At 42.9% G+C, this 130,913-nt stretch overlaps 1 non-coding gene and 1 pseudogene across 1 annotated transcript; both read left to right on the top strand.

Moving 5' to 3' along the window:
* The first annotated feature begins 9,541 nt into the window (after positions 1–9,541).
* On the top strand, positions 9,542–107,230 carry LOC142436427 (ninein-like protein; annotated as a pseudogene).
* Positions 35,752–35,883, top strand: LOC142436428 (small nucleolar RNA SNORA84). Its single transcript, XR_012781941.1, has one exon. It is a non-coding gene; the product is annotated as a small nucleolar RNA SNORA84 (small nucleolar RNA).
* Positions 107,231–130,913: the final 23,683 nt, after the last annotated feature.

Genomic DNA, 130,913 nt, shown 5'->3' with positions numbered 1-130,913 from the left:
GGAGAACCAAGCATAGAACAAAAGCCTAGGTTTTCCCGCTGGTGGGTACGGATGGGCGTTAAACCTGCATCAGCCCACCTGGGCCAGGTGATTGCAATTCAGCCAATGGGATCGACCTGGGGTCATTCACCATGCCTCCCCCTGGGAATCCTTGAAAAGGCAGGAGCGAGGGGGAGAAAGGAAAAACTGGGGACAGGAACTGGGGAGGGAACTTGAGAAAGAACATGAGACAGGTGTTTTTTTGGAGGAAAACTTAGGAGAGAGATCTTTGCGTGACCTCGAGCAGTCTCTGCCAGGCTACATGGTGGGGAGGAATCCTAGGGGTGGCGCGTAAAACCTGAAACTTCTTTTAACTTTCATTAAACTCACTTGGATCACGAGCCAGGCTTTGGCGTGAATTCTTTCTCATGCAGAGCCAAGAACTGAGATGTAACTCTAGCCCGGAGAGAGATCTTACAGTTCATATTTAAGTCCAGCAAGTCCCTGCTCCTTCATAGTTCATATTTTCTGCTAAAAAAAGCACTCAACTAAACACCAAACAGAAGTAACTTCTTTAGCTTTTCTTTACCCTTCTGTAGTTTATAATTATTTGTCTGTTGCCTCCATTGTTAATGACGCTGTGAGTTCAGATTCTAGATAAAGCAGAAGAATGTCACTGCCACCCAAAATAGTTGTTCTTAGTGTTAGTTGGTGCCCAATCAATCCCTGCCCATCCACTCACTTGCTGCCATTGAGTCAATTCTGACTCATGGCAGCAGAGTATACTTGCCCTGGTAGGTTTCTGAGACTATACATCTGTACAGTAGAAAGCTTCAGCTTTCTCTCTCAGAGCAGCTGGTAGGATTGAACTGCTGACCTTATGGCTAGCAGGACAATATGTTACCAGGGATCCTTTTCAAGACTGTGCCCTTTCAGAAACAGATCACCAGGCCTGCTTTCCTAGGAACCGGTGGGTGGGTTTGAAGCATCAACCTTTTGGTTAATATGCAAGTGCTTAACAAATGGGCTTTATCCTGGTTTGGAAAACCTAAGTCACTGGTCTTTTGCCTAAAGAGTCACTTTCAATGGCCCTGGCTTGTTTCATGGGAAGGGCCAGTTCAGGGGCTCCCGGACAGATGGTGGGGTAGGATCCTTATTTAGTAGGGCCATATTGGGTGGGGTGGCAGGGAAGTGTGTGTGTGCTGTATGTGTGTGTAATCTGCATCTTTAACAAATGCCCCCCCCCCCACTCAAATGAGAAACACTGGCCCCAATTGTCCTCTGCCTCTCTTGTTGCTGCCTTTTTTGGGATTTTTCTGGCTTTTAGCAACCCTGGAGGCCCCTCCTATCTAGGCAGGAAAAGGAGCCAATAAATAAGTTCACACTAAGGTGCTAGAGAGTGATAACAGCTAATCCCTTCCAAGGGCAATTGCTCTCAGAAAGAAAGAAAAAAAAGAGAGAGCGAGAGCTCAGGGGGTTGGGGGGAGCAATTTAACTCCAATGAATAGTGTCTCCTGGAAGAGTCCTACACTTTGTCGCTGCAATGGGAGTCATATATGAACATGTGTGTGTGTGAAACCCCTCGCATCAGTCTCTTCTTCTGCTTTTGTGTAAATTGGACTTTAAACACATTCTCTAGGAAGTGTTTGAATGCCTCTGTTTATGGAAGCTTCTTGACAGAAGGGGGATTTTTGTCTCTTTTGTTCAGTGAGAGAGTCCCAAGGTCTGGCATTTAATAAGTAAGTAGCAAGCTGGTTGAATGAATGAGTGAATGAGTGAGTGAGGTAAAGAAGCCTTCAGCAGCCTTCCAGGTCGAGACTGGCCCCCTCTGAAGCCTGGCTCTTGTCTACAGTGAGGTACACCTCTCCTCCTTCCCATTTCATGCTTCCCCGTGGTCTGCCTGGGATTGAGCTGAAAAATGATTTTTCATGCATGTCATCCTCATTATATCATTATCCCTCACAGCAAAGCTCTCTGACCACCCTGAAGACCTGTATTTAATGTGAGGAAAGGTGATTTAATGGAGTGGAGAGCGCAGCATAAAACAGAAAACCCTTTCAGAATAGCAGAGCAGGCTGTCCCTCCAAGGGGAAAGGGACAAAAAGGGAAAAGAAAAGAAAAATGGCGAGGGAGGGGGGGCAACTCTCACTCTCCTAATAGGTTGAAATAAGAAGTCATTTTGGTCAACTTCATCAGAAGACAAACCTGAAAGGGGCCCCTTGCCCTCCCCGCCAGCGCATAACTGACTTACCATGCATTTTACCGTGGAGCTGATTATGCGCTGAGTTGTGGCGGACAGGGAGAGTTTATTGACATATGGTCTCCCTTCACACCTTTTGTTAAAGGCAGACATCAGGGACTGAGCTGCAGGATATTAAAGGATTTGGAAGCGTTATCAAGGAATGGTACATATTTATCAAAACCAGGGTGATATTACAAAGCTGGGTTGCTGCTACACCTGGGTGTGTTATGTGATTAAAAATAATGACAATGCATCCTCTTGATGGATTTTGCAACTGGGCGAATACTGAGCAGGTCTGCTGGACCACCCTTGGTCGAGAATTCACACCTAACAACCCCTTTGGTCTCAGAAGAAAATTGTGGCTGCTAGCTCACACTTGGAATCCAGGTAGGGCAATGTTTAAGCACTTCACTGTTAACCGAAAGAGCAACACTTGGAATTCACCAGCTATCCCGAGTGAGAAAGATGTGACCATGTGCTGCCACAAAGATTACAGCCTTGGAAAACTTCCGGGAGGTTCTTTCCTGGCCTACAGGTTTGCTCGAGTCAGAATTGACTTTACTTCCATGGCATTGAGCTGTTTTGAGTTTTGGATGGCTGAATTGGAGACTTCAGGATTGCAGGAAGATTTGAGAACAGCCTGAAATATGCAGGCGACCAGCCTTGCTTGCTGCAAGGGAAGAGGAGTTGAAGCACTTACTGATGAAGTTCAAAGATGATAGTCTTCAGTATGGATTACAACTCGAGGTTAAAAGAACAAGAATCCTCACCACTGAACCAATAAGCAACATGATAAACAGAGAAAAGATTTAAATGATGAAGCATTTCATCTTACTTGGACCCATCCACAACCAACGCTCATAGAAATATCTGTAAAGAAAGCCCACTGGGAGGACAGGGTTCCCCTAGGTAGGGGTCTGTGAACCAGCAGTGAAAGGAGTGAGAGGGCGAAGTGAGAATCATACAAGCAGAGAGAGAAGTGAAGAGAACAAAGAAAGAAAGAGGAAAAAGAGAATATAGAGAGAAGGGGGGAAAACCCCAATTGTGTTCACTAATATTGGCAGTGATGGTAAAGAGGGAGGAGAGAGAAGGAGGAGACCGAGAATAAATAGATAGCTGATCCCTAATTGCTTGAATGTGTGTCCAGAGGGGCTTAGACCCTGTGCCACAATGGCAGGTTGGTGTTACTTTCAATGCCGGGACCCAGTGGTGCTGAGCAGAATTGCTCTAGTTGACAAGATCACCTTAGAGCCCCAACTGAGTTTTCCTCAGCAGCGTGTTGTAGATGTTTGTCCCAGGTGCCCTGTGTGATGTACAGCACTCCCACGGTGGGCAGGCTGGAGTTCCTCCTGCTATTTGGGTTGATTTGCCCTAAGTGGAGGATAGTGACCTGGAAGCCAGTAGGGATATATGATAGGAGAGAGTGGGAGAGAAGAGGAGAAAGAGGGAAAAGGAAGAAAGGAAAAACCCAACACAAACCTGAGCTCTTTGAGACTGACTGCAGTGGCAAATATGGGATAGTGAATAGAGAGAGAAGAAATAGAGTAGTAGGTAAGGAGGTAACTGGGACTTGATCACCTGTCCTTGAGGCTGGAGGAGTTCCAACTCTTCCTCAAGGTAGCGGGGTGGTGTACTTGTTTGATGTAGGGTTCCACAGATGCTGTGTGGGTTTACTTCAAAGACAAGATCACACCCGTGGCCAGGCGTCAGTTGAGTGCTGGAGTTCACTGGTGTACCTGCCTTGTGCTGTGTGTAGCACTGCAGCAGGGCTGAGGGCTGGAGTGTTCCACCGCCCTGTCAAGGGCCCCAGGACAGGCAGGGCCTCCCCAGCTATGTGTAGAATCACTAAGAGGGAAGTTGGGCTTATTGTCCTATCTAGTCTACTGGTGCCTACTAGATCAATGGATTTTATTTTTTCTGTTATTTTATTTTATTACCCTGGCCAGCTAGAATAAAATCAAATTGAATTGTCTCCCAAAGTCTCTGGGCTGTACTTATGTGCTGTTTGAAGCTGACACTTGCTACAGCATGTTTTTGATATGCAAAAAGCCACCCAGCTCTTAGCTGAGTTCTGGCATTCCTTAGCTAGGTTTCTTCTTATGCTGATTTATGTTAAGTCCCCCAATCCCCCACTGCCCATGTGCTCCTTGGAGCTGAGCAACCAGACTTGGGTTTGAGTTTTAAACCAAAAATATATATTTGACTCTTTTGTTATTATTATGCTTGTGATGTACTCCGATTTGGGGGCTGTCAGGCTGACCCCCAGACGGGGAGATCCAGCTTATCAGGGGGGATGTTTCCTTCTCTGCCAATTGGAACTAAATTTGCTCCCTGGACTCCGACTATCTGCCTATTTTCTTCCACACCACAATCTATCTACCTGGGGTAAATACCTGTTTTTTCTTCTACTTTAAATTCTGGCTACCTGCCATTGCCGCTCCTGCATGGGGTTCTCGTGTTTGGGATTCTGTCCCCTTTAGGACTCAGCCCTGGAGAAATCGCTGCTCCCAGCAAGGGTGCAGCTGGTACCCGTGGGCTCTCCAAAGCTAGAGCACTTTAAAGCATCCTTGGTTTGCTTTGTGAGTGGAAATCACATGCAAAAAAAGGGGTTTAGGAGAGACCCTAGTGCCCTGGTTTTAATTTCAGGATTCCACCTGCCCATTTCCTTCACCTTACCTCCCAATTTTCTGGTCTGGCAGCAGGAGCTCTAGCTGAATGAGTCCTGTCGGGTCAACATTATTTTACTTCTCTCTTGGAGTTAATTACTTTCATTAAGTGCCCAGATGTCCTGAATTTTTAAGAACAACCCTGATCCCCTGCCTTTTTCTCTTTCCATTAAAGACCATTATTAAATACATAATGTCAATATATTTTTATCATTACCCTTGGTAAATCTTTTCCTGTCAAACCAAGCCAGTAGACCGTGCGTTTCCAAAATGGCAGCAGTGATGGATGTGGATACCCGAGCAGCACCACCGGTGGTGCGAGCAAGAACCGCTTCGAAGTAAAAAAGTGGAATGCAGTAGCCCTCTGGGTCTGGGATATTGTGATTGATAACTGTGCCATCTGTAGGAACCACATGATGGATCTCTTTAGAGAATGACAAGATAACCAGGCATTTGCCACGTCAGAAGAGTGTACTGTTATCTGGGAGTCTAAGCATGCTTTTTATTTCCACTGCCTCTCTCTCTGACTCAAAACATGGCAGGTGTGTCCATTGAACAACAGAGTGGGAATTCCAAAAGTATGATGTGTTAGTCTGGGTAGACTAGAGAAACACATCCAAGGAGACTCATATGTGTGTAAGAGAGAACTTTATATCAAAGAGCAATTGTACATTAAGAAAACATCCCAGCCCAGTCCAGATCAAGTTCATAAGTCCAATGTTACCCCATACGTCAATACTAGCCCATAAATTCCTCTTTAGATTCACACAGCCATGCAATGATGCTGAATAATGGGAGATCACGGGCCAGTGGCGGTAAGTCTTGTGGATCCAATAGTGGTGGAAGCATTAAGCGCTGGCATGGGCTCCACGTGCCTCCTCCAGCTCTGGGGCTCTGTCTCCTTCAGTGTAGCTCCATGTGGCTTGTCAGCAGTAAGATGAAGCAGAAAGAATGTGTCTGGCCTCCAGTGCACTATTTATTTCCTTCGGGCCTCTGAATGAGATCATCAGGCTGTGACCTGGTTGACAGTATAGACTCCATCTCTTCACAAGTTGACAGGAAGTTATGTAACTGCCACATATGGGCATTAGAAAAAATGAATTCTTCTATCAAGCTTAAATGTTTTATTATTCATTAAAAGACTTGCTAGAACCACGTCTTTGTTCCTTTGGCTTTTCAGTTTGTTGTGCTCATGCAACTGTATTATGTTCTGTGTCAAATAAAAGTCCAGTTGTGTTCTGAACAACAACAACAAAAAGAAAGCAAACCAGTGTCTCAATGTCAAAGCACCATTACCTGAACTCTTGGTATTCTCGTGTGTGTAGCAAAAGGAAAGCCACTGCTCAGACTCAAAAAAAAAAAAAAAGTACTTGGTGCAATAGCTTATGGTCCTTCCAAACCTGAGAGTTTGAGTCTCATAATATCACATACTGGGAAGCTGACACATTTATTTGTATTTTGATCACTCGTTTGCTACTCTTGTTTCTTCCTGGCCTGTGTGGATATTATTTTTGTATTTCTTCTTCTTGGAGGTGGTAAGTTCCTAGGATGTTCATTTTCTTTTTAGTTGGCATTTAATACATATATCATTCCAAATTTCAATCACATTAAGTAGAATTGTACAATTGTTACCACAATCAGTTTCCAAGCATTCTTTTTCTATGGACTCCTTGACATCATCTCTTTTTTACCCCATATCTACCACTGTACTCCCTCCCCCCAAACCCCTTATCCTACATGCTCTCCCTCTAGGTTCATTGATCCTAGGTTTCAAGTACTGAAAAACAGAAATGCATATAACACAGCTTCAAGAAGGTGACCTCTATTGAATAACTCCTCTGAGATATACTCTAATATGAGCAAACAAAAACTGAAGAAAACAATATAAACTGAAAATTTTGGGAATCAGATCAGGTCCAGCCTGCATCAAAAGGGGTGGGTGTTGGGGGCGGGGAGGAGAACCTACTAACGAAGTTTTAACTGTTGAGGTCAGATTTATGCCTTTGGTTTTCTATCTCCTCTCTTCAAGCACCTTGTTTAGTGACCACTCTCCTCTCTTCCCTCAATTTTAGATAGGGGAGGTCTCTGGAGGCTTACTTCCTACGGAGTTCCACCAGTGGATCTTGGATTTCCACTATCTCCCATTGCCTGCTACACACAGGATTCTCGCAATTTAGGCTCTGATGCTTATCCCACCGTCAAGTTCGGATTATATGGATTCCATCCTAGGATGTTCTTCTGAGAACATTAGAAAGGCTTGTGAAAAAAGCATGTTTTTCTGGACAGCTTACTATTCTAAGGAAAATGCTGGCTGGCAGCAACTATAAAGGAAGGAATGATGTTGTGGAGCCAGCACTGAAGGAGCAAATGGAAATTCTCACAGGCAGGCGGTGCAGCAGTGGGCTGGGCTCTCGGAGCAGGATGTTGGCAGATGGTCTGTTCCGGTGGTGGGTTTGATGAGTCCAGGGAGAAATGTATTTTCTGTCACCAGCTTTCTTTTTCCCTCCCTGACAATGCCCTTCTTCTTACACACCCTGAAGGGGTCCTTGAATTAAAGAAGTCCTGTTTGTTTCATGACAGTCTTTTTGCTCTAGCTTATTTTAATATTGCCGGTAGACTTTTCTTTCTTCCCTTTTTAATGTGCACTGTTTTATTCTTGGGGTGTTTTTTTTTAGTATGTGTCCCAGTTATGAAGCCCAGAAGGGGCAGATGTATAGAGACAACAAATGATGTAATCGTTAAAGGGGATACAGGTGTGTCGAGGGGAATTGGGAAGCAAATCATGAATATGGGAGTGGGGAGATTGCACCAGAACTGATTGTGCTGATGTGTATACAACTCTTCTTTTAAACTATGACTGAACTATGAAAGTGTGTGCTAAGTGAATTATATCTCAATAAAACTATTGTGGGGGGGAGCCAGTTGCTGTCTATTGGATTGTGAGTCATGGTGGCCCACGGGTGTCAGACTGGACTGCGGTCCACAGGATCTCCGGTGGCAGGGGTTTCTGTTTGCATAGTCACTAAACTTTTCTTCTGAAACTCCTCTGGGTGGACTCAAATCTCCAGCCTTTTGGTAAATAGCCACGCACATAAATGATTTGTACCACCAAGGGATCCCTGTCTGGATACTAGAAAAAATCGATGCTTCCCCACTCACACAAACCCACTTTAGAGCCCTTCGTAGGGAGTCAGACGTGTTCTATCACGCACCCTTTGGGCAGCGCTTTACTCGTGGTCTCTCTCTCGGAAGGTATGGTTCTCCTGTCTACTTCTCCTTGAAGGGAGCTACTGACTTGGAAACTTTTCTCTCTTGCTTGGTATTTCCTATAAGCTGTAGTCACATTTCCTTAGAATTTCCCAAGCCATTCCTTATTGATACCTGTCATCTAATCATGCTTATTAACAATATCTTTTTACTTCAAAAGTCTCTTGTGGTATGATAGGTTATATCACCACCACACACACTGTCGGAAGCCCTGGATGTCACACGCACTCACTGCCATCGAGTGGATTTCAACTCATAGCGGCCCCATAAGACAGAGGAGAACGGCCCCTGTGGGTTTCCGAGAATGGAGTCGAAAGCCCCATCTTTGTCCTGTGTAGTTGTGTAAGTGTTTCTTACTGCTGTTTGCAGTCCAATTCATAACTCACCACACCAGCATAGTGCCATGCCTAATACGTTCACACATGAGAACTCGAACGTAACACCTTACTCCTATCTGCTGTGGTATCACTATTCTACCAGCAGTCAGATTTAACCAGCTTCCTGCTCTGCATAACCCCAAGGTCAATGTCCGCAGAAAACAAGTGAGGTGGCGCATGACCCTATGAAGCAAGACTTCTGTGTAGGGAGACAAAAGACACATGTGCACTGAAATATGCATCTGGTTTTGTTGCCCCATCCCTACCTCATGAAAGTCTCTTTGCCTTCTCTTCAACTGGCTCTGCTCTGAAGCCATGGCCTGTTCGATCAGGCTTCCATGCCACCCCAGTCCCCATTTCTTTTTCCTAGCTTCCACTTTCAATTTTCATGAGAATTCAGCATCAATTTCTTCTCTGGCTGAGAGGTCCCAGCTACTCTTTGTAGATATAGAGAAGAAAGGATTTCAAAAGGAAGCAGAGAGCTGTTAAAAGCCTCTTTCTGTCCCAGACTCACCAGACATGCTCTGAATTTCAGAGGTACCTGCCTGCCTGTATCCTGGCCCCACATCCACAGATCCCACGCACCACTCTCTCTTCCTCTGTTGGTGGCTAAGATGTACTCCGAGGACATTTAGGTTTGGAAGATGATCTTCAGCTTCCAGAGCCCTAGATTGTTAGACTACTGGAGAACCTACTGTTTGCATAAAAAGTTAGGGCTTCAGGTTTAGAGGGTTTGGGGGTGTTTTTTTTCCCCCCTCAGCCTTTTATTGCATAAACAAAAGCAAAAATAGACTCTGAAAACTTCAAGCAGTGCATAAAGTTGAGCCACTATTACTAGCCTTCAGACCCAATTCACACCTAACAGAGAAGCAGCTTCTTGTGTTCTTTTTAATGCTTTCTGTTGGGTAAAAATGTTCATCCATGATAACGTAGACACATTCAAATCTCAGAGAGCTCATTTAAAGGGCTCCTCACCAAATTTCCCTCTTCCTTTCTCTCTCTCTCACAAGCTGTCCTACCGAAGCATGTGAGTGGTCCTAAGTGGTATGGTCGTCGGACCCAGCCTGAGTTGTGCTCACTGGAGACTGAAGTCAGGCATGCAGCAGATAAGCAAGGACAGAGCAGCCTGAGCAGCCAGCTCCACCGAGCAACATCTCTGCAAAGTGTGGAGGTGGGTCAGAATTTCCTTCTCCAACTTGAGTGCCTAATATCAGGTAAATATCTTAGTTCACATGGTTGTGAGAGAATGTAAGCAGAGAGAGTCTCATTCCCTGGAATTTTAAGTAGACAGGTGCTAGGGTTACCATTGGGGAATAAGATCTCATTTTAAATAAGATCTGGGTCTAGTTGTCTCCATGTGACCCTGGACAAAGAGTGCTCTCCTTCAGACATTGCAACAGCAGAAATGTTTTCATTTGTTTCTCACTCCTTTCTGACGCTAGTACTGTAGTGCTTCGAAACTGTAAGACAGGAAATACTTACTACTCCCCTGCCGCTTTGGGGGCTAGCTTCAGCTCCCTTCTCCCAGTTCATTAAGTTACTCACTTCAAGTACCTGGAGTGAATCCCAGACACCTGCTAAGGGCCAGGTCCTCACTGTACTCCATGTCAAGAAGCATATTCATGATGATGCATCACATGTCCTAAGTAAATCACATACTTGTTAGATCTGTATTCAAGGATTCCAGAATGTTACTGGTTCTTCCTTTATGTGCTGTCAGATTGAAAGACGAGACCATATCAAGAACCTATCTTTAGTAAGGTAACTTGGAGTCCTGAATTGATTTTAATCTTAAACATTTGTAAGGCAGGGGGAAACAAATAAGCACACGTTTAAATCCTAAATTTTCTTTCATGGATGCATGTGCTATGTTGGGCTACACCATAAACCCAGGACATTTGCTTTCTGTTCTCTTTACATTTGGATCTGAAGTATGGTGTGGGTTGAATTATCATTTCCTGGGCTAATGAGACTCTGTCTTCATCGGGGCTCTTCTGATTTTTGAGGCCTTTTTGGTACTCAAAACTGGGTATGGAAAGGGTATTTTTAGTTTTTCAGTGAGTGGAAGGCATTAGGGAAGTGGGACTGAATTTACTGGTGTTGCTCTGACTTGTCATTTAAATTCAAGGGTGTGAGAGCATTGGAGGGTCGGCCCTAGACCTCTGGTAGACAAGACACCTAAGCACTGTAGACCTCAGTTACCCCAGAGAGACAGTGGACAGGGTGTGAGCTGAAGGCGCTACCTTGTCCGTTTGTCGCATGCTGGACTCCATCGGTAGCACGATGCTTCTTTCTTTCATCGCTTCCGTAGACTCTTCCTGTTGTCTGCTCTCAGCTTTCAGTCCTCAAGATTGCTCCTGCTTAGAATGCTGAGTCTTGGTCCAACCCAAACCCAAACCCACTACCATTTAACCTACTTGGGTTCTTAGCAACCCCATCGTCCTTAGTAGAACAGCTTCAAAGGGTCTCCAAGGCTGGTGCGTTCAAACCAACTGACTTCCAGTTAGTAGCCTTGTGCTCAAGCACTATTACACCAGGACTCCACAGATTCCTTATGTGGGTATTCACTTGGTCACTACATACACCATAAGATTTTGACAGAATCAGATGCTTCTGGGTGTCCTCGTCTTTTCTCTTGGTGTAAGGTAACCAAGACAGTTGACTGCATGTGCCCACTTAAAGTGCTGATGACTTAGGGGGTAGGAACACCACGTATGATTTCACAAAGTACGACATGCTCCCTATTGCCACTTCTGGCATTCTCACTTTCAATAAGGAATTTATGATCCACGTGCTGGTGGTGTACAGATAGCATGTCCACTTCAGTTACACAAAAGAGCTTTCCAGTGCTACATGTTTGTTTGGTGTTCTGCAACTGCTTTTGATATTCTCCAAGGGATTTATGTATCCTTTCCATTTTTCCACAGAGTTTCAAGTCAGATGAAGAACCTGATGGTGTCAAAGAGCCTCAGAATGAGTTATTTGAGGCACAAGGTAAAACCATGACCTCATGCTTGGTACTTTGAAAGATCCAGGACCTGGATTGTCAGAAGTGTTGCTGTGACAAGAATAGTTTCCTGGAGAGTGCAGTGTGGGTAATCTCCCTGGACAGCCTGTTCTCCGGATATACTTATATAGAGAGCGTTTCATCAAGAAAATAGCTCACACAGATGTAGAAGAAGGCAAATTCCAAGTTGAGCAAGTTCTAGGCCCATGATGCTGATGTTAGGGTGCAGGGTTATCATGACTGTCATAGCTTTGGGAGTTGATGGGCCCAAAAGGAGCTGAAAGACAAAGGTCTATGGCTACAGAGGGAAATGAATTCAAGGTTGGCAGATCAAGCCTGTGGCTAAAGAGACGAATAAGTCCAAGCTTGGTAAGTCAGGTGACAAGCTACTGATAACTCCCAAGGAAAGCAAGCAATACAGGAGACCACTGACTCAAGTCTTAACCTGTGTACAACTGAATCTGGGCTAACCCCATTTACATATTTATTATTTTAAAATAGTTTTATTGGAAGATACAAGGAGTTACCAAAAATGGATTTTTTTCAAAGTTATGTATTTAAATTTTTTTACAAAACAACCATGTCACCGTCAAAGTACTCTCCATTACACTTCATACATTTGTCACACCTGTGATTCCATTCTTGGAAACATTTTTCAAACTCATCTGTTTGGAAGGCTGACAGTACCTCTCCAATTTTTTTCTTCATCTCTGCTTTTGTCTTCAAATCTCTGTTCTTTCATTTCCCTCTTCATTCAAAGAAACAAAAAGAAGTCACACAAAGTGAGGTCAGGTGAATAAGGTGTGTGGGGCAAAAGAGGCATGCTGGTTTTTACCAAAAACTGGCACACTGAGATGGCTGTGTGAGCAGGGGCATTGTCGTGGTGGCAGAACCAGTCCCCTGTCTGCCACAAATCAGACCATTTTCATCACACACTATTATGCAATCTTTTCGGATCCTCTAAATAGAAAGCTTGATTAACAGTCTTGCCTGGTGGAGCAAACTCCAAATGCATGATGAGTTGACATTTTCGTTCATTCAGGAAGTTGACAAACATCCAGAATGAGGTTTGTCATCAATCAATATTTTACCTTTTTTGAAATGAGAAAAACACTTGAGTTTTTTCCCATAGCACTGCCCTTGTAAGCTGTTTTCAACATCACAACAGTTTCTGCAGTGTTTTTCCTTGAGTAGGAAACAAAATTTCACCACTGCACACTGTTTTCTTAAATTGGCCATCTCAAAAAGCAAGGTTTCAAGCAAAACTGCTTTTATGAAAAAATTCACCGTGACCAGAGAAAACCTTCCCAGTGCCACGGGGTGCACTAACTCAGAGCAAGTTGCTCGATGCATACTTAGCAGGAAACATGGGTACTATGAAAGCTCCACTCTGCCCAGCGCAATTCTGGTCTGGGGTTGGTGGTGGGGGGGTACTCCCTCATATTTCACCTATCATACAATTCAATTGTTCTATCCTATTAAGAACGTTTCTGCAGTTATCACCACAATGAATTTCAGCGCATTTTCTCATGAACTCGTTGTTAGTTCCTAATTTGCCACCAATCACTCCTACCATGCTCTACACAATTATCAAGCCGGTTACTACCTCTGTGAATCTACATAGCCTGGACTTTACATACAGAAAATCATTGAAAAGACAAACTGGAAAACAATGATTAGAACACAGAGAAAAACTTCATAGGAAAAAAAGCAAAATATTAAAAACTGAAACAACTTTAAAATGAGTCAAAAGGGAGATCAAATAGCAAGATATTAAAATGTAACCTAAGTACAACGGACTTAATCAACTTTGCAGTGTTCTGTCTCTAACAAGGCTCTTAATATCCCAGGACTTTGGTCCAAGAAGATTCCCCAGAGGCTTAATCCATCCAAGCGAACCTGCAATTGGATTTTTGGCTTTCACTGTCTTGCATAGCCTTCTGTAAACCACATGTCCAGAATTCAAGCTCTGATACTATTTTCTCCTGAGATTTGGATGTTATTTACAATCCTTGGATTATAGAGGCAGGTGTGTTTCCTCATGTGGGCTTAGTTGATGCTTCACTCACATAGCTACCTGTTTGAAGACGAGCTTTTAAAACCTCAGCCACTATTCTGTCTGATAGTCGGGCACCAACTGGTTTTTTTATCACATGCTGTTACAGCCCTCATATTAGCAGTGACTTCTTCATGAGGGCAAGCATTGAGCGGGGCCAGGCTAGGATGCATTGGGCTACAATTAAGTGCGAACCCCAAATCCATTCATAAATCTATAGTTTATATGTCTCTGGTTAACTTCAGAGATTATTATGATTTTATGATAGAGAACTTTATAAATCATCCCCCTAGGGCATAAGGTAATGTCTTTTATTTAGCCAATTATATAGCATTTTAAAATGCTGAAGAAAAATTATTTAAGTATAGATAGGCTTCAGAATGTAAAATATGAATTAATGACATGTACATAACAAGACACTATTTATAAACAAGCAGTGGGATCAGTGATAAGACAAAATTTGCAGTAATTCACAGAAGCAGAATCATCCCTATCAGATGAATACATTTCATAAGAAAAAAGAAGGGCATTAAGTAGTAAATATATGGTAATCCCGGGCCACATTGAATGGGCATCATTAATAGAGCACCCTGAGAGCAAGAGAGCTGAACCACAGTCCAAAGACCACCAATTCCATAACCTTGGGATAGCAGTCATCTGCTTCTTCTCACACTAAGTCATATAAATATTAAGTCCAAGAAAGTCTGTCTGTTCCTTAAAACGGCTACAGTTGAGTGTGAACAGTTCGAGCAGTAGGACAGATGTGTGCCTTGAAAACACAGTTCAAGGTCCCAGTAGTCTACAGCGCATAGCCTGTTTCACCAAGGTCTGGATGGAAACTAGATGAATAGAAACCAAGTAGGAACATAATACCGGGCATTTTCTCCCATTGGATTCTTTACGAGTATTGTTCATTGTTTTTCTCCAGCCAGTTTAACCATTGATAGAAATGTAGTCGCCTTCTTCAAGACATACATTCCCCTGACCCCACCTCCCATCTTTTTTCTGTAACTGCCCTCAGGATTCTATCCTTTTTTTTTCAAATTGGAGAATTTGGCTCTGATATTTCATGGTGGTTTTCTTTTAGCTTCTATCTCATTTTGGTTTTCTTAACTTTTTGAATAATTATGTACTCCTGTGTTGTTGGTCAAATTTTCTTTTATAGTTTGTCAAAACTATTTTCTTTGTATGTATTTTTGTTACTTCTTTTTCAGGGTTTTTAATGAGACATAGATTATTTCTCTTGATTCTTTTGTTGTTTTTTGGTGGTGGTTTTTCTTGTCAGTTATAGTCAGAGTGATCGTCTTTGAGCTCACTGATTTGATTTTCCTTTTCAGAAGGAAAATCTATTCCTCAAGTCATTTACTGTGTTGCCTAATTCTGTTATCTCATTGTTTATATTCTTAGATTCCCTTTGATTTAAGATTTCTTCTATTGTTTTCCTGAGTATTCCCTACATGTCTAAATCATTCTTCGGAATCCTGTTTCTTATAGTTCCAGGGCCTCTTTTTCAGAATTCTCTATTGGATCTGGGCAATTTCCATTTGTTTACATTTGTTTTTCTTGATGTTTTGGGTTTTCTGTGGTTGATTGCTGTTTCCTCAGAATCCTAGTAGTAGTGCCAGTGATATGAACACTTAGTTGGCTTTGTCTAGTGATGTGGGAGAGGTCTAATAGAAGGTGGAAAATATGGTGAAATGAAGGAAAGGGGAGAGAGATGAGTAAGTGGTGAAAGTGTGGGGGAAGATACAATATTGTTTTTAGCTTACCATTTTCCTAGACAGTTTAAATGGCGTCTTCTTGGCATTTGGTTTTTCCTACCATTTTAGCCTTATTCCCCACCTCAGGGACCCAATGTGGATGTTCTGCTAGCTGCTGAGTATTCCAGTTATGTAAATATGACTTACACAAAATGGATTCTGGAACTGGTTCATTTGCTACAGGGTGGGTTTGGAGAGCCACCAGCCCACCTGAAGATGAACTTGAAGTAAGAGACTCCGTTACAATATTGACCTCCATGTGCCCCCACACCAAATGGTGGGTCACAGTGATGTTTTAGGCCTTCTAGAATTGGTCTCAGTTAGAGCCAGTGTCCAATAATCCCTAAAAAAATCTAATTATTTCTTTTCCCACAGTGAACACTCACTCTTGTAAAATGCTGATGATCCATTTGAGGAAGGCTGACAAAAAAATAACAGAAAATTTTGTCATTATAGTGGGGGTCCTTCCACAGGGAAACATAGCCCCTGCTCTTTTTAATGGGTTATGGGTCTGTAAACTATCTCACCTCAGGGAATGATTGAACAATTATGACTCTTCTAATCATTTGAGTTTCACTGCTGTTCACTTGACCCAGATTTTTTTTTCTGCTTAGACAGATCAAGTAAATATTCATTAGGTTTCCTATGTTTTTCACTCCCAAGGACTTCCTGCCTGAGTAGACAATACCATGAGTCCATGACAGTCAAGCTGTTCTGATTCCCACTTTGACTCAGCTGTCCATTATAGTAGCCACATCCACCTGTCTCTGTCAATTAAGTGCTGCCATTTGGCCCCTACTTCCCTGCAACCCAATCAGCCCAAGTGTAGTTAGGTGTCACTATTCCAATAAGTCCATTTCCACAGTGAAATGTGACTTACATAAAATAGCAATCTTCAGAGATGCTGGGACTACATTTGCAATTGGGCTCCCTCCTCTTGCAGTAAAGGTGTGAGTTCTACTCCATGTGCGTCTGTAGACCCATCCTGATTAATCCATTATAGCATGCCCAACTCCTTAATCTTGTGGATACCTTCTGCTACAATATACTTTGACTGGACTTGTCATTGAGCATGATTTATTTATGCCATCATACAACCCACGAATCAGCTTCACTGAATCAACCAAAAAGTGTCTTAGATTGAAACATTAAATTTATATTCTGCACTTAGTGGGCCCATATCAGTAAACTAAGACTGATCCAACTTTATGTTCTACACACCATTATTAGCCATTCTTATATCTATATTCTCTACGTTTCTGGAAATTCTTTTGGAGTATAGTGTACCTCTGCCTGGGTCACCATGTATATGTCATCTTTTAGAGCTTGCTGGAACATAAGTCTAGTCTTAGGTCTAGAAGCAATAATGGGTGGTGAATTCATTAACTGGAAACATTTATCAGTATCTTTTAAAGCATCTCCTCAAGCAAGGCTCCAGTAAATGCCCAGGATTCATATCAGCATGCACTATTGAGTTAATCTTTTCATGTGGTGGGAAGGGATAATAGTTTTTTTTACTGATCATGAATTAAGATGGAGCAATCTCTTCAGATGGAAACAATCTGCTCTTAGCTAAAGTAACATTATGGAAATTGGGGGCTCAGTCCACCCGTCTTCTTAATTATCTGCCTGTATCTCCCCATCCCAAGGCGTAAGAGTCCGTTTTGTTCCCAATCAATATTCTCAATTTAACAGCATTTGAGGTTGAGAATTGAGTTGGCACTGTAATTCATCATTCTTAGGATATTACTCTTGAGTTTATTTTTTCAGTAATATCACCTCTGTTACCACAAAAAGAAAACCTTTTTTTTAAAGAATAAATGTAAACTTTGAAGTCTTTTATGCATTTTTTGATCTTTGACTCTGAAGTCCTGAGTTCATGTCTTTCCTTCTACCAATTTATCTTTTGTAAGTAGGATAAATAATCAGCTTCTCCATACTGCTTACCCCGAAACAATTGCAGAAGAATATCAAACATGCTATCACTTAGAGCATCAATTTCCACCAATTCCTGATGTGCGGGTGGTGATACACTGCGTGCATCGAGTAGTGACTGTCAGACAGGGTAGAACTGCCCTCTGTGGATTTCTGAGACTAGTTATGGGAGTAGAAAGCTTCATCTTTCTCTTCCTGGTGGTTTTGAACTGCTGACACTGAGGTGAGCCCAATGCGTAACCACTAGAGCACACCGCACACCACGATTTCACAGTGCCCTTTATATGCATGGGGGCAGTTATTAGTACCTTCAAACCTGATCAGACTTGGGAACCAATTGAGAAAATTGATCTGTACAACTTTGTTTCTCTAGAATCACTCTTGGAACCAAATGTTTTACACCGGGTTCTCCAGAGAAGCAAAAATTGTGGTGTGTGTGTGTGTGTGTGTGTGTGTGTGTGTGTGTGTGTGTGTGTGTGTGTACTGCTATACTGAACCCAAATCTGGATTCTCTCCTCTGGAACACCAGTTTCCTGTGAGCTCTTTTCCTATAGTTACACCAGAGTAGGGTTTTTGTGCTTGGTGAAGTATAGGGTAAACAGAAAAGATGACTCGCATTGAGATTAATTGACACAGTGGCTGTAAAATGAGTTTTAGGATGGTGCAGGACCAGGCAGTGTTTCCTTATGTTGTACAAAGTGTCACTATGAGTCAAAACTGACTTGATGACATTTAGCAATGTAATCTATATGTGTTTTTTATTTATTTTCTTTTTTAATGTCAGTGATTGTTTATTTATTTACTTATTTGTTTTAAAAGATCATTTTATTAGGGGCTCATACAACTCCAATCACAATCCATACATACATCAATTGTGTAAAGCACATTTGTACATTCAATGCCCTCATCATTCTCAAAACATTTGCTCTCCACCCAAGCCCCTGGCATCAGGTCCTCATTTTTAACCCTCTCTTCCCCCTCCCGCCTCCCTCATGAACCTTTGATAATTTATAAGTTATTATTTTCTCATATCTTGGTCTGTCCCACATCTCCCTACCCCCACTTTTCTGTTGTATGTCCCCCAGGGAGGAGGTCACATGTAGATCCTTGAAATCAGTTCCCCCTTTCTAACCCACTCTCTCTCTATGCTCCCAGCAGCGCCACTCACACCACTGGTCCTGAGGGGATCATCTGCCCTGGATTCCCTGTGGTTCCAGTTCCCATCTGTACCAGTGTACCTCCTCTGGTCTAGTCAGGCTTGCAAGGTAGGATTCAGATCTTGACAGTGGGGTGGGGGGAGGAAGCATTTAGGAACTAGAGGAAAGTTGTATTTTTTCACGTTGCTACATCGCACCCTGACTGTTTCGTCTCCTCCCCAAGACCCTTCTGTAAGGGTATGTCCAGTGACCTACAAATGGGCTTTGGGTCTCCACTCCGCACTCCCCTGCTCATTCACTATGGTAAGATTTTTGTTCTGATAATGCCTTAAACCTGATCCCTTGAAACTTTGTAATCGCACAGGCTGGTGTGCTTCTTCCATGTGGGCTTTATTGCTTCTGAACCAGATGGCCGCTTGTTTACCTTCAAACCTTTTAGACCCCAGATGCTATATTTTTTGATAGCCAGGCACCATCAGCTTTCTTAACCACATTTGGTTGTTCACCCTTTTTGTCTTCAACGGTTGTGTCGGGAAGGTGAGCATCATAAAATGCCAATTTAAAAGAAGAAAGTATTCTTACATTGAGGGAGTACTTGAGTGGAGTCCCAATGTCCTTCTACTACCTTAATACTAAACCTATAAATACATGCACATAGATCTATTTCCCTAGTCTCATGTACAAATATATTTGCATATGTACATGTCTTTATCTAGACCTCTATGAAAACCCTTTGCCTCCCAGCTCTTTCCTCTATTTCCTTTGACTTCCCTCCTGTCCCACTCTCATGCTCAGTCCCCACCAGTGTTTCGGCAATTCCTCTTAGTCACATTACCCTTGATCATGCCCAACCAGGCCTCCTACACCCTCCTCACCAGCAATTTGGATCCCTTGTTGTTCCCTTGTCCCTGGGTTTGTTAACACCACTTCCTTACCTCCCCCTCTCCCATGTCCCACGGAACTATTGGTCCCGTTGTTTTCTCCTATTGTTCATCCAGCCTATCTTATTTAGACAGACCTGTGGAGATAATAACATGCACAAAAACAAGACAGAGCAAAACCAAGCAACAATATACAACAAAATAACAACATACTAATGAGAAAAAACAAAACACAACAAGAAAGAAAACTTGTAATTAGTTCAAGGATTGTTTGTTGGTCTTTAAAAGTGTTTTCCAGTCCAGTCTGTTGGGGCATCATGCCCTGGCCCCAAAGTCTACCTTCAGCATTCACTGGGGACCTCGCCGCTCTATTCCCTTGCTGTTCTGTTACACCCCTTAATTATTTTGCCTCGATGTGGTGGGATCCGATTGGGTGCAATACCCACACTGTGTCTCTGGTGTTGTCCTCTGTAGAGATATGGGTCAGTGAGGGACGTCATGTCTCATAGTGGGGCTGGCCATGTGATCCTCTCTGTCGACTGACTGCTCTAATTGGGAATATCAACCTCATGGCCTGGTGGTCCATGATGTGCTCTACTCTCTCCTCCTCCCCCTTCATATGCTCCCATATGCTCTGATCAGATATGTCCCTTTTCCAGAGCTGTAGATTCAGTGCTGTCCGTTGAAATAAATTCTTCTGAGGGGAAGGGCAGGTGTCCATTTGGTTGGTGTTGGGGCCAGCCCCCCAGACCCCTCCACTGATTCACTACTCCGCACCGGCATGTTGCATTCACATCTTGGAGCACCGGGTTGAAATCTGGTCCCTCTTTCCCTATGGAGACAAAAATAGTACCCTCCCATTGGGTGGGTTAGTGTCCTGTGCCCCCGCTACCCTTTTCTTTATTATTATTTTTTTTCTTACCCCACCTCCGTTTTAGTTGTGTACCATGTGTACCCCTGTGTTTGGTCTGGTCCCTGCCATATTATGTGGTCCTTGCCCCAGGAATGTTTGTATACCGTAGCTTTTTCCCTATGCCTCTTTTGTCTTTTTTTTTAAAGATTACCTCAGCAGCCTTTGAAGTCTTTCCATATTTAAGTCAGTGCTATCTGAGGTCTGTTTTCTTTTTGCCCTCTGGGTGAGGTTGTTCTATGTGGTGGGCTCTTATTTATGCTTGGTGGGTGTTGTTCTTCTGCCCATACTGGGTTTGCAAGGATCTTTTGTAGGCTGGATTTCTTCTAACATATTCTTTGAGTTTTTCCTTGTCTGGGAAGACTCTTACTTCTCCATCTATATTGATAGATAATTTGACTGGGTAAGGTATTCTTGAGTTTGCATTGTTTTCCTTCAATTTTGGGAATATGTTATTCCACTCTCTCCTCTTCTTCATAGATTCTGCTGATAGGTCTGAGCATATTCTTATTTGGGAACCTTTGTATGTGATTGCTTGCTTGTTTTTCCCTAGCCGCACTCATGATTTTCTCCTTTTCCTCTAAATTGCATAATTTAATTCTTTTGTGCCTTGGTGACTTCTTCTTGTGATACAGTCTTGCTGGGGTTCTTTCAGCCTCCTAAATGGTTGCCTGGTTCTCATTCACTAAGCTGGGGAAGCTTTCCTCCAAGAATTCTCTCACTATTGTTGCATATGACTTCTTTGTTGTCTTCCTCCGGTAAGCCAATAGTTCTCATGTTGTTCCGCTTCATAACATCAGACATCACTCTTAAGTTTTCTTCAACTTCTCTGATGATCTTATTAGATTTTTGTTTGCATTTGTTAAAGTCTGCCTGGCTGCCCTCCAAGTCACTGATGCAGTTCTCTGATTCCTCCAGTCGATTCTTGAGTTACGTGAGTCTGCTACTGGTTTTTGTTATCTCCTCCCTAAGCTCCTGTATTTCTCTTTTATTTATGGCTTTTACCTCTTCTATCATTTCATCCTTTTTCTGTATTGTTGCCCCATATCCTCTATGAATCCAAGTAGCATTCTGAAAATTCCTTTCTGTGACTGTTCAATGTCTCCTTCCTCTATGCATGTCATTATGTTCAGGCCATCTTCAGGCATTGCCTTTTGTTTTTCCCGTTGTTTCGTTGAGGTCGTTTGGGCTGATGGCTGTTTGCCTTGTGTTGGTTTAGATGAGCCAGGTGCCATTTTCCTGTGAGTTGTATAGCACTGGCTCTCTCTGGGAGACTTGCAGGAGAACTTCTTCGAACTGCCTATAGCTTATTTCACTATGGAATTAACCTACCACTTTATCCTCCTATAGCTTCCCTCTCAGGGAAGTGACCCAGAAGGCTGGTGGGTTGCCTGCTTTGGTGTTGCTGAGGTTGGGCAGAGGTTCCTACAACAGCTTGAAAGGTTGAGGAGTGTTGGCTGAGCTACCTTAGGACTCCAGGCACACATGTAGGAATTCCCCTGTTAGATGTTTTAGCAGAGTATCCCCTGGTGGAGGTTGGCAGGCCCTTTCCCAGCCTCCCTAGCTACACAGGGTGGAGTTCACCTAGCTGGGTGTGGCCCAGGCATACATGCCCTAGGCTAAGGGGAGTGGTCTGGAGAGACCAAGAAAGAGAAAGAGGAGGGAAAAAATCAAGCCCGCTGAGCCTGTGGGGGGCAGGGGAGGGGAGGATATAGTGAAGACATGGAAACAAAGTAACAAATGTAGCTGAGTCCCGATCCCCCGCCAGTGGAGCTGCAAGGGTTTAGTCCCTGCTCTGAGGCGGCAGCAGCAAGCTGTGGCTGTGTTGAGAAAAGGCCCCTGTGCAGCCCTCCAAGACTGAGGGGGCACAGAGAGGAGCTGCAAGGGTCCAGTCCTTGCCCCGAGGTGGGTGGTGGCAAACTGTGGCTGTGTTGAGACCAAGCCGCTGTACAGGCTCCAAATGGTCCCAGGCTCCAGCAGAGACAGTGGCAGGGCCAAGGTCAAATCCAACCATCCTCCACTGAGGTAAGCCAAAAGCCCCCAGCCCCTCAAAACCATGTGGGTCTGAGCCTACTTATCATTATGATGCTCCTCCTGCATTCCAGCAGTGTTGAAATTCCCTCTAAGCAACTCTCCTGGGCTGAAATCTGCAGAGTTCCTCTGGTATGTATTACTCCATCGCCATCTTGCCGGAAATCTCTGTTGTTGCTTTTTTTTTTTTTTAATCTCCCCCCCTCCCCAATCTTCTCTTAGGAGCTAATACAGACATCATACCATTTCATAGTTCAATCTCATTAAACAGCATTGTGGTATTGTGACCAAAATCCACTTCAGTCTTTTCTTCCTCCTTGATATCAGTTCCCCCTACTAATGCACCCCACCCACCACTTCCCCCACTGCACCCCCAGGAACCCTTATTCTAATTGTTGTTTCTCTAGCTTCATTTATCCTGTGTTTCATATACCAAAAAACATTGAAAAACACATAAAAAGCGTCAAGAAGGCTACCCACAATGACAAAATACAACAGATATAAAACCCAATATTAAAAAAAAAAACACAGAAAATATTAAAAACCAAATCAAGGTCAAATGTATCAAGTGGCAAAGTTTTAACCAATCAGGTCAGGTTTATCATTTTAATCTACAACAGTCATCTCTCCAATATTCTCTGTCTGATAACCAGCTTATTCTCATCTCTCAATTATGGTCAGAAGGAAATCACCAAAGGCTTATTTCCTATGTAGATCCTGCAAATATATTTTGGCCTTCTGATGTCATCCATTGCCTTCTACACACCAGAATCTCACAATATAAGCTCTGATAGTATTCCATCCTTAATATCTGGATTATATAATTTATAATCCTTAGGTCATAGATGTTGGTGTGCTTCTTCCATGTGGGCTTAGTTGACATATCACTTAAATTGCTGCTTATTTGAAAACAACCCTTTAAGAACCAGATGATGATAGCCTGGCACTATCTAATTTCTTCCCTGCACTTTGCTATGCAACCGTATCTTCTGTGTTTCATTTGTGAAGGTGAGTAATGAGTAGGGCCATGTCATCAGAAATAATTGTTCTTAGCCTGGAGCTAAAATTAAGTGCGAGCCCCAAATCCATTCCCAGATCTATGTTTTTAATTTGCCTCTGGCTCACCTTAGAGATATCCTTGTTAGTTTATGGTAGCAAATGATATCAATCTTCTCCATGGATCATAGGACCTTTTGTTTATAGTGTCATTAATTAAGCTATGGTACTAATTTTTTGAACACTAGGGAGAGAGGGAGATTAAATAAGGGTAGGCTAACTATATCTCAATATCTATATTATTCATTTTTATAGAATAAATCCTTACCTGACTGGATGCTATTTACTTAAAGAAGTAGAGTTGGTTATCAGGCAAAACTTGCAATAATATTCACTGATAATGCCATTCAGGTCTGCCAGAATAAAACATATCTTAATACAGCAAGTAAGGCATTAAAGTATTAAGTCAATGTTGGTCTACCTACTGAGCTAGGTGTTTATATAAATGCATGTATGTGATCATGAGGTGTCAATAGGATCAGGTATCAGGCATCAAAGAACAAAATATCATATTGTGAATGAGGAGGAGGAGTGAGGAGGACCCAAAGCCCATATGTAGGCAACTGAACATCCCCTTACAGAATGGCCACAGGGAGGAGATGAGTCAGTCAGGGTGCAGTATAGCAATGATGAAACATGCAACTTTCCTCTAGTTCTTTAGGCTTCCCTCCCCCACCCCCATCATGATCCCTTGTACAAATCCAGCTAGAACAGAGGATGTACACTGGTACAGATAGAAACTGGAAACACTGGGAATCTAGGACAGATGAACTCCACAGGACCAATAATGAGAGTAGTGATACCAGGAGGGTAAGTGGAAGGTAGGGTAGAAAGGGGGAACTGATCTCAAGGTACATATAACCCCGTCCCTGGGGAGTGAACAACAGAAAAGTGGGTGGAAGAGACATTGGACAGTGTAACACATGACAAAATAATAATAATTTATAAATTATGAAGAGTTCTTGAGGGAGGATGGGTGGGGAGGGAGGGGACAAAATAAGCTGACACCAAGGGCTCAAGTAGAAAGCAAATGCTTTGAGAATAATGATGGCAACAAATGTATAAATGTGCATGACACAATGGATGCATGACACAATGGATTGTGATAAGAGTTGTACGAACCCCCAGTAAAATTATTTTTAAAAATTAAAATAAATGCAAGTATTTGATTGTATGTGTGTAATAAAACACATAGACACAAGTATGGATATTTCTTATATATAACCCAATAACTCATTATTAAGATTTGGGGTTTTCAGGGACAAGGGAATAACACATGATCTAAAATCGATGGTAAGGAGGCTGTAGAATGCCTGGTGGGTTGATCAAGTGCAATGTAGTCAAGAAGAATTACTGAAAGCCAAATGAAGGTCAAACATGATAGTGGGACAAGAGGAAAGTAAAAGGAAATAGAGGAAATAACTGAGGCAAAAGATATTTTAGATGCATAAATACAGGCATGTACATGTGTAAATATATTTATATATAACAATAGGGACATAGATCTATGTGCATATATTTATATGTTAAATAATAAGGTAGCAGACGGACATTACTCAACATGGCTCAAGTCCTCCCTCAATGCAAGAACACTTTGTTCTAATAACCTGGCATTCTGTGATGCTCAGCATCCCGACAACAATCGCTGAAGACAAAATGGGTGCATATGCTAATGTGGTGAAGAAAGCTGATGGTGCCCAGCTATTAAAATATATTAGTGCCTAGAGTCTTAAAGACTTGAAGATAAAAAAGCGGCCATCTAGCTGGGAAGCGAAAAAAGTCCACATGGAAGAAGCACACCAGCCTGTGTGATCATGAGATGTAGACAGTATCAGGTATCCAGCATCAGAAAGGCCCAAACAAACAATCATATTGATTCAAACACTGGGGTAGGGAGGGGAGACCCAAAGCCCATCTGTAGACAATTGGACATTCCCTCACCATAGATTCACAAGGAAGGAACAAGCCAGCAAGGGTGCAGTATAGCACTGATAAAACATGCAACATTCCTGTAGTTCTTTAATGCTTCCCTCCCCCAGCCCCACTATCATGACCCCAGTTCTACCTACAAATCTGGCTAGAACAATAATGAGAGTAGCGATACCAGGAGGGTTGGGGACAGTAGAGGGAGAAAGGGGGAACTGATCCAAATGATCAATGTAAACACACACACACACACACACACACACCCTAGGGTGAGGAACAACAGAAATTAGTGAAGGGAGACAGCAGACAGTGTAAGATATGAAAATAGCAATAATTTATCATTTGTCAAGGGTTTATGAGGATAGGAGGGTGGAAGAGGGAGGGGGAAAAAAAGGAGGATCTGATACCGAGGGCTCAAGTAGAAAGAAACTGTTTTGAAAAGGATGAAGACAACATATGTGCTAAAATGTGCTTGAACTAATGGTTGTATGGATTGTTGCAAGAGTTGTAAAAGCCCCCAATAGAATGATAAATAAATTTTAGATTTGAAGGATTAAAGCCATAGTCTTTTGGGACATCTCATTCATTCAGTATAATTTAGTTTATGAAGTTATGTTCTACTTTTTAGTTTGTTGAATGTTTTCTGGAGTTTCAAAAGCTTATGACTGGTCACCTAAGGTACAACTTAGAGTTCTACTTAAAGTGAACCAAAGAGTAAGATGGAAACTAAAGACCCGAAGAAGAATCCAATCCAAAAATCACATCCACATTTACCTGAGACCAGAAGAACTAGATGGCTACCATTACCTAATTAGTACCATTGTAGATGGCTCGTGATAATAAAACCATAAATTCCTATTATATAAAAACAATAAAAGATAGATCTGATCTGGAAGACTTAACATTATTGATATGAAATAATCTTTAAACCTTGAACCAAAACTCACCCTGAAGTCTCTTTATAGCTAAATAACACATTAGCCCCCAAACTAATAAATACCACCCATAAGTACTGTGTCTTTTTAAAGAGATCACCCATATGTGACCCTGATAGACATTGAAGCCAGATTTAAATGAGGATGTGGAACAAGGGATACCATTGCTGATGTCAGTGGATCTTGGCTGAAAGCAGAGTACACCAGAGGTTGCTTGTGTTTTATTCAGTAGGCTAAACTATCTCATGTGTGAATCATAACAGTTTGGATAGCCATGAGAAGAATGGGAATTCCAGACCACTTCATTGTGCTCATGTAAAACTTGTGCATGGACCATGAGACAGTTGTGGGTACAAACAAGGGTATCCTACTCAGTTTAAAATCAGGAAAGGTGTGCATCAGGGCTGTGTCCTCTCACCACACTTCTTCACTCTGTGTGCTGAGCACATCATCAGAAAAGCTGCATTTCATGAAGAAGAATGGCAATGATTAGAAAAACATAATAACAATTTGTGATGTGCAGATGACATGATCTTACTTGATGAAAATCAGGAGGACTTGAAGTAATTTCTGATGAAGATCGAGGATTAAAGCCTTTAGTATAGATTACATCCCAATATAAAATAGATCAAAATCCCCACAACTGGACCAATAGGTAACTTGATAAATCGAGTAGAGATTGAAGTTATCAAGGATTTCGCCTTGCTTGGATCTGCAATCAGTGCTCATGAAAGCAGCAGTCAGGAGATTAAATGATGCGATACATTAGATAAATATGCACAAGATCTCTTTAAACTGTTAAAAAGTAAGGATGTTACTTTGAGGACTAATGTGTGCCTGACCCAAGCCATGATACCATTTTGACTGTATCATTTCAGTTCCCTCATGAACTTTTTCACTTCCCTTGCGTACACATGGAAATTGGATATTGAATAAGGAAGACTGAAGAATAATTTATGCATTTGAGCTATGGTGCTAGCAAAGGATATTGAAAGTACCACAAACTACAAAAAACAAATCTGTCTTGGAAGAAGTAGAGCAGGGAAGCTCATTAGAGGCAAGGATGCCAAGACTTCATCTTCTTTCCCTGTGCATGTTATCACGAGAGACCAGTAACTATGAAAAGAGGAAGCCCTCGGAAAGATGAATTGACACAGTGGCTGCAACAAGGGCCTTGAACATATGAACAATTGTGAGCATGGCACAGGGCCAGGCAGTGTTTCGTTGTGTTGTACTTAGGGTCACTATGAGTTGGAAATGACTCAGTAGCACTGAACAACAACTAAAATAAGTTTAGAGTCTTTCTACCTAATATATATATGTCCATCATGTCCTGTCGTGTATCTATCCATCCCTCTATCCAGTTGTTCCTCCTTAATTTAGAAAACCTTACTGGTGTTGGTACACTTCTCCTAAATTCTTCAAGTGGTACCACGTTTAACTATCTTCCCTTTATTTCAGGCCAACTTCAAGTCTGGAGCCCTCTGGAGCTCAGCAGCCCCTCCTTTCATACCCCTGAGATCCAAGCCCAGATAATCTGGGAAGAGCTTGGCGTTGGCAGCAGTGGTTTCCTCAGTATGCAAGAGCTGACTCTGGTCTGTCAAACCATTGGGCTACAAGACCTTGAGAAAGAGGTGAGAGAAAGCCTGAGACTGACCTGTCTCAACCACTTTTCTTTGAAATGTTTGGTCTGAAAACTCTCACCCTCTTTTAGACTATGATTCAGACATATCAATTTCTCATTAAAACTCTTGACTGGCTTCAAAACTCCTGTCAAAGAATATATCTCAGACCCCCCCCCCCCCATTGTGATAAACTCTCACCACTGTAGGGCAGTTGTGCCAGGCACTCTTAGACACAGTCACTCAAGATCACCGTTCCCTGCCTGCCAGGCTGATTGTACTACGGCCAAGTAAGGCCTCTTTAGAACCTGTCTGTAGTCTCATCAGATGGGAATAGAGGTGGAGTGTTATATTGCAGTCCTCACTCTTCATTAAAGCGCTCTTGGCCTAGCTGCTGTTATCCTGTGACCCACTGGAGCCAGGCTGGTTTTTGTGGGTACATCTTCCACCGACATACTGCAAGTTCCCAGCCACAGCAGATAGGAAATAAGTTATTTATGGAGTTCAGGCAGTTTGAATGACTCAGCTACTGATTATGGAACTAAAACAGACACGGTAGTATAGATTTCCCTTGAGACTGATAAGGAAAAATATTTTGGAAATACAGCCAGTTGGGACCTAGACAATTTTGAATGTGGATGAAGATGAGCAAGCTGCCCTTGTTGAATGCTTGATCCAAAAGTTTGGAGAAGCAGGAGGCCCAATGGTGACATCTGGGTTGAGCTGCCTGTTTGTGGAACCTCTGCATTAAGCAAAACATGTGTTCTGATCCAGGTGTATGACTTTTGTTTAGGAAATGGAAGATTTGTTTAACAAATTGGATCAAGATGGAGATGGCAGAGTAAGTCTTGAGGAATTCCAGCTTAGCCTGTTCAGTCATAGACCCAATTCATTTCCGAAATCTTCTACTCCCATCGAACTGAGTGATCCTTGGACTCATTACCAGGTAAAATAGGACAAATAAATTATGAACCACATTAAGTATTATCTTTCTGATGACTGCAACCATAACCGTCAGCATCTTTCACAAACCTGTCCTCTCTGAGTCACCTGACTGTTGTCCAGGGGTTCAAGAGGGATAAGTAACAGAGATATGTGTTTGAGATTCTGGGGTCACACAGACCTCCATAACTGTATGTCCCTGGATGGCATGCTCATCTCTGAGCCTCATGCTCCTCATCTATAAAATGGGGCAATTGTGATGCCTGCCTCCCAGGTGTTGTTCTATAAGACCAAGTAGTGTCTGACATGACAGCTTCAGCCATTCTTAATTGTGGGATAGAGAACATTTCAGTAGGGAAATCCCTTTTCCCTCATACCATGATGCAGCAGGAGAGCAATGTCAAAGAGCATTCTGCAACATCTCCCTCGGGCAGCCCTTTTGATTTAGGTCCTGAGTCTGGATTCCTCCCTCCTATCCCTGGGTTTTATGTCTTGCAGAAGTACCAGGTCTCCGTGCAGCTTTAAACAGAACAGATTTAGGCAGTTTCCTTAAATCATAGCATTGCTCAGTGACTGCTGGGTTAGCACTTTCCGAACAGAAGAAATTCCTTCTCCCACCACAGAGCAGACTGCTCTAAGGAATTCTTGCTTTCTGCACAAGGATGTGGCTGACTCCCATGTTGTGTGGGAGGCAGAGTAAAACCAGTGTGATATTCTTCACCACTGAGTAGGTACTTCTGAGAGCATAAGTTTTTCATTCTAAAATCAACAAGAATGCAGGAAGAAGATATTCAAGAGCATTAAGGAGAGATTTCAGGCCATATAAGGTAAAAAAAAAAATCAGAGTATGGCCCTTATATGTCACTGATTGGGTTAATTGGCAGATATGACTTCCTTGAAGCAGAAGCAGCCCCATGTTCCCTTTGTATTCATCTGAAGTATAGACTAATGTGGACATTGAACTAGGGATGGATGTGCGCATAGTTGGCATTAAAGAATCAAGATAGTGGCTATAGAGCCGTACCGCTTCTTGTGCCATGCACACCTTCCTGAACAGAGGCTCTCTGGCCAGAGGTGTGAGTTTGTAAGGAGGAATCTTGGGGAAATGACCTAGGCAGGCAGGTATGTCTTCCAGGAGACACCCACATCAAGTGAAGTGTGATCCCTGTTTGTGGATTAAGATTTGAACATGGAAATGGGTTTCTCTTCTTTGTCAAGGATTTTCTCCAGGGTAAGTTGCACTGAGGCTAAGAACTAGGGAAGATACAGAAACAAGGGTAACTCATGTCCAAATGTGGAGACCTAGGTGTTGCTGGAAGCTAGTGTAGGATAAGGATCTCAAAGTGGCACCCCTGAGCCTGCAAGGGCAGGATCCCTAAGAGTTCTGTAACCTCGAATACCACTGAAGTATGGGTCCTATGGTAGTTACACAATCTGGTGTCAACTTGTGGAGGGGTAGAGTCTAGCCTATCAATCAGGTCATAGCTTGATGACCTCATTTGGACCCACCACGAAGATAAATAGCTCACTGGAGGCCAGATAGACACAGTCTCTGCATCGTCTTCCTTCGGACAAGTCACATGGAGCTAGGCTGATGAAAGCCAGAGCCTTAGAGCTGGAGGAGCCACGTGGAGACCCACACCGGCACTGAGATGCTTAGACTGCCACTGGATCCACAAGATATTTTACTCTCTGATCTTCCTGCATTCAGTATCATTGCATATGTTTTGTGAGTTTGAAGAGGACTTTATAGATTGATGTCAGACATATGTGCTAATATCAGACTTACGGACTTGATTTGAACTAGGGTGGGATGTTTTTGTGATATTCAACTGCTCTTGTATATAGAGCTCTTTCTACACACAGATGGGTGTCTATGAATTTGTTTCTCTAGTCTACTCAGACTAACACATTATGGTCCCTTGGGAGTGGAGTACTAGATAAAAGAATCATAAAGATGGAGAGTGGATGTTTGTTTGATCTCTGCTTCATGATAGTGCTTCTTTGGCTAGCCAGAAGTCAGATATGGCCATGCAGTTTACTGGATAGTTTTCTGGAAAGAACATGGGAAGTTAAAGTTTGGATTCTTTTCATTGGTTGTAGTCTTTGGTTATTCTTGTGTGAAATGGTGAAAATGTGATTAATGTATATTTTGAGCTCAGGGGACAAAATCACCCCTTGAATTTCTCAGAGTTGCTTAGTGAAAATGGCTGACAGAAGGTCAAAATGGCTGAGAGAAAGCTGGCTGGAGGGGCAGGGAGCACTTCAGGCAAGACGGCAACTGAGTAACACATAGCAGAGGGACTCTGCAGAAATTAGCGCAGGAGAGTCACTAAGGGGGATGTTGTGCACTGCCTGGTTGCAGGAGGAGCGTCATAAAGATAAACAGGCAAATATCCACTCGGTTTTGAGGAGCTGGGGGCTTTGTCTTACCACAGTGAAGGCTGGCTAAGGTCTAACCTTAGCCCCACCACTGTCTCAGCCAGAGATGGGATCATCTGGAGCTGGCACAAAGGCTTTATCTTAACACAGCCACACTTCAACTCCGAATTGTGGAAGGGTTTAAACCCCTCCAGCCCCAGGGTCAGGGATGGGGTTAAGCTATATTGTTACTTTTGTTTCTCACTCTTCCTTCTTTCCCACTACAGTTTCAACAGGCTCTTCTTTTTTTTCCTCTCTCTTTCTCTTCCTTTTAATCTCACACACCACTGCCAACCTCCAGGCATCTCCTCTTATCCTAGGGCTTTTACTCAACAAAGAGGCTAGAGATCTTAATATTACAATTAGACAATTTGACCTGATAGATGTGCACAAAGCTATTCACCCAAATACAAAAGAATTTACATTCTTTTCAAGCCCACATGACACATATTCAAAGATAGAGGTGCTGGGGCATTAGATGAATCTGCATAAGTTTAAGCACATTGATATATGTACCTCTCTCTCTGACCACTGTGCCATAAGACTGGAAAACCAACAAAAGGAAGATGAAGAAAACAAGGACAAACAATTGGAAGATGATAACTCTCTTGCAAAAGGAGTGTGTGCTGGCCCAGATCAGAGATGAAATTAGGGAATTTCTGGAAATCAACAAGAATGAGCACATGATGTACCAAAACTTATGGGACACAGCAAAGGCAGTTATCAGAGGAAGTCTCATAGCAATACATGAACACATGAAAGAGGAAGAGAGACTTATGATTGATATGCTGGCACAAAATTTACAGCAACTAAAGCTGAGTCAACAGGACAAACCTATTAATAGATTAAGAAAATAAATAATAAAAATCATGGCTGAGATTCAGAAGAGGGAAAATAAGAAAACTATGGTAAAATTAGTGCTGCTAAAAGTTGTTTCTTTGAACAGATAAATAATTGACAGGTTTTTCTTTTCTAATTTGTCATTTGTTTTTTTTGTTGTTGTTTTCTTTTGTTGCTTTGTTTTGGTCCGTCATGTTTTTGGTGCATATTATTATCTCTGTAGGTCTATCTAGATAAGATAGGCAGGATAAACCATCTGGAAGACAAAACGGGACTGACAGTATTGCAGGGACATGGGTGAGGGACAGGTGGGGGAAAGGACATGTGTGTTAAAAGCCCAGGGACAAGTGAACAACAAGTGATCCAAAAATGATGGCAACGAATAGGTAGGAGGCCTGGTAGGGCTTGATCAAGGGCAATGTAACCAAGAGGAATTACTGAAACCCAAATGAAGACTGAACATGATAGTGGGACAAGAGGGAAGGCAGAAATGATCACAATGATCTGCATATAACCCCCTACCTGGGGGACGTACAATAGACATGTGGGGGATGGGAGACATTGAACAGTGTAAGATATGAGAAAATAATAATAATTTATAAATAATACTTTATAAATTATCGTGAAGGCAGGAGTGTGGGGGAGGAAGGGAGAAAATGCTTAGCTGATACCAAGGGTTCAAGTAGAAAGAAAATATCTTGAGAATGATGATGATGGCAACAAATGTACAAATGTGCCCGACACAATGGATGTATGAATGGATTGTGATAAGAGTTGTATGAGCCCCAATGAAATTATTTTAAAAAATAAAAATAAATAATGAACCCTGGCTCTGGCTTGATGCTGTCAGAGGCCTAATGCCATATTTTCTATCAATAGAAGCGTTTAGATAATGAGTAAGATAACTAAATAAGCATCGAATTTGACTGTTTTACGAATAGAGCTTAGGATCTGATGCTACTCTGTTTATACTGATTTTTTTTCTGTTTATTATTATTGATATATGATTGATAGAAATGATTATTGGGAAATTTGAAAATAGAGAGCTTGTAAGCCCACTTGTTTCTCGTCATTAAAACTGGATTGTTAGATGGGTTTAGGACACACCCGCAAAGAAGGCTTTGAAAAAATAAGCTCTGAAAAGAAAAGTGTCTTCAGTGTTGAGGACATTTAAGGGTGAAGAGACTTGCCAAGGGCTGTTGACAGATTGACAGGGGGAAAAAGGGAACTCTTTGGATATTTAAATTTTGAACTCGTGGTTTTGTCAGAAGCTGGGAAAAAATCTGGAACCATGAAGAAAACTACTCTCTGGGCTGAATATTACAGGGAGCCTGTGGGCAGGCTGAACTGCTTGCTAGGCGACCACCCAGATCCACTTGTTGAGTGGAAGTGGGCGAAATGCAGCAATAAAGAGACAGATTGAGTCTGGCCACTGACACTCATGGACCTTGTTTCAGGAACGTGAAGAGAAAACGAGAGTGGGTTGACTGGTCTGAAATTCATGATCTAGCGCAAGGGGGCTAGGCTTGTTGAAAATTTGTGACAGTGCCCATGGTCTAGAAGCGAGGTGACCAATGGGCACCATGTGGACGCTGAGTGAAGCAGCCCACATTGAGTTGACCAGAATCCGACCAGATGAAGAGATGTTTGAGCCTGTGAAGTAGAGATATTGCTGCAGACTTCATGGATAGCCTGTCCTGATTTGACTTTACTATGGATGGGGAGTTCACAAGGTTCTAACTGGGATGAAGGTTCCTCAGAACACGGCTGATGTAAGTGGGCAGTATAGAAATTTTATACCTAAAATGGAGATGATAAAGGCATGAAGTGGTTGGCTACAAACTTTCATAGGTGCTGGAATATGTACATAGGATTATAGGTTTAAGTGTGTGTTCCTTAACTGCGATGCTTAGGCATAGAATATTGTTTTGTCACTTATATAATATATTTAAATGAGGATGGCACATACTGAATGGTACACTTATTAGTTTTATCTTGTTAGTTACAGATATGATTTTATTATTTTTTTGTTAAGAATTATGTATGGGTAAAAAGTTGTGTAAAAGTGTCAACTTGACAAAGGTTGGTCTGTGGTAGTTACATATTCTGGTGTCAACTTGTTGAGGGGTGTTGTCTAGCATGTCAATCAGGTCACAGCTTGATAACCTCATTTAGGCGTGCCACTGAGATAAATAGCTTACTGGAGGCCAGATAGATACAGAGGCCAGATAGATACAGATAGGTGCTTCATCCTCCTCTGGACAAGCCACATGAAGCTAGACTGATGGCAGATAGAGCCATGGAGCCACATGGAGACTCATGCCAGCCCTGAGATGTTTATAATGCCACTGGATCCACAAGACTTTCCATCCACTGGCCTGTGATCTTCCTGCATTTGGCATATTGCATGTGTTTCGTGAGTCTGAGGAGGATTTTATAGATTGGGATTGGACATATGTGCTAATATTGGATTTATGGACTTAATCTGGACTTGGGGTGAAATTTTTTCTCAATATTCAATTGCTCTTGTGTATAAAGCTTTCTCTTAACACCTATGAGTGTCTATGAATTTGTTTTTCTAATCTACCCAGACTAACAGGTCTTTCAGCACAGCAACTTGACCCATTATCCTGCTGTCATAGCCATCTACTCTTCCTGTCACGTGTATTTCTACATACAGCACACACTTGTACACATATCCACACAGTTTGGACCCATCCACTGTATACATGTACACCCACTATATATACACACCTGATACATGTAGTCAATGCTACATGTATACACCCAAACTATAGATGCGTCTGTCATACACACACACACACACACACACACACACACACTTAACTATACACACACACTATATATGCACATGATACAAGGTGGTACCCTCCCAGAACTGGAATTGTGCTGGGCAGAGTAGACCTTTCCTAATATGACTTTTTCTCCCTCTTTGAGAGCTCCGAGTTGCAGCGCCACCTGAGAAGGTTCTCTCTGGTCACAGTGAATTTTTTGTAAAAGCGGTTTCACTGGAACCTTGTTTTTCATGATGGCGAATTTAAGAGAACAGCATGCAGCTATGAAACTTTGTTTCCTCCTCAGGAAAAATGCCAAAGCAACTGTTGTGATGTTGAATACAGTTTAGAAAGACAGTGCTATGGGAAAAACTCTAAGTGTATGAGTAGTTTTCTCATTTCAAAAGAGGTGAAATGTTGATTGATGGCAAACCTCATTCTGGACGTCCATCATCTTATCGAACAGATAAAAATGTCGATTTGTAGTGCATTTGGAATTCGTTCCACCAGGTTAGACTGTTAGTCAAGCTTTCTATTAGAGGATCTGAAAAGATTTCGTAACAGTGTGCGGCAAAAACAGGCCTGATTTATGGCAGACAGGGGACTGGTTTTGCCACCATGATAATGCACCTGCTCACACAGCCATCTCAGTGTGCCAGGTTCTGGCAAAAAGCAGAATGTCTCTCTTGCCCCATGCACCTTACTCACCTGACCTTGCATTGTGTGACTTTTTTTTGTTTCCTCGAAGAAGAGGGACATGGAAGGATAACTATTTGAGGACATAGAAGAGTGAAGAAAAACACTAGGGAGGTGCTGTCAGCCATCCAAACAGATGAGTTTGAAAAATGTTTCCAAGAATTAAATTGCAGATTTTACAAATGTATCAAGTGTAATTGAGAGTACTTTGTAGGTGACAAGTTTGTTTTGTAAAAGAATTTAAATGCATGCCCCATGGTTGCTGGGCACTGTTGGGCAGGTACAGCTTTCCAGCGATGGCAATGGGCCAGAGCGATCCTGGGATGCATGCATGGGGCTGTTCCTTTTCAGCAGCCTCCATAGCCCGGTCACTGGTACATGGAAAAAAATTAAATACATAGCTTTGAAAAAAATTCCAGGGTTTTTTTGGGGGGGTACCACCTACTATATGCACACAAATTGTAAGGCACACAAACTCATGCCCACCACACACACTGCTAGTGTACGTAAACATCATAAACACAGTGCCTACACATCCCTTCACTATACATTCTGTATGCATTCATGCACAGTATATTCATATACATGCACTCTCTACACACCCACACTAAATTCACTGCAGAGATATGAGTGTATACACAGTATATAATACCTTTGGGGCATATAATGTCAAACTGAGGAGTGGGCGGATTCAGTCTTTTGTTTGTGGAGCACAAAGTCCTACCCCTCTCTTGATACCTCTCACCTGAGAATTGCCCATTTGCACTGTCATTTTAGGGCAGAAACTGGAAGGAGGCCAGGGTGGTAGAGTCTCCTGTATTATTTCAAAGTAGAGTGTGCCATATCTTGTGTGTGTCTCCACAGTTTGGCTATAGAGTGTGATGTTTGACCATGTCATGTGGTATACCTGTTAGATAGATAGATAGATAGATAGATAGATAGATAGATAGATAGATAGATAGATAGATAGATAACCTACTTACTAACAGGTATACTAGCTCTGTACTGATGTCATATATATATATATGACAGCAGGAGAATCAGGTGGACATGGTATAGGGGAAACCCATTCTGAGCCTCATATTTTCTAGAGTAAGTGGCTAGAGGGTTCATAGCAGTTCCAGATGCATTTGAGTATCTGGGACTCTCCATTGATAGCCATGGTGCCCTCTTCCACCTGCAAACAGAGTAAAATACCTGCTCTAGAGTGTTGTCCAGTTGGCACGCAGAGCACCCAGCGTAGCTTAGTAAGCTCGGTGAACAAGCTCCTTCATTAGAGAATTGGTGACTCCGTGAGTACAGGCAGAGGAGGTTTCTGCTCCCTTGAGCCTGACTCAGGAAGTGTACTGCTGGGAGAAGATGAGGGATGAAGGGTGGAGAGTATAGCCAGGACAAGCCTGGTGGTCATCAGAGAAGGGACCGGAAAGAGTCCAGGATGAGCCAGAAAGAGCAAGAGGAGCATGATTTAAGCTGTGGGGCTGGACTTGAAAGGGCTAAAAAATTGCTAGGTATCCTTCTATCTGGAGGCCAGCGAGCCGGTGTGTCAGAAAAGAGGAGTTAAGGGTGATTGAGCAAGGTATTGAGGGTCCCAGATCCAGATCCCAGCCAGCAAGGCAGTGAGGAGAGGGTAGCTGAAGAGCCATGAGCAGGTTGGAGCAAGGTGGTTTTTACTCTGAGGGAGGCAGGAGCGCTGGATGCCTGGAGCAGAAATGTGATGACCTGAAGGCGTGGAGAACACTCATTCTTACTCCCAGGGATTCCTGACAACACATATTTACTGGAAAGGGCTCTGAGGTAGAAAAAAATTTAAGGGAAATATTTCTTGCCCTTGTGGATTCATAGAATATCTGAACGTAGCAGGTCAGCTTTCCGCTTGAGAGACTTTACCATCATCGTAAGACTCCCCTAGCTTGCTTAGCTGAAAGCTGCTTGCTTCTGTATTCCCAGTAATGTGCAGTTTCACACACAGGGAAGCCCACTCTGCTTTTGGAGCCTCTTAGGAATTTCTCCATGATGGCAAGCCCCTCTTTAGGCTCTTCCTTTGTGAGGCCCTGTGTACCTTGTTCGTCATGCCAGAGAGATGCGGATAGTTCACGGGCTGCACTTACACACCCAACTCACACTCATCCTCACTGCCATTGACTCAGTGTGGACTCATAGCGACCATACAGGACACAGTAGGCCTGCCCTGGCAGTTTGCAAGCCTGTAGCTCTCTGTGGGAGTAGAAAGCCCTGTCTGCTGCCTTCTGGCTCCAGAGCAGTCATGGCTGCTTTGATGAATCACGTCGCTGTGCCCAGCCCTCTCACCTTTGCTAGAAAGTGAAGAGAGCGATAACTGGTGAGGTTGTTCTTGCTAGGCAGCGTGCAGGTTTATGCAGTGGGGGACACGAGAAACAAGAGATTGGGCTGAACAGACGTGCGTGCTCACAGCACTTTCTTGGTCCCTGGTGTACAGGCCACAGAGGAGAGCAGCTGCCACACGACCACTTCGTCCCTCGTGTCCATCTGCTCAGACCGGCACCTCTTCTCCGGCATCGATGACGGCAGTGGGTTTGCATGCCCTGAGCAGGTGGTGGCTCTGTGGGCCCAGGAGGGCATTCAAAATGGCAAGGAGATTTTGCAGGTTTGGAAATGGATGGCCACAGCTGCTCCGCTGAGAATGGGCTGAGGGTGGGGTGGGAGCCCGAGAGGGTTACTGTGCTTGGCCTCTGCTCTCTGGCTTCCTTACTCCTGCTGCAACAGAGAATCCCAGACAGGGAAATTCTCGGGAAACTTTTCTTTTTGGCTATTAATATATAAAAATTTTAATTTTGAAAGAGCATAAATAAAATACAGAGAAAACAACAGTGATAAAAACACTCTGAAGGTAGGTTTTCATGTATTAGATACTTCCCCCTTTGCCATGCTAACCTTTCAGGCTTGTTGCTTGGACAAGGCAGCACTCCGACGGGCGTTGGAACAAGCACACTTTTGTGGTGGCATCAGAGTCAGAGAAGGTGCATGTGTATAGTCAGCACTGACCACTACATAAGGGCATGCATTCTGCCAAGTCCTTTGATCAAAAAAGACCTAGGTGGGAACTGTGCCACTTGGCTCCACAGGCCAGCCTCGCATTCCTGGAAGCCATGGGGGTTTCCTGCCCATGCTCCTCCATTTCTTCTGCAACTGGCCCAGGAGACTAGCCTGGTGTAGCTCTTGCTCTTGGACTTAGTGTCACACTGTGCAGTAGTCAATTTAAAATAAATATAACAAAGATTCATTTTTAAACATTCATTGTTTCATTCTGTATATGTGGGTGGTAAGATGCACATAACATCTCTTTTTAAGTTTATTTTTCAAAATTCTGAGAGAGAAGGAAGATTTCATTTTCTGTAATACTTTTGACCATGGCTCATGTCCTCTGATACATAATTTTTCTACCAATACAAATCATCAGTGTGTGTGTGTGTAGACAGATAAATAGATAGATAGATAGATATTATGGAGATATGAAATATGTGTCAGGATTCTTTACATATATTACGTTAGGAGTCTCTCCCAGAATTCTTTTAGTTTGAAATGGTAAAAACTCAACTCCAAGTGGCATAAGGAAAAAGGAGAATGTAAAATAAAATAATAATTTATAAATTATTAAGGGTTCATGAGGAAGGGGGCAATGGGGAGGGAAGGGGAGGGAAAAAAGGAAAATGAGCTGATTCCAGGAACCCAAGTGGAAGGCGAATTTTGAGAATGACGAGGACAACGAATGTATAAGGGTGCTTTACTCAATTGATGTATGTATGGATTGTGATAAGAGTTGTATGAGCCAAATAAAATGATTTTTTTTTTAAGAAAGAATGTTAGTGGCTTACAGTGGTGGGCAGTTGGCAGAGTTAATTTAGCCACTGCTCTCTGTAAGTGCCTGTATCAGTACCCTTTCATCTCTAAATGCTTCCAAATTTTCCTTTGCTATCAAGTTAATTTCAACTCATCATGATGCTAGGGGGCAGAATGGACTTACCCCTTTGGGTTTCCAAGAATTTAAATCTTTATGGGAATAGATAGCCTCTACTTTATTCCTCAGGGAAATGGGGTGGTTCAAACTGTTGACCTTGAAGTTAACATCTTATTGCATTACCCACCACACCACCAGAGCTCCTTCCAGTGCCCTTAGCCTTGGGCAAAGTCTCCTCTCTGTAGCTCCATACAGCCTTTATAATTATTGGGTTTAGGTGGGGGGAAGGGCCCCTCTCTTGCTATTAATCCCCATGAAGTACTATGCATGGAGTCATATTCTTCCTCATGTGTCCCTGGCTCAGGCACAGTGGGATCTCCTATTGACAGCCAAGGAGTTGGAGTGGGGGCGGCCCCAAGAGGAAAAGTCTCAGGCAAATGGGAGAGCCAAGGAAAATGGAGTCTGGAGTCAAATTGTTGAGAGACTTAAACTCATCTTGAATGTCCCTTGGGATTTATTTCTAGAGCCTCGAATTCAGTGTGGATGAGAAGGTGAACCTTCTGGATCTGGCCTGGGCTATCAACAACAAGCTCCTGATGGTCACTGGTGTCATTCAGCAAGCGGCCCTGGCCTCCTACCACCAGGAGCTGAGCTACCTCCAGTAAGAGGCTGGGAGAGGTTGTTTCAAGGCTAGGGGTGTGGTTTGTTCTCAGGGGTCCGGGACTGGCAAGGGTCTGGGCTGCTGCCTTGCCTGCCCCCACCACCCTCTATAGGCAACTTGTGATGGGACAAAGAAAAGGGTCTCTGGTGTAGGGAGAGACGCTTTGCCTCTTCCTAATAGGGCCTAATGAGCAAGGGGCCGCCTACGGTTATTCTTGCCACAGGTCTTGCATACTTGGTGAGAGGCTTAGAAAGCCAGATCTCAAAATCCTAACCTAATCCCCTTAATAATATCCCAAGCAGCTGAATCCAACTTAAAACTTATGTGACTGACATTTTTCTTGCTATTATGGAGGTGCAAATGTTCTCCAGACCAGCCCACGGGGCCCCCAGGCTTAAGCCAATTGACTGAAAGCGCACAAAAAAAAAATTGCTTCTTAGACCTTTTCACTGAGCACAACGTGGCAGTTGGCACCGTGTTCCATTACAACAGAGCTCTGCTTTCACTCAACGGGTTATTCATGTTGTTCTGCTAAATAGATTCACAGGGACAAAAGTTGATAGTATTTTATAGAAAGATAACTTTTCCAACAGTTTTGTTGGCATATAAGTCATGTATCATACAATTCAGTGGTTTAGACATATTTTAAAAGAATTGTGTAGGCGTCACCACAATGAGTTTTAGAATATTTTCTTCATTCTGGTACCCGTTATTATTAACTCCCCATAGCCCCCAGTCTCCCCTGCCACAACCGGAAGGAGCTATTAATCTAATTGCTGTTTCTATAGATCACCTATCCCGGATTTCATATACAGAAAATCCTACAAAACAAAATAAACACCAAAAAACCTCAATTCAAAAGCAAGTCGACAATAATAGAAACTAAAACGAATAAAGTCATTTAATGTCAGGATACACCATTAGAGAACCATTCTTCAAAGACTCAAAGACAAGGCTAGCCCGCACTCAACACCATCATGTTGGCTGTTTTTTGTCATTTATGCAGACCCAGAGTTTGAGGGCCCTGCAACGGTATGTGCTTCTGTGGGAAGCTGACAGAGTAGTAGCTACATTTGACAGTGTCTCCTTCCTGTGGGCAGGGGGCAAATGAAGCAAATGGTGCAGGAGCGAGACAAGGCAAGACAGGACCTGGAGAAGGCTGAGAAGAGGAACCTGGAGTTTGTGACAGAGATGGATGACTGCCACTCTGCCATGGAACAGCTCACGGAACGCAGGATCAAGTAGGTGCCACCGAGACAGCTTCTGGGTCAGAGCCTGGCACAGTAGCCCTCTAGAATCACAGCAGCTGTCCCCAATCTGGTCCCTACACCCTGGCCAGAGGGTGGGTGAAGGACAAATAGCTGCTACCCAAGTGGCAGTGCTATAGTTCTGGTTCATTGAAGGCCTTACTTGAGCCAGTAGAAACCAGAAAATGTGACTTTTTGTTTTGTACCATCAGTCAGGGGCCTCCAGAGTAACACGGTCAGTATGATAGATGGGTGTTCATATGGGTGGAAACATGGAGGGATACACGTGATTCATTTATTTTAGAAAACTGCCTCCTGGTTGTGAGGCTTGGCAATTCTAAAATCCATCGGTCAGATGGCAGGTTGGAGACTGTCTGCAGGATGGCTATGGTCTTAAAACATCCTTCTCCTTCCAGAAACCTTAACGTCTTCTCGGAAAACCTTCAACTTATTGCATAACCCCCCCCCCACACACACACACACACACATCATGGATCATGACCTGTTTTACTGAGGACTGACAGGCTTAAATGCTAATCATATGTAATGCCCTCATAGCAATACTAAGCCAATATGTTAATAAGCAGTGGGGCCCCATGGCCTACCCAACGGCACACATGAAATTAGCTATCACAAGACTCCTTGAAAGATGAGGGTACAATAGAAGCATCAACTGAACTCTGGGTGGGGCTGGTGCAGTATGCACTGGCTTCTCATTCTATATGCCTATGGGCTGCAGACATTCGTCTCTACCCTACCTCTACTCTCTTTGCTCAATCCGTTGGACCTGCCCTCAGCTCAAGGAAGACCTTTAACTATTGTTTGTGCTTGTGATGGGTGTTATGTAAGATATTTTTTGCAAACAGCTTCAGGAGTTCAGCAGGTAGCACTCAACACAGTGAAGGTACCCCAACACCTCAGTCTTACCTCTCATCACCCTTCATACTGAACAGTCTTAGGGGGAACTCTGTATGGTATGTTTGGTGATGGCTTCAAGGCCAGAGAAAAGGATGTAAGAAAACCTAGCCACATATATATCCACACTGCATCAGGGAGAAGGTTTTTTTCACCCCTATTGAGAGAAAAGTCTTGGCCAGAGGTGGCTAAACTCAGCTAGTGATTCACCTTCCTGAATCCTTTGTTTACTGAAGGTGCTCTGCTGGAAACAGCTGAGGCTACATGAAATGATCTTCTACATTTCTCTTTCTCTCATACTGGCTCATGCCAGAAGTCAGAACACTGGCTGCCTGCTCCCTGGTCTGTCTTCCTTCACTGGTGGGCAAGATGTCTGTGGGGCATGCCCTTTTAGAATCCTGCTTCCTTGCCCCTAGCCCCTTGCCCTTTGGGTAAGCTGAGTCCTTTGGTCTCCTCATCTCTAACCTGAGAATGGTAATGAGCCCTGTCTAGCATGGAGGGATGACCAACACAATATGTCGAGCTTCCTAATTCTGATGACTGTGCATAGGCCCAATCATGTGCCTCAGGAAACAGAGAGAGTGAGAGAGACGTCATAAATGATGCAGAGTCCTGGCGTGGTGAAAAGGTTGGCCCCTTGGCACCTTGCCTCTGTGTGGGGTCATGTTCTCCTGGAAGGACCAGCAGTGAATGTGGTGTCCAGTGTCTGGTCCCTGCCTTCAGAACACTCATACTTTCCATCAAACAGGCGGCTATAAAGTCTAAAACTGTCAGTAGATATACAATCTTCCAGAAGGCCAGGCCATGTGTGACACTGGGGAGGTAGTTTAAGGAGGTGTCCCAAAAGGTACCCTCAGTCTCTCCTTTGTGGGTATTGTAGACACCTGGAGCAGGGATACTGTGGACAATTGGCCCTGCTTCGCTCAGAGTTGGAGATGGAACAAGAGCTGCTCTGGCAGCAGACCAGCATGCAGAGGGCTAGGCTGGAGGAGGACCTTGAAGCCCTGCGCAGGGAGGAAGCCTGCTTGCAAGAGAGGCTATCATTGGTGCTAAAGGTATGAGGGTGCTATACAAAGAAAATGCATGTGCACAAAGCTGGGAGTACATAAAGCTTGATTTTCTCCTCACAACTGTGTTCCCTGACAATTGCCCCAGCCAGCTCTAGGGTAGTATAGCTACTTCGTGGCTATTGCCTGCAGCTCTGAGCTGGTAGATAGGGGCCAGGGAAGGTCTGCAACAGCATCTGGCACCCCTGCATCCCCAGAGACCAGGAACATATTGTGGCTTTAGCAAAAAAAAAAAAAGCCAGGACCTGAAGCTCACCTAGCAGGAGCCCCACTGTATTTCCAGGAGCTGAGAGGTTCATGGGTGTGTGCCACCCAGTCCTTACCACAGCCGGCACTTGATCCCCAGGGATTACTTCTCAGGAGAGACAGGAAGGCCCTGAATCCCTGTCTTAGTTGTGAGGCCTCTGGGGAGAGGATGGCATAGCAGGTGAGGCAGAAGTAGCTGAGCTGACTGTCTCGGTGGACTTTCTTCCCAGTCCTTTTTGCACTCCAGCCTGCCTGCCTTCTCCGTTTTCATCTTGGCTCCTTTTTTCTCTCCCTTTCTACCTGTCCTCCCTCCCTTGATGTCTGTCTCCCTTACTCCAGCTCCTGGCTTTTCAACCCTGCGGAGCACTCAGCAGAGCCTTACCTCTTAGTTATACACTGTGTCTCAGAAGTAATTCCACATCCTTCTGATTCGTCATTGCAGCTTTCAAGTGTCTGTAAACACTGGACTTTTCCCTGACTGGATATATGGACTGCATTGATGTTATTTCAGATCTCTTATTTAGAAGTACACCCTGAAATCATTTGTCTCTAATCTTCTTTCCTAGCTTATTGCTGTTGAGCTCTTGAAGTGGGAGAAGTAGCGGCAGTGGGAAAGCACTGGGCACTTCAGTGTCTGCATGTCTGGCTTAGGAGCTGGTCTACTAAAGAAATGTTATGGGGGCCACCACGCACCTCCTCTGGCTACACACAGAAGAGGAGACTCCAACACCAACCCAATGCCAATTGGCACAGGGCAGAAGTTAAAGATGCCTCCCCCCACCATCTTTATGCTATTCTAACGCCAACCATCCCTAACCTTCCCATAACACTCTTCTTAGCTAGATTCGGTCATTTATTTCAGTGACCACATACAATTCACAGACAATATTCACAATTATCGAGTTAATCAGGGAAATGTTAATGATACAGGTCTTTTGTCTACAATACCATGCTGATAACCACCTCTTTCTCTGGTCCCAGGCCTCTCAGTTGCATAGTCCCTTGGCTTCTGCTTTGTTCCATGGGCCAGGAAGCCTACCACTCTGCCTCGTGGTCTCAGTGTTGCTCCTTGCTCTGTCTCATGTGCTCAGTGCCAGGGCTTCTGCTGCCTCCACGACTTACGGCATGGATCTCACATGTGCCCCACTGATGGCTCTTATTTCTTGATGGACACAGGATTCTCTCTCTCTGCTACTGAGATGCCGTGCAAGGGCATCACTGTCCGACCCATCTATGAGTGTTTCACATACCCGATTTGCCTAGTCCCACCCAATTATTTGAGGAGTGTTACAAAGATATGGATAGAAGAGCCCTTTGGATCATTTCACTTCACCCCGGGCTACCTTTTGGCTCTTCTAGACATTGCTCCTTTAATACATGAAGAATTGCCTCCTGCCCACTGACATCTAGGATTTGTTTTCACAGTCGTGGTGACCCTGTTAACAGTCACTCGTACTTCAGTCATATCATCAAACCAGCATCTTCTCCTCGCCTCCTTTTACCTGAGCCCATGGTGAAAAGAGGACACTCTTCAATGGGGACTTTCCCTTGACTTGTTCTTTTTCTTTTCTTTTTCATATTGATACTAATACACCCATAAAAACTGGTAAACCAGCTACTTCATTACCACTCCCTATTTTAGATATCCCATTGCTAAATTGTCAATCCCTAACAACCAGTCCTCTGAGGAGACAAGCAAATTTTTGATCAGAAGAATCTTTATTTATGATTTAAACTTTGAGCATCTGTTTCCATAAATATAATCCAATCCAGGGAAAGCCATCAAATTAGAGCAATGTATGCCAGATCATAGTGTCAACATTTATCTTGTCATTCATTTGGGTTCTGGTCAACTCAGCCCTAAAATCCAAGGTAGATCAAATAGGTACCAGTATCAAGCTTGGGAGTTCACACACACCTCCCTGTACTTTAGATTAACTGGCCAATTCATATATTCTCATCAACCCTAACTCCCCATGGCCTAGGTCCTGATCATCAGCTTTATAATTCACAACTCATGAAATCTCCCAATGTCTTCCCCTCTTCACTCACATTTTCAAACTTCAGACCAGCCAGCCCCTCTCTCTCATCTCTAGCTTCTGGGGCCAGATCAGCAGGTGCCAATAGAACATGCCAAAATGCAGGCTGTGTCATCAGTGCGGCAGTTCCACCACTCCCACCCAAGTGGACCCAAGTGTCAGCACAGTGAGCGTACTAGGCTGCCGCCAGCTCCCTTAACTTCAGTCTGTCAGGAGCCATTCTCTGAGAGGAACACACTTCTCCCTGCTAAGATGACTCTAAAGGCAGGCAGCTCAAAATTCAAAAGGCCAAACCGATTTTTCTCCTACTCATTCTTTCAGTTGTTCTGGGTGGATCTGCATGTCTTTGCAAATAAGTGCAAAAATACTGGTAGCAAAGGTTCTGGGTGAGGCTTCCATCCACACTGGTGAGAGCTTTCACTGCTCTCTCCAAACCAAACCAAACCAAACTCACTGCAGTTAAGTCAATTCTGACTCTCATTCAGCCTATAGGGCAGGGGGTAGAGTTGCCCTTGTGGGTTTCTAAGATTGTAACTCTTTACAGGAATAGAAAGCCACATCTTTCTCCCATGAAGTGTCTTGTGGTTTGAACTGCTGAACTTGCAGTTAGAAGCCCAGTGCGTAACTACTACACCAACAGGCCTCCAATACTCTACTTGGACTTAAAACAAAAACCCATTTCTTCAGGGAAAATTCCTAACTCCCCTTTTAACAAATCCAATAAGAATAGGCTGAATGTGAACATACAAGCTCTCTGTAATCATAAAACTGAGTATTTGTTTCTATCGCACATGATACCTATTTATAACACTAGTCAGGAGAAACCTCTATCCAACAGTCAGCTAAACACATAAACCCAAATACATCATCCTTTTAAAAACACTCAGTTCAATGTTCTTTTCTCCACCCAGATTATCCCATTCGTATGTCTACGGACTTGGGCCTCTGTTAGGGTACATCCAGGAAACCCTGGCCTTCTTATTAACTGTTTTGTTTAACCAGCCTGGTATTTCCTTCAGGCCACTCCAGAGCACTTTCACGCCCTTGACATCTCTTACATTTCTTTCAAGCACTGCCATTGTTTTAGGTAGGTACCATCATGTAGGTTTCGACCTTATGCATCTATGCCAGGTTCTGCAATATCCTCACAGTTTTTCCCGTTGAGCCTCCTGTTGCAGCCATGGTACCAATCGATCGCATCGAGAGCCTTCCTCTTTTTCACTGTCCCTTTGCTTTATCAGACATAATGTCTTCCCCAGGGGCTGGTCTTTCCTGACATGTCCAAAGTGTGCCCATCTTAGACTCTTAAGGTGCACTATAGCTGTATTTCTTCCAAGACAGATCATTTTGTCCTTTCAGCAGTCCATAGTAAGAATAACCAAAGGAATAATCTAAGAATCAAAATTTTCACTTCCCTTACCCTGACCTTTCTTTTGTAAAACCCCATGCTTTCATGAGCCTGGAGCCATTGCAGTTAATTCCACTCTTGACACCAACTGATGAAATGCCGTACGTCTGACCTCCTAGCTACACGAAGGGGGAGATTCCAATGCCACACCAGCCCAAGCTAATTGCCACAAGGCAGAATGCCTTGACCCTCTATCCTTTTTTTACCCTTATCTGATACCAACATCCCTCAGTTGGCACGCTACCTCTCTGTTGGGTTCAATAATGTATTGCAACGTCTTCAAAAAAAACTTACAGGCAATGTTCATGGTTATAGAATTGCTTAAGGAAGCTAACCAGTTACAGAACGTTAAGGAAACAGGTTTTTTGGTCTGCATTGCCTCTTCTCACCCACGATGGTAGGCATCTCTTTCTTAGTGTTGCACCTCTGCCCTCTACCTCATGAGCTTAGCACTGCTCCTTTGCTTTGTCTTCTGTTCTCAGTGCCTTGGCCTCTGATACTTCTGGTGCCTCCACTACTTCAGGCAAGGATCTTACATGTGCTCACTCCTGGTGTTTCCATCTTGATTAACATGGAATGTTTCTGTCTGCAACTGTTATCATTCACTCTTATATACACAGTGCAATGGGAAAACCAACAAATTCCCTCAGTTAGCATTTCACATACCCTATTTGCTTGATATGGCCCCAAAATTTGGTGGGAGTTACAAAGACATGAATAGAAAAGCCATTCCAAGTAATTTCACTTCAACACAGCTGCCCTCACACCCTCCACCACTACAGGAACTCTTTCAAGGAAAAGCAGCTTGCCTCCCTGTAACACCTCTCCCTTATGGAAAGGTGAGAAAGTTACCATTGCGTCATTGCTTGCGTTATATAGCTATTAAACCACTGGCCTGAATCTTTTAGGAAAACAGTCGATTGCAGAAGGAGATCTTTGAAGTTGTGGAAAAGTAGTCAGATTCAGAGAAGCTGGTGCTGAAACTGCAGAATGACCTTGAGTTTGTGCTGAAGGACAATGCAAGTGCTTCTGCTTATTCTGAGTCTTTCAACTAGAATCATGGTCAGTAGTGTGGGCCATGTCTTGAAAATGATACTTGGGTGATAGAACTTTGGTTTTTTTCCTTACAAAAATCCTGTAATGGAGAGAAATCTATATAATATCTTTTTCTTTCCCCTTTTCATGACAAGTCACTGTGACCTAGTGCTACCCCGCGTAGTATGGCCTCTGTACTGATAAAGCCAGGACCCACTAATAGTACTTGGGATTAGCCAGAGAGGCCAAAGGAGCACTTAGAGCCTGGTGCCATCATATGTCATCTACCCTAAGGACGTTGCTGGGAAGGGAGAAGTTGCACCAGAGACAAGGCAGAAGTGCATCCCAGCCACCACAGGCTCCGGGTCCTAAGAAAACGCTGTTGGTGGCAAGACCTTTTAAACAAGTTTGAAAGTAGGTAGACTGGATGCTTTTTTCTAGAGCTACTGGAAAGTAGAAGTTAGATTCCCAGAAGGAAAGTGAGGAGGTGGCCCCAGGAACCTGGCCCAAGAGGACCTGCCTTACCATTCTCTGTATTGTTGCTTTCTTTCTGGGTCTGACATCAGCTGGAACCAGATGGCACTGCACTCTTCTCTCAAGAACAGTTCATGGCGATCCTGAAGGAGTATGAATTCAAGTGCAGGGTATGTGCCAGGGAAGTTTGGGGGGCTGGGCCGGGGGGGTTCCCTCACCATCCTCAGCTCTACTGCACTCACTCTTTTGACTGCTGTGAGCAGTCACATATTAATCTTGTATTGGGTCTTACATGCCAGCATTTTGGTTGTTGGTACCCAAACCTTCACCTTTGCTCATTCCCATCCTCTTCCCCAACCATTTCTACACTGGGGCAGGGTCAAAGCTTATGGGGAACTTAGGGTTTTCTCTAAAAGCATGACCCTCTGGCTGCATCAGCAGGTCTCTAGACCTCTTGTGCAAAAAAGTCCAAAGAACTCTACTTCTTGTCTCATTGTACCTGCTAAGAGGGTGGTGTTCAACCATTAGAATGGACAGAACTGTAGGTGACCAGTGTCTGTGTAGCTCAACCTAGCTGATGGCTATGAGAGTGGCTGAGGTTTGAGCAGGCCATGTTCAGGCCCTCCTTTTGGAGGTTGAAAGAGGAGACCACTGAGAGTATCTTCTTGAAGAGACCGGGCTTCTACGTTTAGCCTTGATTCTGCTGAAAAGCCTCAAATTTGATGACGTCTACTTGCTGCGTGTGGAAGGTCAACTTGATATCTAAAAGTGGCCTCATGTTATAGCCACAAGAATGTCCCAAGAAACCAGGCCCAGTGCTCCAGACTTGACGGCTGCTATTCTTCTACTGTATATCTTTCTTTAAAAACAAAGTTGTTGTGTGGGTGTTTTTTAATCATTTTATTGGGGGCTCTTACAACTCTTGTTACAATCTATACATCAATTGTATCTGACATATCCGTACATATATTCTGTCTTTCTTTTATAGACATTTACTTTCAATGGAGCCCTTGGGATCAGCTCCTCTTTTTTCCTCTCCCTTCTCCTCCCCCAACCCCAACCCTCGTGGCCCCTTGATACATTGTAGATTGTTAATTATTTTCAAATCTTACTCCGACCGCCATCTCCCTTCCCTTCTAGTTTCTGTTGTTCTCCCCCCTGACTGGGGGTACGGGATTATATGCTATTCATTGCTATTGGTGTCTCCTCTCTCCCCACTTCGCCCCCCTTCCCCCTACCCTTTTGTTGTCTCTATTCCCATTCCTGTTCCTGGTTCCATGTGTCGTGAGTTTTATCTCTTGCCTATGCCTATGCGCATGCTCCCGTCTAGTCTAGATTGGGAAGCGGCACTGAGGTCGTGATAGCGGGGAGTGAGAAGCTGTTGAACTCATTGGAGTACAGTCCTTCATAGTACTGTGCAATTACCCTTTTGATTTTATTAGGGTTCATTGTAGTGTCCCTTGTTTCATTCCTCATCCTTGCTATTGAAATGTGTTCCTTCCTTTCTTTGGTTAGGTTTTCCATGGTCTTTTGATTCTGTTAATCCTTTCAAATAACCAGCTTTTAGCTGCATTTATTTTTTCCATAATTTTCTTGTTTTCCCTTTCATGAATCTCAGCCCTTTTTATTTTTCTTTTGCAATTTGTAGGATTATTCTGCTGACTGCTCTAATTGGTGTAATTTTTGTGTCAGCACATCAATCATACGTCTCTTTCTTTTTCATGTGCTTACATATTACTATCAGACTTTCTCTGATAGCGGACTTTGCTGTCTCAAAGGTTTTGGTAACTGTATTCTCATTGGTTTCTAGAAATTTTCTAATTTCATATCTTTCTGAGCCAGTAACCACTCCTTTTGCAAAAGAGAGTTATTTTTCTTACAATTTTTTCCCTTGTTTTCTTCATCATCCTTCTGTCGATTTTCAGCCTTATGTTATAGTGGTCGGAGAGAGAAGTCGGTATGGTCTCTTTATGTTTGAATTTACACAGATTCAACTTATGTCCCAGCATGTGGTCTATCTTTGAGTATGTGCCATGGGGGGCTTAAAAAGAATATGAGGGTGTTTTTGCATTTTGGTGGAGAGTTCTGAAAATATCTATCAGGTCAAGTCATTTAATCATAATGTTTAGATCTGTTGCCTCCTTGTTAAGCTTCTTTCCTTGTGATCTTTCTCAGAGAATGGTGTATTAAGGTCACCTACTATAATTGTTAGCCTGTGATTTCTTTTATCATCTTTTGGAGTGTTTGATAAATTTTGTGGACGTCGCGTTGAACATGAATATATTTATTATGTTCACTGGTTCTTCATCTACTGTTCCCTTGAACATTATATAGTGCCCCTACCCCTTATGTCTTGTTATGGCTTGTACCTTGGGAACTATTTTTACAATCTGAGGTTAGGATTGCAACCTTTTCTTTTTTTTGAATGGCCGTTTTCTTGGTATATTTTTCTCCAGCCTTTGATTCTCAGCCTATTTTTGTCTGTAATCATAAGATGTGTATCCTATAGGTAGCAGCCCAAGGGGTTGTGTTTTCTAAGTCAGGCTGCTAACCTCTGCCTTTTATTGGCTGAGTTCTGTCCATTGTTATTCAGGGTTATTATATCCAGCTGTGGACTCTGTGATGTCATCTTGTACCTTTTGTGTTGAATGTTTTCCTACCTCCGTTTCTTATCAGTGTGTTGTCCATTTGTGTGTGGTTCATTCTGCCTTTCTTTGCCACTGTTATCTTGGGGGCTCTTTACTCTTTGTTTACATCTGGGTGGAGTTGTTTTATGTGGCAGTCTCTTGTTTTTGTTTGGTGAGTGATGTTTTTCTGCCCATACCGGTTAGATAAGGATCTTTTGTAGGGCTAGTTTCTTTTATCGTAGTCTTTGAGTTTTTCCTGTCTGGGAAGACTCTAACTTCTCCATCTATCTTGATAATTTGGCTGGATAGAGTATTCTTGGGTTTGTGTTATTTTCTTCAATTTCTCCTCTTCACAGTGTCCGCTGATTGGTCTCAACAGACTCTTTTTTGAGTTCCTTTATAGGTAACTGTTTCTATTTTCCCTAGCTGCTCTTATGAGTCTGTCCTTTTCCTCTAAGTTGGATAGAATAGCTGTTATATGCCTTGGTGATTTCTTCTTGGGAATTCAGTCCAGCTGGTGTTATTTTGGCCTCCTGAATAGTTGCCTAGTTTTCATTTATTAATCTGGAGAAGTTTTCCCCTAAGAATTTCTACACTATTTATTATGCCATTGACTCTTTTGTTGTGCCTTGTTCAGGTAGTTCAATTATTCAGATGTTGTTCTTCATAGCATCAAACATGGCTCTCAGCTTTTCTTCAGTTTCTTTGATTATCTTGGCTAACTGCCTTTCCCATTTGCTGAAGTCTGCCTGTTTATCCTCTAGGCCACTGGTGCAATTCTCTGCCTCATCAAGTCTTTTGGAGAAGTCTGTGAATTCACTACTGGATTTGGTTATCTTGTCCCTGAGGTCTTTTATTTCCCTTTGGTGCGTGGCCTTTATCTCCTCTATCATTTCATCCTTTTTTTATATTGCTTCCCTCATATTCTGTATAACTCCAAGCAGAAATCCTGAAGATTGCTTTCTGTTTGCAGATCAATGTCTGCTTCTACTATACATGTCATTATGTTCAGGACTTCTGGCATTGCCTTTTGTTTCTCCTGTTTTTTCATTGAGGTTTTTGTGGCTGGTTGCTGTTTGTGTTGTGTTGTTTTAGAAGAGCCTGGTGCCATTTTTCAGAAAGTCAACAAGCACTGGTCTCCTACTTTGGAAAACTCATTGGAGTGCGTCATTGAACTGCCTGCAGCTAAATGTACTAGGTCAGGCTACCACTTTTTCCTCCTGTGGTTTTACTCCTTACCTAGCCAACCCGTATCCTGTTATTTAGAGGTTACGTTGGATGGTCCTCTCATGGGACTCTGGTTGGGTGATTGTGGACTGGGGAGGATGACACTGCACTGGATGATCTTACAGGAAGCCATGGTGGTGTGGCCCACAGCGGCTTGGAACACCTCAGGGGAAGTGCGGGGGTGCTTCCTGCAGCGGGATAGCCACATAGTGTTGATGGGTGTGCCCACTTTAGTGTAGAGCACTGCAGATAACAGACGGAATTGTTCTAGTAGCAAGATCTCCCATATAGGTCACACAGATGCTCCCACAGCAGTGTGGCACACTGGAGAGGGCTCACAGAGCTGTCTTAAGTTGTGTAAAGCACGGCAGCAAGTAGGAGGAAGTTCCCTCAGCCATGTGGGACCACAGAGGATGGGGAGGGGCCCAGGGACCCTCCCAGCCACATGGTGCACCGTGGAGGGTGGTTGGGATTTCCATCATCTGCTTACAGGGCTTTGGAGGGTTGATGGGAGTTCTCCTAGATGTTTTAAGGGGAGATTCCCCCATTTGAGGTGTGGCAGAAGACAGGCAAGATTTCCCCAGCTGCTTGTAAGGCTACAGAGGGCAAGTGGGCAGGAGCTGCCCCAGCTGAGTGGAGGATGGATGCAGTTGCTCTAGGCAAAGAGCAGTGACCTGGAGCCCAGCAGTGACATGTGAAAGGAAAGACAAGAAAGAAAAAAGACCAGGTGGTGGGTACCGAGGCCAATTAGACTGTGGAAGAAGGGAGAGAGAAATAACAGCCCCAGTCACCTGACTGTGGGGCTGGAGGGGTTTAAACCCTGCTGAAAGGCAGCAGTAAGCTGTGGTTGTGTTGAAGTTAAGCCTTTGTGCTGGCCAAGAGAGCTCAGATCCAGCCGAGACTGTGGCAGGGGAAAGGCTAAGCCATAGCCAACCTCTACAGTAGTAGCCCAAACCCCACAGCTCTTCAAGACCTAGTGTCTGCTCATCTTTAAGATGCTCTGCCTGTGACCCAGAAGAGTGATATTTCCCTCTCAGTGACTCTCCTCCACTGATTTCTGCAGAGTCCCTCTGGAATGCTACTCCATCACCATCTTGCCACACAGACCTATTCATCTTTTTCTTATTGAAGTGTTTCGATTACGTATATCATTGCCAAAATCTTTTTCCTAATCTGTAGATAACATTTTTACTTTTTTGATGAAGTTTTTGTTTTACTTTTCTTAAGTCCCAGACTTCAATTTTGTCTTCTGTTACGTGTGTATCCTTCATTAATATTTGACATTTTGTGTATCCTCTGCAATAGGACTCTTAAGTTTGTCCATGTTTTCTCATTGATTTTCTGGTATTTATTTTTAGATATTTGATCCATATTATATGTTTTTGTGGGGGTGTGGGGCATTAGTCTTATTTAATTATTCTGCAAGTCGAAATCCAATTTTTCCTGCACCATTTGTTAAAGAGACTCATCTTTATGTGGTATTGTAAATGGTATTGATTCCTTGTTTTCTTTTCCGGAGTTATCTTTGTTAGTATGCAAGAATCCTGTTGATTATTATATGTCAATTTTGTTTCCTGCCATGTTGCCAAATCTTTTTATATTTTCTAGCAATATTTTTGTTGAGCCTTTGGTGCCTTCTATGTATAGAATCAGATCGTCTGCAAATAGTGACAGTTTTACTTCTTTGCCCATTTGGATTTTTGAAACTTCTTTTTGTGTCCTGATAGCTCTGGCTAACTTCCAGTACAATGTTGTATAAGAGTGTTAATAAGGAGCATTGTTGTGTATTTCCATCTGAAAGAGGAATGAGTGCTTTCAGTTTCTCCCTATTGAGTAAGATGCTGGCAGTTGGTTTTTCATATATGTCCCTGATTTCATTGAGAATTTCCCTTCGATTCCTATTTTTTAGTATTTGTATCTAGAATGGCTGTTAGATATTATCAAATACCTTTTCTGAATCAATTGAAATGCTCATGTGGTTGTTTTTCTTTTTTATATGGTAGATCACATTCATTATTTTTCTCATTTCAAACCATCTTTGCATCCCTGGAACCAATCTCACCTGCTGTGGTTCTTTTGCTTAGCTTTTTGATAGATTGTTGGATTCTGTTGGCCAGGATTTTGAGATTTTGCCCCTATATTCATAAGGGATATTGGTTTACAGTTTTGTTTTGTTTGAAATATTTATTTCTGTTGACAAATAAATGAAATTTTGTCTTAAAGCATGGTGCAGCATGGGTAACAATGTTCACTCACGGTACTCACATGTGGGTGTATCTGCATGTGGGCGGACCCACCTAGAGACAGATAGAGGAGCGGTGTCTTGGTTCCTAAGAACATTGGTAACACAGAAAAATATGAGAAAAAAGACAAAAAGGATGGTAATAGAAATAAATTAATAAAAATATCTATTAAAGGCAACAAAAGAGAGACAATGGGAAGAAAACATAAAATTTAAATTTACAAGACATATTTTTGTTTTAAATTCTATACCATTGGCTAAATTAATTACACTATCAATAAAATTGCCTTATGCCCAAGGGGATGATTGATAATGTTCTCTAACAGAAAATAACAATTATATCTCTGAGGTGAACCAGAGCCAGATGAACCATAAATATGTGAATGGATTTTGAGCTTGCACTTAATTCTAGCCTCAATCTAAGTACAATTAGTTCTTATGAAATGGCCTTATTTGATGCTCGTCCTCATGAAGAAATCACTCAAGACATGAATGCTATAGGAAAGTGTAATGAAGAAACTAGATGGTGCCCACCTATCAGAAAAAAATAGCCTCTGGGGTCTTAAAAGCTGGTCTTAAACAGCCATCTAAGTGAGGGATCAACTAAGTCCATGTGGAAGAAGCACACCAGCCTGTAACATCCTAGGATTTTAACTCATGAAATTCAAATCTGAAGGAGGGAATGATATCAGCTTCAATTATGAACACCTGGTATTAAGGTTGTGGATAACATTTGCAAGCTCTGGGGAATCCTCTCTGACCAGAGCCATGGGATGTGAACAGCCCTGTTATCAGACAGATAGCATTGTAAAATTGGTTATTACAGATGTATTTAAGTTAAAATTTATACATCTCCCTTTTGACTCATTTTAAATATATTCCAGTTCTTTTAACCTCTGCTTTCTTTTCTAGAGCTTTTTAAATCTGTTTTCTTTGTTATTGTTGTTAGGCTTTTAAAAATACATTTTTCTGTATATGAAATCCAGGATAACTAAATCTATATAGACAATGGTTTTGGGGGCTGTGGCAGGGGAGGTTGGGGGAAATAACATGAATACAATAAAGAAAAAATGTTCTAAAATTGATTGTGGTGATAATGATTATTACAATTTATCTTAATATAATTGAGCTATTGTATGACATGTGAGTCATATGCCAATAAAAGTGTTTTTGTAAATGAATTAAAACAATTTTTCCAAGCTGTTCTCAGCCTGCTAATTGTTTCTGTCTTGGAAATTTCAACGACAATATGTTCCAGTGTTTTCTTTTGGGATCTGTGGTGTTTTGGGTTCTCTCTGCTTCCTGGAGAATTATTTTCTCCTCCTCTGTTCTGTTAAGGAAGTATTATTCCGGAATTTCTTTTATGGATAGAATCCCACTTCATTCTTATGTTTTCTTCAGATTCTTTTGTTCTTTTAGCTGATTGTATCACTCATAAATTGGAGTTAAGAGATATGCCTTCAAACTCACCAATTCAGCTTTCCATTTCTTCAATTCTCTTACTCTGTTCTTCTAAATTGTTGCCTAATTCTCTTATCTTAATATTTTCTGCATTTCTTTTTAGAGGTTTTTGTTGAAGATATCTAGCTTTTCTATTCTGACCATTGTTCTCGCAAACTCTTTGTTGAAAGTACATGACAACATTTTTCTGAATTCAATTTATGATAGTTTCAGAGCCTGTTCTTTTTAAGAAAATTCCTTGAGATCTGAGTGTTGTTCATTTGTTAATCCTTCTTCTGATGAATCAGGAGTGACTGCTGCCACTGGAGCATCGTGGCCGGGTATTACGGTTGGGAGGTCTGCTAGATTTTGTGGGAGTCGATGACTTTGTTGAGTAGTGCCAGAAATGAATAATAGAAGAGGGACGGGGGAGGGAAAAAAGGCTTTGGGCAGTAAAAGGCTGTACTAAGAAAAGTTGGGAGGGGGAGGAACACTGTACTTGAGTGTATTCTTCCCTAAGGCCAAGAGCTTCTTAACATAGTCCGTCAAAGCACAGGCAATCTTCAGGAAAACTATCATGGTGCCAAGTTTGTCCTTGGGATAGCCTAGGCTGGTCCTTTGGGACCTATGCTCCGGGAACTGTGCAGGCCAGCTTGCTTGGAGAGCTGGAAGCCACATGGGACCTGCGTGCTTATTACACGTGAAGCTTTGGACCCTGCTCACAATGATAGTCTTTGAGGAGTGGAGCTGGGTTGCTGTAGCCAGCATTGCAGAATGGAGCTACAGATGGGTAGCAGGAGACCACTGGGCACCTCTTCAGTGGACCTGCTCTTTCCTTCCCTTCTCTGCTTGCTCCCACAGTCTCTGATATGTGGAAGCCTCCTTTTACTTCACTTTCAAGCCATTGTCTGAGATCACAGGCCACCTGTCTTTTCTTAGGGCCTAGTCTATCCTGGTTGTTACATAAGGATCTACCTGTGTGTATGTGTTCAGTTGGACATGTTCTAGTCCCCTTTCTTTAATGTTTTTAAAAGTTTCTATAGAACTGGTGTCAGCACTTCTGAATTTTTTATGAAATATCCCAGTGAAGCCATCTTGCCATTGACTTTTCTTTTTATATATATTTTTGGTCTTTTTTGAAGGGGTGGAGCAGGGGGTTAATCACATTCTGAATTGCTTATTTCATAATTACTCTGCTTAAACCTATTTCTATTCATATTAGTTTAGGTATGTCGTATATTTTCAGGAATTTGTCCCATTCATCTGCACTTTCAAATCTGTTGCAGTTCTTTTTCATAGTGTTATGATTCTTTATTCAATGAATATGTTGTGTTGTCTCCAGATTCATTTCTTTTGATTATTTGCCCTTCCCCCCCCCCCCCCCCAGTATATCCAGTAGTTTGTTTCAGTGATTCTTTTCAAAGAACCAACTTCTGGTTTGATTGATTTTTTTCTGTTGTTTAACTGTATTCTATTTCATTTCTTTCTCACTGGTATTTATTATTCATTTCAGCTAGTATCTTTGGCCTCTTGCTCTTCCTTTCCTTTTTGTTCAAGTTTTCATTTAAACAATTGATTTTCATCCATCTTTTTAAATATGGGCATGTATTGCTATGAATTTCCCTCTGAGAATGGTTTGTGCTGTGTCCCAAAGGATTTGGTATGTTGTGCTTTCCTTTATATTTGATACCAAGTATATTTTTATTTCACTTTTAATTTCTTACATAGAGAAATTGTGTTCTAGTCATACAATATTTAATTTTGGTATAATAATAATTATTCATTTTTATTCTTCCTGTGATTGATTTCTTACTTCATACCATTATGGTCAGAAAGTATGCTTTGTATGATTTTAATGTTTTAAAACTTGAGATTTGTGGCCTAATCTGTAGTTGGTTCTGGAAAAATTATCCTGTGAATATGTCTGCTGATGATGGATGGAGTGTTCTAAGTTAAATTGGCTTATGATTTTCTTTATGTTCTTAATGTCCTTATTGATTCACTTTTTAAATGTTCTGTCGAGAACTGAAATTGAAGGTTTCAAATCTACAAATATTAATAGCGGCACTGTAATTTTTTTCTTTGATATTAGTGTTTGTGTCATGTTTTTGGACAGGTTAGGTGAATATATGCTAATAATTGTTGTATCTTCTTGAAGTATTAGCCCTTTTATTATGTAATAGCCTTTATCAGTATGACCACACTCCTTTTTTTGGGTGCTGGTTGCACGGAACATTTTTTCCATCCTTTATTTTCAGTCAGTTTGTGTCCTAATGTGAATGTGTGTTTTGTGTAGGTAACAAAAGATGAATCATGTTTTTTATCCAGTCTATCACTCTGCCTTTTGTGTAAATATTTTGGCTATTTACATTTTCTTCATTCTTTTAGCTAATTGGGTTTTGAGTTTCTTTTATCTGGTTTCTCTTTTTATCAATTTTCCTGTTATTTTTTGTATTTAGCATCTTTTGTTATGAGCTTTAATTCCTCTTTACATATTCTCTTAGTGGTTACTACAAATATTATACTATACAACATGCAATTACAGTAACATTTAGCATGCAATCAACAATGAATGTGAAATATTAAGTATTCCTGGTTTACTGTTCCCTCTCCTTTTTCTGTTGGTGAATCTCCAGTGACAGTAATGTGCACCCTACATCCAGTAGTCGTAATATGTACTTATTTTCTGAGATCTCTGTCTGACTCCTTCCTCCCCCTTTGTGTACATTTGAGTGTTTGATTAATGTTCTTTCCTTTCCATTTAGAAAACTTCCTTAAGTACATGTAGGGCTGGTCTGGTATTGCCAAATTCCCAAGGCTTCTGGTTATTTGGGACTCTTCTTCCCTGTTTCAAAGAAATGCCTTGACTTAGTGCTTTTCTGTTGTTTCCTTTTTAATTAAAGTAGGGCGATGCCATCTATCGGTTGGCGTGTGTCACATATTGGTATAAGGAGCCCTGGTGGTGCAGATTGGTGTGATACTGCTAACCACAAGTCAGCAATTCACATCCATCTTTCTCTGTAGGGGAAAGATCAAGCTATTGCTCCCATAAACATGTATGCTCTCAGAACTCTAGGGTAAAAAAAGAAACCAAGAAACCATGGGGAGCAGTTTTACTCTTCCCATAGGGACACGAACAGTCAGAATCAACTTGAAGGCAGTGGGTTTTTACCTGTTGTTATGGAATTAAAGAATTTCCGATTTATTACCAAAGGTTTATAATTCATTACTGTGCTTAGATTTCTGGTGTTCAAATTGTGCCAGACAGGTCAACCTATCTGCTAAGTTTTTGCACTGCACCATCATTGTTTTGGTTGTTTTATTACGTGGTTCCTGAGATACTCCAGATTTACCTTGTACATTGCTGCCATTTACCCCAGAATCTGCCATTTCTCCAATGACTGCCGGTTCATTTGACAAGAGAATGATTCTTGAGGTCGATTAGGTTACCAGATGGGCTCATTGCTACAGGGATATCCTTGCTTGTTGGCTGAACTCAGTGTCTTACACTCATTCTACAGAAGGAGAAATAGCATGACCTTTCCCCCTGCGTAGCGCCCATTCTTTTCCAAATTTTAGCGTAAAGTTTCACTGTAATTTACAATGCATATTGCAAAGCACAACAACCATGCTTCTTCCCTTTGTCGCTGAATTTTCCTCCAATTTAGCTATCATTTTAACTTTCTTTCTCTTTCTCTCAGCTGGTAATCTTTGTTTTCTCGATGAGGCTGCCCTTGGCAAATATAAGATTTTAGTCAGATCGCTTTCAGTGGCAGTTTTTACTGCTATTGTGGACACTACAATGGATTTATCAAATGTTCTTTCTCTTTAAGCATCATTTCAGCTTTTTCTTTTTTTTCCCAACTGTCCATCTTGATTTTCCTGGTGAGGCTGCCTTTGATAAAAGGAAATATAAGATGGTAACCCGCTATCTTTGGTTTGATACTTTTTTCTGCTGTGTATTTTGCTGGACACCATAATGGCTTTCTGTGGCCTCTGTAAGAAACCCAGAGTCCTTTGTTCTTAATGCTGTGATAGACCTTAGTGGACTTGCTACTTCACAAGACTTTCCCCAGATTCCTTATCACCTTCAACATCCACAGCCACCCACTTAAGCAAGTGATAACTTAAAAACAGTAGTCTGACTTCCATCCTTCCAGAGAGCCACCAAGTAGACGTGCTAAGGCCCTGCTGCTCTAGCTCAGGCTCCACACATCTCTACCAGTTGTAATGGACTATGCTCCTAGGTTTTGTGTTACTAAATCTCAAGACAGAGAGACTTCGACTCGTTGTATATCAGGCATCAGCTTTCTCACACTGCTGAGTAGTAGGGATGTGTCTAAAGGAGTCCTAGTGGTACTTAGTGGCTATGTTTGGGTGCTGTTAAAATCTAGGTCAGTCGTTCAAACCCATCAGCCAGTCTGTGGGAGCGAGATGAAGCCGTCTGTTCCTGTAAAGATTTTCCACCTCAAAAACCGAAAGAAGTAGTTCTCTGCCCTATATGGTCGTTGTGAGTCAGAATCAACTTGTTATCAGCAGTGGACATTTTCAGAATACCTATTTGGAATATAAGAAGAACCACACAAGAAGCAGGCCACCAGATAAATATGACTGTGGATGCTGCTTCCAAGATCCGTGCTGCCCAGTGGAAAGGGAAATGAGCTGCAAGTGCACACAGTTGACGCATCCCACTGCCGACTGCGAGGCTGGCAGTTTGAGTCCACCCACATTGAAAGGGATATTGAAAGAAAGACCTGGTGATCTACTTCTGAAAAATCACCATCGAAAACCCTGTGAAGCACAGTTCTACCCTGACACCCATGGGATTGGTAGTACTACTCAACCGGGTGCCTAGCAAGACACCATTCTTTGTGGGATTTTTCCTATTTTAATTACCATCCATTGCTTTTTATTTTTTTAATCATTTTACTGAGGGCTCGTACAACATTTATCACAATCCATACGTACATCCATTGTGTCAAGCACATTTGTACATTTCTTGCCATCATCATTCTCAAAATATTTCTTTCTGCTTGAGCCTTGGTATCTGCTTGAGCTCCTCCTTTTTCCCCTCCCTCCTAACCCTTCTCCCTCATGAATCCTTGATAAGTTTATAAATTATTATTATTTTGCCATGTCTTACACTGTCCAGCATCTTCCTTCACCCACATTTCTGTTGTCTGTCCCCCAGGGGGTGGTTATATGTAGATCCTTGTGATCAGTTCCTGCTTTCTACCCCTCCGTCCCTCCACCCTCCCTGTGTCGCCGCTCTCACCACTGGTCCTGAGAGGGTCATCTGTCCTGGATTGCCTCTGTTTCCAGTTCCTGTGTGTACCAGTATACATCCTTTGGTCTAGCTGGATTTGTAAGGTAGAATTGGGATGATGATAGTGGGGAGGAGGAAGCATTGAAACTAGAGTAAAGTTGTATGTTTCATCATTGCTACACAGCACCTTGACTTGCTCATCTCCTCCCTGCGACCCTTCTGTGAGGGGATCGCCACTTGCCTACAGATGGGCTTTGGATCCCCACTCTGCACTGCCCCTCATTCACAGTGATAATAATATTTTTGTTCTTTGATGCCTGATACCTGAACCCATCAACATCTCATGATCACACAGGGTAGTGTGCTTCTTCCATGTGGGATTTATTGCTTCTCAGCTAAATGGCCTCTTTATTTTTAAGCCATTAAGACCCTAGGTGCTATATCTTTTGATAGCCAGGCACTACCAGCTTTCTTCACCACATTTGCTTACGCACCTGTGTTGTCTTCAGCGATCGTGTTGGGAAGGTGAGCCTTATGGAATGCCAGTTTAATAGAACAAGTGTTCTTGCATTGAGGGAGTACTTGAGTAGAGGCCCAATGTCCATCTGCTACGTTAATACTATAAATATATGCACATAGATCGATTATTTCCCCATTGTCATATATAAATATGTTTGCATATGTACATGCCTGTATTTAGACCTCTATAAATGTCCTTTGCCTTCTAGTTCTTTCCTCTATTTCCTTTTACTTTTATCTTGTCCCACTATCATGCTCAGCCTTCATTTGGGTTTCAGTAATTCCTCTCAGTTACATTACCCTTGAACAAGCCCTACCAGGCCTTTTACACCCTCCTCATCACTGATTTTGGATCACTTGTTATTCCATTGTCCCTGGGATTTATTAACACCACTTCCTTTCCCCCACCTCTCCCTCTACTATGTCCCCTGGAACCTTCGGTCCTGTTGTTTTCTCCTCCAGATTGTTTATCCAGACTCTTTTATCTAGACAGACCTGCAGAGATAATACTATGCACAAACCAAGACAGAGCAAAACAAAGCAACAAAAAAGAAAATAGTTCAAGGTCTATTGACATTTAGGAGTGTTTTCTGGTGGAGTCTGATGGAGTGCCACACCATGGCCCCAAAGTCTATTTTTGGTATTCCCTCGAGACGTTCTTGCTCTGCTCCCCTTGCTGTTCTGTTGCACGCCTTTAGTGTTTTGCCTCGGTGTGGTGGGGTCTGATCAGGCATAATTCCCTCACTGTGTATCCAGTGTTGTCCCCTATAGGGCTATGGGCCAGTGAGGGATGTCATGTCTCATAGTGGGGTTGACCATATGGCCCTCTCTAGCTATTGGCTGCTCTGAGCAGGGATATCATCTTCAAGTCTTGGTGGGCCAGGATGTGCTCCACTCTCTCTTCCTCCCCCCTCATTTGCTCCTGTGTGCTCTGATCAGACATGTCCCTCTCCCTGAGCTGTAGCTTCAGTGCTGCCCCTAAGGTAAATTCTTCAGGGGGCAGGGGTGGTTGTCCACATAGTTGGGATTGGGGCCTGTCTCTCAGACCCCTCTACTGGTTCCCTGCTTCATGCCAGTATGTTGCATTCACATCTTAGAGCACCGCTTTGTAGTCTGGTCCCTCTTTCCCTGAGAAGATATGAATAATACACTCCCCTTGGGGGAGTTAGTGCCCTGTTCCCCAACTACTCATTTGTTTTTGTTTTTTCTCTCTTTCCCCTTCCTTTTTAGTTGTCTACCATATGTATTCCTGGATTTGGTCTGGTCCCTGCCATACTCCCTGAACCTGAACCCAGGGATGTTTATATACAATAGTTTTTTCCCTAAGCCCGTTTTGCACTTTTTTTTTTAAAGCTTTCCTCATCAGACTCATATAGTACTTCTCATTTTCTGCTTGGCTTACTTCGCTTAGTATAATTTCCTCCAATTCTTTCCAATGCGCTTCATGCATTCATCACTACTTTTTTTCTTATTTTTTTAATCATTTTATTGGGGGCTCATAGAATTCTTATCACAATATGTTCTTGATCCATTGTGTCAATAACATATGTACATTTGTTGCCATCATCATCCTCAAAACATTTGCCTTCTATTTGAGCCCTTAATATCTGCTGCTTATTTTCCCCCTCCCTCCCCACTGTCCCCTACCTCATGAACCCTTCATCATTAATAAATTATGATTATTTTGTCATATACTACACTGTCTGATGTCTCCCACCGCCTTCTTCTCAACTGTCCCTCCCCCAGGGAGGAGACTATATGTAGATTCTTGTAATCAGTTCCCCCTATCCACCCCACATTCTCTCCACCCTCCAGGCATCGCCACTCTCACCACTGGTCCTGAATGAGTCATCTGTCCTGGATTCCCTGTGTTTCCAGTTGCTATCTGTACCAATGTACATCCTCTGGTCTAGCCAGATTTGTAAGGTAGAATTGGGATCATGATAGTGGAGGAGAGGAAGTATTTAAGAACTAGAGGAAAGTTATATGTTTCATCGCTGCTACCCTGCACTCTGACTGGTTCATCTCTTCCCCACAACCCTTCACTAAGGGGTGTCCGATTGGCTACCAATGGGCTTTGAGTCTCCACTCTGCACTCACCCACATTTTCAATGATATGATCTTTTGTTCCTTGATGCTTGAAACCTGATCCCTTCGACAGCTCGTGGTCACACAGGCTGGTGTGTTTCTTCCATGTGGGCTTTATTGCTTTTGAGCTAGATGGCCACTTGTTTATCTTAGAACCTTTAAGAACACAGACGCTATATCTTTTGATAGCTGGGCACCATCACTTTTCTTCACTACATTTGCTTACACACACGTTTGTCTTCATTGATCGTATCAGGGAGGTGGGCACCCATTGATATGATTTTTAGTTCTTTCATGTCTGATAACCAGTCCCTTCTGCACCTTGTGGTCAGACAGGCTGTGTGCTTCTTCCATGTTGGCTTTGATGCTTCTCAGCTAGATGGCCGCTTGTTTATCTTCAACGCTTTAAGATCCCAGACGCTTTGATAGCCACGTACCATCAGCCTTCTTCACCACATTTGCTTATGCACACATTTTTCTTCAGCAATCATGTCGGGAATGTATGCATCCTGGAATGCCAATTTAATAGAACAAAGTGTTCTTGCATTGAGTAAGTGGAGGCCTAATTGTTTTATTAGGAGTTCACACAACTCTTATCACAATTCATACATACATCAGTTGTGTAGAGCACATTTGTACATTCATTGCCCTCATCATTCTCAAAACATTTCCTCTCCACTTAAGCCCTTGGCATCAGGTCCTCATTTTGTCCCCTCCATCCCCGCTTCCCCCTCCCTCATGAACCCTGGATAATTTATAAATTATTATTTTGTCATATCTTGCCTTGTCCGACATCTCCCTTCACCCACTTTTCTGTTGTCCACCCCCTAGTAACAAGGTCAAATGCAGATCATTGAAATCGATTCCTCCCTTCCAACCTACTCTCCCTCTACGCTTCTAGTAGTGCCACTCTCACCACTGGACCTGAAGAGATCATCCACCCTGGATTCCCTATGTTTCTGGTTCCTATCTGCACCAGTGTACATCCTCTGGTCTAGCCAGACTTGCAAGGTAGAAATCAGATCATGATAGTGCAGGAGGATGAAGCATTTAGGAACTAGAGGAAAGTTGTATTTTTCATTGTTGCTACATCACACCTTGACTGGCTCGCCTCCTCCCCTACACCCCTCTGCAAGGGGATTCCGGTGACTGACAAAAGGGTTTTGGATCTCCAATCTGCACCCCGCCCCCCCACCTCATTCACTATGGTAAGATTTTTTGTTCTGATGATGCCTGATACCTGATCCCTTCAACACCTTGTGATCGCACAGGATGGTGTGGTTCTTCCATGTGGGCTTTGTTGCTTCTGAGCTAAGTGGCTGCTTGTTTGCCTTTAAGACACCAGACGCTATACCTTTTGATATCCGGGCACCATCAGCTTTCTTTGCCACATTTGCTTATGCACCCATTTGTCTTCAGCGATCATATCATGGAGGCAAGCACAAAATGTTATGATTTTTTGTTCTTTGATGCCTGATAACTGATCCCTTTGGCACCTTGTGATCACACAAGCTGGTGTGCGTCTTCCATGTGGGCTTTGTTGCTTCAGAGCTAGATGACCACTTGTTTATCTTCAATCCTTTAAGACCCCAGACGTTATATCTTTTGATAGCCGGGCACCATCAGCTTTATTCACCACATTTGCTTATGCACCCGCTTTGTCTTCAGCAGTTGCGTTGAAAAGGTCAGCATCACAGAATGTCAATTTAATAGAAGAAAGTATTCTTGCATTAAGGGAGTACTTGAGTGGAGGCCCAATGTCCTTCTGCTACCTTAATACTAAACGTATAAATATATGCACATAGATCTATTTACCCATCCTCATATATAAATATATTTGCATATATACATGTCTTTATCTAAACCTCTATAAATGCCCTTTGTCTCCTAGCTCTTTCCTCTATTTCCCTTGACTTTCCTTCTGTCCCACTATCATGCTCAGTCCCGACCAGGGTTTCAGCAAATCCTCTTTGTTACATTACCCTTGATCATGCCCTACCAGGCCTCCCAGCCCCTCCTCACCACTGAATTAGATCACTTGTTCCCTTGTCCCTGGGTTTGTTAACACCACTACCTTTTCCCCCACCTCTCCTATGTCCCTCCTGAACTGTCGGTCCTGTTGTTTTAGCCTCCAGATTGTTCATCCAGCCTATCTTATTTAGAAAGACCAGCGGAGATAATAACATGCACAAAAACAAGACATAAAAATACCAAGGAACAATATACAACCAACCAACAACAATAAATCAATGACAAAAAAAAGCACAAGAAAGAAAAGTTTGTAGTTAGTTCAAGGATTGTGTGTTGGCCTTTAGGAGTGTTTTCCAGTTCAATCAATTGGGGTACCACACCCTAGCCCCAAAGTCCACCTTCATTATTCCCTGAGGACCTCGCCATTCCATTCCCTTGCTATTCTGTTGCACCCCCTTAGTGTTTTGCCTCGGTGTGGCGGGATCAGATCAGGCGTAGTTCCCACACTGTGTCTCCAGTGTTGTCCCCGGTAGAGCTATGGGTCAGTGAAGGGCGTCATGTCTCATAGTGGGGCTGGCCATGTGGTCCTCTCTGTGGACTGGCTGCTCTAATCGGGATAATCGTCCTCAAGACCTGGTGGGCCAGGATGTGCTCCACTTTCTCCTCCTCCCCCTTCATCATCACCCATGTGCTCCCATCAGATATGTCCCTCTCCTGGAGCTGCAGATTCAATGCCGTCTTTTGAAATAAGTTCTTCTGGTGGGAGGGCCAGGCGTCCTCTTAGTATTTGTCATCACTGCTTTTTAGTGATGTGTAGTACTCCATTGTATGTATATACCACTGTTTTTTAATCCAATCATTTGTTGGTGGAAATTTGGGTTGTTTCCAACTCCTTGCATTCGGATTTGTACCCTTGTGGAACTGCTGTTCAGGTCCTTTGCCCACCTCCTCGGTGGGCAATTAGTTTTTTTCTCTTTGGAAACTAGCAGAGTATTGTAGATTTTAGTAATAAGGCCTTTGTCTGATGTGTCAGGCTAAAGATGTTTTCCCAGTCCGTGGGCTCTCTTATTACTCTCTTGGTGAATTATTTTGATGTACACAGATGTTTTATCTTCAGTGTATCCCACATGTCAATTTGTGACTCATGTGCATTTGTGTCCTTCCCTGTTTCTGCTATCCCATGTATTCCCAGTGCCAAAATTCTCAGATTGGTCCCAGTTCCCTTATTGATGGACCTAATAGTTTGGAGTTTTACCTCAAGGTCTGTGATTTACCTTGAGTTTATTCTTGTGCATGGAGTCAGATAAGGGTCATGCTTCATTTTTCTGCAGGTAGATATCCATTTTTTCCAACACCGCTTGTTAAAGAGGGTACCTGCTTTTGATATTTTGGGGGCTTTATCAAAAGTGAGTTGTCTGTATGCTGATGATTTTATTTCTGGGTTTTCAGTTCTTTTCCAGTAGTCTAAGTATCTGTCATTATACCAATACCTCCCAGTTTTGACCATGATGGCATTATAATATGTGCTAAAGTCAGGTAAAGCAAGCCCTCCCACTGTGTCCTTCTTAGGGAGTCTCTGCTAATTCTGGGCTTCTTCCCTCTCCATATGAATTTGGTAATCAGTTTTTCCATTTCTTTCAAGAAAGATGAGGGTAATTCTCTCAGGATTGCATTAAAGTTATATAGTGCCTAGGAGAGAACTGACATCTTTACTATATTGAGTCTTCTGATCGACAAAAATGGGATATTCTCCCATTTGTTGAATCACTCTTGGTTTCTTGTAATAGTGTTCCATAGTTTTCCTCATATAAATCTTTTGTTCTTTTAGTCTGCTATTTCCCTAGATATTTTAATTTGTGCTTGGCTATTGTGATGGGTACCACCTTTTTGACCTCCTCTTCTGTTATTTTAGCTGATATGTATAGCAGTCCAGTGGACTTCTGTTTGTTGATCTTGTATCCTGCCACTCTGCCCCTTTTGGATCTTTTGGGATTTTCCATTTATAAAATCATGTCATCTACATATAACGATAGTTTTACCTCTTCCTTCCCCAGACGAATACCTTTGATGTCTCTCCTTTGCCTTATGCTGCGAGCTAAAACCTCCAGTACGATGTTAAATAAGAGTGGGGACAAGGGGCATCCTTGTCTGGACCCTTTTTCTGTGGAATTGTGTTCCTCTTTTCTGCATTGACTACCATGTTGGCTGTTGGTTCTTCATATATAGCTTGTATTGTCTTGAGGAATTGTCCTTCCATTCCTATCTCCTGACGTGTCTTAAAAAGGAATTGGTGTTGGATGTTGTCGAATGCTTTTTCCACATCTGTCAATATTATCATGTGGTTCTTAGAGTTTTTCATGTCAATGTGGCACATGATACTAATGGTCTTTCGTATGTTGAACTATCCCTGGTATGAATCTTGCTTGGTCATGGTGAATTACCATATATACTCGTGTATAAGCTGAATTTTTCAGCACAAAAAATGTGCTGAAAAACTGGGGTTTAACTTATACGAGGTGTAATATCTCACAGGTGATTGTCGTTCCTCCGCTGTTCATTCAAAGCCCCACTGATACTGCAGGGCTTTGAATGTTTGTTACTCACATCTAGCCAATCAGAGACATCCTATGACGTGGAAGGCTCCAATTTGCAGAAGCACCCATAGTGATTCACTTACGCTGGCAGCTGAACTGGTCAGGATGTGTCCGTGGCTGCGCTCCGTCTCTCCCCTCTGGTCTCTGTGTTAGTTCACATCCTGCATTTCCCACCCTAGGCTTATACTCAAGTCATCAGTTTTTCTAGCTTCCCAGGTAATAACTAGGTACCTAGGCTTATACTCACGTCGGCTTATATTCAAGTATATATGGTATTCGTTTTATATACATTTGTATTCTATTGGCAAGTATTTTGTTAACAATTTTTGCATCTGTGTTCATTAAGAATATTGGTCTGTAGTTCTCAATTCTTGTAGGATTCCTGCCCTGTTTGGGTATCATATTTATACTTGCTTCAAGAGGTTGCCGTCTTTTCTAGGTTCTGGAAGATTTTGTGTAGGATTGGTGTCATTTCTTCCCTAAATGCTTGGTAGAATTGTCCTGTGAAGCCATCTGGTCCAGGGAATTTGGGGTTGGTAATCCCTTGATATCCTTGTCTATTTCTTCTATTGCTATGGGTCTATTGACATTCTTGATGTTCCTCTGGGAAATTCGAGGGAGGGATTGTTTTTCAAAATTTGACCATGTCTTCCAAGTTGTTGAATTCATTGGAATACAGTCCTTCGTAATACTCTTTAATTATCATTTTGAATTCATTAGAGTCTGTTGTAATGTCCCCTCTTTCATCCCTCATTCTTGCTATTGAAATTTGTTCCCGTCTTTCTTTGGTTAGGTTTACCCACGATATGTTGATTCTGTTTATCTTTTCAAAGAACCAACTTTTAGCAGCATTAATTTTTTCCATAGTTTTCTTATTTTCCCTCTCCTAAATCTCAGCCCTGATTTTTATTATTTCTTTTCTTTTGCTATTAGCACGATTGTGCTGTTGACTCAGCCCTAGTTGCTGTAAATTTTGTGCCAGCATATCAATCATATGGCTTTCTTCCTTTCTCAGGTGTGCATGTATTGCTATGAAACTTCCTCTGATAACTGCCTTTGCTGTGTCCCATAAGTTTTGGTACGTCTTATTCTCATTCTCATTGGTTTCTAGAAATTTCCTAATTTCATCTATGATCTGAGCCAGTACACACTCCTTTTTCAGTAGAGAGTTATTCATCCTCCAATTGTTTGCCTTGTTTTATTCATCTTCCTTTTGCTGATTTCCAGCCTTATGGCACAGTGGTCAGTGAGAGAAGTCTATATGATATCAATGTGCTTAAATTTATGCAGATTTGACTTATGCCCCAGCATGTGGTCTATCTTCGAATATGTGCTATGTGGGCTTGAAAAGAATGTGAAATATTTTGTATTTTCATGAAAAGCTCTGTAAATATATATCAGGTCAAATTGACTAATTGTAGTGTTTAGATCTCTGGCCTCCTTGTTGAGTTTCTTTCCCTGTGATATTTCTTTCTCAGAGAGTGGTGTATTGAAGTCACCTACTATAATTGTTGAGGCTGTGACTTCCTTTTTCATATTTTGAAGCATTTGTTTGACGTATTCAGCAGGTCTGTCATTTGGGGAATATGTTTACAATGCTTAGTGGTTCTTTGCCTACTGTTCCCTTGAGCATTATATAGCGTTCCTCATCTCTTTTTATGGTTTGCACTTTGAGGTCAGTTTTATCCAAGATTACGATTGCAACCCTTGTTTTTTTTTTTAATTGCTGTTTCTTTGGTATGTTTTTCTCCAGCATTTGATTCTCAGCCTAGTTTTGTTTGTAGTCTTGACATGTGTCTCCTGTTGGCAGCAGATTGATTAGTTGTATTTCTAAACTAGTCTAAACTAGTCTGCTAGCCTCAGTCTTTTAATGCCTGAGTTTAGTTCATAGATATTCAGGGGTATTATTTCCATCCGTGGACTCTGTGATGTCATCTTACACCTTTTGTGTTGGGTGTTTTCCCACCTCCCTTTCTTTTTAATGTAGTGTGTGTGTGTGTGTGTGTGTGTGTGTGTGTGTGTTTCATTCTTGACTTCTTTTCACCCTTAATCCAATGCTATCTTGGGGGCTGTTTTCTCTTTGTTTCCCTCTGGGTGAGGTTGTTCTCTGTGGCAGTCTCTTACTTATGCTTGGTGAGTGCTGTTCTTCTGCCTATACTGGATCGACAAGGATCCAGGCTGGGTTTCTTCTAATGTATTCTTTGAGTTTTTCCTTCTCTAACAAGACAATTACTTCTTCATCTATCTTGATCAGTAATTTGGCTGTGTAGAGTATTCTTGGGTTTGCATTATTTTCCTTCAATTTTTGCAATGTTGCTCAACAACTCTCTCCTCTTCCTCATAGTGTTCTCTGATACCCTGTTTCCCCGAAAATAAGACAGTGTCTTATATTAATTTTTGCTCCCAAAGATGCACTAGGTCTTATTTTCAGGGGATATCTTATTTTTCCATGGAGAAGAATGTGGTACACGTTTATTGTTTATTGTTTTATTAAAAGAGACCTCGTACTACCTGTCTGCTCTGACTGCGCTGCAGCCAATAGTGAGCTGCGTGGTGGTGCCCACCACTATGATCCAGAGTCCAGAGTTACGGTAGCTTCGGGGGTGCTGATTTTTGGGGAGGTCTTATTTTTGGGAGATGCCTTATATTTCAGCCCGAGGCAAAACTGTAAGTAGGTCTTATTTTGGGGGGATGTCTGACTTTTGGGGAAACATGATAGGTCTGAGCATATTCTTATTTGGGAAACTATGTGATTGCTTGTTTTTCCCTAGCTCTTCTCATGATTTTCTCCTTTTCCTCAAAGTTGGATAGTAAGTATGATGTGCCTTGATTTCTTCTTGGGTTTCAATCTGACTGGTGTTCTTTCAGCTTCCTGAATGGTTGCCAGGTTTTCATTCATTAAGCTCAGGAAGTTTTCCTCCAAGAATTTCCTCTCTGTTGCAGTTGACTTCTTTGTGGTGTCTTCCTCTGGTAATCCAATAATTCTAATGTTGTTCCACTTCATAGCATCAGACCTAGCTTTTAGGTTCTCTTCAGCTTCACTAATGATCTTATTAGATTTTTGTTCGCATTTAAAGTCTCCTTGGCTGTCCTCTAGGTCACTGGTGCAATTATCTGCCTCCTCCAGTCGATTCTCGAGGTCTGCGTGTCTGCTACTAGTTTTTGTTATCTCTTCCCTGATCTCTTGTATTTCCCTTTGGTGTATGGACTTAATCTCCTCTTTCATTTCATCTTTTTTCTGTATTGTTTTTCTCATATCCTGTATTACTGCAAGAAGTATTCTGAAAAATTCTTTATGTGGCAGATAAATATCTGCTTCTTCTATGCATGTCGTTCGGTTCAGGACATCTCTGCCATTGAAGTTTGTTTCTCATGTTTTTTTGTTGAGGTCATTGGGCCTGATTGCTGTTTGTTTTAGAGGAGCCAGGTGCCATTTTTCAGGGAGTCAAAGAGCACTGGCTCTCTCTGGGAGACTCGTAGGAAAGCTTCTTCGAACTGCTACAGCTAATTTCACTATGGAATTAGCCAACCACTTTATCCTCCTGTGGCTTCACTCTTTCCCTAGTCAACAAGTTGGATGGGCCTCTCCGGAGATGCTGGTTGGGTTGTTGTGGATCCACGAGGATGGTGCTTTACTGGGTGATCTCACAAGAATCCATGATGGTGTGGCCCATGACGGCTTGGGTTGCCACAGGTGGCATGCAAAGGTGCCCGCTGCAACAGGAGTGTCACAGAAATCTGGTTGGTTGCCTGCTTTGGTATAGAGCACCGTGAATGGTGGGCGGAATTTCCCTGATCAGGTAGATCACTGCATAGTTTAGGCAGAGGTTCCCACTGCTCCGTGGAAAGCTGGTGAGTATTTGATAAGCTTTCTTAGTCTGTGAGGCACTACAGCAGGCGGGAGGAAGCTCCCTCAGTAACGTGGGACCACAGAGGATGGATAGGAGCTCCCCAAGGCACACAGGCAGGATTTCCCCCAAAGAAGGGGTGCCGAATTTCTCCAGCCATGTCTTAAGCACTACAGAGGAACGGCAGGTGGGCTTTTCCAGGGAAGAAGTTGGGCAGGATATCCCCTGTTGGAGTGTGGGTGGGCTTTCCCAGCTTCCGGTTATGCTGCAGAGGGAGGAGCTCGCCCAGCAGGGTTGAGTGCAGGCATTAATGCCCTAGGCTAAGGGTAGTGGTCAGGATGTTGGCAGTGCTGTGTGAGAGAAAGGGGAAGAGAAAAAGAGAAGGAAAAAAACAGCCCACTGAGACAGGGGGATAGGGGGGAATAGAGAGAAGAGAGGGAAACTGAAGCATCAATATAAATGAACCTGATCCTTGACCATGGGGCTGGAGGGGTTTAATCCCTGCCCTGAGATGGTGTCAAACTGTCGCTGTGTTGAGATAAAGCCCCTGTGTTGGCTACAAATGATCCTGGCTCCAGCCAAGACAGTGGCCGGGCCAAGGTAAGGTGACCAGATTTTAACATTGGTATAGCGGGACACCATTGATAAAACTCATATCCTGGTGAAATTGCCACATGGCAGCCGAAAACCGTACATACCCTCACTTGTTGTCCATTCTTTCCAAAAATTGGGACTTTTTAAAAACACCATAGACACGAGAAAAAATGTTTAAAAAGCGGTACGTCTGGCCACCTTAGGCTAAGGTCAAACCCTAGCTGGCCTCCATTGTGGTAAGCCAAAAGACCCAGCTCCTTAAAACCTATTGGATCTCTGCCTACTTATCTTTCTGATGCTCCTTCAGCGACCTGGCGGTGTGGAATTTCCCTCTTAGTGACTCTCCTGCACAGATTTCTGTGGAGTTCCTCTGCTATGTGTTACTCAGTCGCCATCTTCCTGGAAGTCTCTACCATCCATTTCTTAACAGATTTTTGTGAGAACTTTTTTTTCTCTCCCACTTAAAATTAATATACTTTTCCCCTCAAGAGACTGTAATTTACCTTTGTAAATTACAGAAAAATGGCTTCAAAAATTCATGGAAAATTCCTTTACCTTTTAATCCTATTTCCATGAGTTATTTGTGGCTCACTCATACATGTTATTCCAGTTACTATGGCTCCATAAGAAATTATCGCCAACACTTAATGGCCTAAAATAGCAATTAAATATGCTCATAGATTTTATATTTTGTGGGAAGGAACTCAGACATAGCATAACAAACATGTTTCTTCTCTGCCCTATGATGCCAGGGCCTCAGCTACACACCTTACTGGCTAGACCAGAAATGTCTGAAAGCTCGCTTACCATGTGGCTGCCTGATGGGCCAGTTTGGGCTTCTTCACAGTTCAATGTCTAGTGTCCCTCCAGAGTACGTTTCCTAAAGGAGAAACCAGGTAGAATCATACTCCTATAGTCCCTGGGAGCACTGCTGCCGTATTCATTAGGTCTGAAGAGTCCCAAGTCCCCCATCCCCAGGTGCACAAAAGGGAAAGTGACCACACACCTCACATTCCTTCACGAAGGGATCTAGGGTCCCTGAGTAAACCGCATGGAGTGCATAGCTGACCTCTGGCTACATCAAGGAGAAGAATCCTACGTAGCTCCATCAATCAAGGCCGATTGCCACAAAATAGAGATCAGGCATGCCTCCACCCTCCATCATTCTTTACCCTTTTCTGATAGTAACTGTTTCTTCCACAGCATTCTACTTTTGTGCTGTGTTCTATAATCCATTGCACTGGTCGCACAGAGCTCACAGGCAATACTCACAATTAAGGGAGCTTTTTAGAGAACTTAATGGGTTACTACAAGCCAAGATCAGAAAACACTAAGGATACAGTCATTGGTCCACAGTATCATCTCGCCTCAATCAAGTCTTTCTCTAGTCCTTAGTCTCTGTGTTGCTCTTCAATTCTGTCTCGTGTCTCCTTGCCTCAGCCTCTGACTTTGCCTTGTTCTTTCAGTCTGTCCAGTAATTTCTGTTTCACAGCCTCTGGTTCCTCTTGTCTTTAGACAGAGATCTCATTTGTTCTCCACTGGTAGTTCTTTATCCCTTAAGTTCATGGGATTCCTCTCTGTTCCTGTTCTAAGATAACACATCCCTATGGCCAGGGAAGTGGCAACGAAAATGAACCAGTCCACTCTGTTTTGTGTTAGACATGCCCTATTTGCAAAGTCCCACCTAATCATCAATGGGAATCACAAAGACCTAGACAGAAGAGCCATGCCAAGAGACTTCACACCACGATAGTCCCACAGACAGGCGCTTCTTGCCTTCTTACCCTTAAATCTACAAGTGAGAGCTGTGTCTTGGGAGATTCGCCTCTAAACCCTGGCAACCAAGTGTGCTTTTTTCAGTGCATTTCCTCAACTCCTGTGCAGACAGACCACTGCAGCCAGGTGCAGATTCAGGGCAGCCTCCCAGCATTGCCTGTCTGTCCTGCAGCCCCCACTCTATGTGCCTCATTGGGCCTCAGCCATCCATGTGGCCCTTCTGCTCTGCTGGGTGGCATTTTGTTTTAAGATGATGGCAACGCCTTGACAGTCAAAGCTGCAGAACCCTCTGGAGAAAGGACACCAGTGAGTTGCTTTTCTTGCCCACACCCCATCACTGTGGTGGACTTGCACACATTCCTGTTGAGTCAGGTGTTGGTGATCTGCATTTCTCCTCCACATTCACTTCACTTAAAAAAAAAATTAGCCCCTGCTATGATTCTAGTGATAGAAGGCGATGTAGGATTTAAGAAAGCTGAATTATCCCTGTCATGTTTAACTCACTGCATAGTTGGAAACTTATAGTTTGAATGTTACATGTTTGCTGTCAGGAATTGAATTTCCTTTCCACTGGGCATCCTGCAGACCCTGCGGTGCTGCATTGTTCCTTGGGCCTTGCTGTGTAGCATGGGGATTGCAGGGCCATCTCTACTCTGCTTATAGGACCTGCAGGACCGCAATGATGAGTTGCAGGCTGCGCTGGAAGGCCTACAGACATGGATGCACAAGACACAGAGTAGCCCATCTAGTTTCCGGCCAGATGGATGCCTGCCCCCAGCAGATTGCTCCGAAGGTAGAGGATCTTCTTGGGGAAAGGGTGGAGTCCTTGTTCCAGCAAACTGGGCTATCTCTCAGACCTACCCGTAGTTTGTGTCATGGGCCACTTCCAAGCATCATAGGGTATATTGAGGCACAAACACCTGCCCCAGACACACTGGCACCACCCGGCTGAGTTCCTTGTAGCTGGGAATTTATGGAAGGGGATGGGGGCTTTATCAACTGTAATGAAATGGCAGCAGTTATGTGATCTCACAATGACCTCATCAGAGGCATGTCCATCACTCGTAGATGTTCCAAAGCCACCTCCAGAGTTGTGATTAAGATGAAGGGACTTGGTGGTGAGGTTTCAGCATAGGCTAGAGACAGAGAGAGTGAGGGTATGTGACAGTAAATAAAGGAGCTATATTTCCTTTGCCCAGGTCACAGACCAGTCTCTATACAGATTGTCCTCTGAGCTGTAAGCTGGTTGATGTGAAAACTCTTTTAATAAAAGAGATAAATTATATCTAAAACATATTAATGACTCCCTGATGTTCAGAGAGAGCTTGAGATTTGTCCCCTTGAGTGTCAGAATTCCTCAGAATAGACCTGTGCCAGCGGCGCCTGCGCAGGACACAGGTCAAGCAATGGAAGCAGTTGGGACCTGTGTGCATAGGCATGCATATCTGCTTAAAAGTAGATATCTCTGGCTTCAGGATCCTCTTAGTGCTGAGGTTTATGACAAATTCCACCTACAATGTAGACTGTGTTTGATTAATCTCAGCTCCTTCAAAAGACAAGAACAAGGAGGTAACACAGCTGCCCTAGAATTTTGTCATAGTCCTGTATAGCCAGGGGTTGGTTCTTGGATCAGTGCCCCCAACTGTGCATCAGCAGACACCGTGGCAAGTCTCTCAGCCCTGCTGCCAAAGCTCTGATACACAGTGGTTTTGTGTGCTAAGTTTTGGCCACTCCCTCACCCCAGGGAGATCTGTGGACACTGACAGGCCACTCCCTCACCCCAGGGAGATCTGTGGACACTGACCTGTGTATCTTTGGCAGTTGAGCATTTTGCATCCTCCTCCTTCCCAGTTTTGTAGTGCTCTAAAGCTATTTATTTAATAAAATGTAAATGAATTATAGCTAAAAGAGCCAACCTGGGAACCTTAAGTTTTCTCTGAATGTGGGTACAGCGTCTTTGGACCCCAACATAACCTGCTCACCTGCAAATGGCAGATTGGTGTCTTGAAATCCTGTGAGTCAACAGCCAAAGGCCATTAGACTCATTTGGGAAATGTGGGATGGAGCCTGACACAGCCAGCTGCACCACATCCAGAGATGCCAAGGGTGCTGTGACATCCATTTAAGGCATCCTACGTATTCTTCCACCCAACAGACAGGTCAGCCATCCCCAGGGAAATGGACACTGTGTCCCCACAACTACACAGAATTTATGGCCCTCAGCACGAACCACTGACCCAAAACCTGGGAGACAAGGCCCTGAAGTCTTGGGTCTGCTCGAGACTGGGGACTGCGGCACCAGATCACAGACCTAGGCTTCATGCCATCGCTAATGAAACCTAGCAGTTTCACAATGTGGCCTTTTTATGTACTGTCCTCCCATCCCTCTGATGGAAACCATTTTAGAAGCAGCACCAAGGCTCAGTTGACCCTTCCGATGTTTGTCTGCTGCTGAGAGAATAGTAAGAAGCTGGGTTGCAGTAAGCCTAGTGATGTGGACTGTCCAGCCTCACGGACCTCCTGTCAGCCCAGGTGACTGCGCAAGTTGACAGTTCTCAGTTTCCAAGGCAAAGTAATTCTTTCCAGAGGTTCTCATTCAGGTTTTTGTCTTGTCCCTTATGTCAAAGTTTGTCACCATTTTCAGGGTGACAATGAGAGTAGAGGATGACTTTGCCACGTCCCATCCTTGACACTGCAAAATGAAGACTGAGTCATGGCATAAATGCAATTCTGAGTCTCAGACCAGCTCTCTTCCAAGCCCTAGCAACACACGTAGTTCAAAGATGTGCCTTGTGTGCCTGGTGTGCGGAGTGGTGATTCAGGTCGGAAAGCGAGTCCTTGCAGTGCTCTCAAGCACCATTCCTCATTCCACACGTATGGAATGTGCCTGACTGCTTTATTTATTATTATTATTATTGTATTTTAAAATCATTTTGTTGGGAGATCTTACAAGTATAACATTCCATAGTTAAATCACATCAAACAGTGTTGTACAGTTGCTACCACAATCGGTTTCAAAACATTTTCTTTTTCTCGAACTCCTTGATATCTGCTCCCCATTTATTCCCTCCTTTGCCCACCATACCCCGCCCCAGGAAACCTTACTTTATTTTTTTCCATATCTTGCACATCCAATATATCCACTCACATACAATTCTGTTGTTCGATCCCATTGAGTGGGGTTATTCAGTCATCAGTGCTCTCAGCTCCCTGTTATCTCCTCCCCCCTTCCCGTACCCTCAGGGAACCGTTACTCCATTTATTGTTTCTGAAGGGTTATCTATCTTAGATTTCATGTATCAAATGATATTAAATATACGATGAACCTACATCAAATCTGATATGATTAAAGAGGCAAAACAAATAAAAACCATAATCATAAGGGGAGGGAATATTAAGGAACTAGAGGATAATTATGTAGTTCATCAGTGCTATACCACACCCTGGATTTATCATCCCTTCCTGTGTCCCTTCTGAGCGTGACTGTCCAATTACCAGAGGGGCTGTGATTTCTGGGTCTCTACTACATCCATGCCCCTTCACATCAATTTGGTTGCTTATCTTTTGAACTTCTGATACCATTTCTCCTCAACACCTCATGATCACACAGGCTGGTGTGCTTCCTTGTGGGCTGTTTCTTACCTGCTAGTTGGGCACTTATTTAACTGCAAAGCATCTAAGACCCCATATGCTATTAATAACCAGGCACCATCAGCTTTTTTCAACCACATTTGCTTATGCACCCATTTTGGCTTCAGCAATCATCTGACCAGTTTATCGAGCAACACACAGACTTACTGCCATCAAGTTGATGCCAACTCATAATGACCCTATAGGACATGGGAGACCTGCCCCTGTGGGTTTCTGAGACTGTAACTCTTGATGGTGGTTTCAAACTGCTGACATTTCAGATCACAGTCCAATGCATAAACACCATGCCACCAGAGCTCCTACATATCCTGAAACCCAGCATTATTTGTGTGATATAATAATGTGGAGGAGGAGGAGGCCAATTTGAAGTCTTTAGCTAATAAACAGGCCATGAGGTGTGTCTGGCCACCTTCACACACAGTGAGGCTCATTCCCAGGCATCACACTGCCCAGAGGCATGTGTCACCAGGTCACCCCACTTCTTCCATCTCCCCACCTCCTCTATGATCCTGGCATCACCAGGGAATAAACTTGAAGTGAAGTACAAGGGGGCCTTACATTCATGGACAATTCCATTATCTTTTTCTTCCGTGTTCTGGAGGTTCTTTGAAGTCCCTTCACACGATATCACTGCCACTTTGTAGGAACTTGAAGGGTGTGATGGGCTGCAGGAGCCTCCTGAGCAATCTGTTCTGGTGAAAGTGTGAAATGGTTCTAAATGAGTGTTTCCTAACGTGGGCAATGCTGCCCCCTGGGGGGCACTGGAATAATCCGTGGGAGCTGCCAAAGCAAATAACCTACACCCTATCCTGGATTAGGGATGGGCTATTGTATAAAAGTTAATTGCCAGAGGGTTGCTGGGTAACTATTTTTCTGAAAATTGGACAGCTGACCAAATAAGTTTGAGATCCTTTATTCTACATGGATACAACATAGCAGATCACCAGTGATGCGTGCTGTTGTACGCCAGTGCGGCAGGACTCCACCATCACTGCCTTTCCCTTGAAAAAGCACATGTAGAATCTGTGCTTTGTTGTCCCTTGGGAATAGGAAAGCTGTAAGAAACCTGTAATATCCTCACTGAGCTAAGCTGAGATTTCCTCTTCTTCGCAGGCTTTTTCACATGCGTTACAGCTCCTACTCCAGTGAGCCTCGAAACGGAACTCATGATGGAGCAGGTGAAAGAACGTTACCAAGACATCAAGAGCCAGCTGGAGACGAAGGTAGGTGTGAGGGGTGCCCGAGGGGGAGCCTGGGGCTTCCTTTTGTGCACAGAGAGCCGTGCTTAGTGCTGACCCTTCTCCAGGCAGCTGCCTTGGATTTCTCTGGTTGTTGAGCGGGGGCACTAAGAAGACAGTTTGAGGGAAATACAAGCAGAAATGACTGTCAGTGCCTGGCCCAAAGTCGCTGGGGGCTGGCATGCTGAGTGCAGCCCTGCCAACTGCTGTGCGGGAATTCACACCACCTACCTCATTCTTAGCATAACTTATCCTTGGCTTTGCCTCTCGTGGGATGCTGCATAGTTTCTCAGCCAGGATTACCCTGGCTCACAAGGTCTTCTCAGATGAAGTTAGCTCCTGCCTCTCCTTAGATGGTGACTAAGAGAATGTCCGCACACAGTTGCCATGTGCCGCGTTCTTTCTACTTTCAGGACTCAGAGAGCCAGCCACCCTGTTTCCACCGGGACCTCTGAGCTCCTGGGTGCAAGTTACTTACCTAAACGGAGCTTGCCAGCCAACGGCCAGACAATATCTTCTCCCACGGGAGGTTATCCAACTGGTCCAGACAAGGCTGTGCCTACATCTTGAGCACTGAGTCTTGGGGATGTCACCGCTGCCTTTTCATCCCTGACTTCTGCAGGCCTCAGCTCCTTGGCATGCCCGACAACCTTGCTGTTTCCATGTCATATTGTCAGGGGCTAATGTTTCTCTTTCCCGGTAAACTACAAGCAGGAAATTGAACTAATGAAGAAAAACTTTGAGAAGGAGAAAAGGGAAATGGAGCTTATGTTCAAAAGTGAAGTCAGCATGCTAGAGAGCCAGAGAGCAGACCTGGAGGCGCTCCATGCACAGTCTCAGGATGCCCTTTGCAGCCTGCAGGGGCAGCTGTGGGAGATAAGGAGTGGGGCCCACATTGCCCCAAGGAGTTGGCCACCTTAGCTCAGTGGCCAGACGAGAAGCTACGCCTGAGACACCAGCACGGACTACCACAAATCAGGTCTGCTGCCCTGTTTTCTTCTGGGTCCTCCTTCAGTCTGAAGTTCTTCCCAAAAACCCACATTAGATATTTAATTCAGGAAATGACTCAACTGCAGTGCATGCTAAGTGGGTAGTTTTTCTCTGGCCACAGAGAGGAAGGTAGGAAAAAATAGGGCTTTGTATGAGTTGTTTTAACTTAAATTAGAAATATATATATTAAAACTTAAGTTATGAAGTAATTTAGTTTGTAGACTACTTTTAACACATTCATATTTATTTTCTGCCTCAGACTTCTCTGTAGCAAAGGAACAAAGTAGCAAAGCATCTTCCTTATTTAATGTCATGTTCTAATTTTCCAGTGCACGCGGTAGCATGTGGGCAAATGGAGAAAAAGGCTAAAAGCTCCTTTGCAATAGGGAGGCCAGTTATCTGCAAAGGTAGCTTTTCAAAGCTGTCCTAAGCGAAAGGAGCCCTGCTGGGGCTTTGGGTTAGCATCAGGCTGCTAACTACAAGATTGGTGATTCCAACCTCCCAACTGCTTTGTGAGAGAAAAACAGACTTGCTCCTCCAAGAAGAGGGACCATCTGAGAGCCTTGGCAGCAGTTTGCTCCATCCTGCAGAGCATAGGAGTTAGAATTGGTTTCATGGCAGCGAGTTGCTGTGTCATCACAAAGAAAAGCAATGAAAGATTTCTTTGGAAAACTGAGCGTATCAAGTAGGTTTCACTTAGTGGAATGATAACTGGTTGCTGCCAGCGCATGCCTATTTATCATGACCTCACTCTCCCACAGAGAATCTTGGCCCTCGCCAACTTGGACACCAAGCGGGCTAGAGCCCTGCTGACCAGACCTGCAAAGCCTCCTTGGGAAGCATTCTTAGCTGGGAACATGGCTCGGGTTAGAAGTGGCACTACGATGACCACAGTGGACCAAGCCATCTCCCGTGTCCTGTGACCTGGGGAGGTTGATGATCCCAGAGCCAGTCTGCCTTTCTGTCATGGTGCAAGGACATTGAGGCAGCTTGAGTATGGGCAGTAAAGAAAATCCTGGACTACTGAATTGTACCCTCTTCTGTACCCTGCCTTTCTGTTCCCCAAAAGATGACCACACAGTGGCCTCAGACCTGGGCGTTGCAATAACACATACTGCCCGCTAGGATGATCCAGAGCTTCCTCCTGAGAATTTTGCTTCATAGTATCTGAACCTGTGAACTGTCTGGTAAAGGGCGGGCTACTGTCCAGAACACCTTATAGACCATTGCCACTATTCCCAAGCCCTCTCAGGCTCTAAGAAGCAGCAAAGGGACATGTCTGGTCCCAGGAGTTTCCTTAACTGGCTGGAAGGCTGCTCCCACCCCCATTCCCACCCCATGTCATGATTGTGAGTCGAGCCATATTGCATGACTCTGATGAGCTGAGTTACTCTTGTTCTCCCAGGCTGACTGCTCTCAGCTGGGCCTCACTCCACCTCAGTGTTATTTTCCTGGGGCTTCTAAAGGCCTCTTTCCTAGATGTTTAAAATACTTTTTAGAGTAATTTCGACTAAAGGTACTTTTTTTTTCACTAAACTTTAGGCCAGTACTGCCCAATACAGCTTTCTGTAGTGATAGACATATCTTGTGTTTGCCTGCCCATTACAGGAGCCACTGGCCACATGGGGTCACTGAAAGTGACTGATGTGACCAAGAATCTGAGCTTTGATTTTATTCCATTTTAATCCGTCTAAATGTAAATTTAGTCCCATTTGACAAGTCGTGTCTGCTGCATTATCAACTAGATCCTGTGCATGCACTCTCTGAGCGCAGCTGGCATGAGTAGCGAGGAGTTGTGCACTTAGAACGTGCGCTTGGGCAGGCCTTTCTAACCCTGTGATACATGTGACATTCGTGTTTCTGAGCCAGGTCCATGTGAAAGTTTCTGTAGAAAGGGGGCAAAGGCTGAACTGAGCCAGAAACTCCTGTGGATGGAAGCAGCGCACTTGTTACAGCAATGGGACTGTAAAAAGAAAAAGATGCTTCAGAGGCAACTGCAGCTAGTGACAGACATGGGAGCCCAGCTGGACTTGGACAAGGGATAGAGAAGAGAGGCAGAAGGAGATGCTAGCCCAGTGCAAGAAGCAGCAACGCAAGTTGGGTGGGGGGTGGAGGGTGGAGGGTGGCAGGGAGGGCTGATGAGTAAAGAGCAAGCTAAAATTTGCAAAGTGTTTGCACTTGAAAAGTTAGAAACCACATATAGGAAGCAATTAAAAGGGCTTTCCCTGGAGGCAGAGGGGCTGAAAGCCTTCTTGAAGGAGGGAAAGGCAACTGCCTCCAGGCCTGCTGAGGTCCACAGAAGTCAGAAAGGAGACGGGACCAGCAGGGTCAGAACGTGGAGAGGCTGAGTTCCTGCGTATGCCAGGGAGGCATCTCACTGCAGATCCTGTCCAGAGCCCGGTCCCGAGAGCAGCCCCACAGCCCAGAGGACCCTCTGCATAGCTCACTATCAGGGCCATCCCATCTTGGTGAATGATATAGAGGTGGCTCCTGCTCCTTTAGAGACATGGGTGATCTATGCTATCCCCTAGAGGGGCAAGGCCCATGTTCCTGGAGAAACCCGTACCTTTGGCTAGCAGCCTTGCTGGTCAGAAGCAAAGATCATCTGAGCAGCAGGAGTCCAAAGCCACAGAGCAGCCCTTACTGGACATGGCTGGACACAAGCTGCCCCTCTAGGAGCCTCTGTGTCTTGGAAGGTGAGCATGGGGTAGGGACCACTAGGACAGGACAGCAGAAATTAGAAGATGCTGTACCGATAACAGAAGGTAGAAACTGTGCTGGAGAGAGAAAAGAATGACATGAAAACCAGGCTCCTACAGCTGGAAGATAAGCTTCTGGCTAGGGAGAAAGAAGCAGACTCGAGAGAGAATAACAGGTTTGCCCTCTATCCATTCTTAAACAAGTGGAACTGAGTCATCTCAGTCCCTGATGACTTGATTGCATAACCCCCTTTCCTCCTAGCAGGCTGGTAGACTCGGCACCAAGAGAATACCATGTAGCCCAGGTGTGCCCAAGCTTACAAGCCCAGTCTGGCCTGTACTCGGGCCGTGGTGTTGCTAGGTGCTGTGTGAATGCGAAAAGAGAAATTTTCCATACAGAAACCCCCAGAACTTCACCAAGAGGACTGCTGTGGCTTAGACTCAGGTTTTCACTATCTCTGTCGGCAGGAAATCTGTGCTTGTCTCACGGGGCCCACGAAAGACTGCCCTGAACCCCATTTCATTCCTTTGGGGTCTCTGAAGGTCTCTGCCTGCCAGCTCCAAGCACCTTCCTTTAGTCCCACTGTGTGTATTTATTGAAAGTGTCCTTGGCGCAGATCTACTGCTTCGTGAATTCTGTGAGAGCCCCAAGAACTGACTGGGACACTCGGATGTTGGCCGCAGAAGCCAATGCCTTCTAGAGAAAGCTGAGCTGAGAGGGAGTTCTTAATTCCACCAGCTGGGCAGGCTGCTTGAAAGGCCACAGGTGGAACTGGCCTTCTCGCTTGAGGACTTTGGCTGGCAAATGCTCTATCTCAAAAGCCTGGGATATAGGAAGGCCTTTCCCAATATTTTCCATAGATGGACCCATGTCCCTGAGTGGCTTAAAACAACACAGATTTAATATCTTACAGTTCTAGACGCTACAGGTCAGAAATAGGTTAAAATTTAGCTAATTTCTTGACAGCTTAGTTGCATGTTAGCTAGAACTGAGAGCTAAATTGTACTCTAATCGAGGTGTCATCAGGGTTGTGCCCCTTCCAAGGGGTTCTAAGGAGAACCCATGTACTTACTTTTTCCACCTTCTAGAAGCCACTCACACTTCTTGACTCGTGGCCTCTTCCACTTTTCAAAGCGTCCAATGGCTGGCTGAATCTAAGGCTGTGCCTCTTCTGCCTCTTTCATTTAAAAGGACCCTAGTCTGTACAATAGGCCCACTAGAATAGTCCAGAATAATCTCATTATCTCACAGTCAGCTGATCAGCAGACTTAATTTCATCTTCAACTGTAATTCCCCTTAGCCATGTAACATAATATTCACAATCGGGAATTAGAAAATGAATAATGTTTTACCAACTGCCATCGAGTTAATTCTGACTCATATCCACCCCAAAGGGCAGAGTAAAACTGATCCCTAGGGTTTGTGAGGCTATAAATCTTGATAGAAGCAGAAAGCCCCATCGTTCTCCTTTAGAGCAGTGAGTGGGTGGGTCTTTTAGCTGCTGGCTTTCCAGTTAGCAACCTAGAGTGAAATGCAGATGAATACAATACCAACTGCACCACCATGGCTTCCCAGAACAGTCTTTAGGAGGTCATTAATCTGCCAACCACAGTAGTGATCTGGATGTTTTTTATCTCTGATACATTCATGATCACATATCTTTGGTGTATTTAGGTGTGTATTTTTTAAAATATTCTAATGTTATATGCAATAAAAAAGTGTACTGCTATGATTTTATAAGAAATTGATCAGATCGTTTTACCAGCACCCAAAACAAGAAATAGAACCCTCCTGGATTCCCCACACATAGCCAGTATCCTGACTTCTAACTCCTTAATTTTGCCTGTTTTTGCACTTTATATAAAAGAAGCATACCATCCGTCCTTTCTTACCATATGTTGTTTGTGAGAGTCTTCCATATTGTTGCTTAGAGCTATAGTTATTTCATTTGCACTTTATTTTTCATTCTCTTGCCTGCATTTTTCTACTGCTATGAAAGTTCTGGGTCAATGCAATATGTTTGTATGGAATGGAATTTTTTAGATTTTAAGATATAATAATGTTTACCTTTTTATTGACATAAGAAACAATGTGTCTTGTGCAAAACTCAACTACAACTCTTTTTTAATGAAGTTTTTATTGTGAATTAAGGTTTACAGAGCAGATCATACTTTAACACTCTGCAATTCATACATATTTTGATGCCATTCATTCATTCCAGTCCCCTTAATATGCCCCCCCTTAGTCCACGACTTCCCTGTTTTCTATGTCCTTTTCTCCTCCTTTCCTAGCCTTCTGTCTTTGGGTGAATGCTCCCCATCTCATTTTAACGGTTGACTTTTCTAACACAGTAGTGAGTTGAAGTCCAGACCCAAGGGAGCACGGTCTTAGGGGCGCTACCAGATGCTGTCTGACCAGTAAGCCTGGTTTCTTTTAGGATTTTGATTGACAGGTTCTTCTTCTCTTTCCAGGACTCTCTAGTGTGATTTTATGCAGAGCTGGTGGTGGTGGCGCCAGGTATCACCCCGTTCTTCTGGGCCCAGGATTGTGGAGACCGGTGTTCTCACTGTCCCTTCGACTAAGTGTTTTCCCTGTGTCTGTTTAACTGCCACCCCGCTGCTCTGCTCTGGACAGGGAGAGATCAGTCCTTGCACCCTAGACGGCTGCTCAGAGACCTTTAAGACCGCTGCTACTTACCAGATTAGAATGTAGAGCACTGTCTTTGTGAACTATGATATGCTAATGGATCATTTTGTCCCCTGCAACTATTGTGATACCACTCCCCCAAAGCCCAGTACCTTATTCCTTCAGAGTATCTGCTTATATTTAAGAAGTTGTCATAATTTTGTCCTCTGTTCGCCCCACCACATTCATGGATATATTTGCAGTAAAAGTAAATATACAAATACTCTCTTTTAAACACACACACACACACACACACACACATATATATGTTTGTAAAAGTCTCCTATCTGTTCAGCCTGTGTGTATGTCCAAGTACTCACTTGTAGATTCCCCAATCCCCCCACTGTTGTAGGACTTTGAATCTAACAGTGTTTGCGTCTGTAGTTTCTCACTTTTGCAAACTACCGGTGTACTCGCCTGCCTGCCTCCATCGTTTCTCCTGTGTGTTGCATTCCCCTCCGCCCAGGCTATCACTTGCCTGTGTTCTAGCCGCACCTTCCCCCCCCCCCCTTTCCATCCTCTGCAACCATCAAGGAATGTTTTTATTTCCATAAGAAAACTTACTGTTGATTTTTTATAGTGGTGGTCTCATACGATATCTGTCCTTTTTGTTTTTGACTAATACCACTCGGCGTACTGTCCTCCGTGTCCATCCCTCTGTGAGGGCTTTGCAGGTGCATCGTTATTCTTCGACGTTGCATAGCATTTCATTGTGTGTTTATTGCACCCAAGTTTGTTCATCCATTCTTCCACTGCAGGGCATTTAGATTGTTCCTGTTTTTTGCTATTGTGAATAATGCTTTGATGAACATGGGTCTGTATCTATTTATTTGTGTCATAGTTTTTATTTCTCGAAGACACATACCAAGTAGAGGGATTGATGTGTCATGGTATTTCTCTTCCCAACTTTCTCAGGGTGCACCATACTGCCTGCCACAGTGGCTGCACCATTTCCCAGTTCCTCCGGCAGTGTATGAAAGTGCCAGTCTTTCCACACCCTCACCATCATTTGTTGTTATCTGTTGTTGTTTTTTTTAACCTTCCAGTTAATTTGGGGGGTGAGGTCGTATCTCATTTTGATGTGTATTTCTCTAATGGCTAATGATTAGGAGCATTTCTTCATATATTTTTGCCCCCCTGAATGTCTTCTTTGGTGAAGGATCTGTTCACATCCTTTGACGATTTTTTAAATTAGATTGTCTATCTCTTTCTGTTGAGATACTCAATTTTCTGTAAATTTTAGAGATGAGTCTCTTGTCCAGTATGTCATTGTCCAATATGAAATTCCACAGCCTTTGGCTTCTCTTTTGACTCTTGGTGGAATCTCTTGACACACACAATTGTCTACGTTTTCGGAGCCCCTAGTCATCCATTGTCTTCTGCTCTGAGTGTGTTCTCCATTACTTCTGTGAGGGCAGTTACATACTTGGCTTCACATAGTCTCTTAATTGTTCAGCAGATAGGATGAGCAATCTTCAGTGTATCTGCGCTCCAAGCAGCCAAAAGTAGAATTCCACCTCCACCTAACACAGTGTACACACCTAGAATCAGTCTGTTTCCCATACTAGAGCCAGAGTGACCATTTCAAATTTCATGTCCCATTTATTTGACAGCCCTACTCTAAACCCTTTGCTGCTTTTAAAGTTCCCATGACTTCTTTTTCTCTATTTTTCCCTTAGTGCCCCATGAGATCAAATGAAGTCAGATGAGACATATTTGTGCTTGATACTAGAACATAATGCATAAGATAAGCATGGCAAGGTTATATAGTACCTTGATTACTTAGATTGGGAAAATTAGAATCTAACAAGATGCCAGACAAAGACGTAGTTGGGGGGATAAATATCGACATGTGTTCAGGACAGAAAGTATGGGTTCAAAGCTCATTAGGGATTTTTTTGTTGGTAAAAATACTTGCCTGTCATAAATCACTTGTGTTGTCTTGGCAGAGATTCTTTTTTTTTTTTTTTAAACATTTTATTAGGGGCTTATACAACACTTATCACAATCCATACATAGACATACATCAATTGTATAAAGCACATCTGTACATATTTTGCCCTAATCATTTTCTTTTTTTTTTTCTTCTTTTACATTTTATTAGGGACTCCAACAACTCTTACCACAATCCATACATATACATACATCAATTGTACAAAGCACACCCATACACTCCCTGTCCCAATCACTCTCAAGGCATTTGCTCTTCACCTAAGCCCCTTGCATCAGGTCCTCCTTTTTTTCCCCCCCTCCCTCCCTTTTCCCCCCTCCCTCATATGCCCTTGGTAATTTATACCTCGTTATTTTGTCATATCTTGCCCTATTCGGGGTCTCCCTTCCCCCCTTCTCTGCTGTCCCTCTCCCAGGGAAGAGGTCACATGTGGCTCCTTGTAATCAGTTTCCCCTTTCCAACTCACTCACCCTCCACTCTCCCAGCATCGTCCCTCACTCCCTTGGTCCTGGAGGTATCATCCACCCTGGCTTCCCTGTATCTCCAACCCTCCTATGTACCAGTGTACAGCCTCTGTCCTATCCAGCCCTGCAAGGTAGAATTCGGATCATGGTAGTTGGGGGGAGGAAGCATCCAGGATCTGGGGGAAAGCTGTGTTCTTCATCGATACTACCTCACACCCTAATTAACCCATCTCCTCTCCTAAGCCCCTCTATGAGGGGATCTCCATTGGCTGACACTTGGGCCTTGGGTCTTCACTCTGCACTTCCCCCTTCATTTAATATAATATATATATACACATACATATATACATATACACATAAATACACATACATACACACACTTATATCTTTTTTTTTTTTTTGCATGATGCCTTATATCTGGTCCCTTGGGCACCTCGTGATCGCACTGGCCGGTGTGCTTCTTCCATGTGGGCTTATTTGTTTCTGAGCGAGATGGCCGCTTGTTCACCTTCAAGCCTTTAAGACCCCAGACACTATCTCTTTTGATAGCCGGGCACCATCAGCTTTCTTCACCACATTTGCTTATGCACCCATTTGTCTTCAGCGATCCTATCATGGAGGTGTGCAGTCAATGATATGATTTTTTGTTCTTTGATGCCTGGTAACTGATCCCTTTGGGACCACTCGATCACACAGGCTGGTGTGTTCTTCCATGTGGACTTTGTTGCTTCTGAGCTAGATGGCCGCTTGTTTATCTTCAAGCCTTTAAGACCCCAGTCACTATCTCTTTTGATAGCCCGGCACCATCAGCTTTCTTCACCACATTTACTTGTTCACCCATGTTGGCTCCAGCTGTTGTGTCGGGAGAGTGAGCATCATAGAATTCCAATTTAATAAAAGAAGGTATTCATGCATAGAGGGAGTGTTTGAGTAGAGGCCCAAGGTCCTTCCGCCACCTTAATATTTGACCTATAAATATAGACACAAAGATCTATTTCCCCAACCTCCTATATATATTTGCATGTACATGTCTTTGTCTAGACCTCCATGAATGCCCTTTGACTCCTAGCTCTTTCCTCCATCTCCCTTGACCTTCCTCCTGCCCTACTACCATGCTTCATTGCCACCTGGGCTAGAGTATACCTCTTCTCTAAGCAACCTTACCCTTGATCATTTCCCACCAGGCCTGCCACTCCCCCTTCTCTACCCTTTGGGGTCCCATGTTTTTCCCTTGTCCCTGGGTTTGTTAACACCACTTCCTTACCCCCCCTACCCCCCACCCCAAGTCCCCCCGGAACTGTCGGTCCCGTTGTTTTTCCTCCAGATAGTTCATCCAGCCTGTCCTATTCAGACAGACCTGTGGAGTCACTAACATGCACGAAAACTAGACAGAGGAACACAAAGCAACAGTATATAACCGGACAACAAAACAACCAAAACAAACCACTGAAAAAGAACAGAACAAAACAGTTCACAAGAGAAAAGCTTGTAGTTAGTTCAGGGATCTTTGCTGGCCCTTAGGAGCGTTTTCCAGTCCAGTCTGTTGGGGCACCACGCCCTGGCCCCAAAGTCCACTTTCAGCATTCCCTGGGGACCTTGCCACTCCATTCCCTTGCTGTTCCGCTGCACTCCCCCAGTGCATTGCCTCGGTGTGGTGGGATCTGGTCAGGTGCAATTCCCACACTGTGTCTCCGGTGCTGTCCCCTGTATCGCCCTTAGTCACTGAGGGGCATCATGTCTCATAGTAGGGCCAGCCATGTTGTTCTCTCTGTGGACTGGCTGCTCTACTCAGGAACATCATCATCACGGCCTGGTGGGCCAGGCTGTGCTCCACTCTCTCCTCCTGCCCCTTCATCTGCTCCCGTGTGCTCTGGTCAAATATGACCATCTCCCATAGCTGCAGGGTCAATGTCGTCCTTTGGAACAAGTTCTTTTCGGGGGAGGGGCAGGAATCCACTTAATTTATGGTGCTGGGGCCTGCCTCCCAGACCTCTCCACCGGTTCCGTCCTCCACGCCGGGATAATGCATTCACACCTTGCGACACTGGGTTGAAGTCTGGTCCCACTTTCCCTGTGGAGATATAAACAATACCCTCCCCTTGGGTGGATTAATGCCCCATTTCTGTCATGCTGATTGTACTTACCTCAGGGGACTCATTTTGTACCTGTCCCTTTGGGACTGGCTTACCTCGCTTAGCATAATTCCTTCCAGCTCTTCCCATGAAATAACGTGTTTCATGTGCTCATCGGTGCTTTTCAATGCTGCATAATACTCCATTTTGTGTATGTGCCAAAGTTTGCTAATCCACTCGTCTATCGATGGAAACTTAGGCTGTTTCCAAGTCTTTGCTATTGTGAATTGTGCCGCAATAAACATTGGAGCGCATATGACTGGTCGTGTTTTATTTGCTGCTTCAACCGGGTATATGCCCAGTAGAGGGATGGCTGGGTCGTAAGGTAGATCAATTTCCATTTTCTTTAGGTATCGCCAGATTGCTTTCCACAGTGTCTGTACAAATCTGCACGACCACCAGCAGTGGAGGAGGGTTCCTATTTCACCACAGCCCCTCCAACACTTGTTGCTCTCTGATTTACTGATCTGGGCTAGCCTCAGGGGTGTTAGGTGGTATCTCATGGTTGTTTTGATTTGCATTTCTCTTATGGCAAGGGACTTCGAGCACTTTCTCATATATTTATTGGCCATATTGATCTCCTCTCTAGTGAAAGTTCTTCTCATTTCTTTTGCCCACTTCCTTAGGGGGTTAACTGTTTTCCTCTTTTTGCAGGTCATGATGGTGTTGTAGATTTTAGTAATGAGCCCTTTGTCTGACGTGTCATTACTAAAAATCTTCTCCCAGTCTGTGGGTTGCCTTGTCACCCTCTTGGCAAAGTCTTTCGAGGTGCACAGGTGTTTTATTCTTATTAGATCCCATTTGTCGATTTCCAGATCACCTGTGTGTGTCCCCTTCCCTGTTGCAGTGAGCCTATGTGCTCCCTGGGCCAGTGCTCTGAGATTAGTCCCGATTCCTTCCTTAATGGTCCTGATGGTTTGGGGTTTGACTTCTAGATCTGTGATCCACCTTGAGTGTATTCTTGTGCATGGGGTGAGGTAGACGTCTTGTTTCAACTTGCTACATGTGGATATCCATTGTTTCCAGCACCACTTATTAAAGAGGGCATCTGCTTCCCACTTGACGTTTTTGGGGCCCTTGTCGAAGATCAGTTGTCTATATGCTGATGATTTTACTCCTGGGCTTTCTATTCTTTTCCACTGGTCTGAGTGTCTATCATTGTGCCAGTACCATGCTGTTTTGACCACTGTAGCTGTGTAGTAGGCATTAAAATCAGGCAGGGCGAGTCCTCCAATTGTGTCCTTCTTCTTGAGGAGTTCTCTGCTAATTCTGGGTTTCTTCCCTCTCCATATGAAGTTGGTGGTCAGTTTTTCCAATTCTTTGAAGAAGGTTGATGGTAATTGGATTGGTATAGCATTGAACTTGTAGAGTGCTTTAGGAAGAACTGTCATCTTTACTATGTTCAGCCTACCTAACCATGAGCAGGGGAGCTTCATCCATTTGTGAAGGTCACTTTTGGTTTCCTGTAATAGGGTTTTATAATGATGCTTATATAGGTCTTTAGTATTTTTTGTTAAGTATATTCCTAGGTATTTCAGTTTGTTCTTGGCTACTGTGAAGGGTACTTCCCTCTTAATCGCCTCTTCCATGGCCCTGTCCGATGTGTATAGAAACCCTACCGACTTCTGTTTATTGATCTTGTATCCTGCTACCCTTCCGTATTCCTCTATTGCTGTAAGTATTCCAACTGTGGAGTTTTGGGGGTCTTCAATGTATAGGATCATGTCACCTCCTCTCCCAACTGGATCCCTTTGATGTCCTTCCGCTGTCTTATGTTGTTAGCCAGAACCTCCAAAACGATATTGAATAGAAGAGGGGACAGGGGGCATCCTTGTCTTGTACCCTTTTTCAGTGGTATTGTTCTTGTCTTTTCTCCATTGACTATGATGTTGGCTGTTGGTCTTTCATAGATAGCTTGTATGAGCTTGAGGAACTTACCTTCCAATCCTATCTTCATGAGTGTTTTGATTAGGAATGGATGCTGGATGTTGTCAAATGCTTTTTCTGCATCTATGGATATTATCATATGGTTTTTATCCTTTTTCTTCTCGATGTGGTGTATGATATTGATGGATTTTCGGGTGTTAAACCATCCCTGCATCGCTGGGATGAATCCTACTTGGTCGTGGTGAATGATATGTTTGATGTTCCTTTGTATTCTATTGGCCAATATTTTGTTAAGGATTTTTGCATCTATGTTCATTAGAGATATTGGTCTATAATTCTCTACACTTGTGGGGTCTTTTCCCTGTTTGGGTATCAAAGTAATGCTGGCTTCGTAAAATGAGTTTGGGAGCTTGCCGTTCTTTTCTATGTTCTGGAATACTTTGTGGAGGATCGGTGTCAGCTCTTCCCTGAATGTTTGGTAAAATTCTGCTGTGTAGCCATCTGGCCCTGGGGCCTTTTTCCTTGGTAGGTTTTTGATGACACTCTCTATTTCTTCCTTCGCTATGGGTTTGTTGAGGTTCTTGATCTCTGTCTCAGATAATCTAGGGATAGATTGTTTTTCTAAATATTTATCCATGTCTTCCAGGTTTCTGAATTCATTAGAATACAAACCTTCATAGTACTTTGTGATTATCCTTTTTATCTCATTGGGGTCTGTTGTTATTGCCCCCGATTCATCTCTTATCCTGGCTATTGATGATTGTTCCTTTCTATCTTTGGTAAGCTTTGCCAGGGGAGTGTCAATTTTATTAATTCGTTCATAAAACCAGCTTCTAGTTGCGTTAATCCTTTGCATTGTTCTTTTGTCTTCCCACTGGTTTAACTCCGCCCTGATTTTTATTATTTCTTTTCTCTTGCTATTGGAGGGGTAGTTCTGTTGACTCTGTTCTAGTTGTTGGAGGTTTTGTGTTAACATATCTGTCATACGCCTTTCTTCTTTTTTCATGTATGCATTCAGTGATATCAAGCTACCTCTGATAACTGCCTTTGCAGTGTCCCATAAGTTTTGATATGTTGTATGCTCGTTCTCATTAGTTTCTAGAAATTTCCTGATATCCTCTCTGATCTGGACCTTAACCCATTCATGTCGCAGGAGATCGTTGTTTATTCTCCAATTGGTGACCCTTGCTTTTCTGGGTGCCCTCCTATTAATCTCCAGCTTTATGGCATGGTGGTCTGAGAAAGACGTCTGGATAATATCTATGTGTTTGAATTTACTCAGGCTGGCCTTGTGCCCCAGCATGTGATCTATTCTTGAGAAAGATCCGTGTGGATTGGAGAAGAATGTGAAACCTTTTGCTTTTGGATGAAAGGCTCTATAGATGTCTATCAGGCCCTGTTGCCTAATTACATTGTTTAGCTCTCTGGCCTCTTTGCTGAGCTTCTTTCCCTGTGACCTGTCTTTCTCTGATAGTGGAGTGTTGAAGTCCCCCACTATTATTGTTGTTTCCGTGATTTCTTCTGTCATTTTTTTAATAGTTTGTTTGACGAAATTTGCCGCACCATTATTAGGTGCGTAAATATTCAGTATGCTTATTGCTTCCTGGTTTACTGAGCCTTTGAGTATTATGTAATGTCCCTCTTTGTCTCTTTTTATGTTTTGGATCTTGAGATCCATTTTGTCGGAGATTAAGATAGCCACTCCTGCCTTCCTGGAGTTACCATTTGCTTGGTAAACTTTCTTCCAGCCCTTTATTCTCAGCATATGCTTGTCTGCTTGCTTAAGGTGTGTCTCTTGCAGGCAGCAGATTGATGGGTTATGTTTTCTAATCCAATCCTCCAGCCTCTTTCTTTTAACATATGAATTGAGCCCATTTGTATTCAAAGTGATTATTACAATCTCTGGCTTCATGGTTGCCATATTCTGTTTTGTGTTTTGGGTCTTTGCCTATCTTCCTTCATATCAGTGTACTGCGTTTGAGTGGAGGGTTTCTATCCTGTCCTCTTTTCCATCTGAGACCGTGTTGTCCTGGTACGTGTTGCTGGCATGTTGGCTTCTAGATGGAGATGGGCTATATGGTGGTCTCCTGGAGGTTCTAGTTGGAGCTTGATCTTCTGGCCATAGTGAGTCAGCCAGTATGTTCTGCAGGGTCGGGTGACTTGCAGTATATTTTTTGAGTTCTTCCTTGTCCTGGAAGACCCTTATCTTACCCTCTATCTTAATGGATAACTTGGCAGGGTATAGGATTCTGGGGGAGGCATTTTTATCTTTCAGAATTTGGAAGATGCTGCTCCATTCTCTCCTCCTCTTCATGGTTTCAGCTGATAAGTCTGAGCATACCCTTACCTGCGCTCCTTTGTATGTGACTGTCTTCCTTTCTCTTGATGCTCGAAGAATTTTCTCTTTTTCCTCTAAGTTGGATAATTTTACAATTATATGCCTTGGCGTGTTCTTCTTGGTGTTTAGCTTAGCCGGCGTCCTCTCTGCTTCCTGTATGAGAGTCGGATTCTCCTTTGTTAGGTTGGGGAAATTTTCTTCCAGGAATTCCTTTGCTATCTTGGCGGTCGATTTGTGTGTTATGTTGTGTTCCGGTAGACCGATTATTCGAATATTATTCCTCTTCATAGCATCTGTCATTGATCTCAGGCTGTCTTCTGTTTCTTTAATTTTCCTATCTGATTGTTTTTCTCGCTTGCTTCGTTTGGTTTGAGCGTCCTCGAGTTCACTGATACGGTTCTCAGCCTCCTCAAGCCTAGATATAGCTTCTGTGACCTTTTGTGTGGCCTCTGCTACCTCCTCTGTTAGTTTCTGCAGTTCCTTTTGGTGGATAGTATTCATCCCCTCTATTGTGGACTTCATCCCCTCTATTGTGCATTTCATCCCTTCTATCGTTGCATCCTTATTTTGGTTTGCTTCTCTTAGCTCCTGTATTACTGCAAGCAGAGTTCTGAAGATTTCCTTTTGTGGCTGATCTATATCTGTTTCTTCTATGAGTGACGTTAGGTCTGTTAAAGTGCCTCGTTTTTCTGATTTTTTTGTTGGGAGTGATGTGGTCTGTTGATTTTTCCTTGATCCTTTAATAGGCCCCATGCTTCTGGGAGACAGGAGTAACCTTACTGTGTGGAGGCTCAGGCCACTGTGCCGTCTCCTGGGGTGTCTGGGGAAGGCTGCGGCAGGCTTAGGGCTGGCACTGGGGACCCAACAGGGCCCCAGGTGGTGAGAGCTGGCTGGAGCTCACTGATGGCTCCTCAGGGACTGCAAAGTCGAGACCCAGGCTCCACTGCAGGTGGAGTGTTTGATCTGCCCGGGCTGTGAGCGGGCGCGGGGGGGGGGGCCTTGGATAGCTGCACAGGCAGCTGCGGGACACTGCAGGGAACAATGGTGTTCGCTCTCCGCCCTTTTGGCGCGAAACCGCGGGGGGTAATGGCGCCGGCAAAGGAGGCTTGGCGCGAAACCGCAGGGGGCAATGGCGCCCTTCTTCTGCTCAGGCTCAGAGTCGCGGCTGCCGGGGTCCCCTCAGCACCCTGGGGAGGGCACCTACTCTTGTGCCTTGCGCAGGGGGGGGCCCTTGGTGGGCAGACTCAGCAGCGCGGGGCGCGGTGCTCCGCGGAAGCTCAGGGTCCGGGACAGGCGCGGGTTGGGCTATGGCTCCTGTTGGCGGGAAGTGCTCAGCGCAGGGTCCCCGCCAGGAGTGGAGCTGGCGCTAGGCTGCCAGGGGCTGGCGGGGGCGGGCGGGGGTGGGAGGCCAGCGCACGGAGGGCAGGTGGAGAGGTCCGTGGCAGCGGTGCAGGTGGATGGTCCCCCGTGGGGGTCGCCAGACAACCCGCGGGTCCGCTCCCCTGAGCTTGGATGAATGGAGGGAGGGACGTGGGCCCGAGGGCAGATCGCTGCCCTGCGGGGAGAGGGGAACTGCGGGAGAGGAAAGCTTCTCTCCCAGTGGAGATCCGCGTATGGGGAGTGGGGAGTGGGCCGCTGGTGTAGGCAGGGCAGGCAAGTGGCTCTGGGCTGGCGTCCGTTTGGGGATGGAGCCTAAGCCGGTCGCCAGTGAGCTCACGGCAGCTTAGTGGCCAGAGATGTCCCACTAGTCCGGTCCTCATTGACCTAGACCCCTGCTCCGGACAAATACGTGGGGTAGGACTGGGGTGCTGTCCCAGGGGGATATTTCACTCACCAGACTCTTACTATTCAGCTACCTGGTCGCCAATCCCGCTTTGTTTGGAGGAGCTCTCAGAGTATGCGGGTGTCCCTGTCGGCCATCTTCCCCCTCTTCGGCAGAGATTCTTTAAGAATTGTTTGTCAGGAAATAATGTGGCCCAGGGTAGCCTTGGTCATGGAGTAGATAGTGACACCTGCCTTTCTCTGCTGAGGTATTCACTGTGCATCAGGCCGCTCCATAAATCAATATGTGTTTCTTCCTCAGTTTTTCCTTCCAGTGATGACCTTGGAGTATAGCAGGTGACAGTCTCACTAAAGAGGAAAATGTGTGCATATATTTTAAGCTCTGTTCATTCTTGTTTCTTAGATCCCTGCCGGGATTCACTAGCAGGGAATAGCTTTTGGAATGCCCCAAGGTCTCACATTCAGTATTACGCATTGATACCAACCATGGGCACATGGTTCCCAACTTACTTCTGATTGTCAATTGTGCTTGCAGAGCCGAGCTACAGAGGCTTTCTGAAGAAAACACATCGTTGACAAATGAATTGGGAAGGATTCAGCAAGAACTTTAAGTTGCAGAAAGAACAAATGATGTACAGAGGTAAAGGCTTGTCCAGGTTCAACTTAGGACCTTTGAGCTTGTGACCCAGTTTTCACATAGCAGAATGAGTGGTTTCCTCTCAGTAAAGTGAGTGTAGAAGTTACTGAGATAGAAAGTGGGGCGTATTCTCAAATCAACCTCACTTTCCAGAAAGCCAAGAGTGGATGAACCTAATTGGTCTCTGACCATGACATGACACATATGTAAAGGGCCCTGGCCTACCTTCCCATGCAGGCAGCCCCTCTCATACCTGAATGCCTGGTCTCAGACGTAAAAGGTAGAACACGTATGTATGTGGCAGCATTGCCCACCCCACAGTGAGCAGCTGCTACACCCATCCTTCTTACCTCTGCCATCGTGGCATACCACCTTATTCCCTGTATGAAAGTACTCCGCATCACACCTGATGGTGATGACAGGTGGACATAGTTTAGTACAGTGAAATGATCCTAGGGCCTTCCTAGACAAATACAATATCTATGTTCATGACTCAGTAATAATTTCAGGTGGACTTTTCACCACGGTTTATATTTGTATGTAGATATCGGCATTAGGGGTAGGTCTGGGCCCTAGGACACTGAGGCAGGAACAAGGGACAGGGAGTGGAGTGCTAACACTGGTCAGTGAGTTTTCACTGCTGTAGCCATATCCAAGGGCAGTCTGCCTTTTGATTTTTCTTCCAAATAAGAAGTTCAAGATAAAGTCAACTCTGACCTGCTGCGAGCATGGAGCATAGTTGATGGAGTAGCCATGACGGTCAGAATATGGATGGCAGGGGAAGGGACCAGCGGGGATTTGCATCATTACAGTTCTGAAATCCAGGAGGTCTTCCCTTGAAACCATTTTCTCCTAAGTTTACTACCAGACTCCATTCCCAGCAGATCGCAGTGAGGGTAAGATGGTTTGTGTTTGTGTTGCTGGGTGGCTAGTTCCATACTTTGCTAAATCCGTAGTAATTTGCTTGACTAAGGATTGCCACGGAGAATGCTCCTTTTGTACAATCTGGCAAAATCTTGCAAGCGAAAACTAAACCCACTCTCATTGAGTCTGTAGAGGGTTTCTAAGACTGAATCGTTAAGGGGTGTGGGAGGCTATACCATTGACCTTGGCAGTTACCAGCACAAACCAAGGTGACACCTGGCTTTGGTTTCACCCTCCCTGATGAAAATTTTCATTTCCGCCTCAAAAAGAGTCACCTGACGAATCCCATCTGACCCTAGACCAAGGATGGGACCAGCCTTGTTCTCATGTAAAATGCATTGGAAAGGGGATTATTGGAGATGCAGTTAGTTTGAAATTTGGCACCTTGTCTTTTGATCTCTCTTAAGTTCCATTTTTAATTTGTTCCAGTTTTTAATACTTTCTGCTTTCTTTTCTAAATGTTCTTGTCTGTTTTACTTTGTTATTGTTAGTTGTTTCTGTTGTTTTTAAAGTATGTTTTCCTATAGATGAAGTCCAGAATAGGTGCATCTATACAGACCCTAACTGGATTAATGGTTCTTTGGGAGTTTCACACAGTTGGTTAGAAGGAAATGGGAAGCTAATAACGACGAGTACAAGAATGAAGAAAATGTTCCAAAACTGATTGTGGTGATGATTATACAATCTTGATATGATTGAACTATTGAATTGTATATTTGTGAATTATGTATCAATAGAACTTTTTTAAAAATTAAAGAATCGCCTGAGAACTTTGCTAAAATATTGATTGTGATTCAGTATATTTAGGTCAAAAATTCAAATTATCAACAGGGGTTGGAACTGGAATGAATCGGTTTGAAGTCCTAAGGGTAAACTTTCCTAAATTCTTCTGGCTTTAGGAGCTTGGGATCAAGATTGAACCATCACCACTATTATCAATCATAGCAGTAGCAGTAGTGTAGAGGGATCTGGGCCGTAGAATATGAGGGGAGGTAGGGGTGGGCCTTTTTGTCCAAGCCATGGTGGACTGTTACTAGAAGAAGAAAACACATTAATTGGCAATGATATTGTTAATTTTGCTTTTTCAACAGGAAAGAAATTGATATTTTAAAGAAAGAGAAATATCAGGCCTGCCTTGAAATGGAAATGATCAACAGTCAGGTTTAGTATTACCACCTGATGTGAAGCTAATGAACTTTTCTTTCTCTCTTTCTTTCTTTCTTTAAAAACTATTTTCGAATATTATAGAGGACTTTGTTCCTCAACGATTTCAGAATGCAGTAACTACCTCCCTTGTCAAAAATCAGAAAGTTCGTGTGGATACATTACTGCCGTCAGGGACACCCCATTTTGGTGCTGCCAGCCATCCTGATAATTCTTAGAATCACATGTGGCATTTATATCATGTCTTCTTGTCTCTTTCTCTCGGTCTATTCTTTATTTTGGAGACCATGGCACTTTTGAATATTACATGCAATTGTTTTGTTCCGTGTCTTGAAGTTTGGGTTTGTCTAGTCATTGATAATAATTAGATTGAGATGAGGCTTCTTTGGCAGAAGTACAAGAGTAAGAGTTGTGCAGTCATCAGCACCATCAATGTCAGAACTCTTCCTTCTTCCACTCATTGTTAGCTTCCCACTTCCCGCATCCTCCCTGCCATGCCCCTAGCCAACTATCACTCCAGTTACTGTCTCTAGAGATTTACATAGCCTGGATTTCATACACAGAAAATCACACAAAGCACAAACAATGACAAAGCAAAACAGAGAAAAACCTCAGCCAAAAGAAAATATAAAATGTTAGAAACTGCCACCAGTTAGAACCTCCTTGGGAATTCAGCCAGTCTCAGCCAGAATCTTAACAGTGAGACACACTTTCACATAAACTAACAAGTACTAGCAGACCCCTTAAAATCCCCTTTTTTAATTTATCAGAAAACCACTATAACCAGAACACCACATGATTATTTCTGTCACCTAAATCCTACTCATGTATTCCTATCTCCTATTCCTTCTACCCAGTCAGCTCTATCATTTCTCCCTCATCTCAACAGAATACAATTTCCAGCCCCTATCTGAACTTTCTCCACTAACCCAAAGAGCAAGTCCTGTCCCTCCCTCCTCCACCTACTCACACACAATCCAGAACCTTACATACCATCTACAGTTGGATCACTATGCCATGCAAACAACAGTCAGCAGTAGTAACCACAAAAAATCAAGATAAACAAAAGTCAACAACTGAAGATTACGCAACTTCATTGGAATACACAGAAAGTGAAGACCTTAAATTACCAGAAAGAGAATACAGGTGAATGATGTTTGTGACCATACAAGAGATTTGGGGATCAATTCTGAAAAAAGGAAGAAAGTGTGATACTAAAAACCTCACACCCCAAAGAAACCGAGAAACAAAACAATGAGATAACAGAATTAAAAAACATTGTATGAGCAATACCGGTGTTCATCGCAGCACAGTTTACAATTGCAAGGAGTTGGAAACAACCCAAATTTCCATCAACAGATGAATGGATTAAAAACCTATGGTACAGATGTGCTTTACATAATTGATGTATGTATGGATTGTGCTAAGAGTTGTATGAGCCTCTAATAAAATGATTTAAATAAAAACTATGGTACATACATACACTGGAGTACTACACATCACTAAAAAGCAGTGATGAATGCATGAAGCACCTTGCCACATGGGAAAAACTGGAGAAAATGATGCTAAACAAAGTAAGCCAAGCACAAAACACAAATACAACATGAGTCCGCTGAGGTAAACTTAAAAAAAATGCAAAAGGGACATAAGGAAAAAGCTACTGTATACAAACATTCCTGGGGTGAGGTCCAGGTAGTATGGCAGGGGCCAGACCAAATCCAGGGATACATATGTTAGACAATTAAAAAGGTTGGGGGGGGGAGAAAATGAAATAAATGGGTAGCTGGGGAACAGGGAACTAACCCATCCAAAGGGAGGGTCTTGTTCATATCGTCGCCGGGAAAGAAGGACCAGACTTCTACCCCATGCTCCAAGATGTGAATGCAACATACTGGCATGAAGCAAGGAACCAGTAGAGAGGTCTGAGGGGTTGGCCCCAATCCCAACTACATGGACAGCAGCCCTTGCCCCCAGAAGAAAGTACTTCAGAGGATAGCATTGAAGCTACAGCTCCGAGAGAGGGACATGTCTGATCAGAGCAAATCGAAGCAAATGAAGGGGGAGGAAGAGAGACTGGAGCACATCCTGGCCCACCAAGCCTTAAGGACAATATCCCCACTAAGAACAGCCAATGCACAGAGAGGACCATATGGCTGGTCCCACTATGAGACAGGACATCCCCCACTGACCCATAGCCCTATAGGGGACAACACTGGAGACACAGTGTGGGAATTAGACCGATCTGACCCCACCACACTGAGGCAAAACATGAAGGGCATGCAACAGAACAGCAAGGGGAGCAGAGCAAGGAAGTCCCGAGGCATTATCAAAAATAGACTTTGGGTTCAGAGCATGGCACCCCATCAGGCTCAATCAGCAAACACTCGCAAATGTCAACAAACAGACCTTGAACTATTGACAGGCTTTTCTTTTTTTTTTTGTCATTTGTTTTTTGGTGGTGTTGTTTTGTTTTCTTTTGTTGCTTTGTTTTGTTCTGTCTTGTTTTTGTGTATATTATTATCTCTGCAGGTCTATCTAGATAAAATAGGTGGGATAAACAATCTGGAGGAGAAAACAATGGGACTGACAGTTCCAGGGGGACATGAGAGAGGGGAAGGTTCGGGAAAAGAAGTGGTTAACAAACCAAGGGACAAGAGAACAACAAGTGATCCAAAATCAGTGGTGAGGAGCGTGTAAGAGGCCTGGTAGGGCTTGATCATGGGTAATGTAACCGAGAGGAATTACTGAAACCCTAATGAAGGCTGAACATGAACAAGAGCAAAGTAAAAGGAAATAGAGGAAAGAACTGCAAGGCACATAGCATTTATAGAGCTCTAAATATAGGCATGTACATATGTAAATATATTTATATATGATGATGGAGAAATAGAACTATGCATATATTTATAGGTTTAGTATTAAAGTAGCAGATGGACATTTGGCCCCTACTCAAGTACTCTCTCAATGTAAGAACACTTGTTCTATTAAACTGGCATTCCATGATGCTCACCTTCCAGACACAATCACTGAAGGCAAATGTGGTGAAGAAAGTCAATGGTGTCGGCTATCAAAAGATATAGCATCTAGAGTCTTAAAGGTTTGAAGGTAAACAAGTGGCCTTCTAGGCCAACCAAAGCCCACATGGAAGAAGCACACCAGCCTGTGTGATCATGAAGTGTCAAAGGGATCAGGTATCAGGCATCAAAGAACAAAAAATAATATCATTGTGAATGAGGGGAGTGCAGATTGGGGACCCAAAGCCCATCTGTAGGCAATTGGACACCCCCTTACAGAAGGGTCACGGGGAGGAGATGGGCCAGTCAGGGTGCAGTGTAGCAATGATGAACATACAACTTTCCTCTATTTCTTAAATGTTTCTTCCCCACCACTATCATGATCCCAATTCTATCTTACAAATCTGGCTAGACCGGAGGATGTACACTGGTACAGATAGGAACTGAAAACACAGGGAATCCAGGATAGATGAACCCTTCAGGACCAGTGGTGGGAGTGGCAATACTGGGAGGGTGGAGGGAAGGTGGGGGTAGAAAGAGAGAACCAATTACAATGATCTACATATAACCCCCTCCCTGGGGGATGTACAACTGAAAAGTGGGTGAAGAGAGACGTTGAACAGTGTAAGACATGACTAATAATAATTTATAAATTATTAAGTGTTCATGAGAAAGGGGGGCAGGGAGGGAGGGTAAAAAATGAGCTCATACCAAGGACTCAAGTAGAAAGCAATGTTTTGAGAATGATGAGGGCAACAAATGTACAAATGTGCTGACACAATGGATGTATGAATGGATTGTGATAAAAGTAGTATGAACCCCCAATAAAATAATTACCCCCAAAAAAGAACTGAACAATAGAATGGAAGAAAATGAAAATTGAATCTATGAACTTGAAGACAACCATGCAGACTTCAGCAAATGAGAGAAACAAACAAAAAAGTAAAATAATCTGAAGTAAACCTGAGGATGATGTGAGAAACCATGAACAGAAGTAATGAATGTCTTGTTTGGAATACTGGAACAGGAAGAAACAAACAAATCTACATATAAATTAGTAAGAGAATTTGTGGAGGAAATTTTCCCCAGTACTATAAAGGAGGATATAATAACCATTCAGGAGACAGAGAGAACTCCAAGGAGGTTAGACCCGGGGGGTGGGGGTAGGGGACATGTATAGGAGGGCATCAGGACATATGATAGTCAAAATATTCAACTTCAAGGAAAAGGAGAGAATCTTGAGAGCAGCTAGAGAGGGAAAAAGTCACCTTCAGAGGTAATCAGATTGGAATAAGCTCAGAGCTCTCAGCAGAAAATATGCAGGAAATAAGAAAATGGAGCAACATAGATCAAACTTTCAAAGTAAAAACCTGCCAACCAAAATCCTGTATCCAGCAAAGCGATATATCACATATAAAGAAGAAATAAAGGTATTCCCAAACAAGGAAATAGTTAGAGAATTCATAAAAACAAAACCAGCATTGCCGAAAACACTAACCATATCTCTATGGTCAGAAAATCAACAGCACAAAAACATTATGAGATCGCCACAGTCCGTGCTACTATCCAGAAGTCAACACACTAAAACAACACCCAAAACAGTAGATCTAGACGGGAAACAAGGACATGAATAGATTCCTCCCTCCCAAACACAGATAATACAATATGATAGTAACTCACCTGCATTTGGAATTAATACCAATGAAAATCAATGGGCTAAATACCCCAGTCAAAAGAGTAGCAGACTGGATTAGGAAACAAGATCCATCAATCTGCTGCCTTCAAGAAACACACCTCAAACTCACAGACAAAAACAGACTGAGAGTCAAAAGATGGGGAAAAAATTACTAAACCAATGACAATGAAAGGAAGACCTCACACAAATAGAAAACTACAAGCCAATATCTCTCATGAACATAGATTCTCAACAAAATCCTGGCCAGTAGAATTCAACAACATATCAAAATAATAATAATACTTCATGCCCAAATGGGATTCATACCACCATATAAACAAAATATAGAAGAACCAGATGATCATATTGATGGATGTAGTAAAAGCATTTGACAATATCCAACACCCATTCCTAATAAAAACAATAATTAAATATAAGGAAATTCTTCAATATACTAAAGTCCATGTCTTAATATCCAACAGCCAGTATCATACTGGATGGAGAAAAGCTGAAATCATTGCAATTGAAAATGGGAACCAGACAAAGATGCCCATTATCCCCACTTTTATTCAGCATTGTGCTAGATCCTAGCCAGAATCAAAAGGCAACAAGAGATTAAGGGAGTGCAATTGGGCAAAGAGAAATTAAGCTCTAGTTATTTGCAGATGGTATGATTTTATATATAGAGAAAAACCCAAGGTCTCCACAAAACCCTGTTGGAAATAATTGGAGCTTGTTTCAAATAAGCACCCATCTAAGTGAGATGTCAGTAAACTCACGTGGAAGAAGCACACGATCATCGATGATCCAAGGATTATCAATTATATAAACCAGATCTGAAGAAGGGAGTGCTGTCAGAGCTGAAATTTGTGAAATTCTGGTGTTCACAAAGCTATGGCTGACAGTGGGAGCCCAAAATACATGTTCAGGTTCTCCACAGGGAATAAGCCTCCAGTGACCCCCCTCTGACTATCACTGAGGGATAGGAATAACCTGGTTATCAGGCAGCTGGTATTGGAAAGACGATTATAGTAAATTAAAATGATAAATAGGGCTTGAATGGTTAAAATCTTGTTATTTGAGCTCCCTTTAGATACACTTTGACTTTTATCTAGTTTTTAATATTTTCTGGGTTTTGCTGTTGTTTTCTAGATTAGGTCTTATCTCTGCTGTATTTTGTTATTTTGGTACCTTTCTTGATTCTCTGTTATGTATCTTTCTGTGTTTGGGGGTTTATCAAACCCAGATTGGGTGAATCTGTAGAGGTAATAACTGGAGTAAGAGTTCTTGGGGTGTATTGATGGGGAGGAAAGAGGTAATGGGGAGCTGATATCACGTAGTATGAAAAGGAAGAAATTGATTATATGCAGTAATTGCACAACGCTGCTTGATCTGATAGAGCTATTGGTATGATGTCTGGATTATGCCCTAATAAAATGATCTGGGAAAAACATAAATTTTAAAAAATCAATTTTCATTTACATCAGGGCTATCACATTTTTAACAAAACTCAAGTGAATATTCCCAAATTAATTAAGTTTTCCCACAAGTTTACAGGAATGCTGCTGCTCCACATAACACAATACTTTTTAGCGTTTTAATGAAGGTCGGGAAGACCTCAAAGATGAATTCAAGGCAAGTCACCTCAGAAGGCTTTGGAGACTCTCTTTCTGGGTTTCAAAGGAATCCTCTTTATATTTTCTCAAGGATGATCACAGAGACTTCTCAGGAAGACATCTGAAGAGAATGGAAAGCTGCGCTGGGGAGGAGGAAGAAGGACAGGAAAATGTACCACGGCGTGTGTTCTGTTACGGCGCCATACCTGCTCCTCCTGGAGGGTAGCAAGGACTGTCTGACGAGCTCCTCATTGGGAACGACCCATCCACCTGACGCAGCCTTATCTGCCTTCCACACTGCTCTGTGTTCCCAAGCTCAGAGGACATTTAAAACGAACATGATTTGCATCCCTTGAACATGACAAAACTCCCATTTGACATGACATAAATTGAAGAGTGAGAATTCTTTGGGAAATGAATAGAAAGATGAAAACACTTCAGAAGCATATAGGCATAGATAAAGATATGACATGAAACAGTAGCTTCATATTTTGATAGTTTTGTTTAATTAAGGTTTCTTTTTTTAATCATTTTATTGGGGGCTCATACAACTTATCACATTCCATACATACATTCATTGTGTCAAGCACATTCATACATATGTTTCCATAATCATTTTTAACAAGTTTCTATTATACAATGCTTTTATACTTACCCTTGTGTGTGCGTATTAAACCTACAAGATAAAAATGATATGATTCTGCTCATTGCTGAACCATAGGTATTCACACTAATGTGGGAATACCTTGGAACTGTGGTTGATCTCTCCCCTGAAAACTAATTGTTGTGAGAAAAAAAGAAAGGCAATCCAACAAAAATGTAATTTGATTCTTTTAAATTGTAATTTATTGAATGATGCTCCTGACCAGTGGTTGACAGTAACTGAAATCTCTATGGTGAAAAACTGAGAAATTTTCTAGCAACTGTTGGAACACATGGCCATTTGTGTATACACCAAGAGGACATCTGTCAGACACTCTAATTTCCTGGCCCAGTGGTACTGAGAATATCAACAACTTACTGCCAGATAGATTTGGATATCAGGGACAGGTCAGAGGTCCTTTTGAAGAGATTCATATGCTTTAAGTTGCTTCTTCCCCTCCCCCTTAACACGATGTTTTAAATAACTTAGATAAAAGTGGGAGGCCTTCAGAACAGTGGTTTGAATGTTCTTAATGGTCTAGATGTATTCTCACTTCTTCTCAGGAATAAAGCAGAGTTCTCAACTTCAGCATCATTGCTGTGTGAGACTGGATAAGTCTGTATAGGGGCTGTCCTATACACTGTAGGATATTTAGTAGCATTTCTACATGTCAGTAGCCACCCCTACCTACCCCAATTATGACCATGAAAAATGCCTCCAGATGTTGCCACGTCCCACAGTGAGACAAAATTACCCCTCATTAACCACTGAAAGGATCTGCTGGGGCTTCGTTTTTGTTTTCAATCATTGTTTTACCCTTTTTTGCTCTAGAGTCAGAAATACAAGGATCAGTTATCTCAGCTCAACCATAGGATCCTTCACCTGGGTGAGGAGGCCTTTGTCCACAAGGCTCAAAATGAGAAAAATCAAGTACCCGTTCAGTTGCTGACACTGAAGATGGATCGGGCTGGTCACCAGGTGAAAGAGCAGGTGAGTGGGCAGTGCAGAGTGGGAATATGAGAGCAACAACTTAAAGATATGGAGACATACACTGCCCCACACATAGCCAGGAAGCCTGGGGGAAAAGAACATGGAATATCATAGTTTTTTATAAATCTGCTTTATTTAGAAGAGTAGCATAAAGGAATTAAATCTTAAAAAGAGAGTAAATTCCTACAACCTTTCTGAAAAGACAAGTTGAAAATATAGATAGCAAGAGCCTCAAGAATCTCATTATAAGAAGTGAAACTTCACTGTTTGCAAATAATATGATTTTATATATTGAGAATCCTAAAGGGTCCACAAGAGACTAGCTGGAAGTCATAGAGGAGTTTAGTAGAGTAGCAGTATACAAGAGTAACAATTGACTTCTTCTATACCAGGGATGGGGGTACAGAAAAAGATACCAAGGAATCAGTATCCTTTGCAAAAGCTGAAATACCTGGGAATAAACTTAACCCAAAACCAAGACTTGTACGAAGAAAACTATAGAGCATTACTATAAGAAGCCAACCGGGATCTACACAAATGGAAGCATATTCCGTGTTTGTGGATCAGAAGACTCAGTATTGTGAGAATGTTGATACTATCTAAAACAATCTACAAATAAAATGCATTGCCGATCCAAATTCTAACATCATTCTTCAAAGAAATGGAAACACTGATTATTAACTCCATATAAAAAGGGAAGAAACCCAGGATAAGCAAAGAACTCCCCAAGAAAAAGAACAAAGCAGGTGATCTCACATTACTTGACCCCAAAACCTACTTATACAGCCACAGTTGTCAAAACAGTCTGATACTGGTATACTGATACATGCTCCCTGTCACTAGCCACCCAGGAAATGCGAGTCAAAATGACCATAAGATCCCACCTAATGCCCATAACTAGCCCAATTAAAAAAAACCAGAATGTGAAAGGGAGGATAGGGCGGAGGTAGGGGGAGGAATGAGGAGCTGATGCCAAGGGCTCAAGTAGAAAGAAAATATTTTGAAAATGATGATGGCAACAAATGAACAAATGTGCTTGACACAATGGAAGGATTACAATAAGTTGTACAAGTCCCCAATAAAATGATTTTTCAAAAGAAACAGAACAACAAATGTTGGAGAGTGTGTGGTGAGATAGGAACTCTTATCCCCTGCTGGTGGACTGGTAAATATGTACAGGCACTCTGGAAGGCAGTATGGCGATACCTAAAACAGATGGCAACTGAACTACCATATGATCCAGCAATACCATTGCTGGTTTGTACCCCAAAGAAATAAGAAGCAGATCACGGACAGATGTTTCCCTCCCCTATGGTCATCACAGCAGAGTTCATAGCAAAAAGCTGGTGGGTGGGCAGGAAGAAGCTGGAAACAGCCTACATTACCATCAGTACAAGAGTGGATAAAAACTCTGGTACATACATACAATGGAATACATCCCTAAAAACAGCAATGAAACACCTCAAGTTGTAGAGGCATCTGGAAGATATTATGCTGAGTGAAGCTAGTCAAGCACAGAAGGATAAACACTGTGTGAGTCCACGATAATAGGAACATGCAGCAGAACGGGCACAAGTTCAAGTGTGCAGGCCATCCAGTCGTCTGGCTGGGGACCAGGCAGGCCGCTAAAGAGCCATACATCATCTGCTCAAAGTAAGTATCATGTAGGTCACTTGGCCGAAGGTCACCTCATGAGAGCTGGAATCAGATGGATGGGGTGGGGTTGATGCTGGTCCCTGAGAGGTAGCCATGTGGATTTGGGGTGAGGTCTCCCAGAGAGGGAATCAGCCCTGTCAGAGGAATGGGGCTTACTGATGCGAGGGGCAGCACAGGAAAGAAGAAAGGCAATGGTCAAATTTGGGGGAACATAGGTGCATGCCTGTTGAGGGGAGAAGAGGGAGGGCTGACATTGTGGGGGGAGGGGTGTCCAGTGAGGTTGCTCTTGGGAGGACCTGATGCAGAGGGGTTAAGTGGAGAGCAAATGCTTTGAGAGTGATTAGGGCAAAGAATGTATGGATGTGCTTTATACAATTGATGTATGTATATGTATGGATTGTGATAAGAGTTGTATGAGCCCCTAATAAATTGTTTAAAAAAAATAATAATTTTTTTTAAGTTGTATGAGCCCCTAATAAAATGATTTTTTAAAATACTGTAAAAAAAGAAACCAAACTTGACCAACAGTTACCATGGGTGAAGGGGGAAGATCTGTTGCTTTGGGAGCATTGAGTTTCTGTCACTGTGGTCGATAGTTTGAAAAAGGATAACAATGATAGTTGTACAACATGAAGAATATTATTGAGCCTCTTCTCGCTCTGAATTATACAACTAGAAGTTGTGCAATTGGAAAATATTTCTGTATATTTGTGCCACAGTTAGAAAAAAATAAGTACATGAATTACAATGAGTACAAGGAAGAAGAAAAATGTTTTGAATTAAATATTGTAACAATTGGACAACTTTTCTTGATCTGATTGAATTGTATGACGTGGGTGAAATGCTAATACAACTGTTTTAAAAGATGTGATGCAAAACAATAATATGGATTATTCGGGAGAACATGATGCTGAGTGAAATTAGTCAATCACAAGAGACAGATATTGTATGAGACCACTACTGCAAACGGTTTTCATATTGAAAAATAAATAACGAGATAGAAAGAAACTCCATGTGGTTACAGATCAGATCAGGTTTTCTGGGATGTTAGAATTACAGAGTCAGATCATGACCAAGAAAGCCCCATGGAGCACTTCGACTCTGACAAATACATGTGTTGCCGTGAGTTAGAACTAACTCCACAGCATCACTTTTCGTTATTAACTGCTGTCTCTTGTTCCCATTCAGGATGACGCTTAGGGTTGCCCGTAGGCATGCCCTGTACCCAAGATTAAAGTTTCATGCAGAATAATTTCACTGCCCTTAAAATTCTCTGCTCCACCTGTTTGTTCCTCTATTGTTCCTTGAACTCCTGCTAGTCGCTGACCTTGTTTCTGTCTCTTTAATTTTGCTTTATAATTGGAATCATGCATTATGTAGCTTTTTCAGACTGGTTTCTTGTACTTAATAAGTACTTAAGTTTCCTCCATATTTTTTTCATGGCTTGATGGCTCATTTATTTTTTTTGCTAGATAATATTTCCATGATACAGATATGCTCGTTTGTTTAGCCATTGACCTGTTGAAGGACCTCTTGATTACTTCCAGTTTGGGGCAATAATGAATAAAATTACGATAAATATTTGTATGCAGGCTTTTATGTGGATACAGATTTTCAACTCATTTGAGTAAATACCTAGGAACACAACTGCTAAAACATATGACAGGCCTTTGGAATAGTGGTTACATTACCAGATAAGTATTGGACTGCTGACAGCGAGATTGACAGTTCAAATCCACCAGATGATCCGAGGGAAAAAGATAAGCCTATCTATTCCCATAAAGAAATCCTGTCAGAAACTCTATAGAGGGACGCTGTGAGTCAAATTGGCTTGATGGCATTGTTTTTGTTTTTTTGTAAGCCTATGTAAGAAACTGCCACTGTCGGATTCCTATGCAAAACACTACGCCCTGCGCCACACCTATACTCCTGACAGAGCTTGTTAGCATCCCATGTTCAGACAGAGGCTCGTAGCTAGTAACTTGTAGATGTGTACATTTCGCCCAAATACCATTTTAAATGTCTTGAAGTTAGTTCTTTTAAAACATAATTTTTTGATTGGTAACCTCCTTTTGTCAGGAAATACATGAAAAACAACTTAATACCACAGAAAAGCAAGTGGATAAAGTGGAAATGATCTTAAAGAATATGGAAATGCTTCTACAAGAAAAAGTAGATGAGCAGAAGGACCAGGTGAGTGATAAGTTCTTGTCATTTCCTCACAAACATCTTATATCTGCACACTTCTACCTCCTGGGTATTCACACAGCTGGTGTAGTAAGAGACTGTCTGGTCACAGACTCCGAGAGGCCATGTTCATTAGTTACCCCTCAGACTGAGCCTCTGTCAACACCTTATACTTGAACATAAAGTAATTTTCCACAGGATTCATAATTAATAGCAGTCAATAAAAGATTCTATTATATATATAAAACTAGCTTGTTTATTGTACTTATTTTCTTTTGGGTATCATTTTAAGGTTTCTTTTTTGAGATGGCCACATAACCTCAGGAAGGTTATGGATTTATTCATGCATCCTTCATTCAGCACATTGCCTACTGAGCACCTACTGTGTAGGAAAGCATTTTTCTAGGTAGACCTGAGATAAATAAGCCCTCATGGAACTTATATTCTAGAGCTGATGAGAGCTAATAATAAGATTGTAGTTGGTCAAGGGCTTTGAAGAAAACACATTTTCCTGGACTGTAGAGTCAGGGTGTTAGGGGAGACTATACTGCACAGATAAGGTATCTGAGCAGCCCCTTAATCATGACCTAACATATATGAGTGGGTAAAAAAGAAAAACAGGAAAACTCCACTCTGTGGAGCTTTCATAGGATGCATTGTTCCTACTAGCTGAGCATCGAGCAACTTGTTCTGAGTTAGTGCACCCAGCGGCGTCGCCTGGGAAGGTTCTCTGGTCACAGTGAATTTTTTCATAAAAGCAGTTTTGCTCACACCTTGTTTTTTGTGATGGCTCATTTAAGAGAACTGCGTGTGGCTGTGAAAGTTTGCTTTCTGCTCCAGAAAAATGTCACAGAAACTGTTGTGATGTTGAATACAACTTACAAGGATAGCACTCTGAAAAAAACTCAAGTGTACCATTAGTTTTCTTATTTCCAAAAAGGTAAAATGTCGATCGATAACAAACCTTATTCTGGATGTCCATCAACTTTCCAAACAGACAAAAATGTCCAAAAAATTCATCCACTTTTGCTTGAAGACCAATGATGGACCATTAAAAAGATGGGGAAGTTATCTGGACTATCTTGGAGCTTAGTTCAGTGAAGTTTAACAGAAGATTTGTGACAGGCCACCAAGAAGGAGTGTCAACTGGAAACAAGTCATTCTTGGAAAGAACAACTCTGAAGTGATCCAGACTTTTCTCAAGGTCATTACTGGTGACAAGCAAACTTCAGTCAAGCCAGGGGAAGACACCGTCATCACCTTGCCCAAGAAAAACTCGTCAAGTGAAATTAAAGATCAAGATTATGCTCATTTGATTTTTTTGATGTCCATAATATAGTGCATTTAGAGTTCCTTCCACTAGGTCAGACTGTTAATCAAACTTTCTATTTAGAGGTTTTGAAAATATTGTGTAACAATGTGCAACAAAAAAGACCTGATTTGTGGCAGATGGGGGACTGGTTTTACCATCATGACAATGCAACTGCTCACATGCCATCTCAGTGTGCCAATTTTTGACAAGAAACAGCATGCCTCTCTTGTCCCATGCACCTTACCTGACTTCACTCCATGCAACTTCTTTGTGTTTCCACCAATGCAGAGGAACATGAAAGGACAGCTAGTTGATGATATAGAAGAGATGAAGCAAAAAAATGAGAGAGGTGCTGTCAGCAGTCCAAACAGCTGAATTTGAAAAAAAAACAATGTTTCCAAGAATGGAAGCGCAGAATTGACAAATGTATTAGGTGTAATGGAGAGTACTTTGAAGGTGATAAGGTTGTTTTGTAAAAAAATTTAAATACAAAGCTTTGAAACAAAATTCCAGGTTTTGGGGGTACCCCATCGTATACCTCAAGTAGAAAACAGATTAGCATTGGGGGAAGCATGTTGCTCACTGGTGGAATATCACATGTGTTGTACTTGAGAATCCTTCCTGACAGGTGCTAAATACCGGTAACATTTCCTGATCACCAGACAGCCATAAATAGGCACCCACACACTTACACTTCCCTGTTCGTGGTTGTGGGAAAATAGTCTCGGCCCTGTAAAAGGTTTTGCTCTACCGAGTGCCAGGCACCATGCCTGTCACTGTTCTACTGTTCCTTTACTTCCTCCTGTCCCTCCCCTACTCCTCTTAAGTTCCCTTTCTCCTCTTCTTTCCATCCTGCCTTGCTCTTTTTTATTCCCCCACTCACTGGGAGCCCTCCTTGCCATAAGTATGTAAGCCCATTGTAAAGAAGCCTGGCCCTCTGGCCTAGCCCTCAGCCCTCCTCTCTGCTCTTTAAATGCCCTTCAAAGACTCTGTGCTCACAACCCTGCTTCTCTCCCTTCCATGCTCCTCTCATGGCTCAGCCACTGTTCGTCCCCCCTGCCTGGGTCTACACCTAATTCGCAGCTCAGCTTTCAGAATGGATATAGACTCCAAGCACTCATACCCCACTGATCTCACTCTGGTCCACACCCCCTCACTTTATGCCCTCTCTCTGGCCTTCCTGGTTCTGCCTTGCATACCGGCCTTGATTTCTTCTTAGCACAGGCGCTGCAATACCTCTGAGATCTCAGCTCGCCGCGCCTCACACCTTCCCATCTTCTTCAAAGTAAAAGTCAACCTTGTCACGGTGTCCTTTAAGGCTCTCTTAGATTTAGTGTCCACTCCTGCCCTGACTTCCTGTCTATGTTTCCTCAGGAGCACACACCTTCAGCTATGGTGGCTGCCTGCTGCTACCTAGTCACCCGAGGCCCTGACCAGCTGCAAGGTCTTTGTAATCTCTCTTCTTGCTACCTGGTGTTCACATAGCCCCTAGATTCCTAAACTTACTTGGCCTACCACCCCTTTTTACAGGAAAAAAAATCACTCATTGTCCACCTGACCATTAAAATCTTTTGTACTATTGCCCCTAATTCAGGATACGGTTTGGGTGTCTGCTTGTGTAGCGCCCCTGGATGCTTTGAGGCCCAGACATCGTCATGGGACTGTTTCACTGCTACCCAACGGGCAGTACCGCCCCCTTTGGGAAAAACTGGGATAGTCTCTGGACTCTCATTTTACTCAGAACTCCGTTCACATGTCATCTTACAGGAACAGCCTCGGGGTTTCTGTAGACAAGCAAAACCAGTAAAACATGTATGTAAATATATTGAGAAAATTGTACTTCGTGACTCACACACATGGGGGGGTTAGCACGTCCCATATCCATGGGTCCAGTGGCAACTTGGAGACCTCTGCTGGTTCATGGGGTAGCAGAGGAACAGATGTCTGCAGGTTTATGAACTAGAACTGCAGGCCAGGCGTTAAGCAAAAACATAACAAAGAATCGAGACGGCTAACCACGATGACAAAATACAACAGAAATAAACCCCCATAGTTTTAACTGTTCGAGATTTTAGCTATTCAAGTCAGAGTTATCATTTTAATTTCCTATAGTCATCTTCAGTACTCTCATCTGGTAACCAGGTTCTTCCCATTCCTCAGTTTCATCGGAAAATCACTGGAGACTTATTCGCTGAGTAGCTCCTGCAAATGTATTTTGGCCTTCTGCTCTCATCCATTCCCTTCTGAAAACCAGAATCTCGCCTGCTAAGCTTTGATACTATTCCCTTCTTCCGATTTGGATTATATAATTTACAATCCATGGCTAACAGATGTTGGTGTGCTTCTTCCATGTGGATTAGTTGACATCTCACTTAGATGGCTGCTTGTTTGGAAACAAGCCTTTAAGATCCCAGATGCTGTTCTGTCTGATTAGTGGGGCACCATCTAATTTCTTCACCAATGCTACCCTTAAGGGACCTGATCTCATTCAAGAACTTTTTGAAGCCCCCTTGTATTCTTGACCTTGATAGCTAAAGGTACACTGCTTCTGACAGGTATCAAGAAAAAGACATTGATTAAAGCAATAGCTATGTGCTGTCTTCCAGGAAATGTACTAATGTGCTCAAGCAGTGAAACCACATCTGGATTAGCAGTTACAATCAGAGCCACCACTGGTTAAGTTTATATCAATTCACTGTCACTCTCTTAAGATCCTTTTTTTTTTTTTTTGCACAAGACAGATAGGTAAGTTGAATGAGATTGTGGTGGAAATCATCCCCCTCCATTCTTCAAGTCTTTATGGTGACATTAATCTCTGCAGGTTCTCCAGCAATGTAATACTGCTTTTGGTCTAATATTTCTTTGAGGAAAGTTCTAATGGCTTCCACTTGGCCTTTCTTACTGTAATAACCCTTTCTCCATGTGTCAGGGATCCAAAATTCTGCCAATTGCATATTCTGGACCTGGAGAGATTATTACAGGATTATTTCAGAGACCACTGTACCCACTGTTGGATAGGCATGAGCTGACATTTGGGCCTCCTAGAATGAGTGTCAGTTTAGTGCCATAGGGATCCTTTGAGAAATATTAACTATCTATATTCTGACAGTGTAGTGGATTTCTACCTCAGAGGATTCATAGGAGTTGTGGGCCTATACACTTGCTCATCTTGGAATTGATAGAGCCCTCTAAGCATCCCCTGCATGTGTGGGTATGTCCATCTTGATAAATCTACTCTAACATTCCAATTTACTTCAGCTTTTAGATCCCTTTTCCAGTATATAAAAGCAATTCAACTTCATTCAGTATAGGCCACTTCATAGTCCTCATTGTCGTCCCGCAACAATGTAACTACTAGGTACTTTTCTGACGCCGTGAGCTGAAACATCAAATGAAGACTTGCCACTTGGCAGGCTCATAGCACTACACTCAGACTGACACAGTTCCCACACCTAATCCCGAGGCCTTTGTTTCTCCTTGTGTTCAGTAGGAAAAGCAAGCAGTCTCTGTCTGGAGTATGCCATACCTCCTCCTGGGCCACACTTTATCCCTCAAAGAAGTCGTGTCACGGGACAGTGGACTTCACACTAGTTATTGTTCTAAAAGCAAAAAGTGCATCTTGCAAAGCATTTGCCTCATACAAAGATTCCTGGGACACAGCTGTGGGACTATGGTCAGATGAGGATAAGAGGGCTGATTTTACTCTCGAAGGTGATTCAGGCAAAGAAGGTGGGTTAATCCCTTCAGATGGGGGCAGGAGGCTGGTCCTTCTGAAAATAAAAAAAGGTAATTCAACAATAAGGGCTCCATGTCCCTAGCTTGATCCTTTTATTGTCCACATTTTCCCATCTCAATTTTCAGGATCTCACATCTTCCCCATCAAACCTTTCAACATAAGGGATTCAGTTGATGGTGTAATTAGCTATTCTTCAGCTAGGACTCAGGAATGATGGTGGTGTGTGGGTTACAAACTGGACTGTTAGCTAAAGGTCAGCGATTTTAAAAGCACCAGCCACGCCCCAGGTAAAAGATGAAGTTTGTGCTCCGATAAATATTTATAGCCCCCAGAGCCCTCGAGGACATTTGATTTTGGCTTGTGCAGTCACTGTGCATTGCAGCCAACTCAGTGGTAGTGAGGATAAGACTCTGGATGGGTTTTCAGCAATCTCAACACTGCTACAAGAAATAAGACTTTATTTCAAGACCCAAATAGCAACTTTCAGGTCCTTTATGTACTGCTTGAGCCAGGACTTTGAAGCTCTGGACTCATCATTTTCTCTTTCCGCGTTGTGTATCTGAAAGCTGAACCAGCCAGCTTCACTATGCTTGTGGGTGTAACAAAAATGTTGAAAGATAATAATGAAATAGTAGTCACTCACAGCATTGTCTCTCACAGATGTTTGATCTAATGGTGGGGATATTATGCTTGTCTTTATTGCCACCTCATGCCATGGATTACTATGCCTCTTTACTATTGGAAGTCGAGCAATTAGTACTTTTAAATCCAGCCAGACTTGAGAATAAGTTCAGAAAGCATGCTGTAGTGGAGTTAACAAACCCAGGGACAAGAGAACAACAAGTGCTCCAAAATCAGTGACGAGGATGGTGTAAGAGGCCTAGTAGGGCTTGATCAAGGACAATGTAACTGAGAGGAATTACTGAAACTCAAATGAAGGCTGAGCATGATAGTGGGACAAGAGAAAAGTAAATGGAAAAAGAGGAAAGAACTACAAGGCAAAGGGCATTTATAGAGGTCTAAGTACAGGTGTGTACATATGTAAATATATTTATATATGATGATGGGGAAATAGATCTATGTGCATATAGTTATAGATTTAGTATTAAGGTAGCAGATGGACATTGGGCCTCCACTCAAGTACTCCCTCAATGTCAGAACACTTTGTTCTATTAAGCTGGTATTCCATGAAGCTCACCTTCCTGACATGATCGCTGAAGACAAATGGGTACATAAGCAAATGTGGTGAAGAAAGCTGATGGTGCCCAGCTATCAAAAGATATAGCATCTGGGGTCTTAAAGGCTTGAAGGTAAACAATTGGCCATCTAGCTCAGAAGCAACAAAACCCACATAGAAAAAGCACAACAACCTGTGTGATCATGAGGTGTCGAAGGGATCAGATATCAGGCATCAAAGAACAAAAAATCCTATCATGGTGAATGAGGGGAAGTGCAGAGTAGGGACACAAAGCCCATCTTTAGGCAACTGGAGATCCCCTCACAGAAGGATCATGGGGAGGAGACAAGCCAGTCAGGGTGCAGTGTAGCAATGATGAAACTTACAACTTTCCTCTAGTTCTTAAATGCTTCCTCTCCCTCCCCCGCCATCATGATCCCAATGCTACCTTACAAATCTGGCCAGAGGATGTAGACTGATACAGATAGGAAATGGAAACACAGGGAATCCAGGATGGATGAACTCCTCAGGACGAGTGGTGATACCGGGAGTGTCAAGGGAATGTAGACTAGAAAGGGGGAACCAGTCACAAGGATTTACATAAAACCCCCTCCCTGGGGGACAGACAACAGAAAAGTGGGTGAAGGAAGATGTCGGACAGTGTAAGACATGACAAAATAACAATTTATAAATTATCAAAGGTTCATAAGAGAGGGGGACTGGGGAGAGGGGGGAAACAAGGAACTGATGCCAAGGGCTCAAGTAGAAAGCAAATGTTTGAGAATGATGATGGCAACAGATGTACAAATGTGCTTGACACAATGGATGATTGTGTGGATTGTGATAAGAGATGTAAGAGTTCCCAAGGAAAGTATATAACTAAAAAAGAAAGAAAGCATTCTGTGTTGGGCCGGGTTGACTAGAGAAACAAATCCAGAGATACTCATATATGTATAAGAAAAAGTTTTATCTCAAGAAGTAATTATGGATCAATAAAACATTCCATCCCAGTCCAGCTCTTCAGTCTATAAGTCGCTCTTCAGACTCATTAAGTCACATGCAATGATGCAGAATGCAGGACAATCACAGGCCAGTGGGTGTAGTTATGTGGATCCAACTGACCGTATCGTAGTGCTTGCAGCAGCCAGGAAAGTGAAGGCACAGAGAGTGGGGGAGGTGCCCAGGACCCTGCTTATGAGAACGTCTCGCCCACAGAGAGTCACCATCAGGGTGTGACCTGATTGACAGACTAAACTCTACCCTTACACTTTCATATATCTTCAAGTTGACATGAAATGATGTAACTACCACTTATTCTTTGAGTTTTGTTCTTCTAGAATCACTCTTGGTGCCAAATAGCTAAGTCTGAGTTCTCGAGAGGGGTGCATCAGTGAGATGCACACATACATACATATAAAGAGATTTGCTGCATGGTAGGGGTTTATGCAGTTGTAGAGGTTGGCAAGTCCCAAACCTACCGTATGTGTCCAGTGGAAGCTAAGGATTTCTGATGACTTGTGGGGTTGTAGGACTGGTGAATCCACGACCTGCTGGTTAGGCTGGAGACTTCTTCAGGTTTATAACACAGGAACTGCAGATCAGGCAACTAGAGTGCAGGTCAAGAAAGAGAGCAAACTTTGCCACAACTTCCACTTCGATAAAGGAAGCTGGCCATACTCCCGAGGCAATTTCCCTTTCAACTGATTGGCTGTTCATATCAGATCACAAAAATGAAAGTTGATTCCATTATGAAAAAGCACCTGTCAGACTGATGAGAATCATAGTCTAGTCAAATTGAGGTTTACATTAGTCGTTACAGTTCCCTCAACCAACTAGCTGCCCCCCTCTTGCTCCTTGCTTGGTTTTCTCAGCACTTCCCCCATATGGCATACTAAGTTTGGTTCTCATTAGCATATGTGGCGCACAGCCCAGAGACTACGTTCACCACTGCTTCGCTAGTGCTAGAGCAAGACCTGGCATGTGGGCGCTTACTGACTATGTTCTACAAGTGAAATTTGGTGTTGACTGAACCCCATGCTGGGATTCTTGTGCCCTTGTATTTTGAATGAGGTCATTGCTAGTGTTTCCTGTCATTCACATCTGTGAAACCGTATGGGTTTGGCAGAAAGCTCAGACCCAGGAAACAGCAGTGGGGGTCAGGGCCACAGTGATTCCTAGGGCAAGGGGCAGTAAAGAACCAAAAATTGTTGTCATTCTTTGCAATTCATTATTGTATCGTACAATAGCCTTTCTGAGAACTGTTGATTTGTGACTCTTGGGTCTTCCGGTTAAACTGATTCCCACAATTTCCCTTAAATTTTCTCCAGTACATAATTCATCACACCCTCAGTTGGAGGTCTCACTTCAGGGTAACAAGAAGTGTCATACACGCAATATTTTTGTTATATCCTTAAGAACCTAAAGTTATCATTTCAACGACCGTGGAATGAACAGGGTCGGGAGCATGTACCCCTTCCCTGCACTCACAGTAATGGGTGGCTCTCTTCCCTCTCTAGTTTGAAAACAGCGTGAAGTCCAATTTGCTGCTCAAGGAGCTTTATGTGGAGAACGCACACCTGCTAAAAGCCCTCCAGGTTACTGAAGAGAAACAAAGAGGAGCTGAGAAAAACAGCCTCATCTTGGAAGAAAAACTCAGAGCTCTCAACAAATTAATCAGTAAGATTTCTCCGGCATCCCTCTGTGTGTAAAGACTGCTTGCTTTCTTGGAATTCATTCTGAAAAGAAAATCTTAAAACCTGAGCCACTGTGATGCCTTAATCACTTGCAGCTTATTGGCCATGGTCCTCAGAAACAGGGCGACTGTGGTGTCTGGCTCGTTCCAGCAGCATCTGCTCTGTGCCAGATCCTGGGAACATACACGTGTTGGACAAGAGCACATTTTTATAAAACTCCCAATTTTACCACTGGGAAAACATGATGGAAACACTTAGTCAGGCCTGACAGAGAAAGTGGGTTAAGATAATGCAGTTCCAATACTGCATTTTCGACTTAAGCTCTCATTGCCATCGAGTCAATTACAATTCGTAGTGACTTTGGCTTCAAAGATTAAAATGTAAAGTAGGGCTCTAGACAGCTTTATCATATTTTTCCTTTTAAATTTCATTTATGTTTTCTTAAGCAGACACACAACAAAACATACATCACTTCAGCAGTTTTTAATGTATACAGTTTGCTGATACGGATTATATTCCTCCAGTCTGTAGCCATTTTCAGCTTTTTTGAGTTGTTGCTCATCTGTTAGCATAAATTCACTCCCCTTAGAGTTCCAGGGGAGTCCAGGTGGCATGGTGATGACAGCGCTGGGCTGCTAGCCACAAAAGCAGCACTTTAAATCCAACAGACTTGGGAGAAAGACATGGCTGTCTGCTCCCATGAAGAGTTGCGGTCTCAGAAACGCACAGGGGCAGGTCTACTCGGTCCTGTAAGATCATTGTGAATCAGAATTGATTTCATGGCAGTGTGGTTGGCTTTGTTTTTTTGTTTAAAGTCCCAGGCAAATACTTCAAGTTGTTTTCCATTTTATTCCACATACATAGTTGTTAAAAGATCATCAAGCTCAAAGCAGACTTTTTTTTTACTAGTTAAGCCAAACTATTACTTGGTTTCAAGAAGACATTATGGTACATTTCTGGTTTAAGGCAATAGTTTTAGGAGTTCAGCCACCCTCCATGGCTCCAGAAAGTTGGGAATTGTGAGAATTTTATATTCTTGTCTGTATTTTTGCCCCATTTTGTTCAGGATCCTTCTCTGAACTCTTTGATCAATATGCTCAGCAGTGGTAGCCAGGCACCATGCAGTTCATTTGGACTCGTGACAAAGGAGGGCATTGTTTATGGAGGCAGCTAATTAGCCATGCATTCCAGAATCCTACTCTATTCGATTCTGTTGTTCCACATGAATCGACACCAACTGTGCCTGACAACTGAAGGAGGAGGTAGAACAGAAGCACCAAACATGTTAATAAGCCAAATAATGGTATGTCCCATGAAACCATTACCCTGAACCTAAGAGCTTTACTGTCTGGTTATTCAGCTCTGTCCTCTGTTACACTTCCCAATGGCTGCTGAGTGCAGACTTTCCAGAAGGACTTCCCTCTGTAAGCAGAGTGTCCTCTAGACAATAAAGGAGAGGACTCTTGTTCATTTGGAACCACTTTACCACATGTAAATATTGGTACTGTGGTTACACCTGTAGGCTTGTATTTATTGTACATTAATCTTTTTTTCATTGGAGTGTTTTTGCACTGGGAATTGAACTATATGTTAAAAAAAGATAAAAATATAGTTTTATACCAAAATTGATGGTCATTTGTTTATCTGAATGTACTACTGTAATGTGAAATGAGTCACTGTATTTGCAGCTTTTCAATTAAAAAATATCTATATTTCAATTTTGTCCTTTGTTCTTCAATTATAAAATATCTCAAATAATTAGAAAATACAGTTTTAGGAGAAAACCCATATACCCATCAACTAGATACATTTAATATAATATTTTGAAATTTTTCTTTTTAAAAGATATAAAATATTTTAGATAGAGGTGAAGGTCGTATTCTATTGATTGCAACCTTTTACTCGTCCTAAAGGCACGCACTATCCCAAAGATGGTAAGTAAGTCTCCTGGTCTCTTTGTACATTTATTATATATGCATTATATAGTCTTGATTAGTGTCCACTCTTTTACTTTTGTATGTATCCATTGCAACGGCTACACAGAAACTCACAGACAAAATGCGTGATGAAAGAATTTAATAACTCAATAAGTTATAGTGCCAAGAGAAATGTTCAGGGTATGTGTTTAACAGGACACATTACAGAGTTTCAGGTATGCTAATAAACACCCGAAGTGGCATACAACTCTGCTATGAGCCTCAACCCAAAGACATTCAGCTCAGGCTCTGGTCAAACCCAGGTCAGCAAACCCAGGTCTCCGAATTAAGTGCCCAGACTGAAGGACCAGGAAAACGTCAGTCTTCACAACCTAGAAATTGAAAACATTGTTCGGCACCCAGCTACCATGACCAAGTGTTATGAAAAGGATCACAACAGAAGGTTCTGTCTAGAGTGGGGGAGAAGTTAAGAACATAACCCTAAAGGATGCCAGGTTTACTGATCGAACAGAGATAGGCAGGACCTCCAAGATTTGCACTCTTCCCCTGCAGATCGGGAACTGAACTCAAATGGTACATTGACGGTATTGCTGCAATTATTGGGTTGAATCAGAATGCATATGAATTGTGGTAAATGATGTAAAAATATCACCTGATCTTTTGAGGGCAGGCCAGGTATGAGTGATAGGCTTTTTCACTGGGGTCAAGGAGGGGAGCCAAGCCCTTCTTTCAAAAGATATTTTTAATTAAAAGTTTCTTTTTTCATATAACACTGTTTAGGAATGAATAAAATGTAGCACAAAACCTGTCTCTTTCAGCCCTGCCATGTTCCCAAACATGCTCCGCAGTGTTCCCCTTGCTCATATGATAAATATGATTATATCTATCCATACTTGTTTTATGAAAAATGCTTACACTGTACAAGTTGTAAAGCGGTCCTTCAAAAATTAAGGACTGTAAAAATTGTCCTTCAAAAAAAAGTTAAGTATTCCAAGATAAAAGCTGAGCGTTCATAGCTATTAGACTCCCATACAAGAAAACTTAAAGCCAGTCCTCCAACGTGAGAAATGTGAAGGAATGATACTAGAAAGTCACTCAAAGTTGAACACAAAAGGGAAAATGATGAGAACAAATGTACAAATGTGCTTGAAAATTGATATATTTATGGATTGTGATAAGAGTTATACAAGCCCCCAATAAAACTATTTTTTAAGTTGTACGAGCCCCCCAAAAACTGATTTAATAAAAAAGAAAGAGCTAGATCTGGAAATGGTGGAATGTCACCTGGCTTATATTCTTTTCTTATTTTTTGTACAATGACTATATTCCTTTCTCTCTTTTTTAATCATTTTACCACAATCCATATCTACACCCATTGTGTCAAGCACATGTGTACATTTATTTCCATCATCATTCTCAAAATACTTTCTTTCTACTTGAGGCCTTGGTATCAGCTCCTCATTTTTCCCCTCCCTCCCCACCCCCTTCCCTCATGAACCCTTGACAATTTATAAATTACTATTATTTTGTTATGTCTTACACTGTCCAACATCTCCTTTCACCCACTTTTCTGTTGCCTGTTCCTCAGGGAGGGGCTTATATTGTAGATCCTTGTAATCGGTTCCTCCATTCTATCCCACCTTTCCTCCACCCTTGAATTATCGCCACTCTCACCACTAGTCCTGAGGGGTTCATCTGTCCTGGATCCCCTGTGTTTCTTTCTGTACCCGTGTACATCCTCTGGTCTAGCCAGATTTTAAGATAGAATTGGGATCATGATAGTGGTGGGGAGGAAATATTTAAGAACTAGAGGAAAGTTGACTCATCCTTCCCTGTGGTCCCTCTGTGGGGAGATTGTTCCACTATCTACAGATGAGCTTTGGATCTCTGCTCCAGCCCTCTCGTTTTTATTTGTTACGTGTCTGCTGATGCCCAGTTCCTATGACTCCTCATGATCGCACCAGCGATGTGCTTCTTCCATGTGGACTTGTTGCTTCACTGCTGAATGGCAGCTTGTGTGACATCAAGCCTTTTAGACCCCAGACACTATATCTTTTAATAACCGGGCACCATTTGCCCTCTTCACCACATTTGTTTATGCACCTATTTTGTCTTCAGCGATTGTGTCAGGAGGGTAAACATCTCATGCTGCTGACTGGTTAGAACAAAACTTTCTCTTTTTTAAAAAATTTATGTATTGGGGCTCATGCAATTCTTATCACAATCCACACATACATCAATTGTGTAAAGCACACTTATAAATTCATTGCCCTCATCATTCTCAAACTTCGCATTCTGCTTTGGTTCCTGGAATAAGCTCCTCATTTTCCTTTTTTCTCTCCCTCTCCCTCCCCGCTCCCCTCTCCCTCATGAACCCTTGATAATTTATAAATTATTATTTTATCTTATCTTACACTGCCAGGCGTCTCCCTTCACCCACTTTCCTGTTGCCCATTCCCCAGAGAGGAGGTTATATATAGATCCCCGTGATTGGTTTCCCCTTTCTACCCCTCCTTCCCTCCCGGTATCACCACTCTCACTGTTGGTCCTGAGGGGGTTCATCTGTCCTAGATTCCCTGTTTCCAAATCCCAACTGTACCGCTGTGCATCCTCTGGTCTAACCAGGTTTGCAAGGTAGAAGTGGGATCATGATAGTTGGGGGGAGGAAGTGTTTAAGAACTAGAGGAAAGTTGTGAGTTTGGTTATTGCTACACTGAAGCCTGAGTGACTCATCTCCCCACTACCGCTCTGCAATGGATGTCCAGTTGTCTACAGATGGGCATTGGGTCCCCATAGAACAAAGTGTTCTTGAATGGAAGGAGGATATGAGTGGATGCCCAAAGTCCATCCCCTACCTCAGGGTATTGCCATATAAATATATGTATATGGGCCAATACCTCTATTTTTGTAGATTAATGTATTTACATATGCACACCACTATGTTTATACCTCTATCCATTGCTTTGCTTCCTTGGTCCTTCCTCTGTTGCCTTTTACCTTCCTCATGTCCCACTGCCACTTTCCCCTTATTTCTGCCTCTTGGTAACCCCCTTAGCTAGTCTGCTGTTGCTCCAACATTACCACCACCCCCACCTTGGATCCCTATATCCTCATTACTGGCTCTGACACCCCAGTTGTTCCCCTGTCCATGGCGCAGCCTGCTCAGCACCCCCTTCCTCCACCACTCTGACCTCCCAGGTCTCCCTGGAACCGTTGGTCCCAATGCTCTCACCTCAAGCATGCCTCCCATACCTATCCTATATAGGTAGGTACACCGACTATGACAGCCCAAAATGATTTTTTAAAATAAAAATAGTAAATCAATAAGAAAAATTTTTTAAAAAGAGAAAAGAACTATACAAAAATCCTGGGTCTCTTCGCTGGCCTTCAAGACTGTCCAGGAGCTGCCTCTCCCAGCCTGGAGTGCATGTAGACCCTACTATGAAGCACCAAACCATGAGGACAGCATGGTCACATGGAAGGATGCATGAAGAGAGAGAGCTACAGGCTAGGGAGAGGAGCCAGCATGCCACACCCACACAGAGGCAGGCCAGGAGAGAGGAAGAGAAAGAGAGCGGGACTAGACCCCACGCTGGCACGCCAGGCTCGGAGGATGACGTCCCTGGGGGAAGCTAATGGGACACAGAGGGAACTGGACAACTGACAACAGCTGGTGGCATGCTGTCCCCTTGCTGGAGCAGACTGCGACAAAGTATATTTCTTGATCACAATTGAATGTAAACAGAATTTGGTAACACAATGAAACTGAAATACACAATTATATGGAAATTAAACCATTATACAAACAACCAGTGAATATTTAGAGTCAAATGAAAATGAAGATACAACACACGAAAACATTTGAGACTCTGAAACTGTTAGGGTGGGGGAAGGGAAGTATACTTATTACCAATTAAGTGAAGGTTTACAGAGAAGTTCATCAGTTTTACATCGAAAAATTCATCCACATTGATTTTGCACATCCACTCCAATACCTTCCATGTGCCATCCTACTTCCCCACTGGGCTTTCTCTTACCATCACTCCTTCTTTAGTAACCCTCTGGACTTTGTCATTGGGTAAATGCTGCCCTTTGGGTTTTAAGCTGTTGATGGTTTTAAAAAAGGTCATTTCAGTTCCACGCCTAGAGGACATTGGTTATATTCTTGGGGTATGCTACTAGACTCCATTCAACCAGTAAACCCAGTCTGTTTTATGATCATGAGTTCTGTTCCACATTTTACCCCCATTCCATTGAGGACCTTCTAATGTGATTGTGTTCAGAGTAATAGGTAGCGGGAGTCAGGCATCATTTAGGTTTTCCAAGCTCAAGATTATAGAGACTAATGTTTGGGTTGTTCATCATTCTATTGTAATAATTGTATTCAACATGTCTTTTGACTTCACTCTTGTTTCCTCCGAGTGCAGAGAGACCAATAGTTACTACTGGCTGCTCATGCACAGTTTTTCTTATTTAAGTCACTTTTTTAAAAAACAAAAATTTCAAAAGAGGACCTGATGCAAGGGGCTTAAGTGGAGAGCAAATGCCTTGAGAATGATTGGGGCAGGGAATGTATGGATGTGCTTTATACAATTGATGTATGTATATGTATGGATTGTGGTAAGAGTTGTTTGAGTCCCTAATAAAATGTAAAAGAAGAAAAGAGAAAAAAATGATTAGGGCAAAGACTGTACAGATGTGCTTTATACAATTGATGTATGTATATGTATGAACTGTGAAGAGAATTGTATCAGCCCCAATAAATTGTTAAAAAAATAAATTAAAAAAAATTCCTTTTATTTTTTTTGTACTGTCCGACGTCTCCCTTCACCAACTTTTCTGTTCTGTTTTAATGTAATTTTTATCATTAAACTGTGAGTCTAATGGTAACAAAATAGAACGTGTGTGTGTCTGTGTTAAAATAGTCATTAAAGAATAGAATTCAGAGACAGAGAATTTTTTTAAGTTTTTAAAAATATTTTCTATTGTTACTTAGGTGAAGGTTTATAGAGCAGACATCAGTTTTACATTAAATAACTCGTTAAATCTACCATTGTCTTTTCATTTCCAATATTTTTTGCCAATCTCTTGTTTTATATTGTCTTCCCTTCACAAAAATAACACCTGTCTACCCTCTAGCTTCCACAGACAGAGAACTTATTGTTGACAAAGGCCTAAAAAACATTAAATGGGAAGCAGACACCTCTTCAATAAATGCTATTGGAAATACTGGCTATCCACTTGCAGAAGAACAAAAAAAGACCACTGCCTCACCCATGCACATAAACAAACAAGATGGATCAAATTCCTAAATGTAAAACCCAAAGCTCTCAGGATCAGAAAACTGGGACAAAACTAGGAACCCTAGTGCAGTAGATGGGCTATCAGAAATAACAAAGCTGACACAATCCATAGAAAATAAAATAGTGGGACATATTAAAAAATAAAAAACTTGCATACATTAAAAGACTTCATTGAAAGAGTAAAAAGACCCATAGACTGGGAAAAGATATTTAGTAATGACATAACAAAGGACTAATTACTAAAATCTACAGAATTTACAAGGTGGCAAGAAAAACAAACTAGTAGCCCTATGAAAAAGTGGGCAAAGGACCGGAGCAGATGATTCACAAAGGATGATACGCGAATAACTAATAAACATATGAGTAAGTTCTCTCAGTCATTAGCTATCCAGGAAATGCAAGTCAAAGCAACCATGAGATACCACCTAACACCCATAACTGTAGCCCAGTTAAAGTAAAAAAGCTGAGAACAGCAAATGTTGGAGAGTGTGTGGTGAGATAGGAACTCTTATCCTCTGCTGGTGGACTTGTAAATATGTACAGACACTCAGGAAGGCAGTATGGCGATACCTAGAACAGATGGCAACTGAACTACCATATGATCCAGCAATACCATTACTGAACATATACCTCAAAGAAATAAAAAACATCATAAGCAGACATTTGCTCCCCCATGTTCATCACAGCACAGCTCACAATTGCTAGAAGCGGCCTCCATTCCCAACAATGGATAAAAAACCTCTGGTACATAAACATGATGAGTACTGCGCATGCCTGAAGAACAGCAATGAGACCCCTCACGTCGTGGAGGGCTCTGGAAGACATGCTGAGGGAAGCGAGTGAAGCACGAAAGGACAAGCACTGTGTGAGTCCAGAGCAGCAGGAACAAGCAGCAGAAGGGGCGCAAGCTCAAGCGTGCAGGCCATGCAGTCGTCTGGCTGGGGTCAGACAGGCCGCTAACGAGCTGGACCAGTGCCAATGACCTCCACTTATCTGCTCCTGGTGAGTATAGTGTAGGTCACTTGGCCGGAGGTCACCTCACGACAGCTGGGATCAAATGGAGGGTGCGAGGGGGTAGTGGCTGTTCGCTGAATAGTAGCCATTTAGATCTGTGGTGAGGTCTCCCAGAGAGGGAGGTAGCCCCGTCGGAGGAATGGGGTTTACTGATGAGAGGTGCCACACAGGAGATGAAAGGGAATGGTCAAATTTGGGGGTACATAGGTGCATGCCTGTTGAAGGGAGGGGAGGGAGAGCTAACCTCCAGGTGGGGGACAAAAGACTGAGGATGCTCTTGGCAACAATAAATGGGAGGTGTCTTCAGTGGCATGCAATGGGTGGGCAGAACTGGTGTAGGGCATCTGGGGGGGGGTATCCCAGGAAAGCAGACCAGGTGCCATAAAATGCTGGGACACCAAATCCTGGATCTTTGGGGTGCATGCATGCTCCAGAGGCTACATCAGTGAGCCCCATATGGGAATCCCACTGGGTGAACTAGACTCTACCTCAGACACACTTGTAACATGAGGACTTAAGCTGGAAATACATGGTGCCTGAGGAAGCAGAAAACAGCTGTACCAAGAGTGGTGTACTGATGGTTGGTGGACAAATAAGGTCATGTTACATCAACCCCCTTTATGCTAGGTTAAGATATCTATTATTCTGGAAATCTTGTGACAGCCCCTCTACTGTGTGTTGCATGTGCTTGGGTATATTAAGGTGTGTCTCAGGGGTGCAGCGCCATGGGGGTCACTTTCTTGAAGCTGTTATTTGTTTCTGCTTTTTAGTAAATGAGACCCAGAGACTTTGAGAAAGAAAATATAACAATAGTTTGTGGGGGGGCGAGGATAAAGAGGGTCGGGGGAAGTAAGAGGGAGATGATGTCAAGTAGTCTAGGAGGGAAATGTATGTGTGGAGACTGATTGTGGCAGCAATTTTACAATTCTGTTTGATGTGATTGAACTATGGAATAATATGACATTTGTATTAACTCCTAAGTTAGCAAATTTTTTAAAAAGCATAGATTCAGGAATGGTTTGGGGGCTCACACTTAAAAAGAATTATCATGGCCCTGCTCAGTACTCACCTTCATGAAATGATCACTGAAGATAAAGGTACTACAGCGAAGTGTCGCAAAAAAGTAGATAGTAGCACTCACTCAATGCATGAATACTTTCTTTTATTAAATTGGCACTCTGTGATGCTCACCCTCCTGACACAACTGCTGAAGCCAAAGCGGGTGAACAAGTAAATGTGAAGAAAGCTGATGGTGTCCGGCTATCAAAAGAGATAGTGTCTGGGGTCTTAAAGGCTTGAAGATATACAAGCAGCCATCTAGCTCAGAAGCAACAAAGCCCACATGGAAGAACACACCAGCCTGTGTGATTGCATGGTCCCGAAGGGAACAGATATCAAAGAACAAAAAATCATATCATTGGCTGCACACCTCCATGATACAATCACCGAAGACAAACAGGTGCATAAGCAAATGTGGCGAAGAAAGCTGATGGTGCCCGACTATCGAAAGAGATAGTGTCTGGGGTCTTAAAGGCTTGAAGGTGAACAAGCGGCCATCTAGCTCAGAAGCAATAAAGGCCACATGGAAGAAGCACACCAGCCTGTGCAATCACGAGGTGCCAAAGGGACCAGGTATAAGGCATCATGCAATATATATATATATATATATATATATATATATATATATATATATATATATATATATATATATATATATATATATACACACACACACACACACACACACACACACACACACACACACACACACACACACCATAGTGAATGAAGGGGGAAGTGCAGAGTGGAGACCCAAAGCCAATTTGTCGGCCACTGGAGATCCCCTCATAGAGGGGTTTAGGAGAGAAGATGGGTCAGTCAGGGTGCGATGTAGTACCGATGAAGAACACAGCTTTCCCCCAGATCCTGGATGCTTCCTCCCGCCACCTACCATGATCCGAATTCTACCTTGCAGGACTGGATAGGGCAGAGGTTGTACACTGGTGCATATGGGAGCTGGAGGCACAGGGAATCCAGGGTGGAAGATACCTTCAGGACCAGGGGTGTGAGGGCCAATGCTGGGAGAGTGGAGGGTGAGTGGGTTGGAAAGGGGGAACTGATTACAAGGATCCACATGTGACCTCCTCCCTGGGAGATGGACGGCAGAGAAGGGGGGGGGGGTGGTAGACTCTGGATAGGGCAAGATATGACAAAATAACAATCTATAAATTATCAAGGGCTCATGAGGGAGGGAGGAGCTGGGATGGAGGGGGGGAAAAAGAGGACCTGATGCAGAGGGCTTAAGTGGAGAGCAAATGCTTTGAAAATGATTAGGGCAAATAATGTATAGATGTGCTTTATACAATTGATGTATGTATATGTATGGGTTGTGATAAGAGTTGTATGAACCCCTAATAAAATGTTTTTTTAAAAAGTACTAAATCTAAAAAAAAAAGAGTGGCTGAATTACAACACTAACTGAACCCTCTACTTAGAATGATTTCTGATGTTAACAGGAGAGCATGGATTGGGACTAAATGGGAACCTGAAAGTTACGGTGGAGAGGACTGTGCTACGCTGAGTTTTCTAGAGAAATAAATCAAACTACACTCAAATAACTTTATAGCAAAAATAAATTTACATCAGGAAGCCCAGCCCAGTTCAACTCAAGTCCATGGGTCAGATGCTAGATGAAGTC

This window comes from Tenrec ecaudatus, unplaced genomic scaffold (assembly GCF_050624435.1).
Source record: "Tenrec ecaudatus isolate mTenEca1 unplaced genomic scaffold, mTenEca1.hap1 Scaffold_266, whole genome shotgun sequence".
Taxonomy (NCBI): Eukaryota; Metazoa; Chordata; class Mammalia; order Afrosoricida; family Tenrecidae; genus Tenrec; species Tenrec ecaudatus.
Note: the sequence above shows the minus strand (reverse complement) of the source record. Positions and strands in the feature narration are given on the sequence as shown.